At 38.0% G+C, this 132589-nt stretch overlaps 2 protein-coding genes and 1 non-coding gene across 5 annotated transcripts; 1 reads left to right on the top strand and 2 right to left on the bottom strand.

The window, feature by feature from the left end:
- Positions 1 to 15403: 15403 nt before the first annotated feature.
- Positions 15404 to 22825, top strand: LMOD2 (leiomodin 2). 2 transcript variants are annotated; one of them, XM_030856978.3, is made up of 3 exons: positions 15404 to 15676; positions 20727 to 22064; positions 22586 to 22825. In XM_030856978.3, the coding sequence occupies exons 1-3, from the start codon at positions 15404 to 15406 to the stop codon at positions 22610 to 22612; spliced, it is 1638 nt and encodes a 545-aa protein (XP_030712838.2). In that variant the 3' UTR covers positions 22613 to 22825. The 2 variants fall into 2 exon arrangements, with proteins under 2 accessions (XP_030712838.2, XP_030712839.2); XM_030856979.3 differs by having other exon boundaries at positions 15404 to 15680; positions 20734 to 22064.
- A 17294-nt stretch (positions 22826 to 40119) lies between these two features.
- On the bottom strand, positions 40120 to 105681 carry WASL (WASP like actin nucleation promoting factor). Of its 2 annotated transcripts, XM_060305372.1 has the most exons (12): positions 105199 to 105681; positions 74004 to 74138; positions 71300 to 71386; positions 70080 to 70176; positions 66626 to 66649; positions 59131 to 59299; positions 58053 to 58095; positions 56868 to 57021; positions 55003 to 55020; positions 51303 to 51823; positions 43879 to 43987; positions 40120 to 41336 (listed from the first exon to the last, which is right to left on the bottom strand). In XM_060305372.1, exons 1-12 carry the CDS (start codon positions 105313 to 105315, stop codon positions 41275 to 41277), a joined length of 1536 nt encoding a protein of 511 aa, XP_060161355.1. In that variant the 5' UTR covers positions 105316 to 105681; the 3' UTR covers positions 40120 to 41274. The 2 variants fall into 2 exon arrangements, with proteins under 2 accessions (XP_060161355.1, XP_030713537.1); XM_030857677.3 differs by lacking the exon at positions 55003 to 55020 and having other exon boundaries at positions 105199 to 105680.
- On the bottom strand, positions 60235 to 60365 carry LOC115853975 (small nucleolar RNA SNORA18). The gene has a single exon (XR_004039815.1). It is a non-coding gene; the product is annotated as a small nucleolar RNA SNORA18 (small nucleolar RNA).
- Positions 105682 to 132589: the final 26908 nt, after the last annotated feature.

The following is a 132589-nucleotide window of genomic DNA, read 5'->3' as shown; positions in this document are numbered from 1 at the left end:
TTCTCAAACCCACATCTCCAGCCAGTTGCTGCCCCATTCTCTCCTTTTATCGCCACACGGCGTAAAAGAGCTCTTTCCTGTCCGCAGATTCACTCACTGTAATCTGGCTTCTGCTCCTTCCACGGCCCTTCCCAAGGTCCTTAACAACTTGCTTGTTGCTACTTTCAATGAGCATCCTTCAGTCCTTTCAAGTGATTCCTGCAGCAACTGACTGATTGCCTGCTCCCTCCAGGAAACAGTTCTCCGGATACTTTGCTCTCTTGGCTCTCTTCCCACCTCTCTGGCCTCCTTGTCTCTGGCTTCTTTCTGCATTGCTTATCTCCTGCCAACTCTTTAGTAATACGTCTTAAGTCCCCTTTTTTTATGCTAAGTTCTCTGGGAAATTTCATCCATGTCCATGGTTTCGTTTACTATCTACATGCTGTCGAATGTAAAATTAATATCCGAAGTTCAGCTTTCTCTCACGTGCTTGAGACCTGTGTAGACAATTGGCCTAAGGGACCTTTGAATACAAAGATACCTCAAATGCAGCATGTCCCCAAATGAACTCACTGTCTTCCTCCACAAAAAGGCTCCTTTTCTTACCATCTCTAGCTCAATAGTTAACCCAATTATCAATTCAGTTTCCCAAGCCAAAAGCCTGGACATCAACCTTGACCATCTCATTTTCTTTACCCAATAGAACAAATCCCCAAGTCCTGGTAAGTTTATTTCATGAAGTCATCTTCTACTCAGTCTCACTAATTCAGCCCAAATACCAGCTGTTATCTCCTTTCTTCCTGGGACACTGTAGTGCTACCCAGCTGGTCCTTTTCCCTGCTATCTTGCCTCATCTAACACACATTCTACACATAACATCCCAGAGTAATCTTTTACAAATGTAAGCAAGTTTCACTCCCCTGCTTAAAATCATTCCCATTGCTCTTAGGTAAAGTCCAAAATTCTTCCATGGCCCTTCATGATCTAACTGCCTGCCTTAGCCTTATCTCCTGATATCTCCCTTACCGTCCTCTTTAACCATGTTAAACACCTTTTAGAAGTTTATTCTTTGAACAGTGATTCCCAGATTTTTCGATTTCATATGTTAGTAGTTTTTAGTAATTTTAAAAATAGGGTCATCTATTTATCACTGTCATTTCATAAGAGAGGGGCCATTTTAATGCCAGGAAATGGGGCTGCCTTAAACTCAGTTATTAAAATTGAATGACTTTAGGGGAATTCCCTGGCAATCCAGTGGTTAGGACTCCGAGCTTCCACTGCAGGGGTCACGTGTTCATTCCCTGGTTGGGGAACTAAGAACTCTGTATGCCGCACAGCACAGCCAATAAATAAATACATACATAAATAAAATGTTTTAAAAATCTAAAAAAAACTAATTGAAGGACTTTAGCTTTGAAAAGACTTACAGTTTGGTCTTCATTTTCCCATTGATGAGTGAAAATTTCATTCTGTCCCGACAAGTCTCTGAGGTCTTTTATTTGGGAACCACTGTTATGGAAGAAACCATACTCTCTTGTACCTCAGGGTTTTTGCATGTTCTACTTCTTCTGCCTGGAATCCTTTTTCCATCTCCTTCTTCCCCGCTCCATCCTTTATCCTATAGGTCTCAGTTTAAATGTTCTTTCCTCTAGGATGGGAGGCCCCAGAACTGCCCTTCTTATGCTGTATTACAGGAGCCTATGTTCCCCATCTGTCTGCCCTACTAGACTGTAAGCTCTATGAGGGCAGATTTGTTGTGCAGTGTTTTCTTAGGGCCAAACACATTCCCTAAGAGCATAGAGAAAGTGCAAAAATTACTTGTTGAATATACTGAAGGAGCGAATGTCATATGAGAGCCAGACAAAAGTAATCAGTGACCTCATGGTAAAATGATAGTTTTGAGTCTCTGAATTGGTTATATAGCTTTATAATGTAATTACTTAGACTCATTCTTCTTAGATTTTTCTTATTTTTATCTTAAGGGTTATTGTATTCTTTCAATAGTAATACCTCACTGGTTTATGAACTTTTCAAATTGTATTTAGCTCTAGTTATAGGTATGAAAAAAAAACTGTATAATTAGAGCTATAGTTTTAACAGCTTTTATTCCCTAAAGAATATATTTTCCTATAGATTAAGCTCTAATGTATTTAAATAGAACTATAATGTTTTGTGTATGGGATTTCGTGATTCCTCTGTTGCTCTCCTACTTGTGGCTAAAATACATTGTTACCTATAAATATTGCTCTAAATAAATTTTAAAAGTAAGGATGTAAGTGTGCCATATGATACTTCAGATATTAAATAAACTAAAACTTTGATATTTAATGTATTATTGTATAAATACGTTCAGGATACTTCAGATATTAAATAAACTCTAGTACGCAAAAGTTTGACATTGGCTTTAATGTGTTTTATGTAAATATATTCAAGAAACACTTGAAGGTAAGGATATGAATTCACTGCACAGGCTATGGGTTGAAAGTGGCTCTTTTGGTATTTGTGAAGCAGGAGAAAAATATATCCTATGAAACTGAGGCAATCACTATATCCAAAATGGATTGGGTCTTTTTCTTATCACATTTTGAAATTTTCTAGCAGTGTTTTTGTTTTGGGGTGGGCTGGATGGTAAGAGAAGTAATTTACAGCTAGTTAGGACTTTGTTTCTCCTAGAATATGTCACTTTATCTGGGAGAGGGCAACAGCTGCTCCCCGCAGTGAGCCTCAGGAGAAGCCAAACATTCTACAGTGGTACCTGTTTAACCACTATCATGTTTAATCAACATGATAGAGTTTTGATGACATCTTCCCAGGCTGCCAAGATGATCATGGCTGTTTTGGTGACTGTGGATTTTGTTTGTATCATACAGGGTCTCTGGTTGGAAACAAGCAGATATGGCTTCTCATTTGTGTGTGTTTTGTTTAGTTTTTCAGTAGGCGATCTTTAAATAGTATTTCCATTTCTGACTCACAATAATTTCATAAGCACATTGAAAACAAGTGCCCCCTGAAGAATATGGTTTAATCGTTTTAGATAATCACAGGACATGTTTCCATGCACAGGATAGCAACGCAGAAGATGTGAAAACAGTTGTGTAAATGTGGTACAGCAAATATTCATAGGTAACACTCCCTTTGATGCAGGTTTTTGAAAAGTCAGTACATAAGGGTGAGACAGCATGGAAACTACCCAAGAAAGGTGGAGTCTTTTATGACGTAGAGAACACACTTAAACCTTGACCCTTTATTAGACGTTCCTACTGAAATTTTAGGTTCAAGTCATATTACTCTTATGTATATAGGCACCTTCCAATCAGAAATTATTTAGAATGCAAAAAAACCTCTAATCTGCTTCAAGTTATTTACGAGACAAAATCAAACACCACATGCATATATCCATACTTTCAGACACACATGTATGCACATATATATATGACATATCCGTATCTAGTATACATACATCCATGCATGCATTATAGTGTGGCATATTACTACAGTCGTATATAATGTAGTAGGTAAGGACATATACTTTGTAGTCAAACAGACCTTTCTGGCCTTAGTTTGAACCAGGCTCCACTAATTATTGGCTGCTTGATTTTGAACGAGACATGATAAGTGTAAAAACACCAAATCCAACACAGAGTAAATGCATGTGAAACTCAAGCTCTCATTATTATTGTTACATAGTGGCCATGCCAGTGCCAGAGTTGCAGGCCTCAAGAACCTTGGTCTTATGGCAGAAGTCTGAAGATTGTCATGCTTAAATGGGAAAATATGAAAAAATAATAATGTTAGAGATATAGATGGCATCTCACTATCATCTGTAAATACCTTGAGAAAATGCACAGAATGAAAACAGCAGAGAATTGCCCCTAGCGCATAAAACCCCACATCTGCTGTTGCTTAGTAAAGCCCCAATCATCAATCGTTAAAAGGGAAGAAAGGGCTTCTCGGGGGAGAAGATGTGTAGAAGGAACAGACTTATTTGACCTCAATGGCCTGTGTTGTGTAATCTCAGGGAATGCTAAAAATGTCTGGGGATTTGCTGTTTTTGGAAGGAGACAGTCTAGTAATCTGAATCTGGGCACTGGGAACGCCTGAGTTCTAATGTCGTATTGACCAAGGAATTCCACCAGAGGCACTGGATGGGTGCTCATGTTCTGTGTTTTCAGATTCTAGTAAATGACGGACAGCCATTTCTCTTGCCTTGGAAGTCTTTCATCCCAGGATGTCCCAATGAGATTTAAGATAAAACTTCTTGGAAGCAGCCCATAGTGTTGGATAAGCTAGAAAGTGTGGAGGGTGATAGATGTGATACTTACTTGAGGATTGAGTGGGTGTGAGATACCAGTATCCGGTTCTTTCTGTTTGAAGCAAAGTCTGAACTGGCTTCTCAGAGAAACTCTTTTTCATGCTTTGTGGAAGTCAAATAACTAGACGTGACATTTAGTAGTCAACAGTCTATGTTCCTGAATGTTTGAATAGCCCTCACGATCTAGTTACACCAATTGGTTTAATATTGTTTCAATGAAGTGACAATTTTAATCACCTTTGACTGGAGGATGGAAACATTTGCTTAGACTTTAACTCATTGGAAGCCCCTCAACTGGACTCAACTCTGTCCCCAACTCCCTTATTGGGGGCCTGACCTTCACAATCACCTGAGGTACCCAAGAGGCAAAATTGAATCTACGGGTTGGAGGTTGACCTGATTAAATTTGAACTGCAACTGTACAGAGTCCCATTCCTATAGTGACTCTAGGAAATCTGAAGATCCTCTCTTCAACAGGAAAAAAAGACTTTTATTTGACAATCAAAAATAGAGTTTAAAATACAAGTAAATTTAAGAGAGGTAGAATAATTTTAAAACCTTTCTAAATGACAGGGTTTGGTAAGGGAAAGATGGTGAGAACCCCAAGCCTATAGAAGGAAAAGGGTAGTTATTTCCTACAGATCATTTGTTCTATGAATGTGGAAAGAATTTCGAGAGAAATCTAGTTCATTTTAATACGTTCTAGCAAGAGTACTTCAATAACAATGCCTTTCATATGTCCTGTGTTTTATAGCTCACAAAGCATTTCACATACATCATCCCACTTGATTCTTACAATTGCTGTAGGAGAGGACAGGAAAGGAGTTCATGAACTCTACTCTACAGATAAGGAAATCATTTTTTACAGTTAACCAAGGTAGTAAATGCCAGAGCTAGGATGCAGTCTGGGACTCCTGACTCCAAATCCCAAGTCTTTTCCACCCCATCATTTTTAGTACAGATTAGGAGAGCATTGTTCAGAATAGTCAAAAAGTGGAAACAACGCAAACGCCCATCAACTGTGAATGGCTAAACACAGTATGGCCAAATCTACACAATGGATTACTATTCAGCAACATGCTACAACATGGACAAATCTCAAAAGCATTAGGTTGAGTGAAAGAAGCCAGACACAAAAGAACATTATTTTGAGATTCCATTTATATAAAATGTCCAGCCAAGGCAAGTACCTAGAGACAGAAAACAGATGAGCAGTTGGCTGGTGCTCGGGGGGTAGGAACAAAGGGTGACTGCAAGTGGGCACAGGGATCTTTGGGGGTACTGGAAATGTTCTAAAATTCTATGGTGGCGATGGTTGCACAACTTGGTAAATGTACTGAAAATAATCATTGAACTTTACACTTAAAGTTGAGTGAATTTTATGATATGTGAACTACATCTGAATACATCACTTAAAAAAAACAAAAGCACAATAAGAAGAGCATGCCTCTCACTGACAGGTGGTACCATGGTTACAACCTCGCTGAGGTCGCCCAGCTAAACAACGGAATCATCTGGCTCAGAGGAAAGCACTTGGTTCTTGTGCTGGCAGCACATGATTTATTAGTTCTGCTCTGCTGATAAGACCATTAAAAGCAGATGAGGACACAGCATTCAAGGGCAGCACCGTGCTTGCCGCGTGCACCAATCTCACTGGCTCTCAAACACAAACAAACGCAGGCTGCTCTGCCGACCTCTGACATTTTCGTGCTGGTTGTAATATCACTTCCCCACCTTTTATTATTACCATTACTATTATTATTGTTTACAAAACACACAAAAACATACAGATTGGAGAGCTAAAAATGAAGCTTTCCTGTCCCATTGAGGGCCTACCTTGACAAGAATCATGTTATCGTGGGATGGGTCCTTTGTAACACTCATGAAAACTAGCTCTGATTCCCTGCGCGTTCAGTGGAAAGGAAAACAAGCAGAAATGGGGGGAGGGACGGCATTCCAGGGGAAATCAGAGAAGGTAAACTTTCAAAAGGCTGTGGATCTCAAGAACACAGGGGAACTGTGGAAGGAAAGGTCAGTGAGGAACTGTGAGTCTGTGCGAAAAGACAGTGCCTTTGATTTTCTGGATAAATTTGCCAATGAAAAAGCTCAGTAACCAGACACCAGCTCTCAAGCACTGACTGTCCCAACACTGGGCGCACCGAGTCCCCACATTCCTGGACTTTGACACTGAATTTACCTTCCTAGCCCCTTTTCACAGTGGGATCTCAGCTGTTCTGCCCTTTCAGTTACCACTTCCCTTCAGGACTGGAGTGGTATTTACGACACAAAATCAAACATGCATATATCCATGCATATATATCCATACTTTCAGACACACATGTATGCACATATATATATATGACATATCCGCATCTAGTGTACATACATACATGCATGCATTATAGTGTGGCGTATTACTACAGTCGTATATAATGTAGGAGGTAAGAACATATACTTTGTAGTCAAACAGACCTTTTTGGCCTTAGTTTGAACCAGGCTCCACTAATTATTGGCTGCTTGATTTTGAACGAGACGTGATAAGTGTAAAAACACCAAATCCAACACAGAGTAAGTGCATGTGAAACTCAAGCTCTCATTATTATTGTTGCATAGTGACCATGCCAGTGCCAGAGTTGCAGGCCTCAAGAACCTTGGTCTTATGGCAGAAGTCTGAAGATTGTCATGCTTAAATGGGAAAATGTCATGCTTAGAGGAGGGAGCCCTCCCGGGGCACAGATCCAAGTCTTGGGTGGTCTTGGGTGCCGACCCTCCACATCATTCTTCCTAATACACAGTGAGCAAACCTTCTAAAACTGTCATATCAACACCCAGGGTTACAACTAAACTAGTTGATGAAATGAATGAAAGCCTCAGAACTTCCAGCACGCCCCAAGTAAAATTCCCTTTATTAGGACATCATATAATATATATCAAATCTGCTCCCGGTTCCATAAGTGGAATTCCATTTTTATGACCTGTGTTATGAGCTGGAAAACCTGATTGAAGAAATTCAGCTTTTCTTTCCTCACTATTGTATTTTTCTGCAAACCATTTTTTTGTCTTTACAATTTTAACATTATCAGTTTACCTTTCCATTTACTTGCATGGGGCTCATTTTCACATGCTTGAATTAGTTCAGCAAAAGATACTTGAACCTACTCCACGCGAGGGAAAGCATTATCTGTGCTGTTAACAAATTTCTGTCTTTCATCCCATCTGTCTTCTATTATGGTACATTTGGAAATGACAAACTAGCAAATCTCAGTATGAGAAGCAGCTTGGACTTACAGAACATAACACTAATTATCACTTCCTAGCTGGGTATGCTTAAAGGGAATTTTTAACCTCTCAGAACTTCAGAACCCATTTTCACCCTTTGTAAAATGAAAGGCATAGTGTCTCTTTCATCGAGTGTTGCCTCGCACGCAGTAAGTGTCAGCTACACACAATTTTTTAAAAGGAGATCGGATTGCTATGTTAGACTACCTGGTACATTGAATTTTGTAAACTATAAATTATACAGTTGCAAGATATTATTGTTATAAATAGCTCTAATAATTTTAAATTTGACTCATGCTCATGACCACAGGCTGGCATTGCTGGGAGACTGGCTTGGCGGCCAAGCCCGAGAGAGAGAAGACTTGATAAGGGTATTGCCAGCTCTCATCTGATCCCCATGGCCTGCCTTGTTGTTGTCTGTGCTGAGGCTGACCTTTGCCTGACATTCCCCCGGGAGCCTGTCTCCAGCTAATCTGAGAAGCTCCCAGCAGACTGAGTGAAGTCGGAAGCTTAACTTCCTTAGGGGTCATTGCATTGGTACAGCAGCTTTAGGACCAACCATCTGCAGGAAATGTTGAAAACCCAAATGCTTCTGCCTAAGTGAGAAACAGGTTAGATCTGGTTCAGGAAGCAACCTGGCACCTGTACAATGAGAGAGACGAGCTAAGCCTTAAAGAAAGAAAGAAAGAAAGAAAAAGTTAGGAATGACTGTTAACAGTGGATAGACAGTTGACATTTGTGAAAATAAGAGAATTTCCAGTTTCCCAATCTTGCAAGTGACCCTGTGGCATAGATTTTTGTGCTTCCTCATCAGCCAGTTGAGGACAATTTAAATAAGAAAGGCATCCATGAAATGAACAAAAATGGCTTCACGAGATATGAACACATAGTGACCAGTTGGGCTAATTTGTCAGTCTGGGGGCCACACTCAGAGGCAGACTGATCATGAAGCAGGAGCTTCTGGGCCCTTGTGGCTGTTGGTGGTCCCAGGAGTAGTGGAGTGTTGGGAGCAGGGTGGGACAGCCGAGAATCCAGGTTATAATTAGGTAGCATTTCTCCATAAGCACTTCATGAGCTGCTTCAGAAGCAGAAAGCTCGAATCACCTAAGATCTAGTAGTTTGTCGTGATTCTATCAGTGTGTTATATACAGCCTCATAACTAATCTTGTATTTAAATGTTTTTATTATTATTCTTAAAGAGGCCTCCCACACTGTAAAATCTCCAGGCTCTATAAGACCCGGGTCTACCCCTGCCTACACTGCAAACCCTCTGGGCTTTGTATTTTTTTAAACGTACTTCCTGAACACCTGAGAACTATGCTAGGCCTTGGGGACGGTGAATGCGCAGACATGGTTCCTTCCTTGGGAGAAAACGCCTTTCCTGTGAAGACGATTTCATATGAAGCAATCCCAAGTGGGATGCTGCATGGAATGGAGTTTTTTTGGTTTTGTTTTGTTTTTATAAGAATGGCTAACTTTTTTTTTTTTTAGATGTTGGGGGTAGGAGTTTATTAATTAATTTATTTATTTTTGCTGTGTTGGGTCTTCATTTCTGTGCGAGGGCTTTCTCTAGTTGTGGCAAGCGGGGGCCACTCTTCATCGCAGTGCGCGGGCCTCTCGCTGTCGCGGCCTCTCTTGTTGCGGAGCACAGGCTCCAGATGCGCAGGCTCAGTAGTTGTGGCTCACGGGCCTAGATGCTCTGCGGCATGTGGGATCTTCCCAGAACTGGGCTCGAACCCATGTCCCCTGCATTAGCAGGCAGATTCTCAACCACTGCGCCACCAGGGAAGCCCCTGGAATAGAGTTCTGTGGCAGTTGGGAGAACTAAGCTGGCCTCGGGAGAGGCCTCCTCTCGGGAGTGTTACTTAAGAGCAAGGAGGAAGACGCGTCGGCCTTGCAGGAGAGGGGAGGGCATGCGCAGTGGCTTGGAGAAGGAGCCAGCCTGGAGTTCAGAAGCCCAGCTTGGCTGAGGGTGAGGGTTGGAGAAAGCAACCCAAGTTGAGGCTGGAGAGGTGGGCAGGGCCTGATCCTGGAGCGGCCAGAGGGCACCGTGAAAGATTCTCTCTGAAGGACAATGGAAGCCATTCGAGGGTCTTAGGCCGAGAATGACCTGTTGAGATTTGCGTTTTCAAAAAATTACTCTGGCTATATTGTGGCAAAGGGAAAACTTTCAGTCATCAGAGAAAATGAGGACAGGAGCTTAGACTCAAGTTGGGACCAGGGGAGTGGTAACACATGAAGTAGGATTCAAGAGCTTGGGACCGAATATGACAATGTTGGTGAGAGAAGGTGACACACAGCCTCCACAACTGGATGGATGAGGATACCGTTTTCAGAAATGTGAAAGCCTTCGGGGTGGGCGGGGGGAAGGTGGAAAGAGAGAAATCATATTTGGAGCAAGTCGAGTTTTTGGTGCCGGTGACACCCCCAGATGAAATTTATCTTGGTAGTTTCATAAATCATTCTTGAACTTGAGGACACAGATTTTAGCTCAGTAAAATTACATGTCATTATAAATCTTGGCCCTTTGGGATACTTTCAAATCATTGAAACTACGTATATGAAATCTGTGAGTGACAAGTGCCTACGGCAGAACAAAGCCGAGGACCAGGGGAAATGAAAGCTTTATTAATGTGCTCCTGCAGTACATTCACTTAACTCTGCTTTGTGGTTATAGATCAGAAACGACTATACGATTTTTTTTCTTTTCCATTAGGCTTTGTTATAGGACATTGAATATAGCTCCCTGTGCGATACAGTAGGACCTTGTTGTTTATCCATCCTATATATACTAGTTTGCCCAAAACATTTTGAAATACGAACAATTCCTGAAATTACCAAATGCTTCCTGAAATGTGGTGATTATTAAAGAAAACGTATTGATAGGAACTTTCAGCATTTCTGAACATTAAGAGCCAAAAGTACAAGCCAAGAAACCCACCTTTAGGGAGAGGGTCTCCCGCCTTGCCGAGCATTAGGCTGAAGTAGTTATTACTTACAAGTGGAGTTAGGAGGTCTCTGATCGCTGCCTAAAAATATTATTTATTGAAATACCAGGTGTGCTGGCAGGGCTGGCAGTGCTGATTTTTGGAGATGCTGGTGAGTTTTGCTGTTGTTGAGTCTTCGTGAACACGAAGACACTTGCTGATGAACCGTTGCCTCTATTTAAGAAGGCAAATTCTGGCTATGGGATAATGTTAGAGATTTTTTCCACTTAACTTTAGACGATAATAAAGTCCCAAACTCGTTGACCTGGCCCTTCAAACAAAAAATATTCAACATCGATATACATCTACCAGGTGCCAGACATGATGGTGGTGGCTACAAAAAAAAAAAAAAAGAGTTGCAGGGGAGGCGAGTTTCTGCCTAGCTCTATACCTCCTCCCAACCTCTATATCAAAGAATGCCCTGTTTTTGTTACGTTTTTGTTTTCATACTCCTGTGCGTTTGCTCCGGAGGCTGCTCTCTCTGCCAGGAAATCTCTTTAGGGCTCCTGTGCCTTCTCTGACTGCACCCACGTGGGCTGCCTTGCTTCTCCATCTGTATTTATTCCCCGGCTCTTGTCTTGCTAGCACCTTGGCGAAGCTGTCACTGCACTGTGTTACTGTCAGCTGTCTGCCTCTCTCCCGGGAGTATGAGCTCCTGAGGGCAGGGACTAGATCAATTTCTATTTATCTGTTTAGAATCCTAGCTTCCAGCACAGTACCTAGCCACACAGCAGGTATTTGGTAAATGGGTGTTGAGTAAAGAAACAAATAATAGCATTTTTGAGAGGAAACTAAAGGGAAAAAAAGGTTGAAAGAAAAAAAAAAAAACTGTTTTCACCAAAAAGGGAATTGCTGATGTCCTGGGAAATAGTGTGTATCAGATTGACAATCAAGAAGCATGAAAAGAATTCTCTCCAAGATAGAGAATTTTTTAAAGAGAAAATGCAAATCTTCAGATGGCTTATAGTATTGTGGACTCTAAAAAGCAATTCTACTCAAAAACACAGTGTGATCAGGTAAAAATTCCAAAACAGAAAATGCTGATGCTAGGAGCACATATGAATGGGAATTTTTTCCCTCAGTGTAGACAAGGTTGCAAAGAAATCTGAATTATTCATCATACTTAGGTCTGGCCAGGGTTAGGCAGTGATGTTTAATTACTCAGCAGAATTTTATCCAATGGATTTAAAGTTTCTGGAGAAAACGTAAAGAGGGATCCAGTGAACTAAGCTCATCCAGGAGTTGTGATTATTATCGTAATCAGAGTGATTTGTAACACACATATTAGAATATCTGAATGACCATTGTTCTTAAGGTAGTATCTTGAGAGGCCATAATTCTTTTCAGTGATGCTGGCACAGAGAAGAACACTTTAATGTCTCCTCTTCCAGAGCTATTTTCAGAGTCATTCATGGGCCACCCAAGATTTGGAAGAAGAAACTCACATGAGACCATATTTATTCTGGGTTGTTCCAATGAGAAAACTAAAATATATGTGTAGTGATTTTTCAAGAGATCAGTTTCGACACAATAGAAAAAAGAATTTTCTAATGATTTGAGCCATCCTACAGTGAAGTGAAATTTTGGTAATGTACAATTTTCACTGAAAGTGTTCAAGCAAACACTAGATGACCATTTATAGAAGTGATAGGGGATTGATGTGTTTCAAAGTCCCTTAAAAAGCTGAGAATCTGTGATTCCAAGGATATCTGAGTCATTAGTTTATAGTCACGTTAGTTGTGTATTATAATCTGCATCAAGCCCTCACTTCTCCAGGTCTGTGCTCATATGTCACCGTATTAAAACAGAGATCTTTCCTACATGAAATATTACTCTCACAATCTTCTTCCTTCCCATTTACCCTGATTTATTTCTCTCCATTGAGCTTCTGTCTGATATGTTCTGTATTTACTTGTTTATTTACATATTGTCTGTCTCCCCCAACAAGACTATAAACTCCACAAAGGAAGGGACTTTGCTGTTTTTCTTCAGTGCTCTAACTCCAGCTCTTAAATTAGAATCTGACACACAGTATATGTTCAGTAAGTTGTCGAATAAAAATAATACTGAAATATTACAGAAAAGTTATAAACACGAGAGAAAGAATAAAACACAATTTCATTTTTTGGTACATAATTGCATCTCTCTAAATTTGTATACTGGTCAACATAGCATATGGGCCTAATGCAGAATTGTTGAAGAAATGAACCTGTACTATTATTTTAATGTATTTTTTCATCTTTTTTTCCAAAAAACACATAGGTTTTTACATAGTTGTAATCATCATTTTTTAACCTAAAATGTCATTATTCAGCCAAATAATTCATCTTATTCACCAGATTTGGATATAATAATTTGATGTCATTTCCAAAAATCAAACCCATTTTCACATTAAAAAGATTTGTCACCATTAAGGCTACACAAAGGTATATGCTAGAAGCCACAAAAAAAACAATGAACTCATCATTTCTAATATCATAATCATCTCTCTCACTAGTATCATTGAAAAGAGTCATAGTTATTTTGGGAGGCAGACTACCACAATGAGTTAAGGTCATAAGTAGTTAGCCAAAACATTCTTGCAAAAAAAAAAAAATTGGAGGACTTCCACTTTCTGGTTTCAATACATACTACAAAGCTATAGTAATTATGCCTAGGTGGTATTGTCATAAGAAAATAGACTTACAGATCTATAGAACATAATTGACTGACCAGAAATAAACCCTTACATTTGTGGCCAATTAATTTTCCACAAAGGCACCAGTGCAATTCAATAGGAGAAGGCCTAGTCCTCAAAAAAAAAAAAAAAAACGAAGACAATTGGACATCTGTATACACAAAGATGAATTTAGACCATCACCTTACACATATGCAAATATTAAGTCAAAATGAGTAATAGACTTAAATATAAAAATCAAAAACTATAAAACTTAGAAGAAAACATAAGAGTTAGTCTCTCAGACCTTGTGTTAGGAAAAGATTCCTTAGTTATAATACCAAAAGCTCAAGCAATAGAAGAAGAAATTGAGAAACTAGACCTTATCAAAATTAAAAACATTTGCTTTTCAAAAGACACCAACAGATAATTCACAGAATGGGAGAAAAATCTGCAAATCATATATCTGATAAAGAACAGAATATACAAAGAACTCTTATAACTCAGTAATAAGAAGATAACCCAATTTAAAACTGAGCATAAGATTTGAATGAATATTTTACCAAAGTAGATACAAGATGACCAATAAACACATGAAATGGTGCTCAGTGCCATTAGTTATTTGAGGAACGAAATTTAAAACTATAATGAGCTACCATTTCACAGGCACTAAAATAGCTATAATCAGAAAGAAGAGCAATGACAAATTAGAATGTGGGGAAACTGGAACTCTCATCATTGATGGTGGGAAAGTAAATTGGTGCAGCGGTTTTGGAAAATAATTAGTTTCATGAAAAGTTAAACGTAAATTTACCGTATAACTCAGCAGCTCCACTACTGCATACCTACCCAAGAGAAATGAAAACACATGTCTACACAAAGACTTTCACATTAAGTGTTCATAGCAACATTATTTATAACTACCCAAACCTGGAAACAACCCAAATATTCACTGACTGCTGAATGCATAAACAAAATAACATAATTATACTTGTGTTGATAAATGTATATTTCTGTACATATACATTTTAACCGATGTTTATATATCTTTATGCTAAAATGATATATTTATGAAGCCCTGTAAACTATGTATATATTTCATCACATTCATAAGAATATGAGCACATATATAATTTCAAATTAGCATCTCTTCAGTTTTCAACCCAGATGCAAATCTAGTTGCAAATTTCTAGCTCCACCACTTCTTAGCTCTGTGGTCATGGGCTAGTTACTTTACCTCTCTGAATCTGTACTAGTAAAATATGGGTAATAGTGTACACCTGCCAGGGCTGTGGGATTAAATGAGATAAAATGTATAAAATGCTCAGCACTAGGCTGGCACAGTGTCAGTCCTTAATAAATCACACCCAGTATTATTATTTGTCTTTTTGGAGTTTTAGTTGCAAATCTAGTTGTTTACTAATATTCAGGGGTGAGAAGAAGGAAGCCATTTTGTGCAGAGGAGAGAGCTACATCTCTCCTTCTAGCTGTCCAACTTTTTCACTTAATTTCTCAGAGCCTCAGTTGCCAAAATCTGTAAAGGAGGATAATGTAAGTCATCTCACAGGACTTATGATCAGGAAAATTACATTCAAGTGCTTTGCAAACTGCAAAATGCAAGGTAAATAGGAAAGTGCTATATTATTATAGCCTTCTGTTCCCATCAACGCCACCCACAATATGTTTTCAGGAGAACCAGAATAACTAGAGGGATGTGCAGTCATTTCTTATCCTGGGAGATTATAAGGAAAGAATCTTTTTATGACAGTGGTGGTGGTAGCGAGGCATTTTCAAAATAAATGTTACCCCCTTGTTGTCTGAATACAAAGCAAGAACTGGGCTACTCCCTATCTGAAGCACTGTCTGCCTGTCCTCATGAGCTATCAGGCTCAGCTAAATATGTCCCTGGCCAGTATGTGAATAATCCCCACTGGTTCTGAGACCTCCATCCACCACCGATGTGACATTCTTTGTGTTCAAATGTCTAGCTGACGTCTGATGCTTAAAACAGCCTATGTCTTCACCCCTCTCTGCATTGTCACAGCCTGTACCACCACTCTTAAAAGGCTATCGCAGGCACTCCAGGCACCAGTTGCTAACCAGCCTACCCACTTGTTTCCCCTGCCTGCTGCTGGCTGCCTTGAATGTCTCGTGCTCCGAGCTCCTTGTGGGTCTGACAGAGCAGGGACCATGTCTACCTTCGGCTACAGGAGAGGACTTAGCAAATACGAATCCATCGATGAGGATGAACTCCTGGCTTCCCTGACAGCCGAGGAGCTGAAGGAGCTAGAGAGGGAGCTGGAAGATATTGAACCTGATCGCAGCCTTCCCGTGGGGATGAGGCAAAAGAGCCTGACTGAGAAAACACCCACGGGGACATTCAGCAGAGAGGCTCTGATGGCCTACTGGGAAAAGGAGTCCCAGAAACTCTTGGAGCAGGAGAGACTGGGGGAGTGTGGAAAGGTAGGCTCTCAGATTTTTTTTCTTTGGCTGCTCCCACGGCCCTACCCCGAACCCAGGAAGCTGTTTTTTCTAACTTTTCAGCCCTCCTCACTTTTCTTTTCTTATAACCCACTTGTAGCTGCTATTGAAAATCTTCTCAGGCTGAAATAGTCATCTAACTTTTATGGCCACCCAATGGATTATATGTAAAATTCTTAGTTGGGGTCCCATGATTGACAAGGATAGGATCTTCAAGAAGAAAATAATTCACAAGCAAAGCATGGGTTTAAATATTTTGCCAAACATAAGTCTAATCTGAGTTATAAGTTGGGGATGCGGCATAATAGAAATGTAGATGTATTTATATATGTGTATAGATATGTGTGTGTGTGTATAGATAGTGGTTAACTAAATTTATTTTCTTCTATAAAGACGAAAGGGTGTACTCTGGTTGCTTGGACTGTGATGGTGACTATAGTAAAAATAATTCTTTTTTTTCCAACAACAGGAAGTGTGGGGTGGTGAGAAGTATATGGGGCAGAGAGTCAGGGGACCTTATTTCTACTCCCTGCTCTGTGCCTAACTTTTAAGATCTTAAACAGATAGTCGCTTCTGCAGGGTTCTTTTTCCCATCTGTCGATGGAGGACATTGGATCCAGTGTTTCTTTTGTGAATCAAACACCCTTTTGAGATTTTGATAACTTATGGACCTTCTAAAGAAAATGAACGTGTGCTTGTGTAAACATACACAAATTTTACATAGAATTTCAAAATGATGACACACATCCTGAAACCCACCTAAGGACCCAAGTTAAGCATGCCTGCGTAGATGATCTCTAAGATTCTGTTCTATTTTATAATGGTGATTCTAAGGCCAGGAAATGTGCTTATATTAGAGGTCAGACTTATTAAGCTCTTGTTCTCTGACCTGTAAACAGTTACTTTGAATTTGCCAAATGAATCATTCACAGAAGGAAGTTCAAAAAACTAGGCTCTGGGAAAATATTGTAGTAATGACAATCAGAATGTCAAAATAACAAATTCCTGAATTTGTGGAAGAACACTGGTCAGGAGCAACAGTTTAATACCTCTGTGCTCCACTGGAATCATCTCAAATCAAAATGGCCCAAAGCCAATGGCGAGACTTCCATGGTACTAATCTAGGCGCTGTTAGATGATCTTGATGATAGGGTGTGTTGGCCACATTTTTAGCAAGATATGTGTGAGTCTTGTCCATGTCAATCATCGCAGGAAGGGCCACTGGGATCAGGCCAGGAGCTGCCAAGGCCACGGTGGCCGCCTGCAATGAGGGGCTGAAGGAGTGGGGTGGTGGTGAGAAGGAAGGATACACATGATGGGCCAGGATTGGGCTTGGTCAGTTCTTCCACAACCATGATTTTCAGAGGTCTTTTTTTTCTGATGTGGAAATGTGTGTCCAAAATCTGATCAAATATAAGTATGACATTTTCCTAACAGTTCTTAAAGATGTTCCTTAATAAAAAGATTAAAATTGCCTCATAATGTCCAGGACAGATAGCCATTGGAGCAATGACCAAGCAAAGGCATTTTAATGGCATAATGTCTTGAGATCAGTGGAAAACAAAGGGCAAAGCCTGTTGTCAGCTGTTGATGAAACCCACTAGCTCCTGCCAAAGGTTTTGCTGATCCCTGATCCCTGCCAATAGCTTATCAGCTCAATTAGAGAGGCTTTATGTTGATGAACTTTGATTCCTTTCTCAGCTAGTTAACTTTTCTCCCGCTACCCTTTCCCTGCTGGCTAGTTGTCTCTGGAGTCACAAGGAGCGCTGAGCAGAAGCTTGCCAGTGGAGGGTGTCGATCCATTTCCACTCCAGGAAAAAGCTCAAAGCAGCTGACTGGTGGGTAGGAGGGGGAGGGGGACGGCAGCGTAAGTGAAGAGCAGCCCAGTACGGACCATGAGAAGGAGACAATTATTAGGCTCCTCCTGGCTCTGTAAACGCTTATGAAAATCCTGTTCAACCCCTAGGGAATGACAGCCTCTGCCCAGCTGGACTCACACAAACTTATCCTGCATTAAACAGCTCCAAGGGGCCTTGCCGACCCAAAGATGTAGCTCCCCTAGCTTGAGTGTCTGCCAGGCTTCAGGCATAGGTGCCAATGAGTACATTCATTTTATTTCACTGAATTCTTACCTTCTGGACATGGGAACTGAGACTAGGAGAGGTGAAGAAACTCATTTGAGATAAACGGCGTCTAGCTGAAATTCAAACCAAGTTCTGTTGGCACAAAGACTGTGATTCTCAGAATGTGGGTATATCAGCATCACCTGGGATCTTCTCAGAACTACTAATTCTAGGACTCTCCCAGACCTGCTGAATGAGCAACTCTGGGAATGGGGCCCAGCACTGTGGCCTCACAAGCCCTCTGGGTGGTTATGACACACACTGGTTTGAGAACCACTCAACTCTACTGCAGTTTCTTTGAGACTCCTCTCCACAGAGGTTTAGTGATTTGTCTAAGATCAACCCGCTCTTTATGCGTAGAACCAGAACCAGAACGGAACCAAGCCTCCTTTTTCATGTAATGGTGCCAGGGAGGTAATGAGGAGAAATGGTTAGATACCCTCTTCTTTTTGCCTAATTTATGCCCTAAGTGTACCAACATCGCCCCCCAGCACCTCATGCCCCCCCCTCCATCTTCCCACCCCTATATTCCTGCAAGGATCTGTGTTAACTACAGAGCAGTGGCAGATAGGTGATCTGGAACAGTGCAGTCAGTACAAATGCCAGAATAATTTTGAGACTAGGCAATGATTGTTTTTATATCCTCCTTCCTCCCCCTCTAGACACCTTTCTCCCTTCGCTGTTCTTCTCTTAGATGTCCCCCACCCAGGATGACTAACCATCTCAGATTGTCTGGGACTATCTAGATTTTAGAACTAAAAACGCTGCTTCCTGGGATACCTTTCAGTCCTGGGCAAACCAGGACGGTCGGTCACCTTCCCCCGACCCCAGCCCCATCAGTAGTTTTCTCCTAGGCCTTGTCCCTTCTCTCAGCGGCTGTTAAAACCAATGTCAATTTAGAGCCATTCCGTTAACAAATGTTATTGAGTCCCTACTACGTGCTGAGCGCTGTGCAAGGTGAACAAAACAGACATGATCCTTCTCCTTACCCCACAAGCAGTCTTTTGAGAAAAATGACAAATCATTAAATAGGTACTTTATTGGCGGAAGTACAACACTGTGGGAACACGTCACAAGGATAATTTAAGGAGGTGTCAGAGACATTTCTGGAGGAAATGTCATTTAGATGTTACAGGACAACTCATTGCTGGATAACAGTTTCGCATATGACCTCTCCAGATACATTTAAGGGGAAAACATCTCTTGCAGATAAAGCCTAAAGTTCTTTTAAAAACTAGAGTTTATAATTTAATGGTGGTATGACAGGCAGTATACCTTGAATTTTGTGACAGGTCCCTTTCTTCCAAATACTGAAACAGCTAAAAACATATACTTACAACACACACACACACGCACACACACACACACACACTGTATCACTCTCCCTCCTCCTCCTGAATAAGTGAGTAAAAAATCAAGACTGGAGGAGGCAACCGAGGAGCGGCCCCTTCCCCAGGCCATCGCGTGGTGCCTGCCACTCCAAGCAAGTGGATAACTGGAGGCTATTTTGTGATAGCAACTGGGCAAGCAAACCTGGAGACCAGCACAGTGTTTTCCAAAGCTCATTCCATACGCGTCGGCCTGGAGTCAAAAACATTTCCAGTGTGGAGGGAAGAATCAAGGCTTTGGGGACAGGAAAGCGACTCAGGACTTTAGAGAAAATAACGGACTAAAAAGATCGCATTAGAGAAAATCGGACTCTGTCAGCAAGTTCGAGATTTTTATTTTATCAGAAAAGGTAGCAAGAAAAAGAGAGATGGGGTCACCTGAGCTTCTCAGTACAAAGAGTCTTGTAAACAGGAAAGACAAAGATGGAATGAAATTGTGTTTGCCTGAAAGTCTTTCAGAATTAACACCTGGTAACTAATTTAAGACCATCAGGCTGAGGCAGTGGCTTGCTTCAAGATTTTCTACTGTTCTCTGCTGTTCCACATTACGGTTGGAATCTAGCTGGTGCCAAGGGCGATTATCTTTCCCATCTCGTGTCTCCTGCAGTCCTGTCTCATTTAACCCTGTGATAACGCGAGATTTCAAGCTGATTTGCTGAAAAGGGTGACCTGATTGAGTTTCTGCAGAGAGCTGGGTTTTGACCTGCTGCTGCCCTGAACAAGCAGCCCTGCCCCCTCGGCTTCTTTCCCCAGAGAAAGGACAGAGACAGCCTCAGCTTTCAGGCGCTGTGGAGTCTCTGAGTCCCTGTGCCAGGCTCTACCCCAGAGGGACATGCCCCGCCTCTGTCTACACTGAGACAGGACAGGGCAGAGGGCTCTGGGCTCCTGTCACATAGGCTATAGGAGGCAAATTGGGGGAAGAATTTTTGAACATTGAGAAAGGGAACCCATGCACCTGTTGTATATTTTCGTTGTCACTCATATGTTTGGGATGGAGAAATGAGGAAGGACAGAGGGGTGATTCCCTAAGTGACAGTTGAATTTGCTAAACTGTAATAGACTAGGAGTCAAGTAGTTCAGAAGAGGTAGTCAAGAGAATAAAAACTTTATCAAGGGCTTTCCAGAGCAGAAGTTCCGACACATCTGTTCCAACTGGTAAGATGATAGCAAACTTTTATTCAATAAACTGAATTCTGCATATTTATTTTGCAGAAAACAAAAGAAACGTTTGTAGAAAAAGCTGTTGGGCTATGCAAGGAAATATTAACCTTGGTCACCCAAACTAGAGAGCTCAGAAGGTGGAGGTGAACTTTTTTGTCTTATATACTTCCGTGTTACTTGCTGTGTGTTACTTTTAAAAAAGTTTATTGAGATGTAACTGACATATCACATTGTATGAGTTTTAGGCGGACAACATGATGATTTGATCCATGTATGTATTGCAAAACCATGTGTTACTTTCGTAAATTTTAAAAATGTGCTTAGAAATGACAAACTTAATGAGGATACCATGCTCTTTAGGTTGCAGAAGAAGACAAAGAGGAGAGTGAGGAAGAGCTTATCTTTACTGAAAGTAACAGTGAGGTTTCTGAAGAGGTGTATACGGAAGAGGAGGCCGAGGATGAGGACGAGGACGAGGATGAGGAGGAAGAGGACCACGAAGGAGAGGAAAGAACAATTGAAAATGAGAAAGGGATGAATGGATCTGTACATTACGGTAGTGTCAATTCTGACAACTCGAGGCCAGAGACATTTAAAAGCCAAATTGAAAACATACATCTGACCAACGGCCACAGCGGAAGGAACACAGAGTCCCCGGCTGCCATCCACCCCTGTGGAAACCCTACGGTGATCGAGGATGCTCTGGAAAAGATGAAAAACAACGACCCTGACACCACGGAAGTCAATCTGAACAATATCGAGAACATCACGTCGCAGACCCTCATCTGTTTCGCGGAGGCCCTCAAGGCCAACACGGTGGTGAAGACCTTCAGTCTGGCCAACACGCACGCCGACGACAGCGTGGCCACCGCCATTGCGGAAATGCTGCAAGTCAACCGCCACATCACCAGCGTCAACATCGAGTCCAACTTCATCACGGGCAAGGGCATCCTGGCCATCATGAGGGCTCTGCAGCACAACACCGTGCTCACCGAGCTGCGCTTCCACAACCAAAGGCACATCATGGGCAGCCAGGTGGAGATGGAGATCGTCAAGCTGCTGAGGGAGAACACCACGCTGCTGAGGCTGGGTTACCATTTCGAGCTCCCAGGACCAAGAATGAGCATGACCAGCCTCTTGACCAGAAACATGGATAAACAGCGGCAGAAGCGGATGCAGGAGCAAAAGCAGCAGGAGGGGTATGATGGGGGAGCCAACCTTAGGACCAAAGTCTGGCGAAGAGGGACGCCCGGCTCTTCACCTCACGCATCCCCCAGGCACTCTCCCCGCTCATCCCCCAAACTCCCCAGGCAAGTCCAAAGCGTGAGGAGCCGTCCTCCATCGCCGGTGGCCCCGCCCCCTCCGCCGCCCCCTCTTCCTCCCCAAAGGCTGCCGCCCGCCCCTCCTCCACCGCCACCCCCTCCGCCCCCAGAGAAGAAGCTCATCACACGGAACATCGCAGAAGTCATCAAACAGCAGGAGAGTGCCCAGCGGGCCTTACAAAATGGACAGAAAAAGAAAAAAGGGAAAAAGGCTAAGAAACAGCCAAACAGTAGCCTAAAGGAAATTAGAAATTCCCTGAGGTCAGTGCAGGAGAAGAAAATGGAAGACACTTCCCGACCTTCTACCCCACAGAGATCAGCTCATGAGAATCTCATGGAAGCTATTCGGGGCAGCAGCATGAGACAGCTAAGGCGCGTAAGTAACCCAAGGGCAGACCCTGGGGCACAGACCTCGTAAAGGAGCCGGCCTCCACCGCACAAAGGTACCAAAGTCGCCTTTCAAATACTTAATCAATATTTTAAATGTTTTAGTATGCCAGAGCAGGCGACCAAATTTGGAGCTTCAGAAGCAGGTCACCAGATAGCACATTTCCATTTGAGAGATGTGCCTGGTCCACCTCCTTGGCATCTCAGTCTTTTAAGGGCCAGGCTCATCTTAAGATACTTCAATCTAAAAAAAATCCCGATTTCCTTAATAAGAAAATCAGGGCATTATCATCTACATTCCAGAACAGATTCATCACTTGTCAAAAATTTTACCACAGAGTTGCAAGTGATTTAAAACCTACTTTATAACATAAAATTTGAGTACCAACGGGCAATAATCTATATCTGAGTTCTTCCTGGAGAATACTGCTAAAGACATACTCTACAGATATTTTTTTCACTTTATCATTTGTACTGTTTTTATTGAAAGAAAATCCCCTATTTTTGTAGGTGGAAGTTCCAGAAGCTCTGCGATAAAAACCCGATCTTTAGAAGAGGATGCAGAATTATTCAGTGGTATTAGATAAAATGCATTGTGAGATGTTTCTAAAATACCTTCTTTAATTTGAAATGTTCTCTGACTTTAAAAGTAGCCTCACCCATTAATTCCAAAGAGAATTTGAAGAAACTATCACCATGTTTCTTCTGTAAATATGAAAATAAACTTCTTTTTTATGTCATGAGATTTGTATTGGCAAGAAGCAGTTTATTTAAACATGCTCTGGCTGTGTTGGTAATTCTGAGCTGTAATGAGTTAATGAAATGTGCTGTTATTTTTGTAATCCCAATAAATTTGGATTGAAGTTTTTCGTTTCTTTTTTTTAAACAAACTAATTTTTTTTTGTAAATTGATATTCACATCTGTCAGGTGTGTTTGTAACCTTGCTAAATATTAAAAATATTACATTCTCAGCCCCCCCAAAAGGTTTGGGTCCTTAGCATTTGCCTTTGTTTTCTCATGTCTAAGAAAATCTGATCAGTGATCTCTGAAGGTCTGGAATCAAGAACCTTCTTAAAAGTCTTTTTGGTAGTGAGATAAGAGCTTGGGAAATGACCCCAAAGTGACCATTATCATCTTAGATGCATGGATGTTGGACCCAGGATGGCAGCTGACACTCCCATATTTCCATAAGGCTGATAGGTACCCAGAAGTCATTCAATCATTTATAATTAAAACCAACTATTTCTGGAAGAAAAAAAAAAAAAACAGTTGAAAGTTAGAAATCTCTTGGTAGGGCTTCCCTGCTGGCGCAGTGGTTGAGAGTCCGCCTGCCGATGCAGGGGACACGGGTTCATGCCCCGCTCCGGGAAGATCCCACATGCCGCAGAGCGACTGGGCCCGTGAGCCATGGCCGCTGAGCCTGCGCGTCCGGAGCCTGTGCTCCGCAATGGGAGAGGCCACAACAGTGAGAGGCCCGCATACCTAAAAAAAAAAAAAAAAAAAAAAAAGAAAGGAAAAAAAAAAAATCTCTTGGTAGAGAGGAACTAAGTGCTTAGGGAACGTCTGGAAGATAGGGGCTCCCCTGAATTCAGAGCTCTCTTGAGGCTGATGCTAAAGGTTCACCTTCAAGTCTCCTTTAAGCTCTCCCTGGATGAGCTTTAGTTTAATGGGTCTCAGCCTTTTTGTGCTCTGAATACATAGTGATGATGTCAGAGTCCACCACACACATCCAGGGACAAGGGTACATGTATCTGCAATCATTCTACCCCCCCCCAAGAAAGATCTGAATTCAGTTAGAGAAAGACCTATCAGAGATTCCCCTCATTCCACCCTAGCGTTCCTCTCCAATTTATGAAAGCTATAAATCTCCTCTGAAGTCCTTTGTATTATCTATGATTAGCAATGTTTCCCTTGTGTCCTACGGAGTATGACAGTGGTCCTGGCGAGCTCCCTGGGCCACCCGTTTAATAACTGTTTCCTGACTTTGTGTAGGGAGTGACTGACATTTTCAGAACTAAGTTGTGTAGTTTTCACAGCAACATTAAAAGGTGCTCTCCCCAGTTAGTCCATGAGGAAACCCGGGCTCAGGGGGGCTGGGGTTGCCTGGGAGCCTGGGTGTTTCAGAAGCCCGTGCTCCTTCTGCATCGCTGCCCGTCTCTGCTTGCATCGGGGCTCAAACGCCCCACCCCACGAAGGCTCCCTGTTCTTAGAATAACAGTGGGGATTTCAGTTTCCCTTAGTAGTGACTTCACTACTTTACCCCTTTCCACTAGTGTTTACAATCATGTTCCTTATTGTTGCACAAAGAAAAGCTAAAATGTAGGTTTTTAAAAGGTGTGCATGGGTGTGTATGGTGTGTGTGTGTGTGTGTGTGTGTGTGTGTGTGTGTAGTGAATTTAGGACAGAAAGCCAAGACTGACCTTCCTTTCCCCTGACCTTTGTGTGTGCATGAGGACGGGGCTTTTCTGAACGCCAACAGCTTTCAGCTCCATCATGATGAGGCAGAGGGGCAAATGGCTGCTGATAAAAGGGTCCTTTGATAAAACCATGTAGGTCATGTAGGCGGACTCCCAACCACTGCGCCACCAGGGAAGCCCATCTCCTTCACATTTTAAAAGACTGCTTTGCTGGAAATTTTTGGGCTTCGGGAGAGAGCAGCGTGCACTTACGAGGCACTTCACAAAATGTAAATAAAGATATCCTTACAGTCAACCCACAAAACAAAATATGAGAAAGCCCCTAATAAGACAAGTATGATATGGTCAGGCACTAAGTTGGCACGTTTTTCATTCAGGAAAAGCATTTCTCGAATGTGATTTCAGAATACAGCACTGTAAACAGGCAAGGTGTCATGACTCCTCAGCACAGAACAGGGATCCTTAGTTCATCCTTCCTGCAAACTCACAGAGCTGGTATGAAGGCCAGTTAGTTCATCGTCTCTAAAGAGCGTTCAGCTCACTGGGAGAGAGGCTGTCCAAGACCAGATGAAGCGTTTAGACCATGATTTATATCTGCACATTAATCTCTTAAAGTACGCCTCATCCTGATTGAAACAGGGCCAGGATGCCGAGTCTCACCCTGCTTCTTGAGCCCTGCTGCCAGAGGTATTCAATAACTCAGTGATTTAATCCCTGCCCTGATGTAGTTGCTCCAAGTGAGTGAGAGGGAAGAGGTCGTAACAGACTGCAGTGGCCAGTATTGGGAGGCACGGAAGACTGGGGTAAATCGATACATTCTTGAAAAGACCTCTTAACTACTTCATTTCCAGACAAGTTCACACTGTCTTTTCTTTGTTTCTCTGAGGTTTGGAAGGTGGGGGTTTGTCTCCATCAGTCGTCAAATAGCGGATGTAAAAGACAAAGAACTGAGGTAAGAATTACAAAACTCAGAAATAGGGTACCAATACGGATGCACCCAACTTCCACAACTATTTTCTGAGCGTCTGCCATGTTCCAGATACTTCTGGATACTGAGGATACACAGTGAATGAAGGAGATAAGACGCCTGTCCTCGTGTCACTTACAGTCTAGGAGAGGGAGCTGACATCATTCTTTCACGCATCGTGCGTCTGTGTATCAGGTGCCTCCCGTGGATGAGGCACTCTCCTCGATGCTGGGGAGACCAAGTTGAATTAGAAAGTGTCCTCCAATGCCAAGCAGTGAGGATCCTCATTCCTTCCAGAATACACAGTAAGAACTGAGCTAGAGGCTGGTGTAGGGTCCTATATGAGCACTGAGGCAGCTTAATTACCTCAAGCTGGGCTTAGCATACTTTTTCTGTAAAGAGCCAGAGATATTTAAAATGGCATATAAAATATTTAAATATTTTAGACTTTGTGGGCCATTTGGTGTTTGTCACAGCTATTCAGCCCTGCCGTTGTAGGGTGAAAACAGCCACAGACAATATGTAAGTGAATGAATGTGTTGGTGTTCTAATACAACTTTATTTATGGACACTAAAATTTAAATTCCGTATAATTTTCATGTATTGTTAATTTTCTTCTTTGATTTTTTTCAGCCATTAAAACATGTTAAAACTCTCCTTAGTCTGCAGACTGGACAAAAACAAATGTTGAATGCATCTGACTTGTGAGCTACAGTTTACCACAGACCCTTGACCAAAAGCAGATAAGGGGTCAAGAGAAGCTTCTCAGGGAAGGTGACACTTGTTTTGGATTTTTAAAGAATAGAGAAGATGCCAGACTAAAAAAGGAATCAGATGGTAGGGGTGATGAATGAAGAGAGATATTTAAGTTTGAGAAAACAGGGTATTATAGAAAATGGTAGAAAATCATAGGGTTAATGTAATTCTATAAAAACAAGAATTTGGCAGGTTTAATATTTTAGTTTTTTTTTTCTGGTATTGATAATTCTGGTGGATTAAGAATAGTACTAGTATGTAGTTTCAGTATGGTCTTTTCTTTTTACAAAAATAGTATGTGATCATTAAGAAAAACTAGAATATATATAGATAAGGCAAAAAACATAAAGAATCCCCAAAGTCTCACCCACACAGAACTACTGATAACCTTTTAGTGTATATCCTTTTAGATCCTTCTTAATGCATACTTAAACACACATATAACTTTTTTTCTACAAAAAGGGGAAAATAACACACATGCCATTATGTAGCCTAGCGTATTTTATTTAAGCAATTTCAATAGCTTGAATATTCAGCTTATTCTGATTAGACCGCTGATGTTGGAATTTAGTTTGTCCCAACTTATCTTTTTGAGTTATTCTAACTTTTAACTTTTCCAAAAAGCCCTTAGAAGAAAGGATTGACTGAAAAATCACAGCTAAGGAGCCATCTCCCAGTTAGACAAGAGTTGCAAGTACATCATCATTGCGGTATACCAAAACTGGAAATTAGGTTTCAACTAAATTGTCATGTTTACCAGTTTCCTCTCGGTCAAATTATACGCCTGTCTGAACCACAGAGGCATGCGTTGGTAAGACGCATTTCAAAAAGTCCATTCAATTTTCTATGTCTGAATAAAAAGCCTGGGAGGGGCTGAGAGTCACAAAAGTCCGTCCTGAACAACTCAATGTGGGCTAAGGAATGTGGATTCATTATGAGAGTCACGGAGAGCACAGAGGATTTCAAGAGGAGGAGTGACATGATGTTTATACAGCTTTACAAAAATATGGCTTGCGTAACCGAGAGAAAGATGGGCTCAGTGAGGCCTGGGCTGGCGACAGGAACACCAGTTAGGAGACCATTGCAATGATCTAGAAACAAAGTAATGCAGACGAACTGACCGCTGTGTAGGTATGAAGAGGTCAGAACAGAGCAGAGACTGAGAAGGCGCACGCTCCACAGAATTTAGTTACTGGTTAGACGTAGGGGGCAGGAGGCAACAAAAGAGAGAAGTCTAGGTGGATCCGATCCTGGCTGGGCCACCTGGGTGGGTAGTGGTGCCGCAAAACGGGACAATGGCACACAGCAGGAGCAGGCTTGGAGGAAGAAGGTGAGCTCAGTTTTGAATAGTATCATGTCTGAGGTGCCTGTCCATTTGAAAGTAGGGGTCTAGAATCATGGGGTGGGATTCGGGCTGGAAGTGAGGATTTGGGGGTTGTATATGAGTAGCATTTAAAGATGGGGATTTGGACGAGGTCACTCAGGGAGACCGTGGAGAAGGGCAGAGGCTGAGTATGTCCAGAGAGAAACCAGACGAGAGTCAGGTGGCAAAGCAGAGAGTTGCGCTAAGGAAGGGCCAGTCGGCAGCATAAGATGCCTCAGTGAGTTCTGCAGCTTGACAGGGTTTACTTGAGCCGGTGATCTTGGTGGGAGCAAGTCCATGGGAGCCGTGGAAATGGAAACTAGACTGTAGGGGTAGAGTGGGGCGACTCTACCACTGCAATGAAGAATGTAGGGCGATGCTTCAAATAATGGGTGTGCTGCTCTCTTGCAGAGTCAGCCGGTCCACAAATCTCAAAATTAAAAAGGCACATCTTCCTGGTATGTCATTACATTATATTACATTATATTATATTTTCACATACACAAATATATACATACATTATCATCTTTACTTTATGTGAGAAAAAAATGTTATATATGTTTCTCTGTAAATACATTTATATATTATATACATACTTTCCTCATGTCAAATAGAAAGGACATATATGTGCACATACATGTATATATACAGTCTAGATAAAGTTAACTGGAAACCTCAGTCCACCTCTGTGACAGTCCAAAGTCTTCTGCAAGGTTTCTGAGAATTTCTGGGATGAAGGGGCTGGGGGCCGGAGGTTTATCTGCCCATCATTGTCTCTGGCTCCACGCACCAAGCATGCATCTAGCAAACCTATGGTTTAATGGTCCTATTTCAGACCACATGGAAATGGACCTGTGGCAATCAGCCCTCTTTCTTGGTTTCCACAGGTTCAACATTACATGAAAATTTGGGAAATAAAGGTAAGGTTGACATTACAGCAACACAAATGACTTGGTATCAAACATGAGATGTTATAACAATAACAGAGGGGCTAATTCCCCATCAGAGATTTTCTTCCCCCACTGGCTATTTTATCGCACATAATAGTCTGTATTTTCTTGTTAGTTTATTACACTTGCCTCTTCTCTCATGATTCACCCTCATTAGTATCCTCCTAAGTCACTCCTGGGAATTCCAGATTCTCTTCATTTTGTTTTGCACAGCAAATTCAACTCTCTCCAACCCCTGGCGAAGGGCAGCTCCAGTTTACCTTTGCATATCCAAACTGGTCAGAGTGGTGCAGATCAAAAGATGCTTTTATTTAACAGGAGCCTCCCTAAGGTTATGGCTGTGAATAGAATTTCTCCCCTTGAAAATGGCATATCCTTTCACTGGTCACCACAAAAACCTTTGGTGGGTCACTCACAATCTGTTATCCGGACTGTTGCTTCTGAACTGGCTTCTTCCTAACTGGTTCCTAACCAGTTGCTTCCTAACTGGTTTCTCTGTCTCCATTCTCCCTCACCCCACATGGCTCCTCCACATGCTAGAGTAAGATTTTTCCAAGATGCAATTCTATTGACATCAGTCACCTGCTTGAAATTCTTCCGTGGTAACCCATATTCTGCAGAATAAACTTCAAATCCCTTGGCCTGGCAAACATGGCCCTGCTGATCTTTCGACCTCATCTGTCCTCACGTGCCCTGTGCTTAAGCCATCCTAGCATCGTGCAGTTCACTGAAGCAGTGATGCTGCCTCTTGACACACACCTTTCACATACCATCCTACCTGCCTGGAATTCCCCTCCCACTCTTTACCTCGGGGGAGCGCCTACTCATTCTTCAAGAGACCTTGAAGGATGAGTAGCTAATTGAACCAAGGAGATGGGGAACAGGGCGCCTTTCAAAGGAGACTCTATTCTCTTCCACACTCTCCCTGGGTGACCTCAACCAAACGCCTATCTTTAAATTCCACTCGTACCACGTGATGCCCAAATCCTTACTTCCAGCACAAATGCCACCCTCGTGATTCTAGACCCATACGTTCAAAAGAACAGGTACATCAGACACAACGTATTTAAGGCTGAACTCATCTTTTTCCTCCAACACTGCTCCTGTTATAGTCTGTATCCCACTATCTCGCAATACATTTTACCTTGCATTATATACTACCTGTGTAGATGTCTTAATCTTCCTACTATCCTACTGGATTCTATATCGTGGAGATCTGGGACTTTATCAGCAAACACTCAATGCATATATCTGAATAGACGGAGATGATTAGCTGCTCAGCAACAATGAAGAGACCAATGACGGTATCTTCTCGCCATCCCTCCCAGGGTGGCCAAAGGGTGATGCGGGACCAAAAACGATCATGGTCGAGAAACCAAGCTTAGAGGCGAGATTGGTCCCAGGGTCTGTGACAGGGCAGGACCTACATGTGGAGGCTGAGGGGCTCCAAGGAGTGCATCACTAGGGAGCAGCCAGTGGTAGGCACTCCCTCTGTGTGCATTGCAGGGCCAGAGCTCTAAGAATATCTGCATCCACTCTTGCTGGCCCTCCTCTCTCAAAGCCTCACTCCACCCCTTCTCCCGTGTGATCTGGGGCCATGGTCAGGATGTAGTCACGAGCGGCTGCGCAAGCTACAGTCGGGAGAGTGTTCGGGTAAGCTGAGGACTGACAGCTGGCGGGTGGAAGTCCTGTTCTCTACATCCTGAGGTCAAATGAGTATCATCCTTAAACCCCTAACCCTTGAATTCATTACACAAATTTGCACGCCGAAGCAGAAGTCTTTACTCTGATATACTATCTATTCGTACATTGGCTATTTTGCACTAATTTTCAGATGACTAATCACTTGTTCCATATTGGAACTTTGTGTAATTAGCCATCTAGTCTTTATGACAAGTTCAGCAGGTTCTTAGCAACACGACTTTTGTGGGGTTATAGATTTAGAAGTTTTAAAAATGAAGCATGTATTTGAAGTCTAGCCATCTCCTCTGATCGAAATACTGTTGTCACTCGTACCCACAGCTAAATTCTCTGTCTTCCTGAATGAAATCTCAGCTGATCCATCTGAGTAATCATCATTACATAAACACAAAAACAAATGATCTAAAGTCAGTCTCAAGTCACAATTTGAAATTTGCCCTTAGCTGTTGCCTCATAGTTGCAGACTATGCAGGAGACCAGCAGAAAGCTGAAAATATCACAGTCAGAAAGAACAAGATCATACTCACCAACATGTTCATTTATCTTTCTCTAAACGCTGCCAGGAAGTTTTGGTGATTCTTCTCTGCGACACTCATAAGAAGGTTAACAAGAATCTTGATCTGTCAGAACTTGTTGGGATGGTAACTATGCTTTTACCCCAGAAGCTGTCATTAATAAGTTTGTTTTTAAAGAAATGCAAATTATTTTTAACAGAAGCAAAAAAAAAAAAAAAAGGCAAAACAAATCCAGCTTCTTCTCTACACATGATATTCACAAGTTAAAAGTCACCATTGGGGTGATGAAAAATATGACATCAATGAAAAATGCTTAAGTAAAGAGACACACTGACAGAGATTACTTGAAATTCAGAGAGAAGATTCTGAGGTAATTCCAAATAAATGCTTGTGTAATCATTTATTAAGCATTTGGGATTACTCAAACGTGCCAGTTACCTAATCTAATATTTAAATGGAAAAAAAATTTTAATGGCGATGGAAGGAGGAATGGGGATTGGGGATGAGCAAACACAACAATTATGAAAGATTATATTTACCGAATAGTCCAACCATCTGAGGCTGTACCGATCTCAAAGCTGGCCTTGGCTTTTGCTTGAGTGGCTGTTGGTTTGGCTGCATGATTTTAACATATTTTCCTTCCTGCTTTTTTTCTTTTGGAAAACAGAATGACAGCATTTCCCTTTGGGTCTTTACATGTGCAAAAGCAGAACAATCCCAAGCCTCCTACATTTGAAGTAAAGATATTGGAGTGATATTTTTTATCCAGATCATTGCTGGTGTCTTGATGCACCTGAGAGGCCAGGAACTATAGTGGTCGAGGGTACGTCCTTTGTATTAACACAGACCTGTCTGATGCTCAGCTCTGCCATTTACTATTTAACTTGGTGCAAATTGTTTGTTTCATTTGCCTTGGCTGAAAAATTGGGATAATAACCTCCTCATGTAAAACATTTCATGTAATGCCCAACACTTAATAAGTGGTCCAATAAATAGTGGTTAGTATTATGATGGGTCCTTTTAAACATGACTTTTCTCAAAGGAAAAACATCTCAGTTATGAAAGGTCCGGGAGTGGAATAAGCACAGCCAAGGGGCTTCTGGAAGCCCCTTTAAATGGCATCATCATTATCATCAAAACGTGGCTTGGTCTGAACTAGCTGATTGCTCACATTACAGCATCCCCTGCAGAAAGGAGACAGGGCCAGGGGATGCCTCCCTGTGGAAGTTAGAGAGCAGTCTACACTGGGAATTGCACACTAAGTGCGCAGGTGTTGACCGTGCCCTCTGGGGACAGTGTTTATCAGAAAAACACTTGTATGGGCAGGGAATGTACTCCCTGTACAAAGCAGAACCAATACCTGGAGGTGTTTCTTTCTTTTTTTTTTCTTTCCTTTTTGGCTGCGCCGTGCAACCTGCAGGATCCTAGTTCTGCGTCCCCTGCAGCGGAAGCATGGAGTCTTAACCACTGGACTGCCGGGGAGTCCCTATTTGAAGGTGTTCTTGACATTACTTATACAAGAAATCCATTGAATTTTCACTGTGCTCCCCAAATCCCAGTATCAACTCACAAGTCTCAAGAACCCACACGTGCGAAACCAAATCCCCCTAGCTCTCTTGGTTACCAGATAATTACCGTTAACTTCTGTCATGGGGGAGAGATGTAGGAGGGGATGACAGGAACCATAAAACAACAACGAAAAACATTGTATTGGATAATTTCTAGGAGAGGTAAGCAGAATGGAGGTTATTGCTTTAATAGTCAGAGAAAGAGTAAAGCTGGAGGATGATTTAAGGGGACAATGCTTTCAAGAGAAGCAGTAACTGAAGACCGGGAAGCAGCCCCCATAATTTTCTGAAACCTGTTGCTGCTTCCAGTTCCCTAGTCAACATTGTGTAGTAATTTCTATCTCTGGGGGAGATGCTGTGAAAAAAATGCCATTGGGAATTCAGGTATGGAAACCAAACAACTTGGGGGAAAGTTTTCTGTATTTTGAACTTTACATGGCATTATTTTTGTTCCTTCAGACTTGTCAGAACAGATCTCGAGTCAATTAATACCGTCGTCAAGGCGCACATTTATTCAGGCCAGTTATTCCAGAAGAAAAAGATGACCGTCTAAATGTTGCCTGGGCCTGCATTTCACTGAATAGTGTGTAGGGTATCGAGATTTGTCCATGTCTAACAGTTGGTCGTTTTTCCCAATTATAAGAGAACAAACAGCCATGGAGAGATGCTGACATAGCGTTGACAAAGCTTGAGATGTATTTCCTATATTACATCAGTGATTCAAACTCTTGCCATATTTAGAGATAAATCTTATGGCAATTTGATGTTAACACTCCTACATAAAACAGTCTGGAGTCACCAAATCTTGAAACTAGCCTAAGTTTTCATCACTAAGCTCATTGCCAATCTTGTGGGTAACGCTTACCGATAGAAGCCTTTTCCCTATCTTTTTCTGTCTTCCCCACATTTTCTCATTAGATGCTGAGTGCGGTCCTGTGAACTCCCTAAGAATCATGACCTATGGCTAAAATGCTATTTCTCAATCTAAATGGAGTCAGCTGAGAAACTGTGCACTAATTCCTCCTACTTATACCTGGTCAAGTTAGTAATTTCCACAGGCCAGGATAGTTCCATAAATATATTTTCTATACATCAAAATACATAAATGTTCCTGTTCATACACCCTAACACAAAGAAAATTTCTTGAATAACGTCAAGTGTCTCCCCAGTGACCTGCTAGAGGAACCCACACAAGTGTTTCTCCAACATCTAGTGTCGTTTTTTCCAGCCCTTCTTTCTTCTTCACCGTGTGCCTTTTTGCCATTCTTTCATGATCGGTCATGAGCACACCTTCTATTCCTGATTGTGTGAAGGTAACTGAGTAAACTACAAAAACCTGCTAGGGAGCTGGCAGGCGGGGTTGAGAGAGGAGCCTGATTTCTCAATGGGTCTTAGAATTACGTGGTCACATGAATTTCCTCTATTACCCTGATGTAGATATATTAATACATGGAATGAGAGATGTGTTTTATTCTGAAGCCTACTTCCAACTTACAGTAACAATAATCATTTAAAATAGTTTGGTTTAGGATAGGGCATTAGGATAACACTTGCGTTCAAGTGCATTCACCTAGTAGCTCTGAAAATACGATGTCTGGGAATTTGTGACAACTTGGGAACATGATCTAGGAGAACATTTCCTTATGTTTCTGTTTCTTCTTGCTTGATTCACCGGTTCCTATTAATATTTAAGAAACTTGTGTATTTGAAGGCTTTGGGGGCAAGATTCTCCAAAAATGTTAACAGTTTTTACAACGCCCATCCCCATCCTCAGTTTTGTGGAAAATCTTATCAACATAAAGACACAGCAATGGTTTTCATGTGTTGAAAGATACTCCAAAGTTTTATTATAATGTCGGACAGTTCATATGCGGGGTCATTACTGCAATTATAATTTACCATATATCATGAACTGAGACCAAGATATGAAAACAGTGTTACATCTAAGTGTTAACCAGCCATGCAGTGGAAAGAATACCACCACATTTTTTTCCTACAAGTATCCTATCTTTTCCAACAACCACCAAATCCCACTTGAGGAGTAAGCTTTACAGAATTACAACTGAACTCAAATGCATAATGTTTCCCCCTATCCATCTTCTCCCACGCAGGCTATTGGAATAGCCAACGTAATGATGATTGGTTTCAGATTTAGCTAGCTGGGAAATGAAGAAACATATAAGAAAAATATAAAGCGGTCCCTCAGTACACACAGAGGATGAACCCCATGGATACCAAAATCCAAGGCTGCTCGAGTCCCTTATATAAAGTGGCAGTCCAGTGGTTAGGACTCTGTGGTCTCTCTGCCAAGGGCCCGGGTTCAATTGCTGGTTGGGGAACTAAAATCCCACAAGCTGCACGTTGAGGCAAAAAATTTAAAATAAAAGTAAATAAATAAAATAATAAAAGTAAAATAAAATAAAATAAAATAAAATGTAGTAGTACAGGGAATAGAGTTGGCCCTTCGTCTTTAGAGGATGCGACACCTGCGGGAACAGAGAGCTGACTGTAGTGTTCCCCGTCAAACCAGTTTTTCTGTTGTTCTGCGTTCTGGAAAACAAAGTGATGAAAATGGAAAGTAAAAAGGATGCTGAAAGGGCTCGGGTTGTGTGTAGAATTTCTCTTTGCTCGTGGTCTAACTGGCATAAACCTCATCAGGCTGTCCCAGACATGTTGGCTGTAAAACCGTGGGGCACTGGTACAGATCTAAAGCATTCATCGGGCTCAGAATCTACTTGAACTTTCTAAACATCTTGAGGCAACAGGTCCTTATAAACATGTTCCATAGGGGCCAGAGGCATTCATGCATGAACAAAGCAAGACCACTTACAGGAGAGAATCCATTTACAGGTGGTTTGGAAAGTGGTTGCAATTCTAGAACTACGCTTATTAAGTTAGACTCTAATAATAATTTTTTAAAGTTGGTTTTATTTTTTTAAAGATTTTTCTGATATGGACCATTTTTAAAGTCCTTATTGAATTTGTTACAATACTGCTTCTGGTTTTATGTTTTTGTTTTTCTGGCCATGAGGCATGTGGGATCTTAGGTCCCCGACCAGGGATAGAACCTGCACCCCCCTGCCTTGGAAGGCGAAGCCTTAACCACTGGACCGCCAGGGAAGTCTTGACTCTCATAATCACTTAACTATTAATGTTAACTACATCACAACCTTCAGCAAATATCCATAGCAAAGTTCACAGGAGTCTTAAAAAGAAAAAAAAATTTTTTAATTTCCATTTGAATGGGCTAGTATGGATTGAGCTTTAGCTGAATATACAACTAAGATGTTGGCCTTACTACATTTACATCCTTGTGCAATAAACAAAACCCAGATATGCTGAATATTTCATCAGCTTCTCCCTAACTAGTTATCATCCTTCAGAATGGAGATGTGAATATACTTAATTTTACTTGCCGAGTGTTTTCCCAATCCCATTCTGAAAACAAAAATCTGGCAGCAGACACAAATCCCTTCTGTTCTCTGCCTCCTTGGAGTCCCACTCTAGTTAAAAAAAAAGAAAGAAAGAAAGAGAAGAAAAAGGAAAGGTTGCTTCTTTTTAGGCCCAGAAACTGATTTAAGAACCAGAATTGTCTTACAGACAACTACAGAATTGAGGTATTATGAACAGCTTTGATGATTTGTTTCCCTACAGTTAACTGCACATAATGTCTTTTCCTTTCACTTGTTTCTTTCAACACCACAAATACTAAATATGTTTTATTTTCCTGCCTCTTTTACAATAAGGGTGAAGTACATGCAACCAAATTAGAATCTCCCCTGTCTCACTAATAAGAAAACCAGGAAATTGGATTTAAAGTGTTCAGTTTGTCCTTGTACTCCTTGGAAGAACTCCTGGTCTTTAAATTGACAGTACAGCTGTTGATTGGAAATTATACAGAAAGATTAATACATCCTCAAAGTAATTTTCTGTGAGGCCGTTGACTAAGGTTTTACAAAATACGTATGTTTATATAAAGGTATTGCCCATTTTACATCTATAAGAAACGAATGAAAATAATTTGGATGTAGAATAGAAAGCTCAATTTCATTTCGACCCAGTACTAAATGACAGGAGTGTCCTGTGACGACTGAATGCCTTGACAATGTAGGGTGGCCGCCATCACTGAGCCAGAATACTACCACATGCCTTAGAGTCAGAGGCTGGCTCCTCAAAGTAAGCCAGCTTTCCGGGGCAGATGACAACAGGATGTGCTGGAGGCTTCTATCAACACCCAGCTGACATGGGTGACATTTGTAGCCATAAATCTTTCAGAAACAAAGTAAATCTGCAATTTATCCACAACTTAAGGAAAATAGAGAAAACAAGGATAAAACAGTATTATGGTAATAAATGGAAAAGAGCAACTGACCTAGTAGCCAGATCTGGCTTCTAGTACCTAGCTTTCTAATGGGCTTCAGGCAAGGCCCTCAACTACCCTGGATACCCTCTCACCCAGGAAAGGAGAATAGGCTTGATATAACTCGACTGTCTCCAACTGTCTTTCAATTGTGAAGTTAAATATTTTAGATTTCAGGAGGAAGGGAAGCTGACTGAACTGTTATATTTTACAATACCCATCACATAGTTAATTTTAATAAACAGTTGTTTAAATAAGGTGATATTGATGCTTAAAAATTCTTAGACTTTTGGGCTTCCCTGGTGGTGCAGTGGTTGAGAGTCTGCCTGCCGATGCAGGGGACACGGGTTCGTGCCCCGGTCCAGGAGGATCCCACATGCCGCGGAGCTACTAGGCCTGTGAGCCATGGCCGCTGAGCCTGTGCGTCTGGAGCCTGTGCTCCGCAACGGGAGGCCACAACAGTGAGAGGCCCGCGTACTGCAAAAACAAAAATCTTAGACTTTAGGCCTTGATGAAAATCCTCACACATCTAGCAATAACTAAGATAAAACTGAATTTAGGTCAGGACACGCCAACCAATTCAAGGTAGAAAATGCCAACATGACACTTGGAACTTCAAGTTCCGCAACGCAATTTGATACTGCTAAAGCTGTACTTCTTCTTAAATAAAAAAAATGTTTAAATCCTTAAATTTTTTTGGTTGTTAAAAAATTAAGGGGCTACTTCGATTTACTAGAAATTCCCCAACACACAAACATCTAAGCCAGAAACCACCCATAAGCTGTTACATTTTACTCAAAATAATTGTTATTCATATCTTGACTTGTCAATCGTGATGGTGGTACACATGACCAGTTTAGATATACACGGGACTTGTGTAAAAAGTAATACTATATGTGTATCAATAGTTAGTATGGCCATTGGTATATATTAAAAAATGTTTTTTTAAGCTATGGTTGATTTATCTAGATTTTGTTCTAAAGCCAAAATTTGCAATGGGTTCCCTCATGGCAAGGGAGGATACCATGTATCACATATGGAAGTAAAGGCAGTCTTCGTATTAACTGCAAAGTAAGTTCCCCATCATATTCATAACAGCCAAGTTATTACACCTTTTTCCAGTGGCTTCACTAAAAGCAAAGTTAAAAAAACAATCTATGAATAAAAGAACAAGTGATTACAAAGAGTATGCTGTGTTTTGGAGGTATGATGTGACAATGTCAGTAAGATAGGTGTGCAAAATAAAATGTCTCAACTTTTCCATAAATAATTTTCTATTGTACAATAAACAGGCCTTATCTCTATAGTTGTCCTTTAAGAACTCCCTTTCTAAAGCAGAGTAAGTTGTTTCAGGAATTTCTTCACTGATTAGATTAATATAATGCGACAAGAGCAATTCTGAGGCACTTCCCTCTTTAAAAAAATTTTTAAGAAACAAAATTTGTAATAGGACATATCATTATGGAAATGTTTAAATTTGACTAACACTCTTAGAAGGCATTTTTGTAGCATCCTACACGCTGGATTCCGTAACTCAGTTTAATCTTTAGACACCCACTTGTGCCAGGGCCAGGAGAACAGAAAATTCTATTTATCAAAAACTGAATTTCCTATTTAAAAGGAAGCACCATGTTTGATACCATTTATTAAAAGCTATTTAAGTCCCACATGAACTTTACATTTGGTTTCTACTGCAACTACCAGTAAACTCCACTATTACTCTGATTTAGGAAACTGCAACATTTTCGGTGTGCGAGAGTTCTGGTTTGACCTTGCAATGTGAATGCTCTGTGTACCACAGCAGTGGCTCCCAGGGGAACAGCTGAGCAGCCGTCACGTTTCCCAGAACAGGGTGTAACATTCTTTTGCTCACCATGTTTATTTAACGGCACGCTCCAACTCTCAGGGCATGCAGTCAGCTAAAACTTTCAACCCTATTGTTCACTGCTATGAACCCGTTACTATACAGTTTAAGATTTTTTTACCCATTTTAATCTCTTGACAATAAACAAATAAGAAACACACTATTTTATACTATTTGGGTCAAATTAATTTTATTATGCTCCATGATGAATTGCCACCAGTGCAACATCCTATTCACTATACATTTCAAAAAAATATTTCACATACTAAACAAAATTTCAGTTGATAAATGGAAGTGAATGATTGAGAGTCTTTATGAATCTCATACATACAGCATGTGGCTAGCTGAAACTATCACGCAGCATTCAGATATAAAAAGCCTCATGCTAGTTTGTTAAAGGCGAAGGCTGTCAGACAATCATTTAGCTGGAGCACACGTGGGAGGCCCTCAGGCTGTGCACAGGTGTAGTGCTGTCCACAACGCAAGGCAGTGGGGGACTGAAACATGCAACCTTTACGTCTAAAGCGGATTTAGTCTTCGTGGCTGGACGGAGCTCCACAGCTGCTGTGTTTAAACCAATAGCGCCTCAGACTTTGTGCAACAACAAACAACAACAACAAAGTCTTTTACTTTTCCTTTAAGAAGAAAGAATAAACTCGATTATCACTGGCAAATTTTATACCCACCTGACGTATTTCAAATTGCGTTTCCAATTCAAAGAATTGATATCCTCTGCTCAGAGCAGCTCCTGATAAATCTTTATCATAACAAAGTCAGCGGGGAAACCCTGAATTCCTTGCCCCAAAGTTAACAGAGATCTTAGATTGGCATTACTTTAAAGATATTTCTAAGATATTTTAAAAATTCTGTATAATGTCTAAAATAAAAGAAAGGAACACGTTTATTATTACTTAAAATAATTACAATGTTCTATTTACCATTTGCACGAATTTCTAATTTTACTGGTTAGTAGTTGTCCAGCCTCATCCACACCAGACCCACAGAGCTCAAGCCACAATAAAAATGAGAGTAAGCAGAAAAAGGTTTCCAGCAGCAGAGGGCACTGTTTTTGCAAGAAACAAAAAGTCTAGAATCTTTCCCACGTTCTTAAATTATTCCTGCAAGGTAGGTAACATTCTTTGAATAACTTAACTGTTTTACTGCACCACTTACTGCTTTCAGCAACAAAACCTTTTAAATTATTTCTCATGATAACTAGACGCATGATCACTAGAGATTATGTGATAACTGGTTAAAATTCAAGCCACATCTTGCAGGTCCAGCCTGTCAAGATCATGCCAACACCAGATTTTGGTCGGTACAATTATAGACAGCTTAATTTTTAGTTGGATATTGTGACTATAGTAATGAAATACATTTGCAACTACATTCTGAGTATGACTCAATGTGAGAAAAATAGGTGTCTGTATGTAAATCAGATAATTTTTCTACCTAAAATTTAAAGTAGGTAGGTATGATAATTAATGCTATAAATATGAAACAACCACCTTTAGGCAGACTAGTGTATTGTAGAGAGGCATCGTATCATTTAGCATACATAACAAATGTGCAGGTTGTAAAGTTTTATTTGTTTTTTTTTTTTTAAACCTGTCATTCAGTTTTGTATTTCAAGAAATTTGACATTGGGACCACCAATCTTTTAAGAAAAATGTAACCCTTCACCTGACATTTGACAAAAATCTTGAGAAATTATCAAACTTTAAAAAAACAGCATAATAGTTTCATCATTACAGTGTATACCTTTGCCAAATAGGTAAGATTTTTATGTCTGGTATTTCTGAATACCTCAATCTATACAGACTGCAAAATAAAAATACTTAATTCCACACCACTTTTATGATGTTCTGATTTTTACAGTATATTTAACCAAATATTGAAGTAACCACAATGTATAGCCTCCTTCAGTTCATGTACAACGAAATTATCTCTAAGATCCCCAAACCTCAACAACTTTTGTTTCAGAATAGTACCAAAAATATTTTTTAAATTTTTGCCTAAAAGAGCCTGCCACATTTGCTATAGCACAAAAATAACCTCAGTCAAGCATAGGTATGCAAGGGCTCCTTATGATTCCAGCCTCCAAATACCACATCTGTACAATAACAGGCAATATTGCTGTAAGAGGTGTGTTACCATTTTCCCAACTAGCATCTCTGTAGTGATTTTACATAGCGCATATTGCTAAAATTTGAGAAACTGCATCAGTGTAGTGATGTCTAGAGAACTGTGCAATGTATCAGCTTCAACATTCATGTGGCATGTGTTCGAAATGAAGGGGCTAAATAAACTAAAGTTTGCATCACTTAAAAAAGAATGTAGTGCTATACTAGATTTTAATAAGAAAATTTAGGTACAGAAAAAGTAGGGTATGAAAATAGTGTTTTCCTTCTGGCATTATAACTAAATTACATTAAGGTTTTTGTCAGTCTCACATATAATATTTAAACTCCCTTGTTGATGGAATGAGAAATATTCACAAATTAAGTGAGCATCCTGGTGTAAACGTGCACACAGTAACAGGGAGTAGCTTTGCAGAGGATTATGACAAACCCTTACAGATTAAATGAGGTATTGCACAGATTAATAAAAAAAAGCAAAAAAGGCAACAAAAATATACAGCAAATTGGTAGAACATTTACATGATAATTTTACAGAATCCATAGACAGAAAGTAGTGTTTAGTATTTCACCTTAAAAATATATATATAATATATAGATCAGTCTTCCCATTCATCATCATCCTCAAAATCTTCTTCATCATCTTCATCCTCATCTTCATCTAGAAGAGAATCATTAATACAAACAATTAAAACGTATGTATAAATCAAATGACATTTCATAATTCTTAGGGGACTTCTCTAATTATTCAGTTTCTAAAACACAAACCTGGAGGAATCTAGTTACTAAAATGATTTAAAATGAATCAGTAAAATACATCTAAAGAGTATTGGATAGTAAGCTGAAGATTAGAACATGACTAAGAAGACTTGGGTTCTAGTCCCTAAGTATCTATGTAACCAGTTTCAACCTGCGTTTCTTTATATGTAAAATCACATTTGAGTTGATCTCTCTGAATTTTAGGCTCACATATCGCAAACCCAACAAAGGCCCCTTCAATGACTGTCTTTAAAGAAAAGTTGTAAAAAATATAACCAGCACATTGTTTGGCTACCAATTTTAATTATAATTCCAGTGACAGGTGGGAACCGCATCAGCACTAAGCCATAAAGGAAACGGAGTAGGCAGTCCCAGTACCTAATCTCCTCTTCTACCCCCTATTCTCCCTTGAACCCACTGACACCGCTCTTTCCGGGTCACCAAGGACCTACCGTCGCTAAAGCTAAAGCTCAATTCTCTGTTCTCATTTTCCTGACCCATCACACCCACCTGACCCAGATGATCACTCCATCCTCCTTCAAACACTTCTTCACCTGACTTCTAAGATACCACACTCTCCAGTGCTCCAAACTCATTAAACTTTCTCTTCTCCATTTATACCCACTTTGATGATCTCATCCAGTTCCATAACTTTAAATACCATGTATATCTTAATGACATGCAAATTTATATTAACCGTTCACATCTCTCCCCTGAATTCCAGACTCATAACCAAATGTCTACTCAATATCTACTTTTAATTTTTTAATAAGTATCTCAAATTTAATTTGTACAGAATCAAATTCCTAATCCTTCCTTTCCAACTTGCTACTCCTAAATCTTTCCCACTCTGTTAAAGAAAATTTCACTCTTTCAGCTGCTCAGTTCAAAAACCTCAGAGTTATCCATCACTCCTTTTTTTCCAAACCTCACTTCCAATCCATCAGCAAACCCAATGACCTCCATATTCAAAGTATAACTGGTATCCAACCACTTCTCAGGTGCTCCCAACCTGATTCAAACCTGCATCATCTCTAGCTTGGATCACTGCCACTCCTCTGCTAAGAACCTTCCAGTGGCTTCCCATCACATTCATGGCTTCCAAAGCCTTACTCCTGACCCGCTGCCACCTCTCAAACTACATTCCTTCTTCTTTCTCCTGCTCTCTTATTCCAGCCCTACTGACCTTGATTGGCACTGTTCCTCAACCTCAGGAACTTTGTACTGGCTGTACACACTTTCCTGTTTTCTACATGGTTTACTCCCTGAACTCCGTCTGGTCTTTTCTCACATGACATCTTAGGTAGGCCTCATTATCCTATTTCAAAATGAACTTCCCTCTCACGGCCTGTTAGTCCTTATATCTCCCTTTTCTGCTTAATTTCTGTCCTTAGTACATATCACCATTTAATATACATATTTTCTAATTTGTTTTATTGTCTCTCTCTTTCTCACTAGAATGCATGGTCCATGAAGGCAGGAATTTTTGTTGTTTTGTTATTTTATTATTATTCCACAATAAATATTTGTGGACTGAATTAACCTATCCTATCTTTGTAACATGGTATGGAAATAAAAATGCCTATTTAAGAAAAACAAATGTTGCTAAAAGATCTTAGATACCCACATCCTTAAGGAGAAAGAAAGAGAAGGAAAATAACATTTACTGAACACCTACTATGTGCTAGGCAATCTGCTGGTTAGCTGCATATTAGTTTACTTACTGTTCATATCAATCATCTGATTTATGAATTCTCTACATGTAACAAACTGGAGAATTGAGGTCCACCACAGGGAGTAAGTAATAGATTTAATAAGAACAAAGATCTGCTTCTAGTACATCATGCTCTCCAGTAAACCTCAACCAACACATCAGCAAAACCCATATTCTTTCTCTCTTTTAAAAGTGATATTCATTTACGTGGTGGTGTGTATATGTTTAATAACCTCAAATGAGTACTAGTTTATTCAAATAAACCTTTTAGGAAAAAAAAAAGAGGAAACAAAAAACTTTAGGATTCTTTACTAAACCCTAGAAACAGTATAAATTATCTCATTTCTCAGCCCCAACTCTTGCAAATCAGGGAAACCTAAATTTCTTATGTCACAAGAATGTCACAGGAATGAGATTCAGAACTCTCCAGCCTTGTTTACAAGTTGTTTGCCAGGCATTCTATTAGTATTTCTGGTTCAGGAAACAAAACTGTCATTTTGCTAAAGTTGTTCTTCCAATTTATGATTATGACAGTGGTGTCTTGACATCCATTAAGCTTCAAATAGACTAGTCACAGTTGCAACAACTTAAAATATATCCTAGAACCTACATCAATAAGTTATTCAATAGCAGGGGAAAATCTAGCAAAGACTGTGTCACAGAATAAAAAGAGAAGCAGAACTTCAAATATTCAAATTTATTAAATATATATATACACATGCAAATATACCTGAAGAATGAATGGCTTTGCTCCTTTTCTGCATCACTTCCATTAATGCACCTACAATTCCTGAAGTGGGTGCAGGTGTCGGTGGTGTAGACTCTGGGCCGTCAGATACCTTGGAAAGGAAAATCAGCAAAATTTAGTAACACATCCTTAGCAACAAATCTCTGTCTCCAGAAAATCTTTCTCTCTTAGAATCACTTTATTATTTTAAAACAAAACAAAACAAAAAAAGCAAACAATCAAGCCTAGAATAGGATTAACAAAATTAAGAAGAAAAAAAACTGCTGCCTTAAAATAATTCTCCAAGATACATTTCCCCTCCTTAATGTATAAGCCATTAATACACTTCCAAATTTAATACAACAGTCAAACTTTTTCCTAAATAATACTTGCCCTTACAGCTGGGTTACTTCTGTTCATTCTAGTACACAAAGCCTTGGCTGATGAGAAACTTTAAAACGATTATCAAAGGACATCATTTTACAAAACTAAGGTAGTATTTAGATGCCTAAAGTTATTAGAGAAGAACATTTTAGGATATCTAAGAGCAATTAAAGAGACTTATGGTTTCCTAGAAAAACTCAGCTTTACTAATAGGCTTTATAACTTTAAATATTATACTTTATAAAGTTATAATGTAAATATGTATAATATATAATATACTAGAATTCAAAATGAACCTTCCTTCTCATATCATGTAGGAGGAGGAGATCAGATGCGTAGCTTTCAAAATGTACCTCACAAGGCAACTAACTATCCCTAACTAAAGTACTTTACCTAATATAAACTACATTTGGGGGGAAAAAATCAATATCAAAGGGTCTCATTAAAATCTAATTTCTATATAAAATAATCCCTGATTCCAACACTCATTAAAAAAGAAACTACAGGAAGTTTGTAGAGATTTAGGGAAAAAAAATACAATTTAGAAACTATTGCTGTATGTACACTCTGACTAAAATGAGCAGTCGTTTATACAAAACAGTCATTTTGTTAACTTTGTCCCTGGGATGATACTGGTATAATTAAAAATGAAATAGCACAGCTATACTAAATAATTACATACACACACACACACACACACACACACACAGTTGACCCTTGAACAACACGAGTTTGAACTGCATGGGTCCACTTATATGCAGATTATTTTCAACAAATATATTGGAAAACTTTTTAAAGATTTGCTACATTTGAAAAAACTTACAGATGAATCACACTGCCTAGAAGTATGGAAAAAATTAAGAAAAAGTTAGATATGTCATGATTGCATAAAACATATATACACATCTATTTTATCATTTACTACCATAAAATATACACGAATCTATTATAAAAAGATAGAATTTATTAAAGCTTATACACAGACTGTACACGGCACCATTCCCTGTTGAGAGAAATGTAAACAAACATAAAGATGCAGTTTTAAATCATAACTGCATAAGATTAACTGTAGTGCACATTGTACTACTGTAATAATTTTGTACCCACCTCCTATTGCTATTTCAGTATGCTCAAGTGTTGTAAGTATATGCTTAAAACTCCCTGTGATGTTATCAGTGTGAGCAGTTTGTCCCTCCAATAAATTGCGTATCACAGTAAAAGGTGATCTCTCGCAGTTCTCATGTATTTTTCATTGTATTTAGTGCAATACTGCAAACCTTGACCAAAACCACGGGACCCATACTAAGCACCACTAGTAATGCTAGAAGTGCTCCCAAGAAGCGGAGAAAAGTCATGACATTACAAGAAAAAGCTGAATTGTGTGATATGTATTGTAGACTGAGGTCTGCAGCTGCAGCTGCCCACTGTTTCAAGACAAATGAATCTGGCATTAAGGACCATAATAAAAAAAAGAACAAGAAATTCATGAAACCATCGCTGCAGCTACATCATCAGGTGCAAAAACCTTGCACTTTTTGTGAAATAACTTTATATCTCATATTGAAATGCAGCTTCCATGTGGATGCAGGATTGCTATAAGAAAGGCATACCTATAGACTCTAATGATTTGAGAAAAAGTGAAGTCATTACATGACAACTTAAATGAAAAGGAAGGTGAAGGATCTAAAGCTGGAAAATTTAATGCCAGCAAAGGACGGTTTGATAATTTTAGAAAGAGGTTTGGCTTTAAAAGAAAAGCAGCTTCTGCCGACCAAGAGGCAGCAGAGGAGTTCCCAGATGCCATTAAGAAAATAATAGAGGAGAAAGGATATCTGCTTGAATAGGTTTTAAATGTAGACTAAAGTGTCCTAGAAGTACCCTGGAAGAAAAATGCCACAAAGGACACTTATAAGTAAGGAAGAGAAGCAAGCACCACGATTGAGGAGGGATAGGTTAACTCTGCCGTTGTGTGCAAATGCAGTCAGGTTTACGATCAGGACTGCTCTTATCTATAAATTTGCTAACTCTTGTTGAAGGGAAAAGATAAACACCAGCTGCCAGTCTTTTTGGTTAGATGACAAAAAGGCCTGGACAAGGAGAACACTTTTTCTGAATTGGTTTCATCAATGCTTTGTCCCTGAAGTTAGGAGGTCCCTTGCCAGTAAGGGACTACCTTATAAAGTTCTTTTGATATTGGAGAGTGCCCAGGCCACCCAGAACCCCATGACTTCAACACCACAGTGGTCTACTTGCCCCCAACACAACATCTCTAATTCAGCCTCTAGATCAGGGGGTCATAAAGACCTTTAAGGCTCATTACACATGGTACTCTATGTGACGAACTGTCAACTATAGAAGAGAACTCCGGGAGAGAGAACATCATGAAAGTCTGGAAGGATTACGTCATTGAAGATGCCATTGTTCTTACAGAAAATGTGGTGAAAGCCATCAAGCCCAAAACAATAAATTCCTGCTGGAGAAACTGTGTCCAGATGTTCTATATGACTTCATAGGATTTACAACAGAGCCAAGCAAGGAAATCATGAAAGAGATCATTGATATGGCAAAAAAGGTGGCGGGAGGTGGTGGCAGTGGTGGTGAAGAGTTTCAAGATATGGATCTTGGAGAAATAAAAGAGCTAACAGATACCACACCAGAAAAATTAACAGAAGATGACTTGATGAAGATGAGTGTTTCCAAACCAGTGCCAGATGATGATGAAGAAAATGTAGAAGAAGCAGTGCCAGGAAAACAAATGGACATGAGACAATCTGGAAGAAAGAAGGGTTCTCGGATTATTCAAGACTGCATTTGACTTCCTTTACAACACGGACCCTTCTATGATATGGGTACTAAAACTAAAACAAGGAATTATTGGGTTGGCCAAAAAGTTCCTTTGGTTTTCAAGTAAAAATAAAAGACACATTTTTCATTTTCACCAAGCACTTTAGTGAACAATGTAGTCACCCTTTTGTTCCACTATCTTCTGCCACTTTTCAGGCAACATCATAATTCCATCTTCTAAAAACTTTTTTTTTTTTTTTGGCGGTACGCGGGCCTCTCACCGCTGTGGCCTCTCATCGCTGTGGCCTCTCCCGTTGTGGAGCACAGGCTCCAGATGCGCAGGCTCAGCGGCCGTGGCTCACGGGCCCAGCCGCTCCGCGGCATGTGGGAGCTTCCCGGACTGGGACACGAACCTGTGTCTCCTGCATCAGCAGGCGGACTCTCAACCACTGAGCCACCAGGGAAGCCCTTCTAAAAACTTTTTATCTTTTTGAGCAAAGAACTGTCCCAGGTGCCTTTTATAGTCTTCCAGGGAATTGAAATTTTTTTCATTAAAAAAATTCTGTGAAGACCGAAATCAATGGAAATCCGAAGGTGCAATGTCTGGTGAATAAGGCAGATGAATCAGAACTTCCCAGCCAAGCTGAAACAGTTTTTGCCTGGTCATCACAAAACATGCAGTCTTGCATTATCCTGATGGAAGATGATGCGTTTTCTGTTGACTTAATTCCCGATGTTTTCATCAAGGGCTGATTTCAGTTGTTCTAACTGGGAGCAGTACTTGCTGGAATTAATTGTTTGGCTTTCCGGAAGGAGCTCATAATAGAGGACTCCCTTCCAATCCCACCATATACACAATATCACCTTCTCTGGATGAAGACTGGCCTTTGGTGTGGTTGGTGGTCGTCCATTTCGCTTGCCCTACAATCTCCTCCGTTCCACATTATTGTACAGTATCCACTTTTCATTGCCAATCACAATTTGTTTGAAAAACAGAATGTTTTCGTTATGTTTCAGTAGAGAATTGCATGTGGAAATATGGTCAAGAAGGTTTTTTTTCGCTTAACTTATGTTGAACCCAAACATCAAAGCGATGAACATAAATCAAGCTGGTGCAAATGATTTTCACCGCTTGATTTGGATATTTTGAGTATGTCGGCTATCTCCCGCGTGGTATAACCCTGATTGTTCCCAATTAATGTCTTGACTTGATCGCTATCAACTTCAATTGGTCTCCCTGACCGTGGAGCATCATCCAGCGTGAAATCTCCGGCACGAAACTTCGCAAACCACTTTTGACACGTTCGACCAGTCACAGCCCCTTCTCCATACGCTGTACAAGTCTTTTTTTACGTTTTGGCTGTGTTTTTACCTTTCTTGAAATAATAAAGCATAATATGCTGAAAATGTTTTTCTTCCGTTTTCAATATTAAAACGGCTACACAAAAATTCACCAATTTTTGGTAAGTTTTTTTTTTTTAATGCACGCTGATATGACAGCTGTCACAATACAATCTAATAAAATTGTTTTGAATGAAGTTAAAGACAACCTAAGTGCTACTAGAGCCATCTTACGGGAAAAACCGAACAAACTCTTTGGCCAACCCAGTATGATATAGTTCTATAAAATTAGTGTGCCTGCCTCTCCTGCCTCCCCTTACCCCTCCCTCCACATCTTCCATTGAGGCCACTCCTGAGACAGCAAGAAAGACCAACACCTCCTTTTCCTCCTCCTGCTCTTCAGCCTGCTCAACGTGACGACAACAAGGATGAAGCCCTTTACGATGACCTACTTCCACTTAATGAATAGTAATCATCATGCTGTACAGTTAATAAATTTATCTGTTGTGTATGTGTGTCTCTGTGTGAAAATCTAATAACTATATGGCAAGAAGTGTATGAAATATTTTTGTGTCATCATCATCACCTAAGTATTCATCATGTAGAACACTGTGTGTAAGAGTTGAAGTGGATAGCCGCTCCTTACATAGGCGTAAGGTGAGGGATATTTAATATAAAATTAATACTGTGTTAGTTTTCTTACTGTTCTACAACTTTGCTTTTGGAGAACTACATTACCATACAGTATGCCCCCTCTCTCGTAACTGGAGAAACTGCGTATCTGCCTACCTTCACAGGCAAGTGGTTTTTGAAAAAACATATAACAATGTTCCCAATACAGTATTATGAATATGACTGTACTAACATATGCCATAAAAATTTTATAACGATTCATTCACTAGTATATAGGCTGGCTACTGTGAAGCAACCATATCGAATATGCTAGGCTACCATAAAGCAATCATATGGCTGTCTCTCCGTTAACGCTGCATGAATTATTATACATGTAAATAAATATAAATTTCTCACATTCTTTTCATTTTTGATGTCTACTGTTAGTATTACATATAACATCTACAGTGTTTGTATTATATTAATAAGACAATATTGACCAAATTGATGTAGGTACTAACAGATAGATTATTCATCTTGTAAACAGATGATGTACTTACAGCATCAATAAATACAGTTCAGTACTGTAAATGTATTTTCTCTTCCTTATGATTTTCTTTATAACATTTCCCTTCTCTAGCTTACTTTGTTGTAAGAATACAGTATATAATACATATACAAAATATGTGTTAAATTAACTGTTTATGTTATTGGTAAGGCTTCCAGTCAACAGTAGGCCATTAGTAATTAAGTTCTGGGGAGTCAAAAGTTATACACAGATTTGACTGCTCAGGGGGCTGGCACCCCTAACTCCCATTGCTGTCCAAGGGTCAACTTATGTATTTGAAATTCTAAAGTATATGACCCCATTAAAATCTGCTATTCACCTGGGCTGTGGTCATTTTGACAATAATTCCCCCCCCCCCAACAACTATTCAAAGTTCTTCAACTGCTCCTGAGAAACCTGTAGTCTGAACTAAATGGGGAGAGGGAGCAGAGGTGATTTTTCACAGGCTGATCTAAGTATCATCCTGAATACATATTAAGAAAAGATGTAGACACATTTTAAAGAAGTTTCTTAAATCTGTGCTAGGTTGATGTTTAAATGCTTTCCTTCGATTAGCTGTGTTCCCTAGCCATCATTCTCTTCCTAGCTAAAGCTTCTGAGATTTAGTAAGTTATCATAATTCTCTACACACTGCAAAATAATTTTCAATTAAAATCTCCTTTCAGCTCCATTTACTTCATAGAAAAATCTACCATCCGTAACCTGCCTGAAGCCCTGCAGAGCAAATGTTCCTCCTGGAACTGAGAGACCACACATAAAGGCCCAGAGGAAGCATGTGAATGTTAGCCAGGTTAGGCTCTAGGTCAGGGGTCAGGAAACTACGGCCATGGACCAAATCTAGCCTGTCCCCTGTTTTTGTATAACTTTTTTAAAGCTAAGAATGATTTTTTACACATTTTTAAATGGTTGAAAGAAAACAAGAATATCTGTGATATGTGCAAATTACATGAAATTCAAATTTCAGTGTCCATAAATAAAGCTTTATAGAACACAATCATGCCCACTGACTTATGTGCTGTCTATGGCTGCTGCTTTTGTGGTATAATAGCAGAGTTGAGCAGCTGTAACAGATACCATATGGCCTGCAAGCCTAAAATGTTTATTATCTGGTCCTTTAAAAACAAAGTTTGCCAACCTCTGCTCTGGAAGATGAAACGATGACCTCAACCAATTCAGAGAATCCAAAATTATCTGTCACTATAGAAATTCTAATTAGAACTCTTTGAATTTTCTGTGGAGTCTCATTCTCTACTAATCTAAATTTCAGACACATAAACTTTAAAATATGGTTTAGTTTTCATAAAGTTAATGGTTTGACTTTGCCAAAATGATTACAATTGGTTTCAACAGGGCTATTTTTACTTCTGTATAGTTTAATAAAGATTTTTCTTTAAATTAAAATTTATTTAAAAGTGTAGAACGACAGATTGCAAACATAGTGCAATATTCTTTATATGAAGTTCTAGAATAGGCAAACTAAACCTATGGTGATAGAAATCAGGTCAGTGATCCTTTCTGAGAAGGGAGAGGCATGAGGGAACTTTCTGGGGTGATATTTTGATACAGAAGTATGGACCACACAGGTAAAGGTATAAACTTACGCATTTTAGGGTATGTAAGGGTTGGAAAAACACACACCAAGAGAAAAAGTAAAAAAATTTTTTTCAAAGATGTCTTATAATTGCTTTAAAATTCCATTAAGACAGGCAGTCTAAACCGAAAGGAACAGATTACTTACAGATTTCAGCTGAATACCCTGCCGTATCTGGTCTAAAAGCGCATCCCTTCCAGAGCAGGACACCGGTCGACTGTTCTGTTCCACTTTTTTTAGCTGAGCACCCTCTCTGATTTGATCTAAAAGAGCTGCTTTGCTTCCTGCAGAAGTTGGAACCTGATGGTCACCATCGGAAGGGAGGCCGGGGGGAGGTGGCGGCCCCGGCGGCGGGGGAGGTGGAGGCGGCGGGGGCGGTGCCGCCGGCCCCGCCACCGACATTGGCGGAGGAGGTGGCGGCGGCCCGGAAGGCGCTGAGGAGGGAAGGGCCGGAGGAGGGGGAGGGTACATCCTGTTTGGCGGTGGCGGAGGCATCCCGACACCTGGCCTGGACGGAGGCGGCGGTGGCGGCGCAGCCGAGGGAGCTCTTGAAGGGGGCGGGGGAGGAGCCCCTCTTCCCCGGGCAGGAGGGGGAGGAGGGCCCGAACTGTGCGGAGGCGGCGGGGGAGGAGGCGGCCCTCCCCGGGACGGTGGTGGAGGTGGTGGTGCTGCAATGAAAACAGAAAAAAAGAAAAGCATGCTTTCCCCCCCCAAAACATGATACTGAAAAAGCGGCTCATTTCAACATGTATTAAGAAAAACCAATATGAGGGGGAAAAAAGAGGCCTCATCTTCGTATGTTACTTTACAAAGATACCTGGGCACAGATGATATCTTACAACTCTGTTTGGGACTACTCGGCCTGAAGATCGCCTTCGTGGTCTATCTTGAAAAAATACTAGCTAAAATAGTAGAATTTAGTTTTTAGGAATCAGCACCACTTATCAAGGTAAGGGAATAAACACATTTTTATGTAATAATAATAAAACTATAACAATGATATCAAACATTTTGGGCAATAAGCGACATTTTACATTTTCATAAAAATGGATACCTTCTCTCTTTAAAGAATCAAGTATATTTAGTTGTTTTATAAAATTAATTTACATTCAGAATTAAATAGCTAATGTAGTATAATCTATTAGAATTTATTCAAGTTAATCTGAGCTAAACTCAAAACTTTTTGACAATGTAAATCTTTGTCACCTAACTTACATTTGTAATTTATATTGTCCTACATTTTTACATGTATAGAACATATAATAACATATAATACAAGTTATGTAATAAATATATATTATAGTGATATATAATACAATATATCATGTATATATTGTATCTGTTGTACTACATTAATAAAAGATGGTCAGCAATTCCAGTGATGGCATTAAGGGAGGCTGGTTGCTCAGCTGAAATGTTCAACTACTTATCCATTAACAAATTAACTGAGAATTTCTAAACACTGTAAAATTAAAGTTATTAATAAAATATTAACATTATCCTGGTAGTAATGACATATACATTCTTATTTTACTTAAGGGAAAATGTAAGCTAAAATAGAGAAACAAATTCAAAGTACAAAATTTATTACATTTCTAGAGACATGATTTTACCAACAGCATATACAAACTTACATAATAATGAACTTCATTATTTCTCCATTCATTTAAAGAGTGACTAGAAAAAATAACTATTTTTAGGAATAAAGAAATCCTAAAACCCATAACAGCTATTTGTATTTACTGGTACCAACTAATATATTATTGATGGATATTTCGACAATCTATATAATAAAAATACCTACCTTAATTTCAAATAATAATAGGCTCAGATGCTCAATAATGCAATGATACCAGAGAAGAAAAGGCCCCCCTCGTTCAAAGGAAATCAAACATTATCTTCTGATTTTATTTGGGACTATCATGGAAATACACTCTAAAATATGCTATCAAATATAGTCATAAACATTAGATGAAATATACGGAAAGGCCAAAGCTCACAAGGGTACTGTCTCCTGGCATAGAAACTTTTAAAACTGGAAATAATATATAGCTGCAAACAGGACAGTCATCCTACTTGGATACAGGCCATCACTGAGGGAAGTTCCTATGATTTACACTCAAGGCATACTGGAGATCTGGGTGTTGCAGCTAAGGTTCACCCAATTTTCTCACCAGATCCAAGGCAAGGAGGTTTAAACTTGCTAAAACCAAATTCTTTTCCTAACATAATTTGTAATAACAGGGTAAAACCAAGAGGATATGGCATATGTATATTATGTATACTCCCTGAATAAGATAGTACATCAAATCCTTCAAGCAGATACAAAGATTTCATTTTAATCAACTGAGGTTTACATTTCAAAAATCAATGTTGTCTGAACTAGCATTTTTATGATTTAGTTGTTTGTTAATCAAGAGGAAAAGGACCCACTCTATTCTACTACAAAAGGTATTAGTCCATCATTTCCTGTGGTTTCACCAAGGACTCTGGAACCATAATCTTTTCTATGTACAATGATGTATCTCTTCAATAGATAGATTTAAAGTTCTTTTGAACTGGGAATAAGCACATTTATTGGAATAATTTGGGACTCAGCTAATACCCATTCAAAGAGACAGTAAATTATTGTTCAGGCAAAGGGAGAGCCTTAATTGATAGTGAATAAATTATCAACTGCACCAAGTTTGGGTACAGCACAAGTTCAGCATTTCTATTATCTGAAAAGTGAGCAGTAACATCTCTGTATTTTCATGAGGAAAACATCTATTACCAACTTTCTATTTTTAAAATCTGTATTATGCCTACATAAAAAAAGGAAAGTATGCAGAAGATATGCCATATCATACCAAGGTAAAAATGTGAAAGAATTAAAACAGGAGGAGAGGAGAGACGGCACGTTAGGTTCACATGCACAAAAATGTCTGCTGAGCAGATCACACACCACTGTGAGAAAGTCTGGCGGCCTACAGATTTTCAAAACTGAGTCACACAAACACCAGAATCAGAATGACAATGATAGTTCTTAGATATTTAATAAATACATAAAGTAAAAAGCATGACACAAACGTTACAACAAATAAAACTGTTCTTACTATCAAAACTTAGTTAGAAAAGAAGAAAGACTGAGGCTTATGGAAAAAACCCCATCTTGATGCTGCACTATAAAGAAAAGTTGATATACTTAACTTTCAGATATTATTTCAGATCAAATTAATATTAAGAGTAATTGGTAGATAACTCTAGATATTTATTTAAGGGGATTATAAGCAGAAATTGTAAAATAATATAAATATAACTAATATTTAAAAGAAATGTAGTTTTATAGAATTCAGGAAACTACTCTCATGAAGATGAAGTAAACCAGGCAAGTATTATTCAAGACAAATTTAAACTTATGGGAATACTAACAACTCTCTGAGTAGTCATTTATAACTGCATGTTTGCTTATGTTTAGTCCTCCCCACTGCCCCAAATTAATGTAAAAATGTAAGTATATTTTATGTAGGTTATTGAAATAATGCCAATTGTGAAAAGCAATCACTAAAAATAAGTATATTAATAATAAAAACAGTGGTGCCGTTAAGAGGTAATCCACAGAATTTCAAAAAAATTATCTAAATTACAGATGAAATATGAGCTCTGACTCATATAGAAATAAACTTCCTTTTTTACTTTAGCATCTATGTAACATTAGTTACATAGCCCCAAACATTAGTTTGAATAGAAGGCAGAAAACCTTACTGGATGTTAGATTTGGAGGCAGGATAAATGAGTTGTAGCTTCTTTGAAAATAAACACATGCATAATTTAGTACACTGGGCCAAATAACATCCCCCATACATACCACTCCACTGTGGTGGACCTAAGAACAGATTATTAGAAATTAATGGACTTCAAACAATTGCAAAGACACACACACAAAAAGATACACTGGAAATCACAAGGTCTCCTACTTTTTACAAATTTGATTACATGATTTTACAAAATAAATTTCAAGAGATTTAAGTTTTACAAAATATATTTTTATGATAACTTCATAAACTTCTCTGTCTCTAATTTTTCATACTTCTGAACACACTATATGTTTTGCCTAGAAAACATTTCCTTAATAAAAATCATTAATCTGTCTTTTTATTCTTCCTCTAAAAAAATGTACCTTCTATAAAATCAATCTTGGTTGTCTAAAAGGTTTCAAACTGGGAGTTAGATTCTTGAGTATATGAATCTTGAGTATAAGTTCCCAAAGCATGTTTTATGTAATGCCTGTGAATTTTTTTTGTTTTATGTAATTTAATTGAGGAAAGACCTTGCCTAATTTGATGTTTTAAAAGCAATTAGAATAAAAAGCAGTAATAATAAGTTTAAAAAACAAACTCAATTAAGTTAATACAGACAACTCTCAGTTACAGATATTCAGGTGAGAGGGCAGCAGTATGGACTAACAAATGTCAAGGGTATTTATAAACTTATAAATTCAGAGAACTCAGAGAGACTCTGAAAATATTTTGGTATAAGGTGAAGGTGAGTGGTAACAGTGGAGAAAAAGAGAGTCAAGGAACAAACTAGAGGTCCACAAGACCTTCCATCATCTGTATACTAACTGTAACTACAACTCATTCTGGCCGCATTAAAAAACAATAATGTTGCTGTGCCCCAGATGTTTTTATTAAAAATCCACAGAATTTGGAAATGTAATCTCTTCATGAAATAAGATAAATTAGCATCATACTAGTTTCAGTGGAACTAGCATTGTGTTTCCACAACAGTAATTATGACTGTATACTTGTTTATATACCTGTTGTCACACCAGACTAAGATTTCTGGGGGCAGAAACCGTACCTTTATATCGAAATATCCTGAGTAGAGACCAGTGCTGACATAACAATGTTTACGGAATATATGAATGAGTGAATGAATGAACATCAGCAGTGAAAAAGATACAGGTAAGTCAAATACCTGATTGAAAATGAGTTAAATTCTTCAGAAGAATGCTATGATTAACTGGAGCTTTTGTTTTGCTACACTATCTATCATGAGTATGCAAAGACTAGGAAGAAGAAAAGTAACCCCAAATGAATAAAGTGGCAAAGAGATAACAGTCATATTAGAAAACTCAGAATTAACTGTATTTGCATTTTACTGTGATAATTATTAAGATATGACCAAAAAACAAGGTGATTTAAATAAAATATCAGATCTTAAAAGGTTGCAAGTTGTTTGTGCTCTCAGGTACCGAATGACAAATTTTATACTTTAGCCAAGAAAAAAAATGTATTTCAAAATAAATAGATTTTTCATTATTTATATTCTGAAAATGCTTATTATACATTACAGAATCCATGATTATATTTAAATTACTACTTCTGAATTGTAATAAAAACAACATTGATAGTGGTCTCTAAGATTCAGTAAGTGAAATATTATGCAACTATTATTTTTTATTCTAAAACAAATAGCCAGAAGATTTTGTATGAATTTTCATTAATTTAATATAAGACTTTTTAATAATAAGGAAAGCCTTGACAATTTTTCAATTATACTGAAGTAATGTAAAACACAGTACACTGGGCCAAACTAGTTCTCCATAAATTTGAACATTCTGCTTAAGGAAGGTTCACGTGAATGTATGTAGCTGTCGTCCATGAAACTGACCTCAAAAGATTCAAAAGAAAAAATAGATCAGAATGCCTGAATAGAAATAAAAGTTACCTTGCCTTCGTAGTTCATTTTTAACAGCTTCAACACCTCCTGTTTTTTCAATGAAGTCATATATAACTTTTGATGTTTCTCTGTCTTTAAGTTGTGCCTCTGAGATTCCACACAGATCAAAAAGATTCTTCAATTCTGGATCCAAATTATTCAGCTACAACAGACAAAATAACTGCTAACTATAAAACCTATGTCAAATTTTTTACAATAGCAAGTTGAAATATTATTCTCATATCTATGCCCTTTATGAAATTATTTTCTTTTATGTTTATAAATTTTTAATATAGTTAGATTATTTATATGCTAACTAAACTGTCTTACAAAAAATAGAAAAGATAAGAACAAAGAATAGGTTTTATATTTTATCTCATCTCTTTGTTCCCTACCTTTAAAAAGAAGGCATCTCATTTAAAGTTTTACTAATCCTTCCATGACTCAGACACCTCTAATGCTCACCTACTATTCCACCTTGTCCTAAATAAGATTTAGGTATAATCACAAATACCACAAAAAAAGTAAATCATTTGAAAATTTGAGGTCAAGGACCTCTTTATGACCCAAGCACCCTGTACAGTGCCCAACACAAAGAGGCACTCAAAAAAACTGTGGTGTTAACATTGTAGTTCTAACAAAAATAACCAAAATAATTTTTGACCCCAATCACAAATAATATTTCTTTTCAAGTAATTTTTCCAAACCCTGATTATCTGCCAAATGTTAAATATGTAACTTAGGTAACCAAGTTTCAACTATTTTGCTCACAATGCTATAAATTAATGAATGATGAAAGTGCCAAAAAGAATAATAGAATAAAAAGACCTAGATAATTTTAACAATTGGATATTCAGAATTTTATTATAGTACTTTCCAGTAATTTGGCATATATTCCCCTCGAATGACCACTTTGCAGAAATAATTTTCTTCTCTTGGCTTTCAAAACATAGAGTTTTTACATTATAGTAGATAAAGCCAAGGAGTTAAAAAAAACTTTCTCTTTAGAGACTTAGCCATCAATGATAGAACAGTCTATGATTTAAAACCTCAGTGGAATATGAACATAAATACAAGCACATTCCAATAAACACTAGAGTTAACAAAAATGAATAAGAATAAAAGTCTAAAGATAGGCCATGACATTCCCACATATTTAGAATAATAATGCTTATGGCTTGAAAAGACACTTACATCAAAGCCAGTATTCGGATCCCAACCAACATGTCCAATGTGCCTAAAGCAGTAGATAGAAAAATACAGAAAAATAAAATGCATAAATGGCATTAAAAACCTAATATATATGAAATCCAATCCACTCAGTGAATTTTTGGCCTGAACTAACAGTTCTCATAGACATAACCATATTCAGGGAAAAACTGTACAAGTAGTCAAGAAACCAGGATTCTAGCCCAGGCTCTGCTACTAATTGGGCCGTAACATTTTTACACAATCTTTCTGAGTATCCATTTCCTTAACTGACAAACTAGCATAAGAACACAAGCATTATATGTATGAGAGGACAGGAGTTTTGTAATGAAGTAATGAAATAATGGATAAGAGAATGCTTGAAATATGTCAAATAAATACCAAAGGTATGATGCCTACTATAGACTGAGTATGTCTTCCGAAAATTCCTATCTTGAGACCTAATCCCCAATGTGATAGTTCTTGGAGATGAGGATTTGGGGAGGTCATGAGAGTGGATTCCCCAAGAATGGGATTGGTGCCCTTAAGAAAGAGGTCCTGGAGAGCTCTCTCGCCCTCTTCCAACATGTGAGGACACAGTGAGAAGATGGCTGTCTATGAACCAAGAAGTGGGACCTCACAAGACACCGAATCTTGCCTGCCTCTTCCTTTCTCACAGCCTCCAGAACTGTGAGAAATAAATTTCTGTTGTTTATAAGCTACCCAGTCTATTGTATTCTGTTAGCAGCCCAAACAGATTAGGACAATGCCTTTAGGCAATTTCCAAATATCATTTATAGGGAAAAGTGAGATTTCCTTTTCATGTCCAACAATTAGTTGAAAAAACAACTCTAATTTTTATTTTCTCATGGGTGGAAAAGTAAACAAACTAAGATTAATAAAATGTCTATTGAGCAATAGCCTTTAAAAAACTCCAACAAAATTTATAGCTGAAAATGTATGCAAGTGATAAATATAAGGGTTCTCCCAAAAAGCAAACCAAACTTTCTAACAATTTAAAAAATCAAGAGCAGAAATGAGTAAATCAAAAGTAAAGATAAGAATAATAAAAGAACTGTCTTACTGGAAATTGCTTGGTGTTCCAATATCTGCCTTAGTTAATCTCTTCTTTTTAGCTTTTCCTTTTTTCTTTTCTTTGGTATGGGAGATGTTGTTGACTTGTGGACCATAAAATCTATTTGTTGTAATTTCTGGATTTTTTATGTCAACTGTTGCCATGGGTAGATTAGGACCTGCAAATAAAGTCAAAATAATATAAAAGGGATATAATTTAAGACAACAATTATTACAATCATAATTTATAATTTAAATATTTTTTCCTGCGGTAGGACCACTTCATTACTATAAATTATTTAAATTTTAAACCTGCATGTTAATTTTTTATAATTTCAAAAATTCCTATATTTCCAAAGTCTATAATAAATTCTTTTTTTTTTTAAAGTGTCTGTCTTTAATTCCATATAACTTTCTTACAGATTATACCATCAGTTACCTGAAGTGAAAAAGCAAAAGAGAAAGCAAAGCAAGACGCATATGCCCAAAACAGAGCAAGGGCAAAGGAATTTCATAAGGTGAGCAGCCACCGCCCCCCCCAATTTTTTATGTCTAAGGCACATCAGAACTATAACTGATAAATGTTATTATTCCCTCCACAGAAAACATTAGAGACACCTCGAGCCAAAAATATATGCTGACTTTCCGTACAAAGTGTAAAGGGTTTTTTTTTTTATTATGTGTAACACGAAGTTATTTAAGTCAATAAATTTTTAAGGAATTTCACACGTTCTGATTCTTTCCACTGCCAATCACCTTAGTTCCTCCAAACTCATAATCTTCAAGATAAAACAGCCCTTTCAAAAAGAAGTTATCATGTGAGTCAGCCCACAATTCTTTTAGTTAGGCTTCTTTGATCTCCAATGAAATATGGACACACTTCAAAATTCCCCACCTGTAATCTTTGGGATCCAATTTCCTCAAGCAATTTACTTTAGGACCATGTTTAGGGTCAGGAGATGGATCTGCCTGGTTCTGAATTTGACACCCTCTAAAAACGTATTAGGTTCAAATCATAGTCACTCCTAAGCCATCACAACCTAGTACAGATCATTGGGATATGCCAATACCTAAGATAAAAAGTTTGTTAGGTTTTTCACAGTTTACTTGGCAGCTCTGTCTTGTAGTTCTTTCCCACAGATCTAACAGGTAGTTCTATGAGTAAAGGAAACCACGCAGTTAATCTATGAGGCGTTTCCAACGATGTAGGTTTACAGAAAAAGCCCCATCAGGATAGACCTCAACTATAATAAATTCTTAAACAAATTAGCATAGATACATTATTTCAAAGCAAACTCTTTTTATAACATTAAATCTCATGAATATAAATTTTCAACAAGAATTTAAATTTAATTGATCTGATCCATCAAATTTTGACTGTAACAGCCTCACATCCAACACATTACTCATTGGTAAAGTGGCATATATTACATAGGAAGAGTAAAAGAAGCATCGACTTTGTTTTAAATCTAGTAAAGAAGTCTAGTCTTACTTCTTTATTTCAACTTTATTAGTCTATGATGAACAAAAATTTATACAAATATTACTACCATTTTTTTCCAAAACTGTCATACTTAAGTCTAGTAGTATTCTCCCATTATACATACACTTTGGCTAGCAGAAGTACAGAGCTCAAAAATTTAAAATAGAAAAATTCTCAAAACATTCCATCTTCCACAAGGATCAACAGTAAAAAGATCTCAAGCATCTTCAGGTATTATTAATAGCATCTTCAGGAATGACACTAAACGTAGCACACAAAAATTTGTAATTCACAAAAGTATTTTGGTCTTAAAAGTATGAGAGTCTGAATGAAATATATTCATCTTAAAAATTCCTTAAAAAATTTAACCAAAGGGCAACACATGTTCCTTAGAGATCCCATTTTAACATATGATTCTCTGATATAACTTCCTATTAGACCAAATTCCTCTGAGATGATATTATTGATGACTTTTAAAATACTGTATAAAATATAATCACTACTGTGCAGAGAAACAGTCAACATAGCAGGCCTGAGACTGCTATCTTTAGAAAGGCCTGCTTTGCAAGGTTGGCCCTTAGCTGGCATCTAGGATCTAGGATTTCAAGAGGGTTCCCATTATCCCCTGATAAGATGGGCTCATTGTGTCTCAACTATTTGTGCTAACAATGTGGTTTATGCTGAATACTTGCTTTCCTTCTGGGAGTCTAGAATCTTGGTATGTCCTAGACAGAAGATGCCCACGTGACTAGCCCCCAATAAACCCTAGGCACTGAGCTTCTTTAGACAACAGTTCATGTGTATTGCAACAATTCATTGCTGGAGACATTAAGCATATCCCCTGTGACCAATGAGAGAATACTCTTGGAAGCTTGTGTGTAGTTTCCCCCAGACTTAACCCCATGTGTCTTTCTCTTTTGTTAATTTTTGTTTTATATCCTTTCACTGTAATAAATCTTTGCCATGAGTACCTCTATGTGCTCAGTCCTGTGAGCCCTAATGAATCACCAACTGGAGGAGTGGTCTGTGGAATCCCCAATGCAAGCATAGAATGGCAGACAGAAATCCCAAGACATTACAGGCTAATGTATATCGAGTGATCACTAAATGCTAACTTGACTATAATTCTTCAATTATGCTGAAAACCTCAAATGCATCCTATTCATAAAAGTTGTCTGAAATAAAATATTTACCTATATGGGAAATTATATATAACTAATTTTCTCTCCCTCAACTCTACTATTAAAGACGAAACAGAGTTAAAATAAAATTATAAATGCCATCTGCCACTTTATCAGACAAACAATTTTGAAAGAGGTGCAAAATTCAGCTATTTTCCCTTAATATTCAAAGTCTAATTACATAAGTATAATATGTAAATGTCTAAAGTTCTATTTATAATTTCACACAAAATTCCATGGGAAGTTGCTCATATTGGCAAGAAATAAAAATTCTTCTTGGAAAAAATGGAAGCTAGTGAACAATACGGATAAAACCTTTAAAAGCTGATTCAGTGTCAAGGAATAATCTGAAAATAATTGGATCAAAAGTTAAAGGTTAGTTAAACAATATAGAAGGCTTATTAAATAGTAGATAAAGAACTGGATTTTCAAATTGGTTCAGATTCAAGATTTCAGAAATCACTGTAGTTTCACAAAATAAGGGACTTATTAAAAATATCCAGAATTTGAGCGTTAGAGGGTTGAATTGGGGTGATACTAACATTTTCATAGACTTAATCTAGTAATATGTTTTCACTTCTCATTCTTCCCTTTCTGCTTTCTCTCCTCTTATAGTTTATCATTACCAATCATCATCAGCAACACCGTCCAAATTAAGATGTTGTAAATTATTACTCTCCTATCTTTACACTTAATAACATTTAAGAACTTCCTTGAGACAGATTTAGGTTAAGTCAGAGTTAGGCACTCTCTTTATACATGTCATCCTTCCTGAAATAGGTGTCCAAATAGTAATAATGAAGGAACAACCAGATTCACCATTAAAAAATAACAAAAAATTTGGGAATTCCCTGGCGGTGCAGTGGGTAGGACTCTACGCTTCCACTGCAGGGGGCCGGGGTTCGATCCCTGGTCAGGGAACTAAGATCCCTCGAGCCATGTGGCATGCCAAAAAAATGAAAACAAAAATTTAAAAATTATAATTAGTTTTTAGGAAAAAAACAAAAATAAAAACATTTTGATGCTACTTTAGTTTACGTAAAAGTAACCAATTATACTATGGATGTCCTAAATGCTATAGAGTTGGTAAGGTTAATAGTTTAAATTATCCAAACCAGTAAATTCTTTTCTGGGAAACAATAAAGTTAAGGTTCTTATAAGCCTGATTTATAACTCACTAGAGAAAATAACTCAGCCATCTCTGAAGAAAGCTCAAGGATGAAGAAGACAGGAATAAAATATAAGTGATATGCAGAATGAATACCAAAGTTTCCCCTCCTCTCTCTACCCCAAAATCAGGTGTGGATATATTGTATGCATCCACCAAGCAGTTCATAAAGCTGTGGCATTAGCTCCTTAGTGTCCTTACACATGAACTTCATCAGTACTGGTTAAAACATTATTTAATTAACTCTACATAGAAAAGTCCAGATTACAGAGATGTACAGAAAATTGATATTAGCTGGGAAATTAAAGAGCTTTTCTAAATCTTTCATTTTATAGATAAAAACTAAGGACAAGAAGAGTCAGGTGACCTGTCTAAAGTCACACAATTAGTGACAAAGGGAAAGGTGGACTCTACTATCTTGGTTCCTACTCCACTACTCTTTCTATTAACTATTATAACTTTTTTCACAAAAGTTAAATGACAAGGTGATTGATAATGCTAACTTTACAAATGTTATATTTTATTTCTTTACCAATTTATCAGTTCTCTTAGTTTGCAGTCCAACAGTTCATCATTCAAGAAATACTTACGAATAACTTTCAATATTTAGAAAAAAGGCTTTTTACACATTTAAGAGATTAGGTATTTGGATATTCCTGTTGACAAGCGTCATTTTACAGTTTGAAGATGTTAGGAAATAAATTTAAAATAATGTTCTAAAGCCCAATTAAATATTTGTTTCAAAAGTGACAGACCAAAAAAGTGATAAGTTGTATAAGGCACAGAGGTATTTTTTAATAAACTTTATGAAAGATATGGTAATGCAAATACTCAAATCATATCTAGTAAAGTTTAATTATTCCATTTCTGAAATTACACTCATCCTAAGAACATGTACGAAGTAAACAGATAATAAAGGGGATTGTTTCCCTTCTTTTTCAAAAAGCAGTCAAAAGACAAATTACCTTCTTCTGATTAAGGACAACTGTCAGAGAAAAGATTTTTTAATATTCTCACTGAACAGCATTTCTAGTTAATTTTAAAACTAAAAGAACAAACTAAAGTCTTCCCCTTAATTACATAAAAAGCAGAGAGCTCTCACCAAGGTAAAATAGTTGAGAAATAGGGGGCCTAGAGGCCTCTAATGTCAAGCAGTCATGAAGCTGAGAACAAATCATTGGAAAGCATCTAAGCTAAAAGGTGAGACTGACCAATAAAGAAAAAAAAAGAAAAATATATGGATTAGGAGTTAATGAGGAAGACACTGAATTGTATTTCAGGAATATATGTTACTTCTACATAAAGTGTCTTTTTAATAGTTAACAATGTGAAAAAGGTTTGCTAAACTGATCTTCTAAATGAGGATCTGGGACAAAGCTCCTGTATGGACACTGCTAGGCAGTTAAGGTGTCCACTGCCACCTAGTGGCAGTGCAGCAAATGCAAAAAAGTAATATGCCACCTGCAAAATAGTGGTCTCCACACCATGAGGAGAGCAAGGCAACCCACTGCACAGCAGGAGAAAATATTAAAACTTCTATTAATAATTATGTTATGTATATTTAAAAAATATATAAGTATGCAAATATTGTCAAGACATGCTGTATAATTTCGCATTTTAACAATGCCATTTTTTTAAACTCTCCTTTCATTTAATGAAAAAAAGTTTGGCACCACTGTATCAAAGGGTTAAAACTTTAGATCTAAAGATTTAAAACCAAGAACAAACTCAGAGAAAGAAACTGCATTTAATTATGAGTATCTCTCTTACTATGGGTAATAAAATTGTAAGACACCATTGTCACATAAAGAATATCCAAATTCTATTATGGATTAGGTGCCTTTTCAAAAATATATTTTATATGTATTGAAAAGATTAAATTTTAAAAAAACCATGAAGTATTTACATCCTTAACTTTAATTATATTATTTTTACAACATCTACACTTTAAAATCACACTCAGGTTACTTTCCCCAAAGATGGTACCACTAGGAAGCCTTCTGCACTGGTATTTAATATATGCTCACAGAATGCCAAATAGTTTAATAAATTAAAAAAGACATTAAAATATTGAGCACAGAACAAGGGGGAAAAATTCTAACGCCACATTAAAGGTTCACGGATGAAGGACTTCTGGCTCAGCTGCTTCTGCTTCCTTTGTTTCTGTGACATACTAGCTGCATACCTCAAGGCATGTTACTTACTCTCTTCAGGTCTCAGTTTCTCCTTCAAAATCATCTTGACACAGCACAGTGGTTAAGGGGGCAGGCTCTTGAGTTAGAACACTTGAGACTGAATCTTGCTCCACTTTCCTAGTTTTGTGACCCTGAGCAAGTTACCTATTTGTGCCTGTTTACTCATCTGAAGTAGGGATGATAGCAGCTACTTCATATGGTTTCTGGACAGTGCCTGGCAGGTAGTAAGTGATCACTAAATAGTAGCTGCTATTATTATCACTGTCATTGCCTTCATCGTGATAACTATACTGATTAAGCACCATGCTAAACACTTTGATTACTTCATTTATCTCCAAGCAGCCCTATAACGTATTAAAAATTTCCATTTAAAAGAGAAAGTCAAAGTATACAACACTTGGCACATGGTAAGCACTACTGAAGGTACAGTCAGAGTTTTTTTAAATTATACTAAAGTAAGTAAACCAAAATTTAATACAGCAATATTTGGTTCATGTTTTTGTATCAGGAAAACAAATTTAAGGACAAAATCAGAAGGCAATATATTGGTTTAAAAGAAAAAATACCCAACAACCACTAACAGTTGTCATATATTAAGGACTCTGTACTATATTAAGTGTTTCCCTGAATAATCACTCTAAATTCTGATGAGAGAATTTGAGATGCCTTTAAAAAGCAGCAGCTATATTCCCCATTATAACGAAGGCTCCTGGAGCAATGTTCTTTACTATCATAGGGTCAGGGGTCCCACTTCAATCTGATGAAATCCACGGATCCTCTCTCCCCAGAGAAAAGAACATATATACTTACAATATTTGGCACAAAGTTTCAGCGAGGGTTTATGGGGCCCAGGATGAGATTCTATGCCCTAGAGATCTGGGACCTTCGTATTCTGCTTTTACTCTTTGGTATAAATATATATATTTTAAATGAATCCATATTACTTCAAGTATTCGTTAGCAAATTAAGGAGAATTATGTACAGCTACTATGTGTTCTAAACGCACCAGCACAGTAAGCATAGCTACTATTTGTTTAAACACACCAGAATAGTTAAGTGTTCATTCTTGAAAGGGGCTAGTTTTATATTCCCAGTGTGAAATAATCTTTTGAAATAAGAAAAAAAAAGACTAACATGAAAATAGGAAATGAAGAAATATGCTAGATAAAACTTACCACTTTTAAGGAAGACATTAAGACCAGGTTGTACAATTTCTAAACTTAAACAACTGTGAATAAGGAATTAAGATATAAGTAATAGTGATATTCACCCTATACAGTCTTCCCTCATCCTAGAAAAAAGCCAAAGAATAGTACATTTCTAAGTCCCATCTGTTATTTATTTTAAAATAAGAACACAATAAACTACAGTATTTAATCGTAGATATTAAATACTAGGTATTAATATATGATACATGTTTCCACAAGGATTAAATTAAATCTAAAATCTTTCTGATCAATAATTATCAAAGAGCTTACCGTTTGGAGGGTCTCGTCTTTTCTCTGTTAGGAAATAAAGGAATCTTATTAGACATATGCAATACAAAACTCAACATAAAAAAATCAACTCATCTAAACTGTTTTATTCCTACGTCCATATATAAGTGGTTAACAAGTTTCTCTGAGGAACTGACATTGGAGCAGACATTTGAATAAAGCAATAAAGGGAACAACATATTGAAAGGCCCTCAGGAGGGAAGAACATGAAGGAACACCATAATACTGGACTGCAGTGAGCCAAAGGAAGAGCGGAAGGAGAGAAGTCAGAAAGAGAACCAGGGAACTGGAGCGTGTAGGGTCCCACAGGGCATGGGTTAAGGAATATAGTGTTCTATACATGATAGGAAGCTCTTACAGGTTTTTGAATAGGGGAAGTGACATGACCCAATCTATGTTTTTAAAAGTTTTGCCTGGTTACTATGTGGGAGAGAGCTACTAGGGGGCATACGGTGACAGCAGGGAGTCCGTCATAGTCCCGATGACAGACAACGGTAGCTTGGATTAGGGTGGTAGCAACAAAGGTGGTGAGACAGATCCAGGACTTGTTTTTGAAGATAGAGAAAATGGGACTCACTGATAGGGCTTATGAAGAACCACTGTGAGCCAGACTGACAAGGTGGAGCCAACGCCTTTTACTGGGATGGGGACGGCTAGGAGAGGAGGAGGAGCAGGTCGAACTGGGGCTTGGGGAACACGGGTCAGGTGTTCTGCTCATACATACTAGGTCTGAAGGCTATTCTGACACCCAGCTGGAGCACACAAGTCTGAAAGTCAGGGGCGAGGTCAACAGGAGAGAGAAAACTTTGGGAGTCAGCAGTATATAGACAGTGTTCAAAGCTATGGGACTGAATGAAAGCATAAAGATAATGAAAATACCTAGAGATGCCTGAGCTATGGGGGAGACCAAAATAATACTTAGAAGCTATAGCCAATTAAGTAGGAGTAATAACAGGAGAACTTCTATTAACCCTTTGCACTCATACTCTTATGTATCAAGTTTGACACAATTTTGGTTTCAAGAAAGCTCAAAACTGGTTGAAGAATTTTCAACAAATATAATTTCCACAGATTTTTCTAATACAAAAATTTCCAAAATTATAAGACAAATAGCCATAAATAATAATATAATAAAATATTTAGTTTATAAACAGCCACAATCCTAAAATTAATTGGATTTAATTGAGGGACAAGTTGAAAATCCTGGCAATGGGAAATATAAATGTATTACTCCATCTGGTGGTCTGATGAAGTAATTTTCTGAAACATTTGATGTAAGCACATCCTATCTAATGTCAATGAATGTCAAATCCCCAATTTCCAAGGTGATGTTACCTCTGCATCCACAAAGGAAATACTTCTTAAATTGGCAGTGCCACAAATATGGAAATATGCTGAGATAATGTAAAGTTCAGAGTATAAGTTCTAAAAAGCAATTACTTAGAAACATGACACTATCCTGGCTTGAGAGCCGTTCTTATGAAAAAAAGAGGTTTGGTTGAACTAAGAATGGGAGTTGATGGTGTGATGTATTTGCTAGAAACATTAGCAGAACAGTGTTTAATCATATTAGGGGACGTTTTTAGTATCACAGTACTAGTCATACTACTGTTGGATTACTGTGTTCAAATCTGGACATCATATTTGAGCTGGACCATTTTCTCAAATCTGCATCATTTGAAGACGACATAAAAATGTACAGGGCATTCAGAGCACAGTATATAGTGCTCTGAATACAGTATGATGAGTCTGTAAGTTATACAGTATGATGAGTCTATAAATCATATCATGTGAGGAATAAGAAACTGGAACTGGTTAAGCTAAAGAAGTGTAGGCCTAAGGAGGGCATGGTAGATGGCTTCCAACATTAAATGGCTAATGGAAGGAAAAGAAAACACTAATTCTTTGTTGCTCCAAAAGTTGGACCCCATGCATCTAAGTTAAAGAGAGGCAAGGCTGAAGGTTGACTTAGCATGAAGGGGCTACCCAACAATCAATCAGCTGTCTCCCATATGCTGTGATCTTCTGCTTCTGAAAACACTATGCCTAAAAGCTTAGGAACTGTATAAAACAGAATTCCCATACCAGTTAAAAGACACCTTCAAGTGACCTATCTATTTCAAAAGTCAATTATTCGATATTTTAAGAAGTATTTTTTACTTTTTTTTTAATTGAAAATTTAGTCACACAGTTTGACTAAAAGAAGTCCCAGGGAGTCCCTGGCCTGGCACCACAACATGTCATTGAAATAAGAACTGAACCGTGAATTATTCCACAGAATTAAAATTCTTCCACAGCATGGAATCAAGTGGTAAACACCCTTGGCCCCAAAAAGAAGTAACAAAAAACAATAGGCGCCTAATCATTCTCCTATTCACTCATGACAAGGGGGATATATAAGATGGCAGTAAGTAAGGCAACAACTTAGTTCATTTCATTTTCATTTTTACATTACCTTCCTCTCGGAAACCCATTAAAATAACAATAAACATATATAAAATGTAACACACGTGTTTACATTTCTGTTTTCAGGATCCAGTGCCTTCCTTTTTCATGACTTATTCCCTCCTATTGGTAAAGCACATCCTTGAATACAGTGATTTTCAGACTGGGGTAACATGTATACTTGGATGTACAAACTTTTCAAAGAATATATGGGCATGGTTAGTTTTAAGGGGATTTATTTGCTGATCTCAACTCCCATATGTTATTTCTCCTAAAAGTGACCTGCTTAAGAAGATGATTTTGGAGAGGTTCACCTTTCCTAATCACCCTTCTCCCACGTTACAACAGAAAGGCCTGGTATGTGACAGCTGTCAAATAGTTCCACATCAATGAATTTAAAGCTTTACACTATCCTGCGTCGTTCTCTAATTGTCTTATATGTATTAAAGTCTCATGCATTAAACTAAGTTCCTTATAATTTTACAATATACAACATTAGGGACAAAATAGAGACAAGGCAATGTTTACAGATGTTTACAATCTTGTTTGCAACTTTGCTTATTTGCTTCTAGGCTTGCCTAAAGTATTTGTTCACAAACTATAAAATATTTTTGTAAATGTAAGTTACAAATAATGTCATAAAAATGCAAAGTTAAGAGTCAGTATATGTAAAATGTTATCAACAGAAAAGGTTATTGGAATGAGTTCTTTAATAAACCTGAAAAAAATCAGCTCTCAATGAAAACAGTATTTCTTGTAAGGTAAGGATTAGCAACCTGTTTTTTGTAAAGGGCCAGATATGCGTCACATAGTCTTTGTCATAACTAGACAACTGTGTTGTGGAAAAAAAGCAGCCAAAGACAATATGTAAACCAACAAGCATAGCTGTTTTTCAATAAAACTTTATTTACAAAAACAGATGGCAGGCCAGATCTGCCCCATGAGCCATAGCCAGCTCCTGTTTAAAGGAATTTTTGTTTAAAAAGTTTACCAGATTTCCTTTGTCGACGGCCCAACAAGTCTGTAACTGCTTTTCGAAATTTTTTTGCTTCTTCTTCATTGGCAAAATTAAGGGCAACTTGACAGGTCTGAAATATTTTCATCAAAAAAGGTAAACAACAAAAACCACAAATCTAGCTTTACTTAACAAAAAAATTAATAACCAATAGAAGTACACTCTGAAGAAGAAAAGTTTCACTTTATTAGCAGACAAGAACTTACTTTATGACTTAAAAGTTATAACTTATAACTTAAGAAGGCAAAAAGCATAGAGAAGGTAGAGTAAAAGAGTACTATTAGAGAGGTTACCTATCACAGTAGACACTCAAATGTTAAACTGAATACTTCATCTTCAATTAAAAAAACAAAATAGTAAATAGAATTTGATCCTTCAAAAGAGCTCTATGAACATTTGGATTTGAAAAGGCAAACGCTGGAAACATTGATCAAATGCAGATCAACTCTATGTTTTTCAGATATTATTTAAATTATAACCTTAATTCATGTAAATTATTAGAAGTGTGGAAACACCCTGAATTATTATGGCATTTAGTCCACACTTTTATATATGTACATATATTTATATACAATCCAGAAAAATGTGAAAAATAACAAATAAGAAAACACTTTTTGAAAAGATGGACATATCATCTAATCCAACCTTTTATTGTAGAAAATTTAGGAAATACAAATATGAAAACAAAAAAAATTAAAGTCACCCATAATCCAGTCACTCAGACAAGTCCTGTGAGTATATGGTATAAAAATCCTTCTACTTATTATATTTTAGTACTCTTCTAGATCATATTCTTTCACAAAATAATTTGAACAGCAATATAATCTTCAATTTTTAAAAGTTACCATGGATTAGTGGTTTCACTTTTATAGATAAGAAAACTAAAACTCAAGAGAGGTTAAACTATTTGTCCAAAGTCACACAGAGGTAAAACTATCTGACTAAAGAAAGAGAAGACGAAAAAACAAACCTCTTTTCTACATACCAAATTACATTTACAGTACTCTTTGAAACCTTTTTTTTCCCCTTAAAATCTTAGCCATTGCTTCCTACTAAGCCATAATATGGAGGCTTTTAAAAGTAAAATAATTCTTTATATTTTATACAATGTTTACACAAAAAGCTCAAAAATACTTTCCATAGACAAATGTAACAGTAATTACATTAAACAGGGCAATAAAGAAAATATGACTTACATCTCCAGCAAAGGTATGAAAATATCCTCTAGGACTATTATATACAAAGTTATTGTATAGCTCTTGTTCCCACAATAGTTTCCCATCCTAGAAAAAAGTAAAAGTTAAAGTAAGAACTACCAATAAGTAAGCCTCTTGGAAAAAAAACACACACACACACACACACACAAAAAACAAAGCCGATGGGCCTTCCCTGGTGGCACAGTGGTTAAGAATCCACCTGCCAATGCAGGGAACGTGGGTTCAGTCCCTGGTCTGGGAAGATCCCACATGCCGTGGAACAACTAAGCCCATGCACCACAACTACTGAGCCTGCGCTCTAGAGCCCGCGAGCGACAACTACTGAGCCCACGCACCACAACTACTGAAGGCCATGAGCTCTAACGCCCGCGTGCTGCAACTACTGAACCTGCATGCTGCAACTACTGAAGCCCGCATGCCTAGAGCCAGTGCTCCGCAACAAGAGAAGCCAGGGCAATGAGAAGCCCACACGCCACAACGAAGAGTAGCCCCCACTCGCTGCAACTAGAGAAAGCCCGTGTGCAGCGACGAAGACCCAATGCAGCCAATTAAAAAAAAAAAAAAGCAGATGACTCATATTAAAGAAACTTTATATTAATACTAGCTTTTACATACACACAGACCACATATATATATAATACATAAGTAACATATCACATAATTTAGTAAGTAGTAACAGTAAATACTGGATAATGTTTCTTTCATAAAAACTACATACCAAATGAGTTGAATTCAGTATGCTAAGATATAATCTCATCAGCCAAGCATTTCCAAATATAGTCACTTGGTCAAATACATAACCAAACACTTACTAGATCATCAACGTCAGATAGAAGGGGTAGGATACTTTTATATATGCACTGATTATCAATGCATAGTTCCATCAGCAGTACCTAGACTGTATGCTATCAAATATTACAGAAGGATTTCATTCTTTTCCTCAATTCTGTAGATGCTGGGAGGGTCAAATAAGTCTTCTCTGTACTGCTCATTAACAATCTTTGAATTCCTAAGTTTTGCAGAGTGGTCTAATTAAACATTGGTATAAACAGTATCAATCACGTGCAGAAGGAGACTGAGGATTAAAGTGCACCGAGGTTAAACTATGGTTAAGAGATCCATGGTGATTGTCATATTGATAGCTGTAGTACAAGAAATATAATTAACCTTAATACCAAAGGTGGCTAATTCCAAGTATTTAGCAATGGCTATCTATAATTGGAGATGAATGGTTAGACAAATATAATCATTGCCCTATTCTGGTTTTGTTGTTGTTGTTGTTATTTTTTTTGCGGTACGCGGGCCTCTCACTGTTGCGGCCTCTCCCGCTGCGAAGCACAGGCTCCGGACGCGCAGGCTCAGCAGCCATGGCTCACGGGCCCAGCCGCTCCGCGGCATGTGGGATCTTCGCGGACTGGGGCACGAACCCGCGTCCCCTGCATCGGCAGGCAGACTCTCAACCACTGCGCCACCAGGGAAGCCCCCATTGCCCTATTCTGAAATGCAAGGTTCTACACAGACCACAATTTTAAAATATTTTAAAATGTTGTACACACATTATGACCATTGTAATAGAATCCCTTTCTTCTCAGTGGAGTTATATGTACGTTTGATTTCTAAACAGTGCTTCTCCTTGGTGGTGAGAAATAAATATATCAAAGGACTTAGGAGTGTCTTTCAAACTATGCATGTGTTCCCCATCCCCCAGAATCACTGCCATAGTAAGTAAGCTACTGTTAGTAACAGGAGTATGCCACATCTCTCAGCTGTCTTGGGGTATGGAGAAGGGGATGTTACAAATTTCTAATGTACAAAGTGCAGTAACTTAAATATCATTTAATCTCAGGGGAATACTCTGCAACAGATCCAGATGGTTATCCCATTTTACAAATAAGTAAGCCGGAGCCCAGGGAAGTAAACCAGTTTGAATACAATCTGTCTAACCGTAAGTATCGTCCAGGAGTTCAAACTCAGTTTTATTTTTCTGTAACTACAATCCCATTACACTTATAGCCACATATGAATATTAAGCAAGGAGGCTTACCCACGGAAAAGATTTTAAAGGATAAATGGAGACTTCATCTCAGCCAAAAAATTATTTTTAGTGACTATCAGAGATGAATTCCTGACAAAGGGCATCCAATCTAAGACAAGGTGGATTTATGTTTAAGAGTGAGGGATACAAAGCTGTGAAAATCGGAACATACCTATGTTGACAAACAACATAAAATGGGTAGCAAATACTTTATTATAGATATTGTATAATGCTTTAAACCCAGGCCGAAGTAAGTAAGTACACACCAGGCTAAATATACTTTTGTAGCTCTCTGAAAGAACTATATACACTAGTCTGTAATGGACAGGATGGGATAAAAAGAGTATCATTAGAAAAAGAGAGAATGTGGGAAAAGCTCAAGACCCAAAGGAATAAAAACAGACAAACCAACAAAACCTTTAGTGTGCAGACAGATAAAATGGGGAACTATTCATGTCCTGGTTTAGAATGTATTCCCAATTTGGTCACAGTGCCCATGGTTCAGTATCTAAAACCAAGCTTCACTCTTCTAGTGTTAACTGAAGTAGAATATAAATATTACATACAGGATAAACAAATCTATACTATTATAAATTACAATTGAGGTAGAAAACCCTACAGTTTAAGTGGAAGCAAAATAAAACTCACCTTGATATCAAATATTCTTAAAAAATAAGATCTCTGTGGATTGTCCTTAACAAGACAAGCAACACCACTGCACTTCTTTGACCACATACAGTTCCGATCTGCTGCATATAACTGTACCACTGCTGAAGACATAGTCTGCAAAATATAAAATTTATAGCCATTAGGTTCAAAATAACACTAGGATAACCATAGCTTCTGCTAACACCTTGACTGCAATCTCGTGAGAGACCCTGAACCAGGACCCCCTGCCAACCTGCTCCTAAATTCTGGACCTGAAGAAATAAACATTTATTGTTATTTTAAACTACTTTTTGAAGTAATTTCTTATGTAGTAATAACTAATATAATAACTATACTAAAAATAATTATTGAAAGCTAACATTCATTTAGGCTTAAAATGTGTAAGGAATGTGCTAATAAGCACTTTAAAATATTGGGTTGGCCAAAAAGTGCCTTCGGTTTTTAAGTAAAAATAAAAGACACATTTTTCATTTTCACCAAGATCTTTATTGAACAATATATTCATCTTTTTATTCCATCTTCCCAAAACTTATCACCTTTTTGAGCAGAGAACTGTTCCAGGTGCCTTTTACAGTCTTCCAGGGAAGTGAAATTTTTTCCATTAAAAGAATTTTGTAAAGACCAAAATAAATGGAAATCTGAATATGCAGTGTCTGGTGAATACGGTGGATGAATCAGAACTTCCCAGCCAAGCTGTAACAGTTTTTGCCTGGTCATCAAAGAAACATGAGGTCTTGTGTTATGCTGATGAAAGATTATGTATTTTCTGTTGACTAATTCTGGATGCTTTTTGTCTAGTGCTGCTTTCAGTTGGTCTAATTGAGAGCAGTACTTATTGGAATTAATCATTTGGCTTTCCGGAAGGAGCTCATAATAGAGAACTCCCTTCCAATCCCACCATATACACAACATCACCTTCTTCGGATGAAGACTGGCCTTTGGTGTGGTTGGTGGTGGTTTACTTCGCTTGCCCCACGATCTCTTCTGCTCCACATTATTGTACAGTATCCACTTTTCATTGCTCGTCACAATTTGTTTTAAAAATGGAATGTTTTCATTACGTTTAAATAGAGAAGTGCATGTGGAAATATGGCCAAGGTTTTTTTCCGCTTAACTTACGTGGAACCCAAACATTAAAGCGATGAACATAAACCAAGCTGGTGCAAATGATTTTCACCGCTTGATTTGGATATTTTGAGTATGTCGTCTATCTCCCGCATGGTATAACACTGATTATTCTCAGTTAATGTCTCGATTTGATCACTATCAACTTCAACTCGTCTACCTGACCATGGAGCATCATCCTGTGTGAAATCTCCAGCACGAAACTTCGCAAACCACTTTCGACACGTTTGATCAGTCACAGCACCTTCTCCATATGCTGCACAAATTTTTTTTGCGTTTCGGTTGTGTTTTTACCTTTCTTGAAATAATAAAGCATGATATGCTGAAAATGTTGCTTTTTTTCTTCCATCTTCAATATTAAAATGGCTACACAAAAATTCACCAATTTTGATAAGTCTTTTTTTAAATGCACACTGATATGACAGCTGTCACATACAATCTAACAAAATTGTTTGCAATGAAGTTAAAGACAATTAAGTGCTACTAGAGCCATCTTATGGAAAAAACCAAACGAACCTTTTGGCCAACCCAACATAACTCAATTGTTATTACTATTATAACCTCACTTTATGCTTGAGAAACCCAAGATTAAAGAGGATAAATAATTTGCCCAATATCACACAGCTGAGCTGAAATTCTAATCCAGGCAATTTGTGACTTTAGATCCTGTATTCTTACTCCCTGTACTATATACTGTTTTCCAATAAAATGAACATTTGATCAACAAAGTAGTAGTATCAATAAAGTCTGACATCCATAAAGCAGTTAACCCCTTAAGTAAAGATACTAAGTCAAACCTGAAAGCAAGATTTATGTTTACTAATTACAGTGCTGGAAACTTTGAACATATTATCATATGAAGATAAATTCTAACATCTCCTTTTTAAAAAATAATTAATTGATTAATTAATTTTTGGCTGTGTTGCGTCTTCGTTGCTGCACGCAGGCTTTCTCTAGTTGCAGTGAGCGGGGGCTACTCTTCGCTGTGGTGCGCTGGCTTCTCATTGCGGTGGCTTCTCTTGTTGCAGAGCACGGGCTCTGGGCGCGTGGGCTTCAGTAGTTGTGGCTCGTGGGCTCTAGAGCGCAGGCTCAGTAGTTGTGTCTCACGGGCTCTAGAGCGCAGGCTCTAGAGCGCAGGCTCAGTAGTTGTGGCGCATGGGCTTAGCTGCTCCACGGCATGTGGGATCTTTCCAGACCAGGGCTCGAACCTGTGTCCCCTGCATTGGCAGGTAGATTCTCTTAACCACTACGCTACCAGGGAAGCCCAAACATCTTTTTTAAAGATGATAAAACTGAGGGGAAAAAAAGATTTAAAGTGAACTGCACCTGGCCATACAGCTTGAAAGCTATACTGAAGATATGGAAAGTGATTTGAGTGACGACTGTCCCAATTATCCCAAGGATATACCTAACTAGTACTCTTTTAGATGCACAGTAAAGAAGCTAATTCATTACATACAATGGACACCTTAGAACGTGCATTAGGGTTTTCCAGTACACCACGCTGCCACCTCCCTCATGACTATATCATGAACCAGTGGAAACTTTCATTTAACTCTAATTTAAGTTTCCTGTATATTATAATCTAGAATGTTAACTATTCAATCCCAGTTTCTGTAAGAGTTATTAATACACCCATTACTGGTACAGCACTTACAAATCTTCTAAAAATGATAATTTCTTCTGATCCAGCAATCTCACTCCTAAATTAGAAATTAAGGAAACAATTTAAAATAAAACCAAAAATTGTATTTTTAATATAAATATAAAAACCAAAATAGTTATATGAATATATATTAATTATGGTTTTTTAAATAACCAGAAATAGGAGACAATTAAGTAACTTGGTACATCAGTTCAATGAATACTGGGCACTGTAATAAAAAACAGACTACATTAAGATTTGGAGATGACACTGTTTTGGGTTACGTAACTATGCCTAGGGAATGCCCTCCTTTGACAAGAGAATTCCAAAGACCTATTCTACACGCGAGTCTTTTCTAATAATAATAAAGTCAGAAATGTAAGATCAGTGTACTGCTGGAGATCAGAATTTCAGAAGAACTTTCTTTCCCAGATAACAGTGATCGATGCTGTTTTTAACTTTTGCAGACCAAACTCATCTTTGAATTTCATAGACGGTCATGAACAGGACACAAAGCAGCAGGAAAAGTTCCACAAGAGCCATTTTAAAAATTATGAAGATAGCTTAGAAACTAGGACATTGGGTTTTTAAAAAGTAGATTGAAGAATGTGGGTGTGCCTTTGGCCTGCTCAGAACATACCAGTGTGCTGCAAGTGCACAGTCTCAGCATGATACCTCCACAGGCCCCCTGACCCTAAACCCCTAGCACTGAAACCATCAGAAAAATGGATTTTGCATACATTATACAAAGATGTTAAAGACCAAGCTGAAAAATTTAAAAATCAGATGAGAAAATTTGTTTTCCAAGGAAAATTCATATAAATTACAGCCCTTTTTAGTATGGTGCTGTCAAACTGCAGTCATTTCTAAACAGAAAAGCAATTAGTAAACTAGATACCAAGATAAAGTTCTAAGAACCTTACTTTACGTTTTAACTAGAAAATAAGAAGTTACAGCTTGCAAAAGAAAAAAATATGCTATTAAATAGAGTATGAAATTCCATTATGGAAATCCCCTTGTCAAAAGAACCAAATATAAAACCAAATGTAAAACACTGTCTGGATGTATATGTGAACTTAATAACAACAACAACAAAACCCCCCAAATCCCATTTAAACATTTACATAAATTTAAAACAAAATCTAAAACATCTGCTTTTAAGAAATAAAGACCCTGGAAACAATGTTATAATTTTCCACACAAACATGTTTGGCATTATAAACAATTCATAAACTTTTTTTTTTTTTTTTTTGCTGTACGCGGGCCTCTCACTGCTGTGGCACAGGCTCCGGACGCGCAGGCTCAGCAACCATGGCTCACGGGCCCAGCCACTCCACGGCACGTGGGATCCTCCCGGACCGGGGCACGAGCCCGCGTCCCCTGCATCGGCAGGCGGACTCCCAACCACTGCGCCACCAGGGAAGCCCCAATTCATAAACTTTTAATACTGAAGAACTCAACTAACCAGCAATTTTCAGTAATGGGATTTTCAAAATTTTGCTACAATGTTATTGTCAGTCTAAGTGTGCCTATTTCACTCCTTCTTATCTTAACCTGTCAAAAGTCTGAAAATTATATACTATAATACCTTATAAAAGCCTTTTCTGACTAATTCAGAATAATTATAGTAAATGCAAGAATAGCATAACATTTAATATACAAATGCCAGAAATAATAACAACAGTGACTATCCCTAGAACTCTAGATTGACAGTCGCTTAATTAAGTTTTTAAAAACATTCCTTCCATTCCTTTAAAGTAATTATAGCTAATCAACTCTATTACTTTTTGTCTTTCATAATCAAGAAGGTAGTCTTGAAAAACAACCTAAGGACAAGTGCTTAGGAAAGGAAACCTATTTCTTATTAGCTCAATAATGTTAGGGTTAAAATTTGTTAATTAAAAGGGGAAAAAAGTACTCTATCAATTTTTGTAGAAACAGAACCTGCCCTATCTCACACATTCCTGATATTTCAGTAGTGAGTTACTGCAATAAATAGCACATCCGTCCTCAGAACTTTCACTGTCAAGGGCAGAAATAAAATGGAGGATGAATTCTGGGATGTGAATCCCTCCCACTCTCCTTCAGCATGGCATGTCCACCTCTCTGGGGCTGACCGCACCAGTCAAGAAGTATTTGGCTGATTCTCTAGGTTGAAACGACTGCTTTTTCTTCGTGTTTCTAGAGTACCTTTTTGTGTATCTTGTACAAAATCTTGTCATGTGACAGATCTTATTCTAAAATAGAATTTTCTATATTGATTTACTATCCGTTAAGTAGACTGTAACTCCCTTAAGCACCTAAAATAGTTTTGTAAGCCTATATTTCTACGTCACCTATACTTTGCCCCAAGTAAGCAGACACGTGTTAAATTAAATTAAAAACTGCATACTATGATTTTGATAATGATACTATGATAATGAAAAAGAGATTGACCTTTGTTTTAGGATACACACTCTGAAGTATATGGGGCATCATATCAGCAACTTATTCTCAAGTGATTCAGAAAATAATAATATGCACGTATATACACACAAAGAGTAAAATGTTATAAATGGTAAAATGGTAACCCATGGTAAAATGTTATAAATGTCTGACAAATATATTCGAAGGATATACAGGAATTCTTTGTACTGCATTTGCAACTTTTCTGTAAGTTATGAAATTATTTTGAAATAGAAAATTTTTAAAAGCACAAATGATTCAAAACAATGCAAGACTCTTAACCCCCTTCCACAGTCATGACAGGCTTGCGAAGGTGGCTCTCTTCTCAGAGTCAATGCTACCTCTACACATGTTAGCCACTGCCACTCTGACCCAAAACTAAGAAAACTGCCACTTCTTCCAAGTCCCTCTATACTAATACTAACTTTGTTAAAAGGAGTTTCATCTTGAATAAGACTCAAATCATATTATCAGAACAACCATACTATATAACAGGTCAGAATAAGAATTTTAGGTCAAGAAAATAGATTTTTATTTTAGAATCAGCTAATGACAGGGAAAAGACTGAAAAACACCAGGAGTTACAGATCCTTGCTTGACAACCGTCTACAACAAGTACTATGACTTAATACTGAATAATTGTCTACAATGATTACTGTTTTAATAATCAAAAAACATACAATGGTGTTAAAGAAAAAATTTTTAATATATTTTCAATGAATATGAAAAATAAACTGAGTATGCAAAAGGAAATCATATGATTGAATAAATAAAAGTCTTTTCTGCAATCACAATGGCCTAGATTAATAGTCAAAAGATTTCAGCTTTTGGGCTTTCCTGGTGGCGCAGTGGTTGAGAGTCCGCCTGCCGATGCAGGGGACACAGGTTCGTGCCCCAGTCCGGGAAGATCCTACATGCCGCGGAGCGGCTGGGTCCGTGAGCCATGGCCACTGAGCCTGCGCTCCGCAACGGGAGAGGCCACAACAGTGAGAGGCCCGCATACCGCAAAAAAAAAAAAAGATTTCAGCTTTTTTTACGTGCGTGTGTGGCCCCAAGTTCCTAAAAACGAATCTGGGAAAATCCATCCTAAGTTTTCTTAATACATAAAAACTAAGCTTTAAATATGTTCCTAGATACTCTGATGACACATTCACATGAAATGTCCCATTATTATCCTGAACATGAAATTTTAATATGAAACATAAAAGAAATTTTAAAAGTAAAGAAAGATAAGGAGTTTGGTTATTCCTCAATTAAAAAAAATTTAACTGTAAAAAATTTGAATTCTTATAATTAATTATACAGTGATCTCAAAGAGCAATTTCCTAAATAATTAAATTATAACACCACCTAAGTTACATGGCAACCTAAAAACCCAATACAGAAACCACCCATTTAAAAAACAGAACCAAGATTCATAAGTGGTAAGTACCAGTAAAAATTATCCAGAAAAAGAAAACAAATAATTCACTTTGGAAAGAAGAGATTTTTATTACCTGGTAATTTCCACAATGAGAAATAACCAGAAAAAGAAAGAAAAAAAAACAATAGAAAAGGTAGAGATTGAAAAAGAATACATCAAAGACAAAAGGCTCCACAAGGAGTAGTAATTTTAAAAAAGCAAAGCTGGAGGACTGAAAGAGGAGGAGCACAAAAGCAGTAAGTAAAAAGCAGGATCCCAACAATGAGGAAAAATGGAGCCATATAAAAGCAGCTACTGCCTTAGGACCAAGCACAAGTAGTCTTTTAGGTCTTATTAGCTATTTAAGAAAACTGGTGCTGGATGTATTCATTCATCAAATGTTTACTGAGCACCTACTATGAACACAGGACTGATCAATGGGGGTGGGGAGGAATAAAAGTGGGGTCAAACACAAAAGTGAATTAGATAGACACGGTCCTCATGAAACATGAGTTCTAATGGGCAGACAGACATTAATAACTATTACAAATGCTATAAAGGAAAAATCCAGTATGCAAGGAGTGTGTACAGTCTACCGAGTATGGAAAGGCTTCCCTAAAGTGACACTATACCTGAAGGATGAAAAGGGATGAGTCAGGTGAGCAAAGAGTTGGGGGGAAGTGGAGAGGAAACAGCATTCTAGGTAGACACATCAACAAAGACTCTACCACGGGAAAGTGCTAGGGGAGTTTTAGAAGCTGTTTGGGGTGGGAGATAAGAAAGAAAAGAGTGGTATGGAATGAAGTTACAGCCAATATTAAAGCAACATCAAACAGTTCAACTCCAGTTGAGAGAGATAAACAGAGATACACAGTTTGGAGATGTGGTACAGCGGGTTAATCGTTCCTATATTGGCCCTTGATTCCTCTCAGAATCCAAGTTCTTTTATAAACTCTCCTCCCCGCCTGACCCTGGGTATGTCTATATGACTTGCTTTAACCAGTAAGATTTCAGCAAAGTAGAGCTTGAAAAGTACTTGCACATTGTGCCTTGCCTTCTTAGAACTGCTGCCCTGGGGTAAAAGACCACACGGAGAACATGGGCCCAATCATGTCACCTGCACTTGCTGAGCCCAGCTCCCATCAGGCCTGCCAGGTGAACGCCACTGCATGAGTGAGCCCAGATGACAGGAGTAGACTAAACACCCAGCCAGTCCACAGAATCGTGCAAAATAAATTGATATTGCTTTAAGTCACAAAAATTTTAGACGCTTTGTTTGTGGCAATACATAACAGATGTTGGGGATTGTTTTAAGATACTAAAAAGCACAGTAACCTATAATAGGTAACTGTAGCTCCTGCCTCCATTCCATTTACACTGGACCTGTGTTTAAAATTACAAGTAAAATCATAAAAATTCTAGAGCTCACTCTCATTACCAGTACACTCTCTTTTTTGAAACCATTTAAAAAATCACTTTATAAATGAAAGCCTTACTAAAAGATATACGCTGTGCAACAGACGAAGCTCACTCAGTAAACTCACAGCCACACATCATCTCACACGGTGCCTGTGATTTAAATTCATACATCTAGAACACTGTAAATTATATGGCACAGATCTTCAGCATTACCTGCAAATGCTGGTATTTACAGATGCTAAAACTACAAATGGCAAGGCTTACTGTATTCTTAATTTTCTATTTCAAGGATAATTATATACAGATTAAGGCTCTGAGAGGGATACTAATCTCATTACAGACTGGGTCACATTTGCAAGCAGGTGAGGACACTGTTAAAAGTGTGAGCACACAGGTATGGCTTGCTCTCTTCTGCTTCTCCCTTCGCTGCAGCTTAAGTGGACCTACTTAAAAGGGGTTTTTCTCTTGTTGCCTCTTCCCTTTGTCTGCTTCTCTCTTGCAAGGTCAGTTGGCTTATGGTAAAACCTGAAGTTTAGGATTGGGTTTTCAGGGAATGAAGGTGGGAAGGGTTCCCTAGGATGCTCACCTCAGCTAACCAAAGTTTAACGTTACCAGCTGAGACCCAAGCTCTCTGATGACAAACAATCCCCTCATTTTATAGATGAGGTCACTTTATTTGCCAAAGGTCATATATTGGTCAGCTCTGGATGCATTTTCCAATTAGCTGCTCATTTTCTATTCACTGTACACCATACTCATTGATTCATCTAGTTCCTATATTGTCATATTTTTGCCCTATCCCATCTAAATGATTCTCTAAGAAAAATATACCCTTAATATAATTTTATTTCTCTACTGATCCCATTTGGTTTAAGATTCTTACCTTATTTTGGGGGAGGGAAGGGAGAGGCTGGCGGTGGTGAAGGTGGTGGGAAATAGAAGATTGCTAGTGCCTGAGAGAAAAGGATCTTTGTGAAAAGAAAAACTTCAAACAGATATACATTCTATGTTCTGAGGACACAGGTAGATTTATCATGAAGTCAGTTAAGTTTAAGTTATAGGCAGATTTACCATGAAGTCAATTAAGTTTAAGTCAGGTTAAGTTAAGTTTCCTTTACTTGGAAAAGTCCCTTATAAGGCTTGGCTTATTCTCCTTTGAGGACACATGAAGTAGCAGCAACCCCTCTCATTCCCAGGGGATCCTCTCCAGCTATCCCTGGTGGTGATCTTGGTATTTCCACCAATGATGCCTTATCCCAACATTTGCCCAGCCCCAGAAATAACCTGTCCCTCTTGGACCACATGATCCACGCAGACCCAACCTTTAACTCTAAGCAGAAGGATCTGAATAAGTGCTGTCCAGCTCCCTGCTGGGGGTGGAATACTATGACCAAACTTCATGGACGTTTCTGGGGGTGGTGGCAGCGGTCCAGCCAACTGAGATCAAAGAGGTGGAGTTTTCCCAAGGCAAGAAGCACCCTCTAAGCAAACTGAAGGAAATTAGAGATGTGCCATTACCTGTAACTGCTTTCAAAAAATTTCTTTCAGCTTTACAACTATCAATAAATAATAAGAAACAATAAATTTTGATCAAATGTACTAAGCAGGAATCTTTTTCTGCAAAGTGCCAGACAGTTAATATTTTAGGCTTTGTGAGCCATTTGGTGGTCTCTTTCCACTCTACACTGTAGTGTGCAAACCCAGCCACAGATAATTTGGAGATGCTTGTGTTCCAATAAAATTTTATTTACAAACTCAAGCAGGCTGGATTTGGTATAGAGGCCATAGTTTGCCAAGCCTTGGACAAGAGGAAAGATTCTCTCTATAGAAAATATAAGATTGTTGTCATGTAAAGAGGCGCTGATAAATATGTGGCCAAAAACAGTAGATAAAAACTATTAAGGAGGTGTATCAGTCAGTAGTAGCAGAAATAAGTTATAATACTAAGGAGCTACTTTTCTGAATTTTGTAATGTTTATGGTATTTTTTATTTGTTGTGATCCTTGCTCATACTAAATAACCATTCATTTTTGTATTTAGTTTTTGGATTCTTTTTCTTAAAGACAGCCTCTCCAAATTGAGTAAGTTTCAGACCACAAAACCTGGATCAGCCTTACCTGGAGTGAGAAAATGATGCATCAATTAGAGCAACAAAATTCTGAATCTAAAGAAAATGAACTATCTAAGCTAATATATTCCTTTTGCCAAACCAAATTTAACATAGTTATTTTTTAACATACAATGACCTTTCCCCACTAAGAAAACAGGCTAAGCAACTTAAAAAAAACCCACTAAATAAAACAGGCTGGAAAGGCCAGTTATGTGTTTTGGGGGGGGAAGGAGGGAGGGGATGCTTTTATAGTCGAATCCTTCATATAACATTCTTAATAGATGACTAAATAGCATTTGCTTGAACGCCTGCTGTAATGAGGAGCTTACAACTTGAGGGAAAAAACTATCTCATCATGGAGCAGCTCAGTTAGAAAATTATTAATACGTAACCTAAACCTGTTTTCCTAGCAATTACCACTCATAGGTATTTTAATCTTTAATTATCCATTTAAACACCTGTTGAGCGTTTGCTATGTGATAGGCACAGCGCTAGGTACTGTAGCTACAGCAATATAAAAGTGGAGGTGTGTACTGTCCTCACTAATTACAGCGTACTGACTCCTGTGTAGCGGCAAGAACATTCACTTCCCTAGAGATGTGTCCCCACAACCCTATTTCTCAGGTCATCTCCTTTCCAGCTAAAATTTATTTTGATCATTCATCATCTGACCTGATTTATGGATTCCTTATCAGTCTGGTAAAATGAAGTAGATGATATTTAGATGTGGTCTCGTCAATGCAGGATATTAGCTAAATGATGGGGAAATAATTTATTCCCAATCACAAAAAGGAATGCATGTACAGCCTCATTCTCATCTATCACACTGCATATTGGAGACACACGGGATTGTCTTTGTCTAACTCATTATCCTTTCTCATATCCTGATCTTCCATTTCAATTCCATGCTCCCAAAGGCAAAACACCCTGCATCGCACCCTCCTTTTACCTGGCTAACTCTATTCATCTTTCAAATCTCAGTTCAGGGGTCATCTATGGGATGCCTTAAGTGTTAACACTTAACCTACTATTATAGCCTACTACTTATGAGGATACGCAACATGAGCTTGCCTAACAAAATACTTTGGTCAGCTTCAGCCATCAAAAACTAGAGGGAGAAAGCAGTGCCTCTTTTCACTAGGCCTTAACAAAGAAGACTCTTCAAAAATGCCAATGGACTGGTTAGGTAATTAGGTCCTTTCAAACTATACAAATGAGTGGGTTAAGTATTTTTTAGTGGACTGGAAATACTAAAGAATAAAATGAAATACAGAATTAAAAGCCAACAAGAAGCAAACATGCTGAGAAACTTAAAGTTCATTTGGAAACAAAAAAAAGCCTGGAACAGGAAAAATTACAATCTCTGATGTAGCTAGTACAGGGGTTTCCCCATTAGCACTCACAGATACTAAGAACAACTCTCCTACAAGGAAGCCTAATGGAATGTTTCCTTGACAGCAGAGTTGCCATAAATCCTCTGCAGTCTAGCCCATGCACTCAAAAAATATAGGCAAGCATTACTCAAACAATCTTGCCTATGTGGAACAGTAATAAATTTATAAAACACTGAGACAAAAGTTTTTAGTAATTAAGAGGGATGAGAAATATTACATAATCAAAGATAATATAACATACAGTATAAAAGAAGAGCTGTAACTGATTGGCAATAACCCTAAAAAGTATTACCATGGTCAAGATGAATAAATTCATAAGATGATTAGATAATTTGCATCCTACAGTAACAACAGACTTTGGGGCAAGGAAATACAACACAGTAAAATATATGGTACCCAAAATGTTCACATAGATGACCTACCTTATCATATAGGCGTTAAAATAAGTTCAGTTCGGTCTATTTAAACCAGGGTAAAGGAATAACTCATTTTAGAAACACTTCCATCAAAACTATTAAAATAATTCAAATCTTACATTTATTAATTCAAACCTTCAGAACCTTAAAATTATCCAAAATTACTCAGGCAACTGGAATTTTCTAGATCATCAAGAAAAATACCCACTCAATTTATTAAATAAGCCACAATTCAGCTATACAATGGGATATTATACAGCTGCTTAAAAAAAAAATAAAGAGGCTCTTTAACTCATGATAAAGAAAGACCTTCAAGATACATTGTTATGTGAGAAAAAAGCAAGATATAAAATGAAGGGTATAGTACGCTAACATTTGTGTGCAATAGCAGAAGCAAGAATAAATAATTTGCATTGCCTAAATATGCATAAAAACCATCTGGAAAAAGACACAGAAAGCTAGTAACAGTTGCCAGCTGTTTAGGGGTTTTCTGTGTGTGTATGGGTTTTGTCGGGCAAGGAGGGACTGGGCAAATAAATGTAGGATAGGATGAAAGAGAAACTTTTCACTTACTTTTCATACACTTAATTTTAAACCAAGTAAATATTTTAGCTTTTCAAAAAATTAAATATTGATTTGAAAAATACACACACAAAAGAAAAACAAAAGACCTATTCGTGTCATATCGTGGTATAAGTCTGAGAAAAATAAAAACATCATCTTTCTGATTTAGAAAACTATAACTGAGGAAGCATTTCTAGTAGCTTTTAAAAGCCTTTCCCTTAAAAAGAATTAGAAGTGAACACTGATGAAAATAACATACTACAGTGTCTAAAGCTATAAAGTAAGAGAAAAGCAAACTTTGGCTAGTACAGGGAGATAGCCTATGTCTGTAATGAAGGTCAAAGTCTATGATTTCTTTCACAAACTTTCCCTTTGAGTCTTTTGAACTCTTAAACATGACTAATCAAGTAAGCAAGTTTAAAATACAGTTGGCTCTATCGCCTATATTTGTTACTATATATGCAGCAATTCATAATTATCCAAGCTTTTAAAGACAATCACAGGAATGTGCTTATATATTATATATATAAGCACATTTAATTTGCTTGACTTTCATATGTACAATCAAGCTGGGGAAGGACATGCAAAGAGAAGGTTAATCTAAGAGTCAGTAACAGTTTAAATTCAATGTACAACCTAACTTAAGGACTTTAAGTACAACATCTGAGACTCTCCCATATATTATGCATAAGAATTAGATAGGCAAAAAGGGGAGTGGGGATTGCAGATAGGCAAGAACAGTTCTGAAGTTGTTTTTACGATTTACACTTTATAGGGCTTCCCTGGTGGTGCAGTGGTTAAGAACCCGCCTGCCAATGCAGGGGACACGGGTTCGAGCCCTGGTCTGGGAAGATCCCACATGCCATGGAGCAGCTAAGCCCATGAGCCACAACTACTGAGCCTGCACTCTAGAGCCCGTGAGCCACAACTACTGAAGCCTGCATGCCTAGAGCCTGTACTCCACAACAAGAGAAGCCACCACAATGAGAAGCCCACACACCGCAACGAAGAGTAGGCCCCACTCGCCACAACTAGAGAAAGCCTGTGCAGAAACGAAGACCCAACACAGCCAAAAATAAATAAATAAATAAAATTTAAAAAAAAGATATGTACAAGCTTCCATGCACCTATTTAAAAAAAAAGATTTACACTTTATTACAATTTCAGAGACTTAAAACTGTAGTGTAAAACATTAATAATGATCTAGTCAGTAATTTGAAAAATAAATTTACTCAACAAAACAAGCTTTATATACTTCCTCAGAAAGCTCAATGTTGCTAGTTTCAAAAGGCAATTTTTATTCTAAATGCATGAGCCAACATTTCTAACTCTGGTTATTATTACTGAAATCGAATGACCATGCATATCTAGATGTTAGACTGCAACCCCTACAAAGGAGTAGGAAACTGACTGTATTTAAAAGGTATATCATATTAGTTTTTTTTTTTTTTTTAAGAACTTTACCATTTAATAGATCAAGAACTTGTGGGTAGCAGGGGCAGGGGAGTGGGGAAGATGTGAGGATTTTATATAATAAGAACAGCTCTACTACCAGCTTATAAAAACTAGTAACTGGAGTTCCAGCATTCCTCAGTTTTCAGCAAGTTGGTCAATGAAAATAAAGAGAACCAGGAAAAACCCCAAGCTTCCAAAAACACGAAAGATACTCTTACACCTTTACTATCTGCAAATCTAGGATCAAAGTTGTGACTAAAAAAGTACGCCAGTATAGTACAGAGTAAACATTTTTAATAATGGCACCTAAAGAAGGTTTAGGTCAGTGAGAGACCAAATAAATAATCATGTACTGTATCTTGGTAGGATTTTCACTAGCTTTTATATATATGATAAACTTACCTTGCAGGTCCTGCCTGTCCCCCACCCCCAATACTTCTAATTGTTAGAGAACTGCTGCCTCTTCCCAGGGACAAGCACAGGCGCTACAGCTCAGTCAGTTTAGATTCTCTCCCAGGAATTTAGAATTCCAAACTGAGTCATAAGACTGAGGAGTTCAGGGAAGAGATGAATGGAGTTGAGAGAAGTTCCACTGACTCTTGTTGTTCTCAGAGCTTCCCAGCCTCCTGCTGTTCCTGAAACTTTATGGTTCAATTCTGTTTTGGATTCCATGGGATCCTCTGGTAGCCAATATATTCCTTTTTCCTTAAGCCATAACATTTCATTTACACATCCAATGAAGCACTTATCACTGAATGACTTGTTATAGATTCCTATGTGAGGTATGCTTCACCAATAAACTGTTCATCCTCTAAAGACAAGGGCCATGTATGTCCCTCAGCCTTAGCACAGTACTTAAAATGCAGTGTGCACTCATTCACTGGATGAAATAAACTGAGAAAGGTGAAAAGTGAAAGGATTCTTTCTTAGAATCATATTAATTATTGCTACATTATCAAAATTATTTTAAATACTTTTTCAAAAAGGTAGAAATTGCTAATCTGTGCTATTTAAATTATTTTTAGATGACAACAGTTCTCTTCTTGGCACTTCACTAACCGAAAAAAACATCTACATGACATAGTGAAAAACTTCAGTCAATGCAACCACATTCCTAATATTTTAAATGCCACAAAACACAGGAATTTGCTTCCACCACAACCTCCACCCACAGAAAAGGGGAGTGAGCAAGGGTTTGGGGACAAAAAAAGCATACCAAAGTCAAAACATATTTTTAAAAATAAGAATGTACTTTCCCCACTAATTTTCAAAGCATGTCAAGGCCAGTAAGATGAGCACAGAAGCAGGAAATAATTTCCAGTACATTCACTTAAATAAACAAACAATGTTGTGGTTTTCAAGTGAACCTAAAAAATAGACAGTGCTCATCTTTTAGAGAATACTCAATCCCATCCATCTGGATCTGGTTCACATTTATAGAATACTTCAACAGTAGATCACACATTCTTCTCAAACTTACGTGGAATAATCACCAAGACAGACCACATTCTGGGCCATAAAACACAACAACAAGGAATTCATACATTGTTGTCTGTTCTCAGACAACAATGTAGGAATCAATATAAGAAAGACAGCTGGAAATTTTCAAAACATTTGGGGATTAAATATACTTCTAAATAACACATGGATCAATGAAGTCTCAAAAGAAACTTTAAAACATTTTGAACTAAATGAAAATTAAAACATGGCTTACCAAATTCTGTGGGATGCAGCAAAAGCAATGCTTAGAGGGAAATTTATAGCACTGAATGCATGTATGAGAAAAGAAAAAAAGATCTAAAATCAATAACCTAAGCATCTACTTTGGGAAACTAGAAAATGAAGAGCAAATTAAATCCAAAGTAAACAAAAGAAAAGAAGAAAAATAAAATTTATAGCAGAAATCAATGCAATTGAAAACAGGAGGAAAGAAATCAAAAGACAAAAAAGAGATAAGACACAAATTAATAACATCAGGGCCCAGAAGTAGACCCATACAAACATATCCAACTGATCTTTGACAAAGGAAAAAAAACAATTCCGTGGAGAAAGGATAATCTTTCTGAAATACGGACATCCACTTACCAAAAAAAAAAAAAATCTAGATACTGATCTTACACATTTCACAAAAATTAGTTCTAAGTTGATCACAGATTTAATTGTCAAGTGTGAATCTAAATAACTTCTAAAAGATAACATAGAAAATGTACATGACCTTGGGTTTCATGATGACTTTTTAGGAACAAGAGCAAAAGCACAACCTGTCAAAGAGAAAACTGATAAATTGGGCTTCATTAAAATTAAAACTTCTGGGGCTTCCCTGGTGGCGCAGTGGTTGAGAGTCCGCCTGCCGATGCAGGGGACACGGGTTCGTGCCCCGGTCCGGGAAGATCCCACATGCCGCGGAGCGGCTGAGCCCGTGAGCCATGGCCGCTGAGCCTGCGCGTCCGGAGCCTGTTGCTCCGCACCGAGAGAGGCCACAACAGTGAGAGGCCCGCGTACCGCAAAAAAAAAAAAAAAAAAAAATTAAAACTTCTGCTCTGCAAAAGAAACTGATAAATGAATGAAAAGCCACAGACTAAATAAAAATATATACAAAATTCATATATGATAAAGGATGTATATCCAAAATAGGCAAAGAACTCTTAAAACTCAATAAGAATAAATTAACAATTCAACTAAAACTTGGGCAAAAAGACTGAACAGACACCTCACCAAAGAAGATACACAGATGGCAAATAAGCATACAAAAAGATACTCAACATCATATGGCATTAGGACTTGCTAATTAAAAGGATGAGCTATGACGATAAACCTATTAGAATAACTAAAATCCAAAATACTGCTAACACCAAATGCTGATGAGAATGTGTAACAACAGGAACTCTCATTTATCCCCGGTAGGAATACAAAATGCAACAGCCAGTTTGGAAGACAGTTTGTCAGTTTCTCACAAAGTTAAACACATGTTTCCCATATGACGCAGCAATCATGCTCCTAGATATTTACCAAAATCAACTGTGAACTTATGTCCATGCACAAACCAGCAAATGAATGTTTATAGCAGCTTTATTTATAACTGCCAAACATTGAAGAAATTGCGATTTCTTTTAATAGGTGAATGGATAAATAAACTGTGGTATATCCACACTAAAATGAAATATTTTTCATCAATAAAAAGTAACAAGATATCAAGCCACATAAAGTCATGGAGGAATCTTAGATGCATATTGCTGAGTGAAAGAAACCAGTCTGTAAATACCACCTACTGCATGGTTCCAACTATGACATTCTGGAAAAGGCAAAACTATAAAGAAGGTAAAATATCAATGGACCCTAGGGTTTCAGCAGGAGAGAGGAGGGATAAATAGGTGGAGGAGAGGGTAGTTTTAGGGCAGTGAAACTATTCTGTGTGATACTGCAATGGTGGGTATATGACATGCATTTGTGAAAACCAAAACTTATATATCTGTACAGACTAAAACCTAGTGTAAACTATGGACTTTAGCTAGTAACAATGTATCAATATTGGTTCATCAATTTTTTTTTTTTTTTTTTGCGGTACGCGGGCCTCTCACTGTTGTGGCCTCTCCCGTTGCGGAGCACAGGCTCCGGACGCGCAGGCTCAGCGGCCACGGCTCACGGGCCTAGCCGCTCCGCGGCATGTGGGATCTTCCCAGACCGGGGCACGAACCCATGTCCCCTGCATCAGCAGGCGGACTCTCAACCACTGCGCCACCAGGGAAGCCTGTGGTTCATCAATTTTAACAAATGTATCATATTAATGCAAGGTATTCATAATAGGGGAAGTGGGGGTGGGGAGAGGGAGACAGGGTAACGTAAACCCTCTACACTTTCCACACGATTTTTCTGTAAATCTAAACCAGCTGAAAAAATAAAGTCTATTAATAAAAAAAAATACAAGCTAACTATCTATATTAGAAATCAGACTTTCAAACATAAATTTGGACCACAGCCAAGAATAATCAGATAATTGAGGAAACGGGAGCAAAGAAGACAGCAACTATATGAATATTAATTGAAAATTTTTTTCAATGATGAGAACTTAAAAAAAAATTAGTATCTTCAGATATATTTAATTATTATTGCAGAAGGAGGGGGGAGGCTGCTCTTAAAATACAGCAACTAGCAAATGCAGAATACTTTGATGGAAAATAAAAAATAACACCTTACCATTAAAAATTCAAAGATAAGTGTCACAATATCTGGTATCCAATAAAAAAGTTACCAAGTATGTGAAAAAGCTCTTACCATGCTAGAGCAAAGATAGAACATGTTAAGTAGAAACACAGAATATACTTTTTTAAATCCAAATTAAACCCCAGAGATGAAAACTATAACATCTGAGATGAAAAAACTAACATCTAAATGGTATTAATGGCAGATTAGACATTGTAGACAAAAAAGATTAGTGACTTTAAAGACATAGCATTAGCTACTATCTAAAAGAAACAGCGAGAGAATAAGATGGAAAGAAAAAAAAAGAGCTGTACAGTAGTGAAGTCTAGGACAAATTCAAGCAGTCTGTATGTGTCTAGCTTTTTTGAAGTCAAGGGTTTTTTTTTGGGGGGGTGGATATTTGGGGGGAAAAAAGACTGAAAATTTTCCAAACTTGATATAAAATTACTATAAACTCACATATCCAAGAAGTTTAAGAAATCCCAACATAAGAAACAATAAGAAAACTAGAGCAAAGCACATCATAATCAGAGTCCTTAAAACCAGTAATAAAGAGAAAAATCTTAGAAGTAATCAGAGAAAAAAGACATGTTGTATACAGAAGATTAAAGAAAAGGACAACAGCAAATTTCCTGTCAGCAGTAACTGCAAACCAAAAGATACTGGAGCAACATCTTTACAGAAAGAAGAAAAACAAAAAAACTATCAATCTAGAATTATATATATATCCAGAAAAAATATCTTTCAAGATTCAGGGCAAGATATAGACTTTTTCAGAGATACAAAGCTGAAAGAATTTACCAGCAGCAGACCTGTACTACAAGAGATGTTTGGGGGGGGGGGAGAAAGAAAAGAAAGAAAAGGAAGGAAGGAAGGAAGGAAGGGAGGGAGGGAGAGGAAAAAATACTCTGAAGAAAACTGATAGCAGAGAGAAGTCTGGATCTAGACAAAGGAATTAAAGGCAACAGAAATGATAACAAGTGGATAAATATAAGAATTTTTTTTCCTTACCATCAAATCTCCTTAAAAGATACTTGAATCATTATGGCAAAATAACAATGTATCAAGGAATTTAAAGGTAAAATGTATGGCAACAATATAGCATAATGGCTTGAAGGGAAGAAATGGAACTGTGCTATTGTAAAGTTCTTATACTAAATGTGAAGTGATATAATAGCCTTTGAAAGTAGACTGTAATAAGTTATATACTGTAAGCTCTAAAGCAACTACAGAAACAAAATAAAGAGTTACAACCAATAAACCAGAAAAGGAGGTTAAAAGAAAATTTAAAAATACTAATCCAATCTAAAGAAAGCCAGAAAGAGGAGGAGGAAAGGAACAAAGAAAATGTGAGACAAACAGAAAACAAGTAGCAAGATGGTAGATTTAAACCCAATCATATCAATAATCATCTAATTAAATGTAAATGGTCTAAACACCCAAAGTAAATACTACCAGACTGGGCTTAAAAAGCAAGACCTAACTATGTGCCGCCTATATGAAACCCATTTTAAGTATAAAGACTCAAAGAGATAAAAAATAAAAGAATGCAAAAAACATTATAACACCAATCAAAAGAAAGCTTCAGTAGCTTTATTAATAACAAAGTTGATTTCAGAGCAAAGTATATCAGGGACAAAGGGGGTCATTTCATGATGGTCAACTCTTCAACAGGACATAACTGTTGTAAATGTTTATGTACATGATAAACAGGTTCAAAACAAGTGAAGGGAAACTGATAGAACTGCAAAGTGAAACAAATTCGTAATAACAGTGGAAGAATTCAATGCCTTTCTCTCAAAAAATTGATAGAGCAAGTAGACAGAAAATCAGTAAGGAGAGAGACGACTTAAACTACACTACGGACCATCTTGATATAATTAACATTTTCTGAACACTCCACACAACAGTGGAGTACACATTATTTTCAAAGGCATGTGCAATGCCAATTTAGACCATATTCTTATCAATAAAAAGGATCCATGTATTTTCTAACATAATAGAATTAAGTTAGAAATCAGTAACAGAAAGACATCTGGAAAATCCCTAAATCTTTGGACACTAAATTGCATACTTCTAGAAAACCTGTGGGTCAAAGAAATGAGAAGGAAAATTAGAAAGTAATTTAAATTAAATAAAAAATAAAATACAACATGTCCAATATGTGGGATGCCAGTAAAGCAGTATTTACAAGAAAATGTATAGCACTAAATCTCTACATTAGAAAAAGAAAAAGGTCTCAAATCAATTACCTAAGTAGTTACCACCTTAAAAAAGAAAAGCAATTTAAACCCAATGTAAGCAAAAGGAAATAATAAATATCAGAACAGAAATCAATAAAATAGAAAACAAGAAAAACAACAGAAATCAGTTAAACTTAAATCTGTTAAGAAAATCAATAAAAATAACAAACCTCTAGCCAGACTGATTAGGACAAAAAAAAACCTTATATAATGCCCGCTATTTATTTCCAAATAATACAGGAAAGGCAAAAGTGGGTAGCGATATACAGCAAACAAGACTGGCCATGAGCTGATACCTACTAAAGCTCAGTGACAGGTCCACGTAGATTCATTATCCTATTTTACTTCGTATATGTTTAAAAGTTTCCATAATAAAAATGTTAAAAAAAAAAAAAAGCATGAGGTCAATCTATATGTACATAATATAATCTGTCCAGAATATGACCCCTTTCAGGTAAAATGCAGAGATACGTATTCATATACATACATACAAACAAAAAGGAAGGGAAAGAGACACATCAAAACCTTAAGAGCTTTCTATGGAGCCTAATTGTATTAGGGGATGAGAAGTGTAAAGGGCTGTTTTACCTTTTAACTCCATATAGTGCAGACTGCATGTGTGTGTGTGTGTGTATGTGTGTGTGTGTGCGCGTGGTGTGTGTGTGTCTAAACAATGAGTATAAATGGGTATCGCTTTTGTACCTAAAAAAAAAAAAAAATTTAATGGCTAGTACGGATGATATGAAAACTATATAACTACAGAAGGAAATAAGACAAGTGGCAAATAAAACAGACTTGCTTGCCAATGGAAATCCCCACTATGTCAATTTTTCTTAAATTAATCTACAAATCCAATGCTATTTTAAAGCAAATATGCTTTTGGTGGGAGATGGGGTGGGAGATAGTCTTGAAAAAATACTAAGCATAGGCACATAAAAATAGCTAGAAAATACTGAAAAGGAGAGTAATGAGGGACTTTAATCAAACTATGTCATAATTATAAAGCTACACTAATTAAAAATTCAGTATACTGGCAAAGAAAGAAACAAAAAATAAGAGAATGTAGAAATGGATCTAAGTACATCTGGTAAGACAGCGTTTCAAATAGATGGGAGAAAATCAATTGCTCAATAAATGACATCGTTTGTAAAAAGGTAGCACTGGCTTTCTACTACCCTTGTTTTCCAAAATCACTCCAGAAAGATCAAAGATAACACGTACAAAATAAGACCATAGAAGTACTAGGAAAATGTGAGTAAATATTTTTGCAGTTCTCAACTAGGACAGTATTAAATAAGAACTTGATATACTAGAAAGATTATCATATTTAACTACACAAAATTTAAAACTTATGCAATGACCAAAAATACTCGTCGAAAAATAAAATGATGACTGCCAAAAAATACTGTAAAATTACTATCCCTAAAGAGTTCTTTAAGTCACTAAGAAAAAACAACCCAATAGAAAAATGGTCTAAAGACAAGAATAGGCATTTCACAGAAGAAATATAAATGACCAACAGACATGAAAAAATATTTAACTTCACTAAAAACTACAAATCAAACAATGAGATTTTTTTGACCAGTGAAACTGTCAGAAGCAAAAAAAGATTTTTAAATTCTAGTGTTGATGTGACTATACAGAGTTTGGTAACACCTGTTTTGTAAGATAATTCAGCAGTATCTATTACTATTTTTTAATACTCATGCTCTCTGACTTCACTGCTTTGAATTTACTCTATAGAAATACTTGGAAAGGATACAAAGAAATAGGTATTTGAATGTTCATTACAGCACTGTTTCTAAAAATACACTGTTTATAAAAATACCCATTGTTATGGGTTGAATTGTGTCTCCCTAAAAAATACATTTAAGTCCTAACCCCTGTATCTGTGAATGTGACCATATATCGAAAAAGATTCTTTGCAGATGTAACCAAGTTAAGATGACGTCATTAGGGTTGACACTAGTCCAATGACTGGTGTCTTTATACAAAAAGAAGACAGAGAAACAGACAAGTAGAAAACATCCTGTGATGATTACATAGGTAGAGACTGGAGTGATGAATCTATAAGCTGAAGAATATCAAGGATGGTCAGCAGATGCCAGAAGCTAGAAGATGCATGAGACAGATTCTCTTTCAGTGCCGCCAAAAGGAACCAACCCTACCAACACCTTGATTTTGGACTTCCAGCCTCTAGAAATGAGAGAGATTAAATTTGTTTTTTAAGCCACACAGTTTGTGGTACCTTGTTAAACTAGCCCTAGGAAACTATTAGAGGTTAATAAGCTATACGAAATACATAAAATATAGGATGTAGTAATGAAAAGGATGCACCAGATATAAATGAACATGGAAATGTTTGAAAGATATACAATATAAGTGAAAAAGTTAAGTTGCAGAATACCACTTCTCTGGTAATTTAAAGAGAACATCTTTCTCCCCCTTCAACTCCTCACTGAAACCCATCCTTTTCAAATGTTGGTCAAGTCAAATATGGACTAGACTGCCTCCCTCTGTAATCTTCACGTGCACTGACACCTTCACGGATCTAACTCCACTCCTAAGGCCTCGACAACCAACACTGTAAAAAGGATTCCAACAGCTCTAATCCTACAATTTAGCCATTTCCACAAGGAGGTTCTGTTGTCATCTTGAATTCACAAAGCCAACCAAGTACTGACATTTTTTTCTTCACAATGTTTCTAGAATAGAGCCTTGGAATGGCAACTAGATTTCATCAACTGTGAACATGGACTGATTGGTAGTGGCTGTGTGTAGGACAAAGTAGGAAAAAATGCTGTTAGTGATAAGTGGTGTCTGCCATGAGAGCAAAGGCCAAGGATTTACTATCCTTCATAATCCTTTTTCCGTACCAGATGCTGCTACAATTCAGGTTCCTTAGCCAGGCCAGGTCTGGTCTGCTAAGATAATGAATAAGAAATTGTTTAGTAAACTTTAAAGTGTTAATTATTCTTATTACGAATAATAATTTCCAGTTTTCCCCATTCCTAGATCCTTCCTATCTTGACATTTTTTGAATCAAAATCTTTGTGACTTCTCCCTACTTAGGGACTAAAGCTCAATCCCTAGGTTTGACGTTCAAGGTCTTCTAAAATCTGGCCTCAATTTATCTTTCGAACTTATCATTCACTATCTCCTCAAGCAAATACCATTCTCAGTTCTAGCCAAGTCAGTCTATTCAGTGTTGCAGAACACTCCATGAAAATTTTCTACTCCTAAGTTGCTCACACATTTTCCTACACTTGAACTGGGCTACTTCCTTATTCTGACATAAATTCTGTAGGCCATTTAAGGTTCTCATGCTCAAACCCCACAATGATGTATTAAAACCCACAGTGATACACCTATCTCTCCTATTATTCAAAACTTTATTATATGCTGGCTTGTAAAACTATCTTTACATGCATAATTTTTGTCTTCCCTGGCTTAGTGAACAACTGAGGGGTAAGGACTAAATCTTCCCTACCCTTTCCATGTAGTCCAACATACCGGGAAGGTGTTATGTACTCAGCAAATCCTCAATTCTTGATCATGACTATATTTTATTAATAAGAATAGAGGAAATCATTTGATTAGCTTCATGCACTGCATACAAATCAATAAGCTCCTTTACTACTATGAATAGTTCTTAGGTATTTAGGTATCCTCTGATATTTTTATGGCAACAAAAGTATTCACCTTACTGGAGGGAGAATTTCACTTAAAATTTTTTATTTTGGAACCAAAAAAAATGATAAACAACTTCACCTCTATTTTAACACTTAAAAACACTAGATAATTTGAGCTTCTCCAAGTTTAATATGAAAGTTTAACTTTAAAATCAAACTTTAAAATATTTCATTGTCCTAAAGTTACTGTGTATTTGTCTGATGATAATTTCGATCTCCTCATATTTTTAACAGCATTTTATATTCCCAGATGTCTTTCGCATTTCCTTTTGTTTCAATTTATCTGGTCTTTAATGAGTACTTCTTTTATAGACACAGATTTCTATAGTAATCTTCAGGTCAAGTAAAAAATAAGTTAAAAAGCCAAATCATCATGGCAGAGGAACCAAGGACATAGAGAACAATTAAACTAACAGATAGTCATAGTAATTGAAATATGAAGTTACTACAAATCTTTCATTTGATTTTATTTTCTAAAGGGAGTTCTTCTAGATTCACCTCTTCAACATTACACCAGTTATTTGGTTTCTTTAAAAAAAAAAGGGTAATAGGGACTTCCCTGGTGGTCCAGTGGTTAAGACGCCATGCTCCGTACAGGGGGCCCGGGTTCCATCCTGGTCAGGGAACTAGATTCCGCATGCCGCAAGTGAAAATCCCGCATGCTGCAACTAAGCCCCGGCGCAGCCAAATAAATAAATAAATTTTTTAAAATATGCTTTTCTAAATAAATAAGGGGTCATAAAGTCCTTTACAACACATTAACTCCAAAGGGAAACTGATGTTTTCTAATAATTCCACTCTCTTATATTAACACTATAGTGATGTAATCCTCTATTTCCAAGAATACTGATAAGATACAATAAAGAAAAACAATACATTTTTGTTACACTACATTTATGAATATAGTTAAATATGCCAAATGTCTTCTAATTAGTAAACAATACTTTAAAAAATACTAGATTGTTCAGTTATACAGCAATAAGAATTTTATTTACAGTTAACAATATATATTAGATTACTCTGGAGAAGAGTGTATAAACTTGTTTTGCTTCCAGAACCTTTACAATGAAAGTGAACTCTATTAATAATGCTGAGTTCTTATCTGTTGGATCAAAGCTATGGCTCTCAGACAGAATAATTTATAATGAAGCTGAACTCCATCTGCTCTTCTAAACCTCAACTTTTAATCATTCTAAAATAACCAAGTCAGTTCACTATAACTACTGAGTCTAACACTTAAAACTAAAAACTTAAAAAAAAAAACTTATTTTTAACCTTAGATAATAAGCAATAAAAGGTAACACCAAACTATCACATCACTAATAAAGTTTCATGCAAGAAATGAGGTTCTAGACGGAACTGGTTAACAAAAGAGGAACTCTTTAAAATAACTCCATCTTAATTAAAAGGCATACTTATAATAAGCCAAAAATTCCTTGTAATTAGAATAAATAATTAATAATTCAAAGTTAGTGAGAGCTGATTATTCTATTACTAATGCTTTTTAATTCTGTTTACCCTGGTTTTTCTATGGTAAAATATCTATCAAATTATGATGCTAAGAAAAAGGTGAGTTAGAAATGGGAATCTGCAGTGAAATGACTGTAGATTATCTACCTTGCACTTAGATATATACTATCTTTGTCTCCACTGAGCAAAACACACATATTCCAAGGTTAACAGAAGCTCTGTTCTTTCCCTGCTAGAGTCCCTGGCAACTAGAACATTTAGAGTGGTAGAACATTAAAGGTGGAAAGACTGTGGTGTTACCTGTCCAACCACTCCTTTTCAGACCAGGAAAGTGAGGTTCAGGAAGGTAGATACCTGTTCACATTCACAATTAATTGGTGGCAGAGCATGGACTAAAACCCAGGAACTCCTAACTCTTATACCAGTATCCCTTTTTTCCTTTCCAGTCAGCAGCCAGAGGGGCTTAGGCTGCCCAGAAATTCCCCAAAGAGATTTGTTCCAGCTGCTGCTTAACTCTTAATTTACATACTCTATAATGTACTGACTTTAAGCCAAAATGTTAGAATTAATTTACCTAAATCAAAACAAATACAATATACAGTTCAAGATTTTACTTTAAAACCTCTCTGCCAGTAACAAGAAATCTAAACCAAGTAGTGAATAGTATTAATGACAACATTCTTTCACATGCTTCTCCAACTCCCAGAACACTTTGTAAGTGGCCGGCGTTCTAACAGCTTTACACACGTTATTGCATTATTCTCTGAAATCCTTGACTAAGTCCATTTTACAAATCTAGACACTAAGGCTCATACTTGTTAAGAAATATGACTATACTACAGAGCTAAGAATAATAAAAAAAAGGATATATAAACCCAGATCTGCTGGATTCTTCTAAATCTCCTGTGCTTATAGTTCACCCCGTATGACACTCACTTTTGTACTCACCTTTTCCCTCTTCACTAGCCTAGGTTGCCTTCATGTCTTTGTCTATTCCAAATCCTGTGAATTTTTACCTTTTTTTTTCTCCTTAAATATCACTCAAGGTGAAATACATTCCCAGCACTAACTTCCCTCCGGGACCGCCTCAATTTAGGGCTTCATCAAGACAATCATCCCTCATAGGCACCTCTCTCTCTAAACCTATTTAAGAATTTAGCACAGAAACAAATGTTGGACAGCTACTGCTACCAACTACATTAGTTCAGCAGAAGAATTAAACCACTTTGTTCTCCTAATATACGAAGACTGAAGTCCAGATACCATCTGTATTAGAAACTGAAGGTTTTAACAACCTGATCAAGCAATGAGAAATGCTGAATGAACTCCTAAGGAGTAAACAAGTTAGCTATTATAATTATGCAATCAGTAAGTATTCAGTGATCTGTATGCTGGTTATTATAAAAATTATAGAAGACTATGTAGGCATAAGGTCTAATCTCCCAGAATTGTATATAGGGTGAGAAAACAAAAAAAAAAACTAAAGACTTTAAGCAAGTTTAAAACAAGTGCTGAGGAACTAAAGAAAATAAAAATTAAACTTAGTTAATAAAAATGCCTTCTTAAATATCACTAAATCCTGAAACAAACCAAGTGAGTATGCAGGGAATGGTAATAGTTAACATTTCTAACCCCAATCCATCTGGACCAGAGGGATAGTATAAGGTTTTGTTTTCTCCCAATCCTTAATTTCTTACTTATTCAGGAATGTATATATTTAACTTTTCTTGGCAAGATGGATATACTCTTTACAGAAAATAAGTTAAATCACACACATGAAAGGCAACAGAACTAACTACAAAACTAGACCTAGTAATCTTGTTTCTAACCCTTCTTAATTGTTCTAAGAAAATACCACCAGCTAATAAATTGCAACAGAACTATTAACTTTATGTAAAATTACATAACATATATTTACATATAACTTTAAATGAACCTCAACTTTTTCAAAATCTATTTTTAAAAACTGTGGTAAAACTATAGCTTTACTGAAAATTCACCTCCTCCATGAAAACAATCAGCAACCTAGAGTTTCATTAACATCTAGGCATATTTACATCTAGTGACACATGCCTGTTTCTGCATACTTTTTCTGCTGGTGGTTTTATACCTGACTTTCCCCCAGTTCCCTTCCTTCATGCCCTCTACCTAAGGGGGATGAAATCCTACTGGAGTCTTTTGCTCCTTTATCCCACTAGCACTGCTTTAATTCACACCGTCATCATATTTCATGCAGGTGATTGTAAACACGTATCTGATCTCCTTTGCCTCCAATCTAACAACCCTCAATCCACCTTCTATAATAGAGTGCCTCTACCTTTCTCCCCAAACTTTCTAAAAGTCAAATCTGATCTTGTGGTACCCCACTAACTAGTGCAATACTTCCTCAACTGCATCTCTTACACCTATGAAATACACATTGTTATCTGAAGGGGTTAGAGAAATGCTGTCCTGAAAGAGTTTATGGACCAAAGATTGAGGGAAAACCTATTAACATTTCCAAAGTGCTTCAGAATTACCCTATTAGAAAACAGTGGATTTTAGCAGTGGTTCTCAAACTGTGATATAAGTTGGAGACTTCTATTAAGCTTGCTAAAAATAGAAATGTCCAAGTTACACCTCAGACTCAATGAATTTGAATATTATCTAGGAATTTGGCCTAGCCATATGCATTTGTAATAATCTCCCCAATGATTCCAATGTATACCTAAACTTGAGACCCCTTCTTGCTCCATAACATACTATTAGGAGGTCCCCTGACTTCCCAAGCTGTTTCATACCTCTCATCAATCTGGGGGGTAGTTGGCCCTCCAAATCTCTGGACATGGAGGGCTGACTGCAAGGGACTTGAGCACCCGATGACGACTATACCTACTAATCTTCAATGTTCAGATACTGACCATTCTAAAAAGCGTTTACTCATCCTCTCTTCTGATCTCCTAAACTTTTATAAAAATAATAGCATCTACACATATAGTCCTTCTAATCCACACAACCACCCCAAGAGATAGTATCCTTATTTTAGAAAAGAGAAAACCAATGCTAGGACAGGGGGCTTAAGAAACTTGTCCAAAGTGACCATATGAGTTTAAACCCTGATCTGCTGATTACAAAGCCAGGATACAGGATTTTCCATTGTGACATGCAGCCTCTTGCACATCACTCTGAAGTATTGACATACTCATCAGTTTACACATTTGTTTCTCTTTTTAGATACAGTAAGCTCCCTTAGTGCAGGCATCAACCCTGATTTTGACCTCAACATTTAGCTACTCAATACATATTTGCTGAGTGAAAGAAGGAATGAAACTCCTTGAGAGCTGGAACTACAACTACTCCTGTTTCATTTCCTGAATTCTTAGATAGAGTTCTGAATACATCTTGCTAAACAAATTTGGTTTGACCTATAAATCTCATTGCTTCATTTTTTTTTTTTAATGAGACCATGTATTTCAGTATTGTACAAAAAACTGCATAGTCAGCAAAGGAAAAAAAAAGGACTGTTCCAAAAAATTAACATATCATTCTTTACTCTGTAATTGGAGACTTCAAATATTAAAGTTAATCTCCGCAACCATTTCACACCACAAGAGCAGGTAACTACAACAGTGTGGTTTTAAATGACAGAAATTCATTCTCTATCTATCGCTGTATTCTTCCACATCAGTCATTTTTTTGAAACCAGTAAACATTACAGGTAAGCACAGAGCAATTAGTCAGTATACTTGGGTATAAATGTAATGTCCTTCCTGCTTAAAGTTAATGCGTCTGGTAGGTTACACACGGTACAACTACTTGCTTTCTGATACAGATTACACCACAAAAGTGGTAAACCCACAAACTTTAAATAATGTCATTTTTAAAGTACTGAAGATTTTCCTAAGTTGAAAATATTCAAAAATTAGTGCTGCTTTAAGAGTCTTACACTTTAATTATATCAGTTTCTGATGAAAAATAGAAGTTACTATTCCTTTCATACCACTTTTAAATAAGTCAATAACAAGTAAGAAAAAAAACTCTTCTAAAACAACATGATGTAGTGGAAAGTACAACAGAGTAGGCATCAGGAGTCCTGGTTTTCTAGTTCTGGTTACATTACTAAATTGCTGGGTGACTTCGGGCTCACTGGCTCAGTTTTCTCATTGGTTTAAACAGTGTGTGTGGGGAGTAAAGGGCTTGACTGCCCTTACAGTTGTTTCCCCCAGTTCTCATTTTAAGCCACCCCCCTCATTTTATTCTTCTAATCAGGTCTAACTTCTGAAATCTGAAACACATCTGAACTGAATGTAATGATTCAATCTCCTACTGGATGGCACAGGATACAAAGGGTAAACTCCTAGAAAATTAACAATTAAGCTGGTAACTTCCCAGAACCTGCCTAATCCCAACTTCTCAAACAAGCAGGTGGAGTCTGGTTTGACACACTTAGCACTACTAAGCAAAGCTGTAAAAGGTACAGCTCTGTTGGCATTTCACTCGGTGCTTCCCGGGTTCCAGTGGCACATACTCCGCAGGTGTTAAGCAGTAAAGGGGGGAGAAAGGGACCCAAACAGCGTTCCAACAAACTCAACCACAGTTCAACCCAGCCAGCGCAGTAAGATGCAGCCTAACGAGGCCTACCCCGCAGAGCAGAACCTCCCCACCCGCAGAAGTGCCAGCGGCCCGTGTAATGAACGCTTCCGTCAACAACACACATTCCCCTTCCCACAGCAGAGCTGCTCGCTCCCAACCGGCCATCGGGGCTTGGACCAGGCCGCACTGCACCAACCTAAGAACCATTCTCAGACCCCCAAAGGCCAAGAACTGCTGGAGACTGCGGTTCCTCTGCGCTTGGTGTGGGAGAGCAACATCTCCCACCAATGGAAAGAAAGAAAGAAAAGAAAACAACAAAAAAAAACCCAAAATCAAAAAACAGTGGAGAGGAGAGAAAAACCAGGCCTGGGCGAGACCGCTGGAGAAATAAACCTCGTTTCTCTGCAATGGGGAGCAGTAGCATTTCCTGCCCTCATTCTGAACAGACGCACTCGACTTCATTCCTCAAAGGAATGAAGATCCTCAAAGGAGATTAAAAAACCACCTTATGGTCCGATTCATTCATATTTGGGCCTCGGTCCCCGACCGACCCACTCCTGAAACCTCTGGCATTGTGAAGGAAGGCGCCCCCAGATCGGCTGTAGGTGGAGAAGCGAGGGCCAGTCCAGGGGCCCAGTTACTAAGATCAAGCATCTCGGGCAAGAAGAAAATCCCCGTGAGGCCTGACAGTAAAGTCTGAATCAGCAGCAAGGGCACGGACCCGGGTCCGACCGAGCAGGGCTCCAGGGCAGGCCTGCGGAGGTGACACTTCCCTGCGTGCTCCCCGGGCAGGTCCGGGAGGCGGCGTCCGGCCGCGCCGGCCCGCACCCAGGAAGCCGGGCCGGAGGGCCGACGCGGGGCCGGAGGGCCGACGCGGGGCCGGGGCCGACGGGAGGCCTGGCCGGCAGCACCACCGCCCACCCGCGCCGCTCCCGCCTCCTTCCCCACTCCCACTTCCCGGCCCTCCAGCCCGGGCCCGTGAGGTAAGGTCGGGGGCGGCGACGCGGGTCTCGGCCACTGACCACACATTTCTTGCCCAGGAAGGTGAAGAGGGACTCGTTCTCCTGCGGGGTGAGCAGCAGGGACCCCACGTTAGTGACCCTCCGCGGCGGCGGCGGCTGCTGCTGGCCGGAGCTCATGGTTTCGCCGGCGGGGTAGGGAGGCCAGGGCAGTCTCCTCCAGCGAGTGGGCGAGCGCTCGTCCCCTTTCTCGGTGACAGGGGCGGGAGGAGGGTAATCAGAGGCGCAGCATCTCGCAGCTCCGCCGGCGCGGGGAGGAGGCCACGGGAAGGAGGAGTCGACGGCGGGCCGCGCTGAGAAAGGGAAGCTCCCAGCTCCGGCCGGCCCAGGCTCTGGCCGGAGGCTCGTTGTCTTCGCACTCCGGCGACTGCGCTAAACTCCCAACTCCTCCTCCAACCCTCCTTCCGCGGCGGCGGCGGCGGCGGCAGCGGCGGCGGCCGCACAATTCAACATGGCAGCGGGGACGGGCGAGACCACAGGACGCAAGACGCGGGGGAGCGCGCCGGAAACGCGCGTCTGCGGCCCCGGGAGGACCCCCCCCCACGTCGCGGCTGGCTTCGCCGCGCCGGACCGAGGCCACACCCCCTTCCGGCCGAGGGGCGGCCGGATGAGGGGCTGCGGGTCAGGCGCGGGCTCCCGGGTTTGGGCTTCTTTCTCGGGTGTTTTCCGCTGGCAGAGCCCTGGAGGGAGGAGGCGTCAGGTCTCCGTGGCCGAGCTGCCCGTCTCTCTTATGCTGACGCACACCTTTGCGGAGCTTCAGTGCAGACCCGGGTCATCCTCCGCGGGCGAGGGGCGCGACAGCCGGACGTTCACGCCGCTTTTCAGAAAGGTCTGGAATCTGCAGACGGAAAATGGGAGAAGGGACGCGCTCCCCCGTGCTCCTCGCTGGTTCCGTCAGAGCCGCAGGTGCCTACGGTTTCTCAGAGTTTGTCCAGACTTCAGCAGTGGGAGTGGGAGTGAAGGACCAGGTCTCTCCCAGAATTCTGAAACAGAGACCTTGCTGATGGATGTTCCGAGAAAGCAGACGCACTTAGAGAAGATTTCTACCGCCCGCTGGTGTGTCTCGTAGGACAAATGTGTTTGTAACATTTCAGTTCAGCCTCTTCTCGAAGGGTCCTCCACACATTTCCCCCCCCCCCCGTTTTGTGAATTAAAAAATATTTCTTTTTTCCCCCCTCTCGTCTTTTTCTTTCTCTCAAACCCCAAAGACTTTGTGTTCTCTTTATCCAAAATGAATGTGCCCATTTTGGGGTGTCACCCAGGGAAATACATATTGTGATTTAATCCTTAGAACTTATAGATCTCAGGAGTTTTTTTGTTTTTGTTTTTGTTTTTGTATGTCTCAGAATACTGAAAGCCACCTAGGATAACCCCCTTTGTTCAGTAAATTAAATACTAGACAGCTGTATTAAAACCAAGTTTTGGAATATGTAAATGATAAATAATACCCACTGCTGTGAATTATAAATAAGCATCTCCACTTTAAACAAATTAGCATTTATTGCATAAACTTTACCATCATGTTTGCTTGCTATTCGGTTAAAACAAAAGAGTTACCTATATTAAACTTAGGACATCTGTCCTTTGCCAAATGAAATTTGGTAAAACTATTTGATTTTAATATTTCTGAAAGCTCCCAGTACAAATCTTGGATGTACTAAACAGATTGCTAAACCATTATCAATACACTTTAAAAATATAAAAAATTTGGGCTTCCCTGGTGGCGCAGTGGTTGAGAGTCCGCCTGCCGATGCAGGGGACAGGGGTTCGTGCCCCAGTCCGGGAAGATGCCATATGCCGCAGAACGGCTGGGCCCGTCAGCCATGGCCGCTGAGCCTGCGGGTAGGGAGCCTGTGCTCCGCAACGGGAGAGGCCACAACAGTGAGAGGCCCGCGTACCGCAAAACAAAAAAAAAAGTGAGGTTCCTATATATAAAAGCCACAGTGATAGTGGAAAGCATTACCAATTCTTGAGAAGTAGAGATTAGTTCCGTAATATTTTCAAACCTGTGAACCAGGATAGTAACAAGTATAGGCTTCAGATAGGCCTAAGTTGGAGTTCTTATTCTGTCATTCTAACCTTACGGACTTTGGCCAAGTTGCTATTCTGAGTTTGTTTCCTCATCCATAGAGTGAAAATAATTTCTGTTGAATAAAGGTGTAGCATAAACAGATAATTCAACATACTTCAAAGTTACAAAATTTACCAAGATAACGTGTAAAATACCTGATACAGAGTGGTTACTCAAATACTATTTGTCCTGTCATTGACCATCCTTGCCTGTGGTCTGCTCTGCCTTCCCTTAGCTAAGGGAGCAAGCGTTGAGCTGAAATGTGTGCTTTTGCCTTGGTCGTATCTAAGCATGCTACTTTGAAAATTGTCCTTCGTATTTGGGACTCTATATAGTTCTTCAGATAGATAGTGGTGAATTGGGGGCATAATTTCTTTGTTAGCAGAATTTCTAGTTAGGCTATATGTTATGTCACATAGGTTTATGTGTCCCAGTATGCTGAAATTACAAAACTTTTTGAAACTATCAATCTAGAGACAGAATCATATTAATTTCTAATAAAAACTGAAAGATAGCAATTTTTATGCCAGAATGCCAGCTTTGAAACGTTGCAGACTACCAAACTATTTTGAAGATAGGAGAGAGAGATGTGGAAAAGGACTGAAAAAAGAAGCTATAGGAGGATAGTTGAATGGACAGTAGCTATGAGTTGAAGAATCTGTCCCGTGCTGACAACTGTTGGGTTCCAATCCTTTCACAACCTGTTGTTAGTCTAGACTATTTATGTTTTAATTGATTTTTTTTCTTTCAGGAAATTTTCAACAACTTGTCTATTTCTAAATGCAATTTTCTGACTCTTTTGCCCTTGTTCTTTTTTCTTTAGAAATGAGGATGGGAAATTATAACGACCATAGGCTTTTGTCTCAAGCCCAAAACATGTCTTTAACTTTTCCTCAAAATTTTAAATATGGTTTTGTCCACAGAATTGCAATTTAAGTTCTTATTTTCTACCCCTTCATTGTCGTTTTTGCTTTTCTCTAGGCTTTTTCCAGCTTTTTGTTCTTAATTCTTAAATTGTGGGAAATGTAAGCGTGGACATTGCATTGGCAATAGGACTTCCTTACTCTCATGAACATGTGAACAAGCAATATTTGGATTTTCCTGCCTTACCATGCATACAAGGATTCTATTTTTCCACGATCATCCTGAGACCAAGCAGTACCAGCTGTATTTGTTTGAAAGGTTTTAGCAAGTCCCCTTCTTCCTTTGATTCTTGAGAGCGTATCCTTTATTTGGCAGAACACAAGACAACCTTCTCTCTGTTTTCTTTGGCAAGTTATTTTCTTATCTCAAATTCTTTTTACCCAGTTTGAGAGACTGGATTTGATCCAGGAAATAAGAAGGATTCTATTTCCCTTCAACTAAGTATCTTGAAGTTTGTAAGCTAGGTGAAGAAGACTGTAGGAATTCTATCTTCCTGTAGGTATAAAATGCATAAGCTGTCTTAAAATGTCTATGGATATCACTCAGAATAAGGCAATTCATGTTTAATTTTTCCTGTTGACTTTCCTTGACTCACTTAGAATCTATTTTAGGTCTTTTATTTTCTTCTCTCTTTGCTATAATCCTTTAAGGTAAAGTCCTCATTTTAACAGAAAACATTAGGGTAGCTTATTTACAGAAACGAAGGCATTTTTTTCAGATGCATTCCCTGCCGTTACTGTTATACTTTGCCAATTTCTCCTGTCCTAGTGCTCTGTTAATCCACTTTTCTCCTTTACAAATATCATTGTTTATGTACTGTTACAAGTCCTCTGAAGCACCCTGTCCCCCTTGCTAATGTTAATCATTTAAAAATGGAATGACACCCTTCCTTGTAGGGGAATGTAGAGGTAGCTGCACACAGGGATCTGTGACATTCAACAGCCATTGTAGTCATAATTACCAGTCCTGACTTGCTGCTTTCCCATGGCAGAGCTGAGTTGTAGAGACAGAACAACAGCAAACCTGGCTGCTGCAGGAGTGGTGAATGTCACTTCCCACACGCAACCTCCAAGTGCCATGGGTTTAGAATATGCGCCTTGTAAAATATCTCTGCATGTTTATGCGAATATTGCATATAGAAATGTTTAAGAGAATTTGTCCTTGTCCTCCCAAGTTAAATGTTTTATTTTTCATCAACTAAAATCTTGAAAAGTAAGCTAGCAAACGATATTCCACTCCCTCTCCCTTTTAAATTCATTTTGAGTACAAGCCTCTCTGGGGCTTACTTTTCTAGAAATAGACAGCTTATTTTCAACCCATTCTGATTTCTTATTGGTCTTAGTGGAAAACTGAATTCTTAATCGTGCTAGTGAATTACCAGTGATAGTTACTACCACTATATGGCCAGTACCACTAGTCTCCACATACCTAATACATAGCTTTATTCAAGAAATTATTTGAGGGCTTCCCTGGTGGCGCAGTGGTTGAGAGTCCGCCTGCCGATGCAGGGGACACGGGTTCGTGCCCCGGTCCGGGAGGATCCCACATGCCGCGGAGCGGCTGGGCCCGTGAGCCATGGCCGCTGGGCCTGCACGTCCGGAGCCTGTGCTCTGCAGCGGGAAAGGTCACAACGGTGAGAGGCCCGCGTACCGCAAAAAAAAAAAAAAAAAAAAAAAAAAAGAAATTATTTGAAATATGTATGTTATAGTTCCCAGGATGCTGCTAACTGTTTTTTTTTCTTTTCCACTGCTCTTTAACTTTAATGAATACTCAGTGGTTCTCAGTTGGATTATTCCAAATGAGAGAGGGCAGACATTGGCTTCTTTATTTTAGTGTGCTCAAGGTCAGTCTACCTTATGGATGAGTAGGCAGTTTGGATACTTATGATGTTTTGACGATGTCTTGAGTCTCCATGGATTACTTCACTGAAAGTATTGAGATGAAGGATATGGACTCTTCTACCATACAACTTTTTTGTTGTAATTTTGATCAAGTTTGTTATTTCTATTTCAGTAATTTTTGTGTTCATTTTTATTACTCTTTTCTTCAGGTTTATTAGTAGTTCATTTTCCATTTCAGAGTTGAAATCTAGGCTTACATATTTTCTTTTTTTTTTAATTGAGATATAATTAACATATAACATTATATTAGTTTCAGTTGTACAACGTAATTCAATATTTGTACATATCGCAAAATACATATAAATTTTTAAAAATCAATTTTTAGCTTTATTAAAAATGATACATTCACATGATTTAAAAAATCAAATGATACTACAAAGCTTATAACAACAGCATAACCCAGAAGCTCCAAGCATCCTTCTCTACCCCCATTTACTCCCCCCCAGAGTCATCCTCCACTCTGAACTGTTTCTTTTGGTATTTACATTACAATATTTACATTCCTGTAGGGCTTTTACTTTGTTGGGTTTATTTTCCCCTCGATGATTTCTTCAAATTTTATTTTGTTTAATTGTTTCATTTCTTCTGTATTCTTTAACAACTGTAAAATCCCTCCCCATACTCTTTTCCACATAATCAAATGTATCAGGAATCTATTAGATGTACTTATGTTGTTTTTGTTTGTTTGTTTTAATCAGAGACCTGTCTCCCAGGGCCCTCCGCTTAATCTAGACTGTTGCTCTCTTGACTGCATGGCTGTTGTCTGGGATTTCCTTTCACCTCTTTTGTGTTGGGTTCTCTGATTCTTGGATCCTATGTTAACTATCTTGTTTTTTTCCCTTGTTTGGATAGCATGTATTCATTAGTGACTTCCCTAGACAAATATATGTAAAAAGTAAAATTTTTGAGACCTTGCACATCAGATGTCTTATTCTAATCTCACAAGTGGCTGATAGTTTAACAGGGTCTAGAATTTCAGATTGAAAATCACTATCCTTCAGAATTTGGATGTGTTATTCCATTGATTTCTAATTTTAACATTGCTGTTCAAATATGATGTTATTCTGATGCTGATCCTTTGTGTGTGGCTATTGTCTCTAGAAGTTTTTAGGATCTTCTATTTGCTCATGGAATTCTAAAATTTGATGATATACCAACAGTGGGATCTTTTAACATTTATTATATTAAATGGGTATATCAAATGCCCTTTCTATCTAAAAACTCATGTCCTTTAGTACTGGAAAGTTTTCTTGTGTCACTTTCTCATCTTTTCTTCTCTTTTTGATGTTTTTTTCTTCTCTTTCTGAAATACCTGTTGGTCATATGTTAGGCCTCCTGATTCATTCTCTATGCAACTAGGAACTACACCCAGGATTCACTCTGGAACTGCTGCAGTGAACAGTGATCTGTTGTCATGTCTGGAGAGACACTGTAAATCCAATGCTAAAGTTGAGAACTAGAAACTAGAATTCTTCTGGGTTTCTAGAAGCTGTATATTTCTGCTGCCACCCTTGTGCCACCTGCTTCTTTATGTGCTTTGAAGTCACATTTGCCCATGAGTTGTCTGTTTGGAGAAAAGTCACAAAGCTGTGCCCTAGCTGGAAGACAGCCTGAGATTTCAGGTTCAACTTTAGGGATCTGCAGATTCATAAGGTCAGAAACTCCCTGAACATAGGGGGAGTATTTATAGGTACTCAGCAACTAGTTAATTTAGTTGGGGAGAAGTTAGCAAGAGACAGTAGGAACTTTAGGACACTGGATGACTGGAGAGGAGGTCTTTTTAGACAAAGCAAGAATATAAAATATTAAACATAAATAGTACTTGCTTTCCAATTTTATGAAAGTGATAACGATAGCATTTTGTGTACTGCATTACATGCATATAACATACATACCTGAGAGAATTATAAAACTTTGTCTCTTCGAAGTAAGCAGTCCTTTTTATTCCATTTTTTGTCTTTAATATGAACTAGCAATTTTTTTTCCCTCCACATAAATTAGGTTATTTGCCCTTGGAAAGCTAGTATGGTTGAATGGATTGGTACCATAAGATAATACATTTTGATGTCATTTATCTATGAATAGCTACCTAGCTAATCCATTAAAGAAAATCATAGTGTATCATTTTAATATAATATATTGTCATAGCCAGTGATATACAGATTTTCCATTTGGAAATTATCATTACTTTTTAAATGTCTGTCTCCATTGTTATTCTTAAGGCTGTCTGAGAGCTGGGAGCATGTCTTATTCATCTTGATATCTTCTTAATGTTGAACCTATACAATATTAAATGTATACTTATAAATCAAGTGATCACATCTGATCCAAGGCACAATATGTGAATATTTTTCATGAGGTACAAAGATAGCTATACATGGTCTGAAATCAGGTCAAGAAACTTAGAGCCTTGTCCAAACCCTGCCACAGAGTATTAAGCATGTGATATTCTGCGAGCCATGGGAGAGAAAATGCAATCTGCTGAAATCAGCACACAACCTAAGGGGAGCAGGGAGAGGGGTCGTGGCTAACAGCAGTAGACAGGAATGGCCTCCACCTTGGATGACCAGCAAATTAATGCAAGTCCAGAGCATGAAGTGATTTTTTTTTTTTTTCCTGAGCAGGAGTAGATATCCAGGGTCCCAGTCTGAGAGGAGAAATACAGGGTATGTTTTATGGGTTTCTGGGAGTAATAGTTTTTAGCTTGGTGCAATTGCCAGAACAGTAAATCAAGGTTGACTTGGTTTGGGAAAGCAACTCTGGAAGCAAATACTGGAGTAAGAACAAGAACCAGAACAAGATATAGTAGACTGGCCATCCCTAGGATCTTGGGGGGATAGACCAGTAGTTCTGAAAATGTGGTTCCCCCGACCAGTAGCATCACTTGGGAACTCGTCAGCAATGCAAAATCTCAGGCACCACGTTGAATCAGAAACTGAATTAGGAATGTTGGAGGTAGGCCTCATCAGTTCATGTTTAAAAGAGCCTTCCGGGTGATTACGATGGCCGGGCCTCCATGAGGGCGTCCAGGGGATTCAAGATTCAAATTACCTCCACCAACAAGCACCTTCCCTCTCCTCCCCCAACATATGACACTCAGTAGTGTATGTCAGGCTGTATCTGAATCCCATTGCTTTTTTGGGAGGGAACTGTAAAACCCCCTGGGATATATTCTTGTCAGTTTGAGGCCTAGATAGTGTAGGCTCTGTAGGGACAATGTCTTCATTGTTCACATCTGGCAAAACAGCTGCTAGGGCAAACGGATTAGCTGTTCTAATCTGAGTTCTGATATTAACTAGCCATGTAATCTTAGTAAAGTGACTCAGCTTCTGTATGCTTCCATTTACTGCTTTGTGAAATAAAAGGAATGAATTACTGATTGCTAAGGTCCCTTTCAGCTTAAAATTATATAATCAATCCCATGGGAAAAGACATCCAGCTTTTTAAAAAGTAATGGGTAAAAACGCAGTGCAAAAGAGAATATAAACAATATTTTTTTTTATTATTACAAACAACCTTTTGGTGGTATAGAAATGAATATGTAAACCTTATTATAAGCCTACCTCTAAGAGGGGGTGAGAAGAATTACAATCCCTTGAGCATAAATATCCTACTTTTAATTACCTCAGTAGAAAGGAATGGGTGATTTGTGACTGTGGTTTCATGGAATTATGGCTCTAATATGTATCATTTATATTCAAAACTAGACTGCATAATACTTGATCATTGTTAAATCAGTCATGCCTCTCAATTTCCCATGGCTGGAAGTTAATATTTTTGGGTTGTTTTTTTTTTTTTAAGTAGTTGAGGAAAAACATTGAACACTCAAATAATTTAGCCAAAGTCAGTGGTCATGTTAGAAATAAGTTCCTTATTCCTTGTTTGGGAATCAAGGGGCCTTAGCAATTATTTGTTCAAACTCCTCGTTCACCAGGGTCTAAAAATGGAAAAGGCAGAAAAGTATAAGAGAATATGTGGATGTATATGGTTTGTTATTTAGCAACATGGTTTATTTAGCAAACATATGGTTTGCTATTTAGCTGTCGATTAAATGTGTCTAAAAATTTCACTGAGAGGCAGCATAATATAATGAAAATAATGCAATCCTTATAGTCAGACAGACCTAGGGTGAAGACCAGCTCTACAGTGGTCAGATTACTTCACTGTAGCTCAGTTTTCTCATCTGTAAAATAGAGATAATACCTATCTCATGGTTGTAGGGAATAAAATTGAAATAATGTATATAACAGCACCTGCTACAAAACCTGGCACTTAATGGTTGCTCACTGAATGGTAGCTATTGCTACTAAATAGAACTAAAGTTAATGGATCTCCCACACAAAAAAAAAGATTTTCCAGAATCCTTTTTTCTACTCAGCCATAAACTTGTAACCTGAACACCCTATAGAGTGTAGAACAAGTTTTAAAACTTATTTCCCTTCTGTTTTCTCAGTTCTTAAGTTTCCAATACCAAACAAAATATTTTGTCATCTCATCAATAATTACAACTTTGCATATTATTTAAGGATCGACTCCCTAAATCTTAGTATTGGAGTACCCATTTTATCTTATTGCTTAAATTATTCCTGTGTTTCTCCAGAAACTATTTGTCCTCTAGAGATTTTTTTAAAAAAAATCATCATTAGTGCTTGTATTAGAGCAGGTTCCCTAGAAACAAAGCCTGAGACAGGGGTTCAGGCACACATGCTTTATTGAAAGAACGTTCTTCAGGAAACACTTACAAGGGAATGAAGGAAGCTGCATAGGGAAGGGGAAATCACTGCACAGTTGACATGTCTGATGAAGTCTAGCCTTAGCCTGATCCAAGACAATGAAACACTGGATCATAAATGAAATTTCACTTCACAGAAATGTCACCTTGAGGCAAGAGGATCAGCCTTTTGTGTGTCACTTATTACACACTCAGCCATTGGCTTTGGGAAGAGGGAGCTTTGGGATTTGGGTGCTGACTCCCGTTAGCCAAAAGCAATGCCAAATCTCTGGAGAAGGGAGCAACTGTGAGCTGTTAGCAGGCAACACTCCCAGCAGCTGGGAGCTGGGTGCATGAACTGGTCAAGGGAAACTGTCAACAGTGTAGTTCCTTTAAGTGGAAGGTTTCTAAATCCATGATTTTCCATTGCATTCACAGGATGCCAAATGATAATTTCTATATCTGTATGAGCTGATATCTGGCTCACACGCTGTTAGACAAGTCGTGTGCCCTGGCACCCAGAGGAGACATCTTTTGCTAATTCCTACAAAAGCATTGAATAGACTAGTGACAGCTCTAAAGCATAAGCTGCAAGTGAAGGGCCTCAATAACTAGTCCTGAGCAGGGCAAGGAAAGCAATACTGACAAACGTTTAAAGTGAAATAGTACTTGGATATAAGTTATCTTTTCATCAAAGTCCAAAAATTGTTTTTCTCTGCTTGGTCAGCACTCTCACTGAGTGAACCCAGCTGGAAATCAGCTGATTTGGAAGCTGGGAATTGTATCTTGTAAGGGTGACCCCCCTACAATATAGAACTGAGCAGAGACAGGGTGAGAAATTGGTTCGATAGCAATTTCTCAAGGACAAGTACAGTTATTTGCTAAAATAACCTTAGAAGGTTGTATTTGGCCGTCTAAGTTCCCAGTCCCTGTATCTCCTTTGGGCATAGCAGCATATATATATATGTTTTCAAATCATTTCCTTTTGGCTGTACTTTTCCCATTCAGTTTCTGCTCATTGCTAGCTTTCAGATCACGTACTGATCCCTGGAATCCATATGTCATCTTTATTCTTCTATATTTTCCTGTAATAGATACCTATTCTTTTTCAAAAGCTGATGTTCATGATCCTGAGTAGTGGTAGCCACATTTATATTTTGTGACCTTGCCCTTAGAAGGTCACATCTAAGGTTTAAGGCCCTTCTGGCCATAGAAGATTGGACCAGGGCTAAATAATCTCTGGGCCAACAAATTTGTTTCCTGAGATCTGGGGATCATGTATTCTAGATGTTAGTATATGCTAATTGCATAAACTAAGGACATATAAATTCAAGGAATGTGGGGTGGCCATTTTCTGCTGTGTTCATGAAAGAAGAACAAAGCAATTTACAGAGAGAAATTGGAATGAAGCGGACTTAAAGAAAGAAGCAAAGATGTGAGATCATGGGATCTCTAGAGAGGGAGATAAAAGGAAGAGAAGTCTCCATCCCTGCTAGCTTTCCATTTCCTAGTTGAGGGCCAGTATCAGTTCTTGTTCCTGGATTCTCCATCGTCCTATGTAAGTTCCTCTTTTTTGGTTTATTCCAGAGCTCTCTGAAAGTGCACCTCAGGTGGTACTGGAACCCAGTTGCACCTCAGCTGGAACTTGAACCCACAGTCTTCCAACTGAAAACCACAACTCATCTCAGGACTTAATGAAGCTCAGGTTCTTTATGTCTCGGCACAGAAGGAATTCAGTAAGAGGCAAAGTGATAGGTAAGAAGTAGATTTATTAAAATAGGACGCTTGTGAAGGATTCAAGCGGGCAGGCAAGAGGGCTCTGCCCCAAGAACTAAGTGGGCTACATTTTTATAATCAAAGGAAAAGTGGGGAAGGGTAGAAGACCACCTTCCTCAAAAGATGTTGCAAGAAAATGGGGCATGAGAGGATGGTCATATCCCGGGTCTCAGCTGAGTCCCTGGGACAGGCCGCCAAATGAGGGTCCTTGGCTTCGTGCAGGAAAGAATTCAAGAACGAGCCAGAATAAAGTGAAAGCAGGTTTACTTAGATACTCATTCCATAGGCAGAATGGGGTCCGTCTCAGAAAGTGAGACAGCCCTGGGAGATACACACTCCATAGATAAGAGTGTGGACCATCCCAGAGGTGAGAGAGCCCCCAGGCTGCAGGAGTGGTTAGTTTTTATGGGCTGGGTAATTTCATAGGCTAAGGAGTAGGAAGGTAATTCCAACTCTTTTGGGGGTGTGGGTGGGGATTTCCAGGAACTGGGCTATGTTTTGGCCTTTGATGGTTGGCCTCAGAACTATCATAACATCTGTGGGTGTGTCATTTAGCATGCTAGTGCATTATAAAGACTGTATAATGAGGCTCAAGGTCTACTGAAAGTCTAATCTTCCACCGTCTTGGGCTTAGTTGGTTCCAACCAGTTTATGTCTTAATCCTCAATGGCTATGTCATTCTTTTAATGGTTGTGCCCTGCCCCCTTCTCTCCTGTCTCATTTCTATTACCTGCACCTAAAAGATCCTTGACCAAGATAACATTTTAAACTAATTTGAACAAGTTGTTTAAAAATTAAGTTTCATATTTTCTTTCTCACATTTCCATTTTCCTCCTTTAAGATTTGTAGGAAGATAAAGACAGTGGAATACTGGCACTTCTTTTTTACCTGGATACTCTTCATACTGAAATTCTTCATACTGAAATTCTTGTATGTTTACGTTATATTCAATTAGACTAGGACTCTTAATTGATGAAAGAGGGAAGTTCTAATAAGCATCCAGACTGACTTGGTACGATGACTCAGCTCCTACGTAACGATGGTGTCTATGTGCATGCACGTTATAGTGTTCTGACACACGTAAGGAGCATGTGTCATTCTTTCACAATTTGCTGTTTTCATGCAGGTTCATACACATCCCAATCTTATCTTCCTCAGGCTCTCCAAGCACCATTGGATTTAATCTAGATCTGTAGCTCCGACTGATAAGCTCCTTAAAGGCATGGTGCACAAATACGAACTCATTGATCTTGGTTGCAAATCTTTCTTCTTAAGGTGTTTTCTTGTCTTAGTGAATAACACAGCTGTGTACTCTTTTCCAGTCAGAAACCTCAAAACCGTCCTGTCCTCCTATCCCTCACACTGTCCCCGTCCTCTCTCCAGTCGCTATAGCCTGTCAGTTTTACCTCCTATTCACTCTCTATCATCACCTCTTTTTCGTCTCTTCTGCCTACGCCCCAAATCAGACCATCATTGACTGCCTTCTTGGTCTCCCTGTTTTAAGTCTCACTGCTGTGCCCCCAGTTCATCCCGTACATTTTTGCCAGCAAGTGAGAAGCCGATCATGTTAGCCTCCCTAAAAATTTCTTCAGAGATTCCTCATTACTTAACAGGATAAGATTTAAGCTCCTCACTCAGATATATAAGGCCCTTCAATATCTATCCCTCACAACTTATTCAGCCTCATGCTCTGGTAACTCTTCCCCCTGCGCCCAGCCTCTTACACTTCACACTCCGTCAGTGCTTAGAGTTGCTTCAACAGGCCACATTTCTCACACCTTATTCCCTCTGCTTGGAGTGTCCTCTCCTTTTTCCCTAAGGTTGTCTGTGTGGCAAGCCCTCCTTCAACAACCAGGTCAAGTATTTACCACTTTTGTGAAGGCTTTTCTGAATTTCCCAGGTAAGGTGCCCTTTTCTCCTTGGTTCCCACATCGAAACTTGCACGCAATTCCGCTACAGCTTAAAATGAATTAAACTGATGTGTATTTACTTGTTTCCTCATTTGACTCTAAGGTGATGGATCCTGTATTTTTATGTGCATACGACCCCATATATGTGTATTTTTCAGTTACATGATCCCCCACTGCCTAGCACAGATTCTCAATAAATATTCGTTGACTAAGAATTAGAGAAACATGAAAGGGAAGGGAGGAAAGAAAGGAAGGGAGGGAAAAACTAAAGGAGGACTGTTCAGCGTTCTAAGAAACTGCTTCATATCCTTGTAGTTCTCAATATACTTTTCTTCTAAATAATCCTGGCTCTCCCAATGCAAAATTTTTGAATCATGGCCGAGACTTCTGTTCTCACCCATCAGGATATAAATGCTGAAGCTACCCTCTGCAGCCAGGTGAGACTTCAAAATTCTCCGATTTTCATTGGGAGATCTTTTGCCAGGTACCAGCTTCCTCTCTAATCTTACTTGCTTTTCTTTGACACTCTTGATACATAACACTCTCATAAGCAAAGAAAACAAAAATTTATTTTGAAGGTGACAATGACTCTGAATAATAGAAATACATTCAATAGTAGTACTGGTTTGCCCAGGAATTATATATTATATTTAAATAATCTGTCTAAATATATTTCTACTGCAAAAATGCAACATTAAAGACATAGAAGCTAATCACTGTGGACATTTTATTCACCATTCAAAGTATATGTTAGTCAAAAAACTTGTCAGTTTCTCATGGAAAACTGAACATACATTTTTCTGGAAGCTTTTGCCTTGTATTTCTTTTGAATTAACAAAGCTACAAGTGATAACTAAAGAAAATGAATTGTCACACTGATATTGCCTGTATAGAACAATCTTCTTGTTTTCTAAGCAAGTTGGGCAGGAGTAGGAAAGAGGGACCATGTCAGTATAAGTAAATAGAGAAATTGACAGTATACAGTTGTTGGGGAAACAGTATGTTAGGGGTTTTTGCAAGTCAAGGGTTTAAACTGTAATCATTGGGTGGAGAAATCACTGCTCTTAAGACACTATTGGGGCTTCCCTGGTGGCGTAGTGGTTGAGAGTCCGCCTGCCGATGCAGGGGACATGGGTTTGTGCCCCGGTCCGGGAAGATCCTACATGCCGCGGAGCGGCTGGGCCCGTGAGCCATGGCCGCTGAGCCTGCGCGTCCGGAGCCTGTGCTCCGCAACGGGAGAGGCCACAACAGTGAGAGGCCCGCGTACCGCAAAAAAAAAAAAAAAAAAAAAGACACTATTGGGTATCTGTTAATTCTATGGGAAATATGATAAGAAAGGGACTTATGGTCTCTTACTCTAATATTTTGCCTTTAATTCCCTTCTTAGTTTCCATAAATTTCTGAGAAGTAGTATATGCTAATGAAGTAGTTTTTCCTGCAAATATTTATGCAAGTAAAAGAAAAAATAACTTACATGTTTAAATTACCAGAAACGAAGACTTAAAGGAATAACTGCTTTCGTAGTCCATCTTTCTAGAGTCATCGTTTCTTCAACTAATTCACTACAAAAACAGTTCAGGTCTTTATCCTAGTCTTCATATTTATTTAAACTAAGGCTATGATTAAAACTATTTTCATACCTAAAAATAGAAAGCAATATACTCTTCTTGCTTCCTTAGTATAGCAAAACATTGTCCCAAGGAGCTTTAGTCTATCGACATGTTCTATCACTCTCTTCTGTTAGGTCAGGTTTCATTTTTTATCGCTTTACTCTTCCTAAAGCTATTTTAATTTCCTTCTGAAGATAAGCTTTCCAAGGCCAAGTCCTGATGTTTCTCTCATTTGCCTGTTGCTGTTGTTCCATTATAATACTTATTCTTTCTCCAACAAATAGATTGTTAGGTTTCCCACTCTCCAACTTCTATTCCTATAGTTCCTAACTGAAGAGGCCTACTAAATTTGGATTTCTAATAGCTTATTTTCTCTTCTGAGGGACATTATGTTGATATCTTACCTATTATGACAAGGTTCCTAATTGTAGTTGCTACAGAACTCTTTGAATTACAAAAAGCCTTTTCTTTTGGTCATCAATAATAGTTGCCTTTGTTTTCTTGAGTTTGAAAACGTCTGAGTCTGTCCTCAAGTAGAAATGTAGAACACCAGTCCTTCAAAACCACCTCAGACAGCATAAACCATAATTTTTTGCTATTCAGCTACTCTCAAAACCCAGTGAGAAATGTGGGATTTTGAAAAGTTTTCAATGGAAATGCTCTCCATCGAAACCCCTAGGTAACTTAACTTTTATTTTTGCATTAAATTCAATCCCTGGGAGGCCGCATGGTTGTACTGCATTAACTTAAGCCACTTATAGAATCAAGTGCACTAAGTTATAGTGTAAAACTCTTGATTTTAATAGAAGATTATTGTAAGAAAAAGTATTATGAATTCACTTTTATATTGATGATAAAACTATTGTTCAGGATATTTTTATTAAGTAATATAAGTTAATAGTCTCTCTATAAGAGTGCTAAGTGAGAAGTTTCTTTCGGAATTTAGTTACAGAGAATAAGCTGTCCAGAAGCACTGGTACAATTTCTCTTTTCCGATGATAGTTGTAAAATAATGTATTTCTTTCCACACACCCCCTCCCAACCCCACCTGCCCCACCTCAGGCTGCTCAAATACTCAGAGCAAAATTTGATGCTATCATATCAACTATGTCAATGCTTTCAAAATTTCAGACATTTGCATGATACCTTCATGACGTTTGCCATATCCTCATAGCTCCAGAAGAATTTATATTCTAATTTTAATCAAAGCAGTTTTTTACTTTAACAAATGTATTTTAAAAGAAAACTTGGGTTTGATATGCTAGATATATTTTTAATCCACATCAAAATATTATTAAACTGTCAAAATAAATGCTTTGTATAATGCTTAAAATCATCTCAAATACTATCAGTAGTACATATATCATGCACTGGAAAACATTGAACTGTGTTAACTTAGGATTAGTTTATTTTGCTCTCCTATACCTGGTTCTGATTTTCTCTTAAATAATTTTATTGTGTATGCTTTTTGTTGCCTCAAAATATCTTTGATAAAAGGGACTCTTGACTGCAGGTGTCAGAATCTAAGTGCAACTAGCATATGTAAAGAAAAGAAGAAGGAGAAGAAGGAAAAAGGAGAGGGAGAGAGAGAACTGGGTCTGTTAACTGACAAGTTCAAGATAGACCTCTTAAGGCTTAGCTGGATCTGTCATTCATTGATGTCAGTATGTCTCAGCCCTTCATTCTCTACCTTTCAGCTTTGTTCTATGTGGCCATGATTCTTGGTCAGACTCTCAGTGTACTGGCTCCCTGCAGCTCCAGGACTTATCACCTACCAGTTTAGCAATAATTCCAGGGGAAAACACACAAGCAGATTCCTCTTTTCGCACAACGAGAGCAAAAGTCTTAGGTCTGATTCTCATTACTCTGACAAACATCATGTTACTTAACTAATCACTGTAGCACGGAGTTTTGCAGTGTCTGACTAATAAATTTGCGTCATGCACCTGGGGAAGATGGGTCAGTTCCACCCACAGCAGATATAAGAATACTAGGGTAGATAGTTTCTAAAGTAAAAAAGGGTATGGTTACCAGCTGTAATAGACTTAATATTTATGTCTCCTCTCCCCCAAATTCATATGTTGAAATCCTAATCCCCCAACATGATGGTATCAGGAGGTGGTGCTTTGGGGAGGTAGTTTGGTCATGAGGCTGAAACCTTCAAGAGTGGGATTTTAGCAACTATATATTAGGGTTGCTGGGCCTCGGCACTGTTGATATTTTGGACTGGCTAATTCTTCGCTTTGGAGGGTTTTTAAACTAAAAGTTAAGTTGAAATATCAGAATCAAGGATAACTGTTTACTTTTTTGTTGTTTTTGTTGTGTTTTTTTATTTTTAAAAATTTTTATTGGAGTATAGTTGGTTTACAATGTTGTTTAGCTTCTGCTGCACAGCAGAGTGAGTCAGTTATACATATACATGTATCCACTCGTTTTTAGATTCTTTTCCCATATAGGTCATTACAGAGTATTGAGTAGAATTCCCTGTGCTATACAGTAGGTCCTTATTGTTATGTATTTTAGTGGTCCCCAACGTTTTTGGCACCAGGGACCACTTTCGTGGAAGACAGTTTTTTCAGGGAAGCGTTGGGGGGTTCAGGTGGTAATGCGAGCGATGGGGAGCTGCACATGAAGCTTCGCTCCCTCACCCGCTGCTCACCTTCTGCTGTGGCCCGGTTCCTAACAGGCCGCGGACCAGGACTTGGGGACCCCTGATCTATTTTATATATAGTCGTGTGTATATGCCAATCCCAACCTCCCAGTCTTCCCTCCCCCTCCCCCAAGGACAACTGTTTAAATAAGTGCAGCCATGTTTATATAATAAATGCTGCTTAATGCAGCATATGTGCAGCATTAAGATGTTTAACAACATCTCTGGCCTCTATCCGCTAGATGCCAGTAGCATCCTCCATTGTAACAGCCAAAAATATTCCCAGACGTTGCCAAATCCCCCTGGGAGGAAAAGTTTCCCCAGTTGAGAACCACTGCAATATATGTAGATATAGATGTACAAATGTAATGACATTTACAGTTAGAAATGAGCCTCATTGCTGATCCCGGTTTGTGATTAATGGTAAAATGCTATTGATGGTATTATAACTACTCCATGACCAACATTTCCTTCCTTATTACATCTACATAAAGACTATCCTTAGTTGTATGGTCACTGATAAGATTTATTGAATTTATTGCTTGTGCTTCTATATCTCTACCTCATGGATTCATAATTATTTTGCATGACAAAGGAGAGAAAACAACTTTACTGTACATCAGGGGAATCTGTCAGTTGCTGCTCTCACACATAATTCTATAGCCATTATTTATGTTTGAAATTGTATTTGATTTCAATCCATATCAATTGTTGTTCTTCTCTTCAGCTCATCATGTGCATATGTTTGTAATTCTATAATTTTCCTCCATATATATTCTTATAGTTGAGCTATGCTATAGCATTTTACCTTCCTGCTAGTATATTGGTTGCAGTTTAGAACATTTTGGTTGTTATAATATTTTGGCATTTTTGTTATGGGTAGTTTGTACATGACTCTAATTACTTGGATTTGGAGAGAGGTCACTAAGACTGGAAGCTGAGTGGTTAGTGGATAGAATCCATGGATAACTGCAATATCCGGTCACAATTCAAGTAAAGTGGGCACCAAAATTTACAGTGGGTGGAAAGAGCATCATCAGACATGTGATACTCTGACGTCTAGATGTACTTGTCATCTGTGAGGGTGGTGCACAAATAATAGCATTTCCAACCATTAAAATGATGTTTCTAGAACAAAATTTCAAACCCAAAGACTGAAGTTTAAAAAAATAAATGGCCCCTAATCTAAGTGGTGGGAATGAGCAACTAGGCAAAAAACTGGAATTGAAACTGAGAATTCTGGACAGCACAGAGGTCCCATTAGTTGAACTATGTGGTATAGAAATTGTGACTTATGGAATAGTAAGGGAAACCAATGGTAAGTGAGGTATCTTTGGAACAGAATTATAGAAAACTGGCTTAAAACTAAGCTTTGCCTGATGAAAGCTTCTTGGGCACTTTCTGCCTCAAGTCAAAGTGGAAGTGCCATGGGGTGAGCAGATCAAAGAACCCAGAGGGCTATCTGCCAACTGATGAGCAATGGAAGCTGATAGCCGATGTTCCAGTTAAAAAACTGGATTTGATGGCAGGCTATACAACACCTCTGAAAAAAGATTCATAGTACCAACTATTGATGACACAACATGATGTCTCCTAAGATTCATTGGTTGTCATGATTTGATTTTCTTTTTTCTATGTCACTGGAACCTGTATTGCCTCAGTAGAATATTTTTATAATGGGTTTAAGTCTATTCTTGTCTGTGGAAGCTACTGGCAGTCTTTAATCTTTTTCCTGGTTCTTGCTCAGACTTATTACTTGCTTCTTTAGATTTGGCAGTCAATTCAGAAGTTTTTGCTGTTAATACAATGGTCCATGTTCTTCTTGTATGAGTTCCTGTTTGTGCACTTGTATGGGAAAGAATTGCACAAGCTGTAGTTTATCAGGCTTGAGCCTTAGTTTTACATTTTTTTAAACAAATTTATTTAATTTATTATTTGTTTATTTTTGGCTGCATTGGGTCTTCGTTGCTATGTGTGGGCTTTCTTTAGTTGCGGCGAGCGGGGACTACTCTTCATTGTGGTGTGTGGGCTTCTCGTTGCAGTGGCTTCTCTTGTCGCAGAGCACGGGCTCTAGGTGCGCAGGCTTCAGTAGTTGTGGCTCACGGGCCCTAGAGCACAGGCTCAGTAGTTGTGGCACACAGGCTTAGTTGCTCCGCGGCATGTGGCATCTTCCCAGACCAGGGATCGAACCCGTGTTCCCTGCATTGGCAGGCAGATTCTTAACCACTGCACCACCAGGGAAGTCCCTAGTTTTACACTTTTAAAAAATTAGACATTTACTATTTCAGTTATTTAATAATTATAATTATGAATAATATATGAAGGAATAATGTAAAGTTTGCTCTGTTATTCTTTTTAATTTCTTTCCCTCTTTTCTATGGAAAATAAGATAAGTGTAAAGTATCACTACCTGAGATTACATTATTGGTTTTTAAATTTTATATTAAATTGTACTAGCTCAATTTTATACTAGTTTGGAAAAGGATAACTACAGTGTATTTATATGCTCATCACATAAAATGTTTTTACTTAGCATGCATTTCTCACATGGTATTAGCTTTCTTAGTTTTACCTTAGTGTATGTATGTGTGTGTGTGTGTGTTCTCTTTACATCAACCAATGCATTGTTTGAGTCAAATCTTTACTATTTGCTTTACTTAAATCCCTTAAGCTTATGATTCAGATCTCACAAGATACCACAGAAATCTCAACCTAGATGGGAATTTCGAGCTGTTCAAATTGAGCTTTCTTCTTCTTTAGCAATGTTCATTCTTTGTTTTAATCTCTCCCCTCAGGTTCTGTGCTTTTTTAATGAATAAATGTAAGTAGTCAGTCAATCAGTGAATCCATATTCACCCATCCGTTCATAAAATATTTGCTTCACAATATGTCCTGCATGGCAGTTGGCTAGGCAGTGAACGGACATTACCTCACAAGCCAGATTCTTGCCTCTACGCTTTGCTCACCAGTGAGGTATGCTCCCCTGCCCTGCCCTTAAGTTAGTGAGCAAATCCTGTCAAGTCTGCCTCTTTTTCAACTGCTAAATCTGTCCTTTGCTGCTCCTACCTGTCTCTGTTACCACATTCCTAGATCAAGTGTCTATCTTTTGTCACTGGGATACCTACGACTGATGAATCTCTCTTCCTCTGATTCTTATTCAACTCTGCAGTCATAGGATCTTTCTGAAATGCAAACCAGCTACTCATAACCCCTTGGAAACCTTTCATTCTCCTACAGTGAAGTCAATATCATTAACATTCTTCAAGGCTTTTCCTGATCTGACTCAAGTATATCTCACCTGCCTCATCTCTTGATACTTCCTCCCTGAAACTCTTCTTGTCCTTCTATCCTTTATATCCTTGTCTTCTTGTTTTTATGTCTCTTCTTGTCTTTATGAGACAAGGGAATTGTCTTTTCCACTCTTTATACCTGGAAACTAGCTTAGTACTTGTTACATTATAAGTGTTAAATAAGTACTTGTTGAATGAATGAATGATTGAACAAGTGAACAACTCATCAAGTATCTCAAATATTAAAAAACAACCTTCTAAGTCTTAAAAAATGCCATTAGAGTCTATGTTCTATACTCCATACTAGGATTATAAATAGAAAATAACTAATGACTTTGTTGTTAGTTCTCAACCATGTCTGGAATAAGACAAAAAAAAAAAATACATGCAGGAATAGAGTCACTTTGCTTTGTGTCATGTATAAAATGCTGAGTGCAGCCAATTTTCGACAGGGACTTAGAATTAGGTTTCTTAATTTCAATCTCTGGATTCCCTTTTCTTTTTTTTCCCCATTAAATGACACACAAAAAGAGTGCCCCCCCCCAAACACACACACCTTTTTGTCATCATTCTCCGTATGAATCCTTAAAGTAGCAAACATTCCTAGACAACTGGTGTAATGGAAAGCCCACTGAACCAGAAGTGGAAGACCTGCAGCAATTTGGAAAAATAGGGGAGACTACATTTATCTCAAGGGCAGGCTTAAACTGGCTGGGCCACTTTATTCATCTGGGAAATTAGAGGAATTGGATCAGAAGAGACTATTCCCGGAGAACATCAAATACTTACTATTCTATATTCCATTTTAAATAGGAATTAATTTACAAATTTTCAATTTATATAAAAGTTTCAGGAAAATACTACATAAAGTAAGGTATATTTCTATAGGTCTCTGCATTTGAATTACCTTAACTTACATGTAAATCCTTATGTGACAGGGATCTCAACTTCAAAGTGGACTGGGTCCACCGCCAGGATTTAGTCTTGACTAAGCATCTCTTGAAAACTGCTTGCACAAGCCTCAGAAGATCCTGCTTTTCATGGGTTGCTTGTCAGGAGGACTTTGGTTTGGAGTTATGGGAAGTCTGAGGAAGTTTAGTGCATGGGAGCCTGGGCTCTAGAAACAAATGCTATGGAGGGCACCATGTCTCTTTCCCGATCTTTCCCTATTAAATGAGAGCCTTTGGGGAAGAAGTGATTTGGGTGGAAGCTGAAGGAGCTGTTTTTATGACAGAAGGTGAGATTTGGGAGAGGGACATTTTCTACATTTTGGAGCAAGACATTGCTGCACTGGCACAGTAAATTGTGACTGGAATGTGGTGCCACTTCTGATCCTTCAACTGCAGATTTGGGATGCACTGGGAGACACGGCTTTTGACAATGATGGTGCATCCCTTCAAGTGGCTTCTTAACTGAAGTAGGTATGGGGATTGGCTGTGAACACAGGCAAGACATCCCTGGACACTGAAAAAATATGCTGATGAAGTGGAATATTGCAACAGACTATTGTCCTGTGAAGTGTAAAGAACAACAAGCTCACCAAATCTGAGTAATTGCTATCAATAAAAACAACTCTTTTGTATCCCTAGGATGATGACACCAGGGGAAACTTGGATTAAATTTACAAAAGGGTCATATAGATACAGTCTAAGCCATAATTACCATTGTGCTATTTTTTAAATTTTGTTTTTTTATTTTATATTTTTTACTGAAGTATAGTTGCTGTGCAATATTATATAAGTTATGGATGTACACTATAGTGATTCACAGGTTTTAAAAGTTATATTCCATTTATAGATATTATACAATATTGGCTAATTCCCTGTGTTGTACAATATATCCTTGTAACTTATTTTATACATAATAGTTTGTAACTCCTACTCTCCTACCCCATATTGTCCCTCTCCTTTTCCCTCTCCCAGCTGGTAACCACTAGCTTGTTCTCTATATCTGTGAGTCTGATTCTTTTGGTTATATTCACTAGTTTGTTGTATTTCTTAGATTCCACATATAAATGATATCACACAGTATTTGTCTTTCTCTGACTTATTTCATTTAGCGTAATGTCCTTCAAGTCCAACCTTGTTGCTCCAAATGGCAAAATTTCATTCTTTTTTATGGCTGTGTGTATATATATACATATATGTGTGTGTGTGTGTGTGTGTGTGTGTGTGTGTACATATATACACAGCACAGTTTCTTTATCCATTCATCTGTTAATAAACATTTAGGTTGCTTCCATATCGTGGCTGCTATGAACATTGGGGTACATGAATCTTTTTGAATTAGTGTGTTTGCTTTTTTTTAGATATATAGCCGGGAATGAAACTGCTGGCTCATATGGTAGTTCTATTTTTAGTTTTTGAGAAACCTCTGAACTGTTTTCCACAGTGGCTATACCAACTGACATTCCCATCAACTGTGTAAGAGGGTTCCCTTTTCTCCATATTCTCACCAACATTTGTTATTTGTGTTCTTTTTGATGACAGTCCTTCTGCCAGGTGTGAGGTGATATCTCATTGTGGTTTTGTTTTGCATTTCCTTGTTGATTAGCGATGTTGAGCATCTTTTCATGTAAATGTTGGCCATCTGCATTTCCTCTTTGGAAAAATGTCTATTCAGTTCTTCCACCCATTTTTAATTGGGCTGTTTATTTTCATGTTGAGATGTATGAGCTGTTTATATATGTTGGATGTTAATCCCTTATTGGTCATATCATTTGCAAATATTTTCTCCCATTTAGTAGGTTGTCTTTTTGTTTAGTCCATGGTTTCCTTTGCTGTTCAAAAGCTTTTAAGTTTAATTAGGTCTCATTTGTTTATTTTTGCTTTTATTTCCTTTACTTTAGGAGAGGGATCCCAAAAAATATTGCTTCGATTTATCTCAGTGTTCTGCCTATGTTTTCCTCTAGGAGTTTTATAGTATCTGGTCTTACATCTAGGTCTTTAATCCATTTTGAGTTTATTTTTGGATATGGTGTTAGGGAGTGTTCTAATTTCATCCTTTTACATGTAGCTGTCCAGTTTTCCCAGCACCACTAACTGAAGAGACTGTCTTTTCTCCATTGTATATTCTTGCTCCTTTGTCATAGATTAATTGACCTTAAGTGCATGGGTTTATTTCTGGGCTTTCTATCCTGTTCCATTGATCTGTTCCACATATCCTGTTCCATATGTGTCTACTTCTTTTGTTTGTTTGTTTTTTGCTTTTTTTTTTTTTTTATGGAAGAAATTCTCCCATCATGATCTATACTTGCTCTGTGCAAAATTGTAGCCACTGGCCATACTGGTCTGTTGAGTACTTGAATTGTGGCTGATCTGAATTGAAATGTGCTGTAAATATAAAATAATGATTTCTGAGACTTAGTATTAAAAAAAGAATATCTCAATAATTTTTATATTGATTGTATGTGGAAGTAATATTTTGGATATAGTGGGTTAAATAAAGCATATTACCAAAATTAACTTCATCTGTTTCTTTTTACGTTTTTAAATGTGGCTCTAGAAAATTAAAAACTACATAAGTGGCTTGCATTGTATTTCCATTGGACAAGGCTAACCGATAATTAACATTTGGCCAGTCAATCATATGCCATTTATTTTACTTTTTAAGTTATGCATACAAAGATTTTTAGGTTGATAAAATTATAAACTCCTTAAGGATAAGTTCTCTGTTTCTATTTTTCATTTTTCCAGGTACTTATATCACTGATAGTATGTGATAGGTTTTACTGCATGCATGTTCATTTGAATTGATTTAAAAAGACTATTTGTTTATTTCTATAAAACTGTGACGTACTTTTAGATTGTGTCCTAGATAAGTGTATTTTGGTTATAAACAGAACTTGGTATTGTTACAAAAAGTATTCAGTTCAGAAAATGTATTAATAAATAACAATTACTTTAATTCCATCATGAGCTCATTTATCCATTTTCTTTATAGTTTTTAAAATGAAAGCTAAGAAAGGCATTAGGGCAATTTTCTTCATTAACGTGTTTATTTCTATAAGCCTTTTGATAACTTAGTCTAATTGGGAGAAATTTTAGCTGAATTTCTAAAATTCCAAATTAGTATTTTTATTTTTAACTACTTGTTTTGAAATAATTTTCCTACAGAAGACATAAGAAGAGCACAAGAAACTCCTGTGTACCCTTCAATCAGATTCATCAATTATTTACATTTTGCCACATTTGTTTTATTACTCTGTATTTTATCCTTTATCTGTCTATCCATATTATTAATTTTTTCATGAACCATTTGAGAGAGAGACACAGACATACTTTTTTACCCCAAAATACTTAAGTTAGTATTTACTGAGAACAAGGATACTCTTATAAAATCATAGTACAATGATCAAACTTATGAAATTTAACACTAATTTAATGCAATTATCTATTAATCGATACATATTTAAATTTTGGCAATTCTCTTTGTGTTATACCTCCATCCCCACCCCCTACTTCCCCACCCCCCGACCCCTGCCAATCCAGGGTCCAATTCAAAAGCATGCATTGCATTTAATTGCCATGTCTTTTTCAGTTGCTTTTAATCTAGAGCAAGTTCCCCAGCCTTTTGTTTGTTTGTTTTGGTATGGTCTTTCATGACAGTGATATTTTTAAGAGTCTGGGACAGTTGTTTTGTATGGTGTTCTTTGACAGGAGTTTCCTAGCGATTAGAAGGCAGATTATGAATCTTTTGACACAAGTGTAACAAAGGTGATCTTCTCAGGAACCACATCAGGAGAACATGATGTCAGTTTCCCATTTTGATGATGTCAGCTCTATAAAGGTGGTGTCCACTAGGTTTCTCCACTGTTAAGTTACGATTGCAATTCCCAAATTTTAATTTTTATGAATTTGTACTTCATAAATAATTAGGAGGGAGATACTTTAACTATCTAAATGTCCTATTCCTCTTAAAACTTTCACCCTTATTTTTATCCTATATTGATGATTCTTACCTGAATTAACTATACTTTATATTCTTCAACCACCGATATATTGCAACAGATTAAATACAAAAATAGATATGAGAATCCAGATGAATTCTATCCAGCAGACAATAAGAGATTTGCAAAAATGTGCAACAATGCCGCTCTTCTACTAGTTTATTTTTGTTTTGGAAAATAAAGCTATTTCCATAAAAATATGCTACTCATATTAATGTATTATTGGGTTTATGATTCCACATTTCAACTAAACTTCACTGTTATTTTTAAATGAATGAATTTTTAAGAAATTTCTCAGCAACAATTTCTAATATAGTAAGCATCAATAGGAAGAACTCACAAAAACTAAAGCTCTCTGAGATCCTCAATAAGTTTGAGGGTGTAAAGGGGCCTTGAGAACAAAAAGTTTGAGAACTATTGTCCAGAACCAAGTGAAATGCTGACATCACTGCTATAATCTGGAAATTTCTTAGGAAAGTAACAATGAGGGGAAATTGTAACTGAGGTTCTCAAATGAAGTCTATCTTTTGGACAGTAGTATCTTCAGTATAAGCCTGAAATTCTCCACAGAAAATTCTTATCTTTTAGAAGTATAGCTGATTCACTTTGTTATAAAGCAGAAACTAACACACCATTGTAAAGCAATTATACTCCAATAAAGATGTTAAAAAAAAGTAAGTAATGAGAGGTGGAATAATGTGATGTCTGACATTTGCTTTAAAATAATACAATGGCAATAATGATGGTGTGGTGGTGATAGGGGTATAGATGAAATGAGATTGTGCTTTAACTGTTGAAGCTGTGTGGTTGGTACATATGGGTTCATTATAAAATTCTATTTTGAGTATGTTTGAAGATTTTCAAATTTATTTTAAATGTTCCATAAACTTTTTAATGTTATGGATTTAGGAGAGAATCAAGCTTGATTGCCTGAAATGTCATAATAATTTAAAACATGTTAATTATACTTTCTTGGATTTATGTAAATATCTTTCTTCTAAAAAGTTCAAACTGATTGACCTTGACTGGTTTTTACAACATGAATACTCATATATTTCTTTGACCTTTTGAACATCTTAGGGAAGTTTGCAAAATAAAAACAAATACATTGAGTACACATCAAAAACTCATAAAATGACAAGTAATATTATTGTATTTTTGGAATTAGCTGTCGTGAAGTATATATTACCATAAAATCAGATAGACCTGAGTTTGATTCCTGGCTCTGCTACTTCATAATATTTATAATAACAATAACAGAAATAATGTACTAACAAGGCCAACATTAATTGAGCTTAATATGTGATAGGTTTTGTGCTAAATCTTTTTTTTTAATATAAATTTATTTATTTATTTTTGGCTGTGTTGGGTCTTTGTTTCTGTGCGAGGGCTTTCTCTAGTTGCAGTGAGCGGGGGCCACTCTTCATCGCGGTGTGCGGGGCTCTCACTGTCGCGGCCTCTCTTGTTGCGGAGCACAGGCTCCAGACGCACAGGCTCAGTAGCTGTGGTGCACGGGCTTAGTTGCTCCGCGGCCTGTGGAATTTTCCCAGACCAGGGCTTAAACCCGTGTCCCCTGCATTGGCAGGCAGATTCTCAACGACTG

This window comes from Globicephala melas, chromosome 9 (genome assembly GCF_963455315.2).
Source record: "Globicephala melas chromosome 9, mGloMel1.2, whole genome shotgun sequence".
NCBI classification, from domain to species: Eukaryota; Metazoa; Chordata; class Mammalia; order Artiodactyla; family Delphinidae; genus Globicephala; species Globicephala melas.
This window is presented reverse-complemented; position numbering and strand designations above follow the sequence as displayed.

What these genes read in the sequence shown, in the direction of transcription:
- LMOD2 (XM_030856978.3), top strand. Translation starts at nt 15,404, where the DNA reads ATGTCTACCTTCGGCTACAGGAGAGGACTTAGCAAATACGAATCCATC. An exon ending in GACTGGGGGAGTGTGGAAAG is followed by an intron (nt 15,677 to 20,726) that starts GTAGGCTCTCAG and finishes CATGCTCTTTAG; the next exon opens with GTTGCAGAAGAAGACAAAGA. An exon ending in GCATGAGACAGCTAAGGCGC is followed by an intron (nt 22,065 to 22,585) that starts GTAAGTAACCCA and finishes CTATTTTTGTAG; the next exon opens with GTGGAAGTTCCAGAAGCTCT.
- WASL (XM_060305372.1), bottom strand. Translation starts at nt 105,315, where the DNA reads ATGAGCTCCGGCCAGCAGCAGCCGCCGCCGCCGCGGAGGGTCACTAAC. An exon ending in GGAACACCAAGCAATTTCCA is followed by an intron (nt 58,096 to 59,130) that starts GTAAGACAGTTC and finishes CTACTGCTTTAG; the next exon opens with GCACATTGGACATGTTGGTT. An exon ending in ATCCGAATACTGGCTTTGAT is followed by an intron (nt 57,022 to 58,052) that starts GTAAGTGTCTTT and finishes TGTCTGTTGTAG; the next exon opens with CTGAATAATTTGGATCCAGA.